The 141,135-nt window shown below is 55.2% G+C and overlaps 2 protein-coding genes and 1 long non-coding RNA gene across 13 annotated transcripts; 2 read left to right on the top strand and 1 right to left on the bottom strand.

Annotated features, from left to right (window-relative positions):
• Positions 1–79,721: 79,721 nt before the first annotated feature.
• LOC101526074 (neuroendocrine secretory protein 55-like) lies at positions 79,722–80,586 on the top strand. Its single transcript, XM_004585934.2, has one exon. It carries the CDS (start codon positions 79,817–79,819, stop codon positions 80,546–80,548), a length of 732 nt encoding a protein of 243 aa, XP_004585991.2. The 5' UTR covers positions 79,722–79,816; the 3' UTR covers positions 80,549–80,586.
• Positions 80,587–81,802: 1,216 nt separating this feature from the next.
• LOC131482947 (uncharacterized) lies at positions 81,803–89,655 on the bottom strand. Its single transcript, XR_009247412.1, has 3 exons — positions 89,378–89,655; positions 88,212–88,325; positions 81,803–81,870 (listed from the first exon to the last, which is right to left on the bottom strand). It is a non-coding gene; the product is annotated as an uncharacterized LOC131482947 (long non-coding RNA).
• A 2,247-nt stretch (positions 89,656–91,902) lies between these two features.
• On the top strand, positions 91,903–134,841 carry GNAS (GNAS complex locus). 11 transcript variants are annotated; one of them, XM_036497096.2, is made up of 13 exons: positions 91,903–93,997; positions 123,025–123,097; positions 129,355–129,357; positions 129,409–129,463; positions 129,548–129,667; positions 130,813–130,910; positions 133,174–133,228; positions 133,329–133,402; positions 133,514–133,572; positions 133,690–133,810; positions 133,898–134,028; positions 134,224–134,291; positions 134,484–134,841. In XM_036497096.2, exons 1-13 carry the CDS (start codon positions 91,903–91,905, stop codon positions 134,628–134,630), a joined length of 3,099 nt encoding a protein of 1,032 aa, XP_036352989.2. In that variant the 3' UTR covers positions 134,631–134,841. The 11 variants fall into 11 exon arrangements, with proteins under 11 accessions (XP_036352989.2, XP_004585985.2, XP_058535212.1 ...); XM_004585928.3 differs by lacking the exon at positions 129,355–129,357 and adding an exon at positions 125,815–125,859; XM_058679235.1 differs by lacking the exons at positions 91,903–93,997; positions 129,355–129,357 and adding exons at positions 116,895–117,079; positions 125,815–125,859 and having other exon boundaries at positions 129,406–129,463.
• Positions 134,842–141,135: the final 6,294 nt, after the last annotated feature.

The raw sequence follows: 141,135 nt of genomic DNA, 5'->3' as shown, positions 1-141,135 counted from the left end.
CAGGAGCTTCTGCACAGCCAAAGATACACCCGACAGAGGGAAGGGCTTCCAGCAGAATGGGAGAAGATACCTGCAAACTCCTTCTCTGACTCAAAAAAACTCTAGAACATTCCAGTTAAGAAATGGACTAAAGACTTGAACGGTTTCAAAAATAAGGAAAACGCAAGGCCGCAACTGCATGAACCAATGCTTAACGTGTTGCCTTCGAGGTGATGCTGTGAGACAGCAGCTGCTGGTGACACAGAGAGGACACAGACATGGAGTGGCAGCTGCTGGTGACACAGAGAGGACACAGACATGGAGTGGACACAGACATGGAGTGGACACAGACATGGAGTGGCAGCTGCTGGTGACACAGAGTGGACACAGACATGGAGTGGCAGCTGCTGGTGACACAGAGTGGACACAGACATGGAGTGGCAGCTGCTGGTGACACAGTGGACACAGACATGGAGTGCCAGCTGCTGCTGAGGACACAGTGGACACAGACATGGAGTGGCAGCTGCTGCTGAGGACACAGAGGAACTCCAGTGCTGCTGGTGAGCTGTAAGTCAGCACAGACATACCAATGTGCCGTACGACCCAGCAGTCACACCGCTGGGTGGACATACCCAAAGCCACGAACCCTACCTGTGCCAGAACAGAACCAACCAAAGTGTCGGTCACCGGGCGAATGGATGAGGAAAACATGGCACAGGTACACAACGGACTGTAAAAAAGAAAGAATTGCTGTTGCTCGCAGCAAAATGGAGGGAACTGGAGGATGCCATGTTGAGTGAAACATGCACAGAAAGAAAATATGGGACGGAACATATATGGGAACTCTGTACTGTGACCTCAATTGCTGTTGCATAGGTTTAAAATTATTCTAAAATGAAACATTCAAATACATAAGACACTCTTTTTAAAAGACTTATTTATGGGCCCGGCCCGGTAGCGTATTGGCTGAAGTCCTTGCCTTGCACGCACTGGGATCCCATACGGACACCAGTTTGTATCCCAGTGGCCCACACTTCCCATCCAGCTCCCTGCTTGTGGCCTGGGAGGGCAGTCGAGGACAGCCCAAAGCCTTGGGACCCTGCACCCACGTGGGAGACCCAGAGGAGGCTCTGGGCTCCTGGCTTTGGATCAGCTCAGCTCCAGCTGTTGCAGCCACTTAGGCAGTGAATCAGCAAATGGGAGATCATTCTCTGTGTCTCTCCTCCTATCTATTTTTTTCTTAAAAAGTTTATTTTTTTCATAAAAATATTTATTTTTATTGGAAAGAGAAAAAGAGAAAGATCTTCTGTCTGCTGGCTCATTCCCCAAGTGGCCACAACCACTGGAGTGGAGCTGATCCGAAGCCAGGAGTCAGGAGCTTCTTCTGGGTCTCCCACAGGAGTGCAGGGTCCCAGGGTTTGGGGCCGTCCTCCGCAGACCTCCCAGGCCACAAGCAGGGAGCTGGATTGGGAACTGACCAGCCAGGGCATGAATCAGAACCCGCATGGGATCCTGGCGCTTGAAGTTTAGTCAGTTGAGCCATTGTGCCATTATTAAAATCCTTTTAAAAATAAGGGTAAAGAAACCCACCATAGGAGCTGAAATGTTGGTAAGACACATAACTGACGTAGGATTTTATCTACAGTACATAAATGCCTCCCACAATCCATTAATAAAATAAATGCGTGAATGAAGCACTTAAGGGCGGCGTGAAGGCTGCGCAGATGTCTTGCTGAGGAGTAGAACGAGGTAGAACGAGACGACAGCAAGCCTGGGGAGCACACTTGGCCCGTCGTCAGTGGAGGCTGGAGACAGGCTCGTGCAGCGCCACGGAGCACCCTCTGCGGTGGCTCATTTTTTCACACTGGTCATCAAATGTTGGGGAAGACGCAGAACAGTTGGAGCTCTCGTATACTGTTAACGAGAATACAAAATTGTACAATGACTTTGGTAAACGGTTGGGTAGTTTTTCTGAAAAGTTAAACAAAAATCAACCATATAATCCAATCATCCTACTTCTAGTTATTTACCCAAGAGAAATGAAAGCGTTTATCCACATAAAGGCTTACGTGGGGTGCTCACATCAATCTTGTTGGTAACGAGTGGAGACTGCTCCACACTCTATTGCTGTAAATAAACAGGTTGCGGTATTTCGTTACGCTGTAAGAGGAGCTTCGTGCAGTGGCAGTATCGTGGCCAATGAGGTTTATCCAAGGCACGCTCATCGCTGAAAGATGTGAGAGTGGGGCTGGCCTAGTGGTGCAGGAGGTTATAAACTCCCCCTTGCAACGCTGGCGTCCTGGCGGAGTGTTGGTTCAAGTCCCAGCTGCTCCCCTTGCAGTCCAGCTCTCTGCTAAAGTGCCTGGGCAGGCTGTAGAAGAGGCCCACGTGCTGAGGCCGCTGCCCCCACACGGGAAGCGAGGATGGAGATCCCGGGCCAGGCTTTGGTTGCAGACATTTGGGGAGTGAACAAGCAGACGAAAGATCTCTCTCTCTCTCTCTCTCTCTCTCTCTCTCTTTCTTTCGGTCTCTCCCTCTGTCATTCTGCCTTTTGAATAAATGAATCTTTAAGAAATGCTTTTAAACATACAATAGTATTCAATCATGAAAGTGAATGAACTCGTGATATCTACAATAAAATGAATGAATCTCAAAATCATTATGTTGAGTAAAAGCCAAATCAATTCATAGAGTACGACCACACTATTTCATCTACATAAGTTTCCAGAACATTTAAGCTTACTACAGTTAGAGCAAGCACATCAATGGCTGTGTAGTGAAATGATGAAAGGAGAGAAAAAGTTCAGTGAGACACCAACAAAGTTTCGAGGTGATGGAAATATTCATTACCACCATTGTGATAATGGCTTGCCCAAAGTCAGCATTCACCAACTGGTATAGCTGATGCATGTACAGTTGACTGTACGTCAGGTATACCAATACTGAAAAAGCCATGATAACCCACAAATCTCTTTTAAATTCCTCAAATTATCCACATCAGGTATGAAAGGGGCACATCAATATGGATCCTGCAAGGTGAAAGCCAGGGCAACCATCACTGTGGCACAGCAAGCTGAGCTGCTGCCTACAACCCCCATATCACAAATCCGAGCACCAGCGTGAACTCCAGTGGCTCTGCTCCCAAGCCAGCTTCCTGTTAGCGTGCTTGGAAAGCAGCAGAGGGTGGCCTGAGGACCTGGGCCCCTGTCACCCACCAGGGAAACCTGGAAGACGCTCCTGGCTGCTGGCTTTGTCCTGGCTGAGCTTGCCAATGTAGCCATGCGGGCAACAATGGATACACGAACTCAATCTCTCTCTCTTCCCCTCACTATCTTTATCCTTCTTCCTCTGCTCCTTTTTCTTCTCCCTGTCAAATAAGTAAATCTTTCTTTTTAAACACAGCAAGAAAATGTGATGGAAGATTCACTACAATTCAACTCCTAACTGAAGTAGGCAGATCTATACGCAAACTGACACAGCTTGATACAGACACACAGAATGGCACAGTCTCCAGAAGGAAAGTGAATTTATTAGTAAAGTTATGGGTTCAGCAATGTGTGCTAGCACACACACTGAGATCCCTACCACTCTTAAGTAGACTCTTCCAGAAAGCAGGAGAAAATCCTTCACAAATCATCTTAGTACGTCACTGCAATGCAGAGGCCTGAACCTGACAAAGGCATTGATAAGAAATTTACAGATCGATATGTCTCACCAAACTGGTGGAAATATCTCTAATGTAATGCCAATAAAGTTAAGACAATGACATTCAAATGACAATAAATTATTGCTTTTTCCTAGAAAATGCAAGAACAATTTAACATTTAGGAACCAACCAGTATAACTCACTACATTAACATAACCACATGACCATTTCCAAAGATACAGAAAAAAAAAACCGTGTCAAAATTCAATGCCCACTCTTGCCCCAGATACTCAGCAAACTCGGCCAAGAAAAGCGCTCCGTTGGCCTGATGGGGTATCCGTGAGCTCCTTGTGAGCACCGTACTTTTTGCTGAAGTGTGAATGCATTCTAAGACCGAAAACAAGTCAAGTCAGAGTGTCTGCAGCCCCAGCCCTCCTCACCCCTGCGCTGAACCTCCAGCTAGGCCAATAAGGCGAGAAAAACAAGACAGCCGGTTGGAGACAAGCATAAACCTCCTTCCACCGCCGCTCCTAAGTACGTGAAAAATGGTTTAAAAATACGTAAGAAGAGCCACCAGGACCAGAAATTTCACTTAGCGAGATCATACACAGCCCGGATGGCATTTTCTATTCTGGTGGCAAATTATTGGGAGTGACATTTTAAAACACTTTCATTTATAAAAAGACCTCCCAAATATTTAGAAATAACTAACTAAAAATACATATAAGACACGTATGTAGAGGGCCTGGCGGCGTGGCCTAGCGGCTAAAGTCCTTGCCTTGAACATGCCGGGATCCCATATGGGCGCCGGTTCTAAACCCGGCAGCTCCACTTCCCATCCAGCTCCCTGCTTGTGGCCTGGGAAAAGCAGTCGAGGACATCCCAAAACTTTGGGACACTGCATCCGCGTGGGAGACCCGAAAGAAGTTCCTGGCTCCGGGCTTCGGATGGCATAGCACCGGCCGTTGTGGTCACTTGGGGAGTGAATCATCGGACGGAAGATCTTCCTCTCTGTCTCTCCTCCTCCGTGTATATCTGACTTTGTAATAAAAATAAATAAATAAATCTTCACAAAAAAGACATGTATGTAGCAAACATACTGCCAAGAGGCAACGCTGGCTGGGGAAGGCACGTGCTGTCCGGCAGGCTCAGGTTGCGGAGGCCGGAGTTCCACCCAGGTTGCACTGCAGATTGCTTAATGTCCTACCGATGTGCAGATTCATCCAGAGCTACAGTCATGAAAGGGTGTGTTCCTGACAGACTCAAAGACAAACAGGTCAATGGCCTATAACGGAGAATCAAAAGAAAGACGTGTGTGTATTCAGTCAATTGATTTTTTGGAAAAGGTGTCAAGACAATTTGATGAGGGAAGAAACTAATGGGCTGGAAAAAGTACAGAAAACACTAAGCCTTGCCCCCTACTGCTCATCAAACATGAAAATTAATTTGAGGACAGATGGCAGGACTAACGCAAGTCTAGAAGTGGAAAGCTTCTAGCATCACGTTCGATGGGGTGTAGCCGCACAAGAACCAGGCTGAGCGCTCCAGATCACGAGGAGAAATATTGACCAACTAGACTTCACACGGTGCAAGAGGTAATGCTGACACTGCAGAACTCATTGCCCCAGCCGCTATGCTCACTCCCTGTTAGTGCAGCCTGGGTGGGGCGCTGGGGCAAGGGGACAGAAGACAGTGGCCCGAGTGCTTGGGCTCCTGGCTCCTGCAATCAAAGAGCGGAGTTCGGGCCCCCTGGCTTCAGCCTGGCTCACTCCCACTGTTGTGGCCATTTAGGAAGTAGCTGGCATTGGCAAGATTCTTTCCAAGTAGATGAAAATAAATAAATATCTAAAATTGTGAGGCTTCTGCTAATGGAAATTAAGATTATGGAAAGGAGGGTCTGGTGGTTAAGCTGTCCCTTAGCAGCCCATACTGGAGCACCAGCTGGAGTTCAGCTACTCGACTTCTCATCCAGCTCCTTGCTGACACACCTGGGGGGCAGCAGAGGATGGTCCAAGTGTTTAGGGCCCTGTTGTGCGTGTTCCTGGTTCCTGGCTTAGGCCTTGTCCAGCCCCAAACATTTGGGGAGCGAACTGCAGATGGAAAATTCTCTCTCTCTCTCTGTCTCTCTCTGACTCTATGTCTCTCTCCCTCTCTGTCTCTCTGCATCTCTCCCTCCCCCATCTCTCTCTCTCCCTCTCTCTCTCTCTGTCTTTCTCTCTCCCCCTCTCTTCCTTGCTCCCCTCCTTCTCTGTCACTCTACCTTTCAGATACATAGCACAACACACCCCCTTCTTCTAGTCTTACAGTTCATTCTCAGCTATGTGAACCATCGAGTGTTGAGAGCAGTGACAGGCACACAGGTCAGCAAAGTTATACCTTGCTTGTGAGATGCCATTTTCTGGACATCTCACACAGATGTGGTATGGCATGTCCCTTCCTCCTTTGGCCCAGGCAGCTTTGCTGAGGCTGGTTTCAAGGCGCACACTTGGAGTCCCCATCCCTTTTGTGGCAAACTTCTGGATCTCTTGGGGTGCCTGGAGAGCCCAATTCTTGAAGCCCACTCCGTGGGTGCACTGGTGAATGTTGGTGGTGGACTTATTGAGAGCAGAATGCCCCATCTCGCCACTCTTCTTGTAGGTCTCAAGTTGGAAAGGAAGGGCGTAGAGGATGGTGGGAGACAGCACAGAAACACTTTAAAAAGAATATGAAAAGATGGGATCCAGCATGATGTTTCAATAAACTAATCCTCCATCTGCAAGCGCCCACATCCCATATGGGTGCCAGTTGGTGTCCCAGCAGTTCCATTTACCATCCAGCTCCCTGCTTATGGCCTGGAAAAGCATCAGAGGATGGTTCAAAGCCTTGGGACACTGCATGCACATGGGAGACCCAGCAGAAGCCCCTGACAGCTCTGGCTGTTGTGGCCAACTGGAGAGTGAACCAGTGGACGAAGGATATTCATCTCTGCCTCTCCTTCTCTCTGCAAATCTGCCTTTCCAACAAAACAAACTAAATCTTTGAAAAAAGTATGAAAAGGCAAGCCACAGATCTAGAGAAAATATTTGTTTTATATATATCTATAACTACATATATTTTAATCTAGAGTATTTAAAGAATTTCTATAATTTTATAAGAAATAAAGCAACACGACAAGACCGGACTAGACAGTTGACAAAAGAACACATGCAAATCAGCAGCAGGTGCAGATGAAGCCACTCTGGATCATTAGTCACCAGGGAAACGGGAGGACGCTCAGCACGGACAGTCGGCCTTGTCTGTTGTCCATGAGGGTTGCAGCATGCAGAACTCCGAATATTCCTGGGAGAGTGCAAAACCAGACAGCCGCTCTGCGGTTTCCAACCATCCATCACAAGACAGTTCTACTCCGAGTCAGTTTCTGAGGGTGGGAGAATTTATTTTCAGGCCAAGCAGGGAGGTGAGAAAGAACCGGGCATGTGCCAGGAATAGAGTGACTCTTGGGGACCAAGGAGGGTGAGGATCGCCCAGCAAGTGATGCAAACAGAGCCAGACCTTGAGGTTCTCATGGGTCAGCAACCAGTCCAGAGCAGAGCCTGCACAGGTCGTGGGGTGCATTCAGTCAACTAGGTGCTGTTTGCCAGGAAGGCAGCAGCGCCCGCCAGCCCGGGCAGGCAGTGGAGGTTCTCCCACCACTGAGAGCACTTCACAGGGACTCATAGACAGGGCAGTTAGCGTGGTCGAGGGCAGTCCTGAAGGATCTGGGGTGAGAGGAAGGTTGCCAGTCTTGGATTACTGACACCGTGGGAGCTTAGCAAGTTATACACTCACCAGTAAACTCTGCTCCCATTAAAGGGTTATCATGATACACGTAGTAGTTTTCCAGTTAGTGTTCTGTGTTCATGACCATGTCCCCGTCATGCTCCAAATTTGTTCCTAAAAAAAAAAAAAAGAAAGAAAAAAAAATCCACACCAAAGCACATAAAACCAAAAGATAATATGCCAAAAGTCTATTAACATAACATCAAAATATTTTTGGTTAAAAATGGTTTGTTTGTCCTGCTGCTGGTCGTGTCACCCTCAGGCACCCTAACCATTTCCCTCAGCAGGACCCCACCAGGCCCAGATCCCAGGCCTCCTCCACCTCCCGCCTGAGTTTCCCTCTACTGATCTCCCCAAGACAGGGCTTCCTTGCCATCCCTAAAAGCCATTGCTTTTCCTTCCGGCCTCTGTCTCTTCTTTGACCACGCCTTCAAGGCCTTATCAATGTCTTTGGACTTCAGAATCCTGGCCTTGCTTTCTCCTCAAAGTCCCTGAGCTCAGGAGCCAAACCGTCACTGGCTGCTGGGGGCTTGGAGCTGGCTGTGTGGAGATGTAAAAGCTATTTGCCTTCTACTGTGCTCTCAATCCCTTGAAGAATAGGCTGCCCCTCACACTCCTGTGAGCCCCAAGACACCAGGACACATTCACTGAGACCCACAGCTGGAGGGGTCGGCTGGCCCTGCTCCTTACCGCCACCCGATCACCAAGCCTGGAGAGAAGCTAGGGCCATTGCACTGTGGCTTGTACTCTCCCTCCAGCCCTGCTGTTCAATGAGGGGTCCAGGCCCTGAGGGGCACTCTCAGAGCAGGCTTGAAGTCCTGGGGAGAGCCCGGAAGGGCAGCTGCAGGGCCCTCAGGAAGTCCCCACAGCCCGCTCCATGAAGGCTCCCTCTTCGTGCCTCATATCCGGCTTTCATCTTAATTAGTAGGAGCTTTTCAGAAAAGCAATAAAACAACGACTTAGCAACTTGGACAGAGCGCAGCCGCCTGAGCCATTTGGGTAATGGAGTCCACAGCATCACTGTTCTGAAAGGAGAGAGAGTGACCACGCTCTGCCATTAAGGAAGCCGAGGGCACGCTACCCTGTCGTCCGCCCGGTGATTAAGGAGAACTGATGGCCGTACTGCCCCCAGCAATAGGAGGCCCTCGCAGCTCCGTGCAGCCAGAGTTCTGGGTGGCGCCGGAAACGGAATGCTGAGCTCGGCAATCCGGCACACATGGGTGGGCTGAGAACTTGATGAGGACAATGTCCCTGCACCAAGACTAGGACACACGTACCATGCGTCCAGGGCTGGCCCGGGGGCCCGGGGGCTGACGGCACGGGAGAACACCATGATTAAGTGCCTGGCTCAACAGATGGGCAAGCTAGGGGCAACACACACACATTTCCTGCATACTCAGCTTTGTAGAAAGTGCAGCAGGCAGCTACTCGGGTGCAGGGATGCGTGAGGCGGCCTCTCATCACCTAGCCCTCAATGCCCACCTGCATGAAAGCCCTGGGTGAAGCCCAAGCACAGACTGGCAGGAAGAACTGGGTGGGATAGATCGGATGCCAGGGTCAGGGTCTTTCTCGCTGTGTGACATTAAGTAAGTTTTTCTAATTCTTTTGTTTTTGAGATTGATTTGAAAGTCTGAGAGACAGAAGTTTCTGTTTGTTGGTTCACTCCCCAGATGCGCACAACAAGCCAGGGCTGGGCCAGGAGCTCCGTTCGGGTCTCCCACCAGGCAGCAACGTGTTCCGCTGCCTTCCCAGATCAGCAGGAAGCTGGACAGGAAGCGGAGAGCTGGGCCATGAACCTGTGAACCAGCACTTGGACAGGAAATGCCAGTTGGGCAAGTGGTGAGCTAACCCACCCCCTGCACCATGACATTGGCTGCAAGTTTTCTCTATTTCTAAATCTTGGATCCCTCATCTGACATCTAGCAGTAAGGAGACCTTGTCTGACCGGGACATACAATGATGTGCGGATGTGAAAGCAACCCCAGGAATGAGCAAGCCCAGTGCGTGTGGGTATCAGTGATGGAAAGGGCGGACAAGAAAATGGGACTGTGATGTGGTGGGTGGGTGGAAGGATAGATGGAGGGGTTAGTGCACAGCTGGGCAGGTGGATGGACAGATGGAGGGGTTAGTGGACAGGGGGTACATGGATGGATGAGTGGATGGGAAGACAGGTGGATGACAAGAGAGAATGGTGTGTGGATCAAGAGGTGGTAGATGGAAGGACTGGGAAACAGCAGGATGGAGGAGGAGAAGACGGCAGAGGCTGGTGTGGAGACCTGCACAGATGGGCAACAGGAGAGACCAGGGCCAGACCTGGCCAAGGCCTGGGCGGAAGCCAGGAGCAGCCCACACTCCTGCAGGTTCCTGGTTGGAGCGCTCTGGGGCTGGGGTGTGTGCCTCTAGGGGCGTTCCTCCCGCAGCTTGGACCCTGCCTCAGCCGCACGCCCACCCCCCTCCCAGGCTGCTTGTCCCCATGGGACCCTGCTGGTCGTTTTCCCACTCCACCTGCAGCCCGGGTTTTGTCTGTGAGGAAGGGAAGGGTTCCCACCTCCTCAGCTTCCTCTCAGGCGCCCACTCCCACCGCCTGGCATTAGGGTCCCGTAATCACCTTTTAATGGCCCGTTTCCTGCCTTTCTCCAGCTGTTTCTTCAACATCCTTTTGTTGAGTTGCTTTTGGCTGAATGGGGACTTCCTGAGCAGACTCCAGGTCTTCCTGGATCCTGGGTCTTGGGGACCCTCCGGCAAGACACAATGACCCGGGGCCCTCTGTTTGACCTTTCCTTGCACCAGCTTTGCTAACTGGGACCACCCAAGGCTGGGAGAGAAGGAGCTGGCACGGTGCGGTTTCCGCCAGCCGTGGGCTCAGACTGGGATTCGCGCTGCTGCAGCCCCTGCTCCCAAGGGGCCAGGCCTACCCCTGCCTCCCCCAGGCTGGCGAGACAAAAGCCTGGTGCAGTGGAGCCCAGTGGGGAGGCCTGGGTCTGGGTGGGGAGGAAATGTGTGGTGGGGCTGAGAACAATGGCCAATAGACCCTCTCGCCAGTCAGGGACACTAGGACCCTAATGGGCCCCTGGTTTGCCACTTCTGCAGCTGCTTTGAGGTGAATGAAAACACCCTTTGGGTCAGAACTTGGGGCCTTGAGCCTGTGTCTGCACCCTACTTGCCAGCTGCCTTCCTGAAGGGCTGGCGCTGCACTGGCTGGCTGCTATTATGGCAACCCCTAGGCTCCATCCACGAGCATTCCTTCACAGCTTCTTGCTCCCTCTCTGCTCTCACAGTTTGAGACCCGGTAGAGACCAGGTAGGTGGGGAGAAGTGACTGTGGGAGTTTCCACCATGGCCACAGGGCCTCCCTACTGCTCCTGCTTGGCCCTGAAGCAGCAGGAAGGTGAGAACATGGAGGGGGCTAGGGTGTGCAGAGGGGAGGAGCCCGAGCAAGGGTCAGGACGCCACCTCCTAAGTCCTAACACTCTGCAGGTCCTTAGGAGAGGACAAGGGACAACAAGTCGGGGATCATTGCCAAATCTGATGTTGTCTGCACCACTGTTAGACAGCAGCACGGTGGCCAGTGGCTTACAGTGCTGCCAGCTGAAACCCCAGGTCCCTGTGGCTCTGCACAGAGGAGGCAGCCAACAAGTGCCTCGCATAGGCCAGGAAACATAGGAGCAACTGGCTGTGATGACCCAGGGCCCTACAGAGAGAGGCCCGTCTCCGGGGTTCCTTCCAGAAAAGCAGGATGTGCAGCTGTCTGCCAGGCAGAGCACAGACTGGCCCCCCGAGCTCTGTCCAGCTCCCGGACCCTTCGGTCTTCCCAAGGAGGGCATCGATGGGGAGAGAGGCCAGGAGCATAAAGTCTGTGCCTACCGGAAGATGGAAGGGCAGGGGAAGGCCCCTGGGTGGCCTCAAAAGTGGCAGAGACCACCGAAAGCCTTTGCAACTGCAGCTCCACTTGGCCAAGCAAATGGCGTTTCCATAGATGCTAGGGGTCAAGGGAAAGAAGCCAGACCGTGAAAGTGTGTGACCATGACAGTGGCCTAATGGAGGAGGGGAGAGAGACCGGGAAAGGTGTGGAAACAGCCTCACGGCTACACGTGTGTACACCCAGAAGTAAATTAATCCCTACGCACTCCCCAGACATAAGGGGCAGTCCTGGCCATCAGCAGAGGCAAGGGATGAAGACAAAGTCAGAGCCCACCTGGAACGCGAGAGCCAGTCCAGGTGACACTGGGCGGCCCTTGGAGCTTCCCGATTCTCTTTAATCTCGATGACCCCGTGCTGCCTGCTAAACCAGTGTGCTCCGCAGCAGGCTGATGGGCACGGCTCCCTCACACACATAGGTACGTCACAGGTGGTGGGTTTCAGAGATGGAGGCTGGAAATATTCACACTTGAGAGAAAGGCTGGTGCCCTCTGAACGCCAAGCAGCCAACTCAGACCTCAACAGTCTCCCAGCCAAGAAGTGAACGGCCAGAGAGATACACACACTACACAGCTTCTTTTCTAAGCTGTAATTTATTTATTTGAGAGGCAGAGTTATGATGAGAAAATGAGGTTGGGGGTGGTTCTTGCTTAAGCTGGTTTACCCTCCACAGGGCCTCAAAGAGCAGCACTGGGCCAGTCTGCAGCCAGGAGCCTGGAGCTCTGTCTAAGCTGTCCCACGTGGGTGCAGGAGCCTAAGGACCTGGGGCATCACTAAGTGCTTCCACAGGCACAATAGCAGGGATCTGAGTCAGAGATGGAGTTGCTGGGATTTGAACTGACATCCATAGGGAAATGCTGGCTTTTCAGGCAGCAGCTTAACCTGCCATGCCTCAATGCCACCCTTAAATGTGGTATGTGCTTGTTTTTAACCCAACACAGGGAGATCAGGGCTTCACAGGGGCCAGGCTGGACAGGGGCGATTTCAGCGCTGCTGAAGGAGGTGGGGGTCAGGAGCTCCTCTGTGTGCCTAGCCCCGTGGTGCCAGGCAGGGGCAATGTTACCAGGCTTGTAAAAGGGATGTGGTGGGCAAAGGAGTCCCTTGACTGGCACTTTACTTTTACTCTAATTAATTTGACGGGTAGGCTGCCTTCAAGTTTTTTTTTTTTTTTTAAAGATTTATTCATTTTTTTTAATTACAGACAGATATACAGAGAGGAGGAGAGACAGAGAGGAAGATCTTCCGTCCGATGATTCACTCCCCAAGTGAGCCACAACGGGCCGATGCGCGCCGATCCGATGCTGGGAACCTGGAACCTCTTCCGGGTCTCCCACGCGGGTGCAGTGTCCCAATGCATTGGGCCGTCCTCAACTGCTTTCCCAGGCCACAGGCAGGGAGCTGGATGGGAAGCAGGGCAGCCGGGATTAGAACCGGCGCCCATATGGGATCCCGGGGCTTTCAAGGCGAGGACTTTAGCCGCTAGGCCACGCCGCCGGGCCCAGGCTGCCTTCAAGTTTATAACTGCTGCACGGCATCATGCTTGGCACTGGCAGCAGAGTTATGTCTGAGATGCCAAGGAAGTCAGGAAGGGGCAGGCAGGGCCAGTGCTCACGGGAAACAAGCCTCAAGTGTTGGCTGCCCTGTTTTCTGTGGTCCTACTCTGTGTATGGTCCCGTGGGAGCGAGCGCTGGGATCTGCTTCGTTGGAGGTGGATGGGAATGAGTTCCCGGCAAAGGTGGGCTGTCAGGGGCTGCTCCCTGTGTCAAGCACCGGATCCTGGCCCCTAGAAGCAGGGTGGTGGCTGGCTGGAAGCTGAGAGGCACCTGCTGGCTGTAGCTGCATCTCAGGGTTCGGGGGGTTCGTCTTGGCACCTCTCTGCATGTCACAGACAGATCACTGCCGACTGAGAGCACGACTCCACAATAAAGACGAGATGAAAGAGCAATGAAGAGCACACGGGCCGGAGAGACCACAGACCCCACAGGCTTCCAGACTGGACAAGCCGCCTGATGTAAGGCGAAGGGCTGCCCTGCCAGCAGTAGCCATTGCTTGCCCTCCAGGACCAACCAGTAGGTGTCAGGCCCAGCTACGGTGGGTGTGGCCCTGCCTGGAGGAAAACCAAAGAGAGAGAACGCCAACCTCGATGTTCCCCAGTCCCACGCTGGGAGTAAATTTTCACTTGCCTTAGCACAGAGTCAAGGTTTCCCATCAACTGGGCACTCCCTAGATGCATTTAAAAATATGCATGTGTGTGATTTGCAAGAAGCTCATTTGTACACAATTTCTCTGTTGAGGAAAGTATTTTCAAACAAATAATCAGACTTTAAAACCCAATTGCTTTGTTTCCTCAAGTGTCTAACGTAGCATCTTTTAGCTTAACTTGTTAACCCAGGTAGAGCCATTCAGGTTGCCAGGTTGAAGAAGAAAAATGTGCTGGTGCCTGGCTTGGGCTCCAGACAATTCTTTCCCTGGGAGGTACAGGCGGCTGGCTGGCAACACCTCGAAGGCAGGTGTCTGCTGAGACCAGCGTTGACATAGCAGGTGGTACAGAATGACCCCCAAGGGGCCATCTGGGTTTGGCATCTGCCCACCTCACCTCCCAGGCCCCTCCCCTGCCTCCTGCCCCTGCTTCATCTGTGACAACTACCTACTGCAGCTCTGTCACCTTCCCGGGCCCCAAACACATCATTTTTCAAAACCTTCGATGACCGGTCGATCACATTTGCATCAAAGGGCATTCTAAAACTGTTAAAAAGGTCCTCATGAATTTTGATTCCGATCTCTTCCCGTCTGGAATTTGCAGTCACTTAGGGTGTGCCTGGGACTCATTCCTGCGTGATGATGGAGGCCACACTGATTTGTTGAACACATCGCCCAGCAGACCCTGAGAGCCCGTGTATTCTAGACTGTGAATGAAGCTACAGGGACACAGAGCGGATCCCATGTGCCAGCACAAGAGCCGGGACAGAGCTGCTGGCTGGAAGTCTTGGAGGCTCAGGGGTGAGGCTGGCTGGGCCTCCGAGGAGAAGCGCAGGGAAGTCAGACACAAGTGATAGGCTGCTGGCTATATTCCAAGAACATGGAGCCTGTGGAATGGAAAGTCCGGCAAATTACCCGAGGCCCAAGTGCCAGGCTGAGCCAGCGGGCCAGCAGGAGGGTCCAGCCCCAGCCAACATGCATCCGGGCAGAGGTGCCAGCATTGAGGGGAGAGGGGCAGCTTGGGCTGGACATACAGCACTGGGTCTTTGGGGCCACAGTGGCTCGAGGCTGCAGCGTATGGCAGTGGGATGGCCTCGGGCTCTCTGGCTCCAGTTCCCTTGAGTGTGAACCAGGGTTCTAGGTCACTGACTTGGGCTTTTCAGGGTTACTGCAATAGTTAAAGGAATTAGCTCCCTTGCAGGCTCCCTCAGCACACCCTGCAGGTGGCAAGGGCTCTAACATTTATCCTCCTGGGCCAGAGCTGCTGCATAGCATGCTGAGCCTCTGTCTGCAGCATCAGTATCCCACATGAGCACCGGTTCATATCCTGAAGGCTCCGCTTCCCATCCAGCTCCCTGCTCATGGCCTAGGAAAGCAGCAGAAGACAGCCCAGATGCTCGTGCCCCAGCACCCAGTGAGAGACTCCAAGAAGCTCTCGGCTCCCAGCTGCAGCCTTGTAACCATTTGGGGAGTAACCGGTGGGTGGAAGATCCCTCTCTCTCTACAACTCTTACAAATAAAAATAAATAAAATTTTAAAATAAAGAAATCTTTAAAAATAACACAGACTCTCCCTCCCTCCCACCCTGCCTGGAAAGGACCTGCCCTGATGCTGCCTTCTGTCTCTTGGGCTGCCATCCCACGCACGCAGGCCAGTTCGTGTGGATAGACGGTTTGGTGGCTTGTCACCACACAGCCCTCCTGCCCTTTCAGTTACCATCCATTGTGTGTGCAAAGTCTGCCTCGCTCCCCTCCCTGGCGACTGTTTAGCAGGACGCATTGCCATAGTCCCAGCTCCTGCTTGGTCCCTGAAATTGCACAGGAAAAGGGGCCTTGTCAATATCCATGGCGCTGCCCCCAACTCCTCTAAAAGCCAGATTTTGCACTCGAAGAAAATTACTTCTGTACCTGCCGCAGGCAACTGTTATTCGGCTCAGAGTATAATTTCGTGGCATTAGCAAAAATGATCCCTTTTACAGCTCGATAAATGTCCTTGGCCCACAAAACACAGTCTTGACCTTCAGGAGCCAGCACCCTTTTCCTTGAGGGTGCTTAAAGGCAGCTTGCTCCCACCACCAGGGTCCCTCTCTCCCCCATCCCCCCAGCCCCACCTTGGGGTCCCAGGCCAGAGCCCACTGCCAACAGGGACTTCCCACAGTGCCTGCTGAGACCCAGGGAGACCTGCACTTGCTAGCCACTGCCCCTCTCCCACGTCTGCTTCCCTAGTCTCGGGGACATTTGAGGTCCCCCTTGGGTGATGGGGCAGGCAGAAATGAAGCAAATAGGCAAGGAGGGACGAACGGGAGCAGTCGGAGTGTCTGCAGTCTTGTGCGATTTGTATCTGCAGGCTTGAGTGAGGTCGGTCCCACCCCGGGATCTCACCTGCATGCTTGGATTGACTCCCCCTACCCACCGCCCCAGCATCTCGCCCTTTGGTCCCACAGACGACCCAGGCAGTTCTGATACAGGTGGCAGAGCAGTGCCTCCCCACAGGCTGCCCTTGGAGTCCCAGGCGAGGGTTTGCAGCAAGTAGGGCGGCGGGGGCTGGGTGTGGCAGGCAGCAGAGGCCTTCCGCAGCCTTTGCCAGCCACTAATGCAGGACATAAATCATCCGTCAGCTCTCAGACTGACTTTCAAAGTTGTCAGAATGGAATAATTAAAAGAAATTGACATCATGAGAGAAAGCTTCGGCCGTCCTGGCAAGGCTGCCCTTGCCAACAGTCCAGCACACACAGCTTCATGGGCAAGGCCGCTGCAGCGTGGGTGCCGTCCCTCCACCCCCAGTGCGCCTGGGGACTCCACGGTACCATTCAGCACCCCAGGCCTCAGGTCTCCGGCTGCACGGGGAGAATGAGAGCGTGGCGGAGGGAGCCTGCTTGTTATTTGTCGGCAGCAGCAACAATGCCCGGCTAGAGGATCCTGGGATGGCACTGGCCCTCTAACCCCTGCTGCAGAGCGCCAACTTTAGGGAGCAGCCGCAGGTGGTCCAGCTCTGGGGTGGTGGGCAGCCTCCACCGGGCCTGACTAAGCAGCCTGCCCCGTGGCGGGCTCAGAGGATCGCCCTTCTGCCTGTCAGAGTCAGGCTGAGGCGGGGCACCTTGCACTGGGACACGCTAACCATAGCTGGGCACTTCCCGAGCACCTCGCCCCAACACCGCCATGGTAGTGAGTTCTGGAGCCTGTGGCAATCCTCCCGCCACCTTCCACCAAGGGAGAAAAGCCCTGGCGACCTGCTTCCGACTACCTGACCCCAGCGTCCCACAGCTGGTGGAGGGTGGCTGAGGGCTTGGACCCCGACAACCAGCCTGCGATGGGGGCTGCAGACTCCAGACCCCTGGAGGCCTAACCATCTCTCCAAGACCCAAGCGGCATCAGCAGGGGCCAGTCAGGGCCCAGAAACAAGGACAGCACCTCCTGCTGCTGGGGGCTGGAGCGGCCTGGCCCTCCAAGATGTCCCTTCCCTAGAGGACACACTCCACGCTGCCAGAAGTGGCACTAACTACCAGGAGGCCCGAGCCAGTGTGTCCACCAGCCAGTACAGTCCTCTCCTGGTGCAGCTACTGGGTTTTGGTTCTTTGTTTTTTTCTGTCTTGGAACCCTTGAGAGCACCAGGCTGGCCTGGGATCTCAGGCCACTGCCCGGATACCATCTCCGACAGCAGCCGGCCTCTCACCTCCTGAATCAATCCAAAGAGAAACAGAAGAGGCACCCACGGGAAACTCCTGTCTGCTTCTGATTTGCATTTCTGTAAACATTTGCTACCTCCCAATAGGCACATGTGTGTATGTGTGTGTCTCCAGAGCAGGCATGTTAACACACACACAGAGCTGTGGTCACACTACGGCATTAGCAGCTAACCACCTGATGCTCAACCAGACCCGAGAGAAAGCAGGTTGATGTGAAGAGGAAAGCCCTGGGGCGGTGCTGGCCCAGTGCCGGGGTGCAGGGCTTCCCTCCAGTGAATGCCTCCCTCAGCAAAGACCGTCCCGTGACAGACCGCATATTAATCTCTCTCTGGGTCGGGCGATGTGTTCCATAGCTCAAGCCATTATGGAAAGTAGGCTTGGAAAAATGCATCTCACTCCCAGTATCTCAGACTCACAGGTTGCCCCTTCAGCAAATATGCCGTTGTCCCGGCCCGCCCGCTGGCCACCTACACAATGCCTCCAGTTCATGAGCACGCATAAAGACGGGCTCCGCCGTCTCCCAGCCGTGCCCGTGACCTCATGGCTCCCACACAGTCCACTTGTTCATGGGCCCGGCCAGAAGCCAGAGCTGCTGGATGCCAGGGTTCCTTATTTGACCATCTGGTGATCAAAGTGGCCACACAGAGCCCGCTCGGCCACCGCCGGCCCCTCGCCTCTCACGCTCCCATCCCTCCTGCGTCCGGCCCTGCGAGCTGAGGGCAGACACGGAGCACTGGGCTCGGGCGCCTACTGCGAGCTGGAGGGCAGGTCATAAATCCCTGCTCTGTTCTTTGGCAGTTTCAGACGTTGTCGGGCCCAGAGCCTCCTCTTCTTTCTTAAAGGTCACACAATCTAATTAGAACCATTGCTAACGGTATATTCTCATTGTCGGTAAGCCTTAAATAATACAAATCAGACTAGATGAGACTAACCAACGGAGATGGAAAATCAATGTCATATTTGTTCCAAGTAATTTCCTTTTAGAAGAGAAAAGGCTCTGAGGGGTGGTTTGTGAATTGAAAAGATGTTTAACGTTGCATCCCGAGGTGGGGACACCGAAGCCGATCCCGAACAGAAGACGCTGAAGGGTCTGTGCTTGTTCCCAAAAAGTCAGGCTGTTTGGCACAAACCGCTAAAACGGGTAGCAGCCGCCCACATGTTGGCTTTAAGTAGTTCTGCTTCTGCCCAATACACTCTGTTTGAAAAAAGGATCCCTTCAGGGCAGAAGCAGCAAGAGGTTACTTAAGAGGTCTTTGAAGCGACTTTCAACTCACGTGCAAACTTGGGAAAAACTTGGAAAAGTAAGAAGATATTAGAGAAACACACCCAGGGAAGAAGAGGGCGGGAACCCCGCTTCCAATCCTTTCTCCCTGGCTCAAAATCCCCCAAAGAGACAACACAGCCTTGCCCTCCATGTGCCAGGCTTCCGTGTCCACGCTTGGCTCGTGTATGTGACTTTGTGTAAGGGACTTTGATGGGAGCTGCTTGAGAGAAGCTGCCTTGCTTTCTCGTGACGCTGTTGGTTTTTCTGCAACACTGGTTTTAGACTCTCTGGTCCAGAAAGCCTATTCCAATAGCACCTGGAGACAGATCCTCAGAGCTCCGGGGTCCCTGATAACAGCCCCCTAAGCACTCACTGAAGGCAGGCCGATAGAGCTGGACTAACCCTTGTCTCCCAGTACCAGTCCTGCCACGCCCGCTGCACACTACGCCATCTTTATGTTGGCCCGGAAGGTTTCCAAGGCATGGGGCATCCCTGCTCTCACTCAGCCACAGTGGGCACCTCCCACCCTGAGACCGGGCCTTGTGTCCTACTCAGGGACAGCAGGAACAGAAGCCTTGAGAGCGGTGTGGACCCCGGAGTGGATCCCTTCCCACTCTGATCCTTCCAGCCTCTCTGCATGGGGATCACTCAAAAGCACACCCCCAAGGAAGGAACTGGGGCACACGCTTTCTCACCTCTTCGCCGGAGCCCTCCCCACAGGCCAGCTCTGTCTGACACGCCTCTGAGGCCCTGGTGGCCTGGAGGGTATGTCACTGCGCCCTCCGTTGTCTTCCCGGGAGCACACTCCACAACAGGCTTGTCTTTGCCCCTAAGTAGATTTAAATGATGGATTTGTCTTGATGGTTCCCAACATCTCCTGGGGCTTTGTGCTTCCCTTTGCCATCCATCCACCTCCTCAGCCACAGGACATCCCGTGTCAAGGCCGGCTGGCTGCAGGTGCTCACCAGCCCCATGCACAGAACACTGACGGTGCAGGGCAGGTGAGGCCTCTGGACGGCCAGGACCTGCCAGTCCACTGTTGCCGTTTCCGTGAACTCGGCTCTCGGTTTCTACCCACCCCAATGGTCTCAGTGGTGAAGGTGAGCTACTCTGTGGTCCTTGCCACAATCCTTGTAAAAACATGGTGGGCACTTCCAGAGAGTGGCCCATTTGGGGGCAATCCTGGAATGCTGGGACCCCCAGAACGTGGCTGTCACCATTTTCTCTGCTGCCCCCTCTGCTGAGCTGAGACCAGCTGGACAGAGACCCAGAATCAGGGACCAGCCTCGGATGAAGCTGGGGGCACCCCAGAAAGGAGGAGGACTGTCACACTTATTTGGGTACCAAACGCATCAGAACTGGCTTGCTGCATGGTCAGCTCTCTGCTGCCTACTCTTTCTAAGTGCTTTTCTTGAACAAATTAGTGAGCGCCACCAGGACATGGGGGCACGTCTGGGCCACCACGGGTCCTACTGTGGTGCCGCGGGCCTCTTGTCCCTCTGGCCAGGGGCGTCCCTAGAAGCTCAGACCTGACAGCTTCAAGAACTAAAATTCTTTTCTTAAAAGCACCATAATTCAGTCTTGTCACTAATTCAGACAGTGTGTCCCCCAGTTAGGGAGGTTAAGCCATTTATCACATACTGCATATGAATGGGCAGATAAAGCAGGATCGCCCTCGTGGCCGATGGCCAAGCGATGACATGATTTTCTTCAACTTGTTCAACTGGAGGAAAGAACAAATTCAGTCTGATCTCCAAGTGACAACTTCCGTGTGGCCCTTTGGGGAAGTCATGGTTTTTGAAGACTCCAACAGAGTGGCAGAGCTGCTGCCTGTAATAACCAGCACAGCCTCTTCCAGAGACCAAAAGTCCCTCGGAAAGGAACATTTCTTGACCAGCCTGGGGGATTTTACTTGGCAAGCGGGGGAGGGTCTTTGGCCTGGATTCAGAATTTCAACTCAAAGCACAAGTTCAAATCTGAATGGGCCAGACAGAACGGCACTCCCACGCTTCCTCCATTCTGCGCAGAGAAATCCATTTTCCTGTTGGCTCCTGGGGTGGCGGGAGGATTGGTTTAATGTCCCTGTCTTGGGCCCCCTCAGAGCAGGTCGGGCGGCAAGCTGTGGGGAAGGGCACCCCCACAGCTTCTTCTCTGGGCAGGCGGCTCCTGCCAACCGCCAGTCATCAGGACACCTGCGGGTTCTCTGCAGAGCAGCAATTTCTTTGAGCTTTGCTTTCATTCTCTCCATCTCGGCAATTGAAGACAAACAGAGAAAGCCATTTCCTCCACCGCTGGTCAAAAGGCTTTGGCCATTTTGTTGGTTTCCTCTAAAACCGAGGCTGAGAGAGACGCCCAAGCCTCAGCCCCCAGTATCCCTTCACTCAAGACAAGTCTTGTGACGTTCTGTGCCCCAAAGCCAGCGGGACCCTGTTCCCACTGCGAGCGGTCCACCGTAAGAGCCACAGGGAGGGTGGCCAGGAAGACAAGCAGTGGTCTCACAGGCACAGGTGGCGAGTCTCGGGGAGCCACACTGCACGGGAGAGCGCCTGGCGGCTAGAACAGTTCTGAATGCAGTCTTGAGCAACAAGAGCATGATGGTAAACGCAGCACACTCCATCGTGACAACATCGTTTAATTTCCAAGGTTGACTTCGAGAGGCTCCGCTTTTCAGTTGCATCATCAGCAATACTATCCTTGCAAGCAAATGCTTCACACTGTAGAGTGTATTGCGTAAATACTGTAAGCACGAGGTGCAAACTACACTGCTCGGTGACCCCTAGCACCGGCCAGGGATGCACAGGGACATGTTGCTCCACACCAAAGACCCAGAAGGATGGAGTGTGGTGGTGGCTAAACAGATGCAGAAGCCACCGTCGACAAGGGACAGCTGGAACCAGAGCTCGGGCCACAAAGGCAGGTGACTGGAGCAGAGCATCTCAGCTGCCCAGAGCTCTGAGGGACACCTTCCCAGTGGAGGGCTGCACTTGTCCAGGAGACAGCCGGGTTCTCAGCCCTTCACCAGTGTTGCCTCCGGGGTCACCCATCTCAGCTCATTAGCACACCACACTCCAGACACCAGAATAATTCCAGTCTCGTGGCAAGAGCTTCTTCTTGGGGACATTTTAAAATAAGGGAACAGAATGGAAAGGGGAGAACTCTCATCAAGGGAGAACAGGCAGCCAACAGGTGGCAGAGCCTCCAGGAGGTGCATGCCTCAGGCAGCTTAGCTGTTCCATCCTTCCTCCTCCTCGTTTTGTATTGTCTTGTCTTTTTTAAGATTTACGCATTTTTATTAGAAAGATTTACAGAGAGAAGAAGACAGAAGCGAAGATCTTCCATCCACTTGTTCACTCCGCAAATGACTGCGACGACTGGAGCTGAGCTGACCTGAAACCGGGAACTTCTTCTAGAGCTCCCACATGGGTGTAAGGTTCCAAGGACTTGGGCCATCTTCTACTGCTTTCCCAGGCCACAAGCAGGGAGCTGGATGGGCTGACCTGAAACCGGGAACTTCTTCTAGAGCTCCCACATGGGTGTAAGGTTGCAAGGACTTGGGCCATCTTCTACTGCTTTCCCAGGCCGCAAGCAGGGAGCTGGATGGGCTGACCTGAAACCGGGAACTTCTTCTAGAGCTCCCACATGGGTGTAGGGTTCCAAGGACTTGGGCCATCTTCTACTGCTTTCCCAGACCACAAGCAGGGAGCTGGATGGGAAGTGGAGCAGCCAGGACATGAACTGGCACCCATATGGGATCCAGGCAAGGGGAGGATTATCTTGTTGAGCAGGTACTGGTCCCAGTTTAATTGTTTCATGGTGAGCCACTGAGATTCTTCTCGGCTTCCTCGCGGGACTTAGGCCCAACCACTCAGCACTCCTGTGTTGTGCAAAGAAACAAAAGACGGGTCTCTTAACATTGTCTTACCAACATTTGTGTGGGGGTTTGTTGGTGAAAGTGACTCTGTTGCACACCAAGATGAAGCAACCATTCACTGACGAGACAGGTGTAGCTGGCTGCATGGACAGTGTCTCTTCTCCAGGAGTGCGCGCCTACTGAGCGTAAAGACCCTCAACAAACAACAGAAGTGGGAGTCACGGACACTCACACAAGCTTCAGTGGGCTGTGCCTCTGGGCAAGAAGCTGGAGGACCCAAGGGGACACCCGTGAGCGGTGACAGGATCCCCTTCCAACCCGACCCCGAGCAGTGGTTCCCTTCATCCCTGCGAGTGGGGCAGCAGGTCAAGCTGACATTAAGCTGGGATGTTAGGCTGCGGGTGCGCTGCAAAGAAAGGCTCTCCAACCCATGGTGCCTCGCTGGCTCCGCTGGCTGTGGATCCTGCTTACAACCTGGCCAGTTTTATCTTGACTGTGGCTCTTCCAGGTGTTAGCTCACTCACCCCCTCCCTGAGTTCCTGGGCTGTGCCCTCTTCCCTCCTACTGCCCCCGTGCCTGGCAGTATTCCCTCGGGCACAAGTGGCGCCGGCAGGAGGCTCTGTACAAGGGGCTGTTGTGGCCTGAGCTCTGCTCCCAGGGTGCTGTGTAGCCTCGAGCAGCTGGTCCACCTGGAGCCTCCGCTCTTCTTGCTTGCTGTGGTTTCTTGGGCGAAAATGATGTGGGTCTGCAGCCTCTTTCACATTGCCGTCCCTGGACTGTGATATCTTCGTCACTGGGTGTCCTGGCAGCTGCACGTTGGTCACACAGGCCTGGTCCTTAGGGAGATGGAGCCAGGACTCTCAGGCCTGCTCCTGGTGTGTCACTACCACCACGGAGGCAGAAGTTGATGGTTGTTCAGACAAACATTGTGTTGGACTATTCCCTTCTTTGTATTCTCCCTCTCCCACGAGAGAGCTAGTTTTCTGGGGAAATAGCAGAGAAGGCTCATCTAGGGAGGTGGGCCCAGTAGTTTACACCCCTACATCTACATAGCACCCCCACCCCCATCTGCCCCAGCCCTCCCGGTTCCTTGGGGTAACCCACGCCCATGCTGCCACGGTCTTCCCTCAGGGCAAACAGTAGCGGCTGACTGACAGGGGAGGGACAGGTAATCCACACTGCTTGCCACCCGTCCATCTCGGCACCTGACTCATGTACAGAAACCCACTCACCGTGGCCAGGGCTCCACGCCCCGCAGCGGGGTGCTTGTCTGCGAGACGTGAGAGCTGTGTCCTCGCATGTTTTCTTGACAAATTAAGAGCCGGAGAGTGAGAGCTTAACCTGAGATGTCACTCAGAGGCAAGAGTGAAAAGAAATACATTCCCCCTTCCCTTCATTCATAAAAGACAGCCGGCTCCAGCTTTCCTGGGGTGGAACCCTGGCCGCCCTGGCCCAGCAGCCTAGAATCCCAGGAGGTAGTTGTAGGCTGATTTGCAAATTCAGTGGAAGTGCCCTTGGCTTGGGATGGGGCTGACCCCAGCTTCCAGAGCCTGTTGCCTGGAGGGTGCTGCCGCTCTGGACTTGATATTGGACCTCATGTTTTTCCTGCTAGTCCGTTCCATGAGAGAACAGAGACCACCCGAGGGCTGCTGGGCTGGGGTTCCCAGAGAGACGAACCTGGGCAAATGAGCAGAAGCAGCCTGTCTCTCAATTGCTGACCAAGATGGTCACAGTAAGGGACAGCCGGGGACGCTGGCGCATGGCCAGGGATTAGGAGGGTGAGATAGTTAGGCACTTTCTCCTGGGCTGTGCCAATAGCATTGTGGTTACATGGAACAATCCCTTCTTCATATATATTAAAAAAAAAAAAGTTTTCTCCATTTTTATTAGAAAGGCAGATTTATATAGAGGAAATACAGAGAGAATGATCTTCCACCTACTGCTTTACTCCCCAAACAATTGCAACAGCTGGAGCTGAGCTGACCCAGCCCAAAGCCAGAATCCAGGAACTTCTTCCTGCGGCCCTTCCATGTAGGTGCAGGGTCCCAAGGCTTTGGGCCGTACTCCACTGCTTTCCCAGGCCACAGGCAGGGAGCTGGATGGGAAGCAGGGCAGCCGGGATTAGAACCGGCGCCCATATGGGATCCTGGAGTGTGCAAGGTGAGGATTTGGCTGCCGAGCCATTGTGTTGGCCCAGAACAACCGCTGCTTGTCTGCACCTTTCTCTTTGGGGTTTACAGAGCTCGTTGTGTGTGCTCCCACAAATACAGACAAAACGCAGTCCCCACGCCTCAGGCTCACAGTCGGAGTGCAGCCGGTCACTCACCATTCTTGCATCAGGACTTTGTTTTTCTAACACAATCTTTGAGCTCTGCACTGTCTTTCCCCAAGTCCGTGCCTATGCTGTGCTGGTGAATGTTCTAGAAGACATCTATAGCAGATACCCTTCCATTGCGTAGCATCTGCCAAAACTGGGGACAAGCGACAGCGCCGGGAATACACGCGCTGGCCTGGGACGCAGGAGAAGCATGGAAGGCATGGAGAAGCCTCTGTCCACAAGGCTCCCAGCCTGGGCTCGTGATCACATGGGGTGGAAGAGGAGCTCCTGGAAGAGGAGCCTTCAGCTGCCCTTCCCTCGGAACACAAGGGGGTTCAGCCCAGAGGCCAGGGAGACACCCTCCACACAAGGACCAAGCCTAGGCAACCCCCTGGAGCACACATCCACGCATCCCGTGGCGGGCACTGCCTCTCTGTCATTGGAGTCCTCACTTGCGAAGTCCCAGTGTCCTGTCATCCCGGGAACTCGCTTTTTGTGAAGGGAGACCCAGCGGCCATTAGGAGGGGACTGTCTGCAATGCATCACCCTGAGGGACCCTGGGGCACCTCTGCCCATGGGGATGCAATGAGATAAATTGGTAATAGGAATGTTGCCATTACAGTAAAAGCCGGTTTATCTGACAGGCCATCACTCACACGTCTCAGGCCGACAAGGACCACCGTTATGGGTGACTAGCTGAGGCTCCAGGGCCTCTGAAGAATGAGTCCATCATGCTGAGTGGAGTTTAATGCATGGCCGGGTTGAAGTTCACGTGTGGGGCATGGCAAGCCAGACAGGAGAATCCGCGCCACACATCTGCAGACGGACCCCGTGTCTGCTAGACAAGCTGACCACACAGGGTTCGTCTGGCCTCTGTCTTCATCCATCCCGGGCAGATCTCGAACCTGACCCACGCTAACAGAGATGGCGGCCGGCTGATTCACAGTAAACCAAGTTGTCTGCCGAGGCCGCTTCCAGCCTGCAAGCCCTAAAGTCCTGCGGCCTGAAAGCAGCTGGAGGACTCCGCGTCGCTCCACCTTAGTCTAGTGCAATTGCTCCCGGGACAGACCAGCTCTGTCGAGCAAACCAACAGAGCACGTTCTGCTACAATGGACGAACACTGGATTCATGGGCTGTCAGTCCCGGGTTATCAGTTGGTCCCTGAAACATGCCTGCTTTGGGGGCTCCCTGTTTCTACCCCAAGGCTCTCTTGGGATTCAGAGCCCTCCAGGATCCACAGCCCTGGCAGAAGGCACAGGCCACATCCCGCGTGGCATGTGGGAGGTCATACACTCCACCTGTGGTAAACATGTCTTTGGAAAAGGCCTATTGGTTCTGGCAGTGCCTTCCTTGGGGGGATTAAGACAATCAAGCAGCCTTGAACAAGGGGCTCTGGCACTCCGAGAGGCACATCGTCATGGCTGCAGCAACAGAAAGGGAGGGGTCAGGCCAGCCCTGGATGGCAGCCAGGCTTCCCGGTGGCATGAGCATCCAAAGGCCAGCAGGTACCCAGGCCCTAAGATGCTAACCCAGGTCATCCCCACCAGAAAAAGCAGGCACAGAGAGCGAACCAAAAATGATGCCAGCAAACAGCACATCCCAACAAGACCCGGGAGCAAGGGAGCTAGGCCGGTGGCCACTTTAAACAGACGCACATATGGTACTGGCATTGTGACCTAGCCTGTAAACATCTCATACGGGTGCCAGTGTGTGTCCCAGCTGCTCTGCTTCCCAGTCAGTGTCCTGCTGATGGCCCAGGAAACCAGAGCAAGATGAGCCAGAGCCTAGATCCTTGCCACCCAGCAGGAGACCCGAAGGCTCCTAGCTCTAGGCTGCTGCCTGGCCCAGCCTGGCTGTGTTGGCCATCTGAGGTATAAACCAGCGAGTATATGCATGTCTGTGCATGTCTCTGTAACGCTGGCTTTCTAGAAGTGTAGAGAATGGAGGCAGAAGAGACATGGTGAGGAGGAGCTGTCCAGTGGCTCCTGAGGACCCTCCCGAGGAAGCTTGCTGGAGACAAGGCCTCTGTGCAGTCCAGCACCTGTGGGGACACAGTGCCTCATTTCGAGGTGTGTGTCATGATTTGTGTTTTTACAAAAAGTGCAGCCTGTTGCCCATCATCCCCAAAGGGTCCTGCCTGGATCCCCCCGAAGCCGGTCCCTGCCCCATCCCACAGCACCCAGTGATCTGTGTTCTATGGGTCCTGCCTGGATCCCCCCGAAGCCGGTCCCTGCCCCATCCCACAGCACCCAGTGATCTGTGTTCTAGCTAGACACTTTTGTCTTTTCTAAAAATGATGTAAGTGGCAGCACGCAGAGTGTCACCTTGCATGTCTGGAATGATGGCTCTGGGAGCATGTGTAATAGCTCACTCATTGCTGAGAAATACTGTGCGGCTAATGGACATTTGGGTTGTCTTTGGTCTGGGGCAGTTATGCATAAAGCTGCCAGAAATGCTCATGTCCTGGTTTCTGTGAAGAATTGGTTCCGTTCCACTTGAGTAGATTGGCAAGAAGGGGTGGGAGGGCTTATGCCAAGTGTACTTTTCCCTTTGCAAGAAGCTGCCGCTTTTCCAAAGCGGGTCTACCGCTTCGCCTTCCCATCAGCAGCGCGTGAGAATTCCTGCTGGCCGACAGTCTTTCTAGGACTTTGTATCATCAGGGGCTGAAAAACAACTGTTTTTATTCTATTTTAATCTTAGCCATTCTAAGACGTGTGCAATGATGTCTCATTTTAATTTTTAATTTGCCTCTACCTAATGACTAACAATGTTGAACATTTTCTCAAAACCTACTTATTATCTTATTACCCTCTCTGATGGTTTGTTTAAATGTTTTGCCCATTTAAAAAAGCTGCATGGTTTGGTATTTGTTGTTGTTGCTTTGGGTTTTTCGTTTGTTTGTTTTTTGTTTTTGTTTTTTTTATGAGGCTGTAAAGGCTTCTATATATTCTAGAAATAATTCCTTTATCCGATATCTGCTTGTAAATATTTCTCCCAGCCCATGGCTTGTGTGCCCACCATCTTTTTTTTATAAAGATTTTATTGTTATTGGAAAGCCGGATATACAGAGAGGAGGAGAGACAGAGAGGAAGATCTTCCATCCGATGATTCACTCCCCAAGTGAACTGCAACGGGCCGGTACGCGCCAATTCGATGCCAGGAGCCAGGAACCTCTTCCGGGTCTCCCACGCAGGCGCAGGGTCCCAATGCATTGGGCTGTCCTCAACTGCTTTCCCAGGCCACAAGCAGGGAGCTGGATGGGAAGTGGAGCTGCCGGGATTAGAACCGGTGCCCATATGGGATCCCGGGGCTTTCAAGGCGAGGATTTTAGCCACTAGGCCATGCCGCCGGGCCCGTGTGCCCACCATCTTAACAGTGTCTTTGCAAGATCAGAAGTGGTTTGCTTTTTTTCCTGACTTCTAAGTTCTCAGCGCCTCCCTGTGTGGCTCATGCTCTTTCAGATCCAACTGAAGGCATCTGTTCCCCACCAAGATGACAGTGTCTCCTGCTCTTTGGGTAGAAGTTTAACAGCCTTTGGTCTTGCTTTTCAACCTACAACCCATTTCCAGTTAAGTTTTGTCTTTGGAGAGTGGTCTGGATCGGGGTGCCTTGTGTTTTAGGGGTGTGGATGTCCAGTTGCTGGAATAACACCCCCGAAAACAACTGTCCCTTCTGAACTCCACTGGTCCGGGTAGCCACTCTCTCGCCAACACCAAACCCAACTCCCTTGACTGCAAGTAGTGAACTTAATCCTATTCTTTTGCAAAATGACTTTCGTCACTCTAGGGTCTTTGCCACATACATGGGCCCCCTTCTAGAGCCATGATGATAAAATGTAATGTGCTGGGCGAAGGATGGGAACCTTTGTGCCTTGAACACTGCCTGGCACCTGAAAGGTAGTGAATAGAAATCTTCAAATGCGTGAATGAGCAGCCAGCATGGGCCATGTGACCAAGAGGAGAGTCACTTAGAAAGCTCCAGAAGGGACTTGGCATTGTGGTGCAGTGGGTTAAGCAACTCTGTGTGTTGGCAGCATGTACATCAGAGTTCCTCTTCGAGTCCTGGCTGCTTCCCCTACCTGAGAAGGCAGCAGAGGATGGCCCAAGTACCTACACATGTGGGAGACCTGGACGGAGCTCCTGGCTCCTGGCTTCTGGCTTCAGCCCAGCCTAGCTCTGGCTGCTGTGGTCATTTGAGGAGTGAACCAACAGATGGAAGACTCTTTCCCTGAGGTTCTGTCTTTCAAATAAATAATACATAAATCAATTTTTTAAAAAAAGGAAATTGTCAGATTCTTGGAACCCAGCGGTGCCTCTGCCCCCTGAGCCACCGTTCCTTCCCGGAGAAGTTTACCCGGAAAGCAGAAGGCTGCGTTTGCCTAAGGCCAAGCGGGAACATTCGCAGAAGCCTGGCTCCCCAGCACAAGCCCGTCGCTGTGGCTGGACGGCTGCAGTGTGGGCAACCCAGGCAAAGCAAGGGCTGCTGAGCCTTCACGCAGAAAACATGCCGTGTTGAGCTGAGACAGCCAGACAAGAAACTCCGTGCCCAACTCTGCTAAGGTGCTCCTGGGACAGGGACCCCACCGGGACTCACGAGGGGATCTCGGGGTGACGGGTGGGGTCGTGCCTGGATCTGCTCCACCCAAGGCCGACTGGGTGGGCTCCTGAATGTGTGCTTCTTACTGCATGGCGATCGCACCTCAACCTGCAAGTGCTTCTGAAACGTCCCCTCACCTGGGGTGGGACTGCACAGGGTACTCGCAGCTTGGTATGCAGCTGGACAGCTGCGCCGGAGTCCTGCAGGCCCTGGGCGCACTGCTCCCCTCTGCCCTACACAGACCTCGGCTGTGTGAGAGGTCAGCCATGCCAGCCAGGACATGCCCATCTTCTGCCTGCTACATCTACACCCACAGAGCGGGGCATGCCCTAAATGCACACATGTGCGAACAAATGAAGTGCATTGTGCACGCAGCAGAAGTGAGGGGCAAGATAAGAAGCAGATGAAAGGTAGGAAAATCTGTCCCCCTCCCGGCTGCATCTTCCCACCTGTGCTCTCAAAGATGGAGCCATTTGCTAGACTCTCCGAGAAGGGCAAACCCAGAAAGGAACGCAAAGGGTTAAGTGCTCACTTTCCCAACTCCCAATTCCATAAGGCCTTTATTTTAGAAGTTGACGTCTGGAAATCTTATTTGCAAATCAGCCATCTACTTTTTATTTAGTGTCTTACTAAATCTCTGGATTTTAAATCGTCTGTTGGAACTCCTACCACCCCCTTCCACTTCACCCCATCCGAGTAATGCTTCTGAATTAAAATTCTCTCCGACACAAGCATTTTTTAATTAGATGGAGACCTTGGAACCTGGTAACTATATTTCTTCGCTGAGGACTGTCTGGGTGATTACAAGAAGATGAAATGGAGAAATATCGGAAGGAAGATTGGCAAACGGGAGGCTGAGACGGCACTTGGCAAGTCCCGGGTTGGGACTGCTAGCCCAGCCACAGCTCCCAAGCGGACCGGCTTTCAGGCACCCTTGGGACTCACAGGGTAGCAGGCTGCCCCTGGGGGCCCAGCTAAGCCCCTGCTGGGGTCAGGGATGTTTCCAGCCGGGGGTTCTCTGCGGGCGATGGCCAGGAAGAAGTCAATCTTCTTTCGTCTTCACTATTTTTCCCGGAGACCACTGCATCTATGATCCTTCAAGTTATTTGGAGCGCCAGATGTGACCTCAGGGTCAAGGAAAGGACTTCTGTACCCTGCCAGGTTACTGGAAGGTACTTCAGAAAGCCAGAACACCTGCCGCCCTGTGAGGAAACAAGTGCCCAGCCTGAGGGACCTCAGGGGACACAAGTGCACAGGGCCCAACGGGACATCTGGGTACCTTCCACTCTGGGGGGGCGGGACTGTGAGGTGTGGGAGAGACCATGGGGGCAGGGGTGTTTCAACCCAACATGGGAGGCAGAGCAGAAAGAGGAGAGAAGTCAGGCCAGGAAGAGAGCGTGACCCCCACACAGGAAGATGGCAGAGACAAAGCAGAGAGGACGCCAGAAGGAAAGGCACAGAAGGCTGGAGAGGAAGAGGCAGAGCAAGAGACAGTGAGAGAACGGGGGCGGGGAGAGAAGGGATGCAGAAGAAGGGGGGAGTAGTGAAGGGAGCAGAGGAAGAGAAGGAGGAGAAAGATGCGGAAGCCCCAAGAGCTTCCAGGGAGAAGGTGTGATGAAGACAGTGTGGTGTGCTCAGGAAAGCCCCAGAGCCAACAGGAGGGACACAGGTGCCGGGGACAGCGCACCTAAAATAGAGCAGAGCTTCCACATTCCACTCAAGGCAAGATCTCATTTGAGAGTCCTGACTGTGCTGGGTGATCCATGGAAGACCCCACGCGGGTCGCAGTCTGCAGCCCAAGTTCCCGTTGGTGTGTGTCACCAGAACTGTTGCACCTTACCCGGGAGCTGGCACACCCAGCACTGTGCCAGGCTGTGGTGGCCCACCAGCACTCCTGTCCTGACAGTCTGGGCTTCCTCATCCCTGCAGTGAGAAAGTTGCTGTAGATGTTCTTAAATGTTACACATTCATTTTTACTGATTTATTTGAAAGCGAAAGCACCAAATAGAGCTCTTCCATCTACTGCTTCACTCCTTGTATTTTGTCATTTCTCATCTAAAGTGGGATTTCTGCCCCTGGAGCATGAGGGCTGGGCTAAGCTGAAACCAGGAGCCAAGAGTTCCATTTGGATCTCCCAAACAGGCAGCAGCGACTCAAGTCTTGAGCCATGGTCTGCTACCTTCCATCAGCAGGCAGGTGGATTGGAACCAGCAACTGCCTGGGAATGCCTCATTTGGATCCTGAATTGAACAGTTGGTGAGGCCGTTGGGTTTGGGGTGCAACAATGGTCTCGTGCCTGTATTTCTGTATTTTTCTTAAGAGTCCGAATCCCTTTGACATCTATGTAGAGTGTTCGTGGTGTTGGGCGTTTCCTGGGCGGGGAAGTAGTGGCGGGCAACCGCTACAGGTAGCATGCTCTGGCTGGCGCTGATGACTGCTGCCCCTAATGTGTGCGAGCTTGATACTTTCCATGCTCAAAAGACAAATCAAGGGCTGGTGCTGCAGCAGAGCAGACAAAGCGATGGTGGCACTGCACACCAGAGAGCCTGTTGGGCTCTAAGCTGCTGCTGAGCCTGGGGACACAGTGTAAGTCGGTCCACACTCAAGCCCCGTCACTCACATGGGGCATCTAGATGCACTTCCTGGCTCAGACCTGGCAGCCATCTGAGGAGTGCACCAGCAGACAGAAAATCTCTCTCTCTCTCTCTCTCTCTCTCTCTCTCTCTCTCTCTCACACACACACACACACACACCCAAGGACAATTAGTGACCCAGAAAGTGGGGCACAGGGAGGCTGGATTTGTATGATGTGTCACCATGTAAACTCCAGCACACAGCACGTGCTGTCCAGTTCTGCTCTGGGCATGAGGTGAGCAAAGACGGTAGTTCCAAAGCTGACGGAATCCTTGGCACTGCTCAGGGTCTCCTCCAAGTCACAGAGGCCAGGACGGCGAGCTGCCTGAGCCTGATGCCCCAAGAAGGAAACCTTGTTTACAGAAAGCCCATCTGCTGCACCCCAAGTTCTTCGGGCAGGTTGGTGCGGGTGAGCCCCCCTCGCTTCTCCAGAAGGCTTTGATAGGTGCCCGCTCTCCCAGGGCAGGGCGACTGCTCAGCAGCCCAGCTGTCCGAGAGCCCGGCGATCTCCGGCATCCGTCCCAGGCGTTCCTTCCCACCGCTTCCTACGAGAGATGCTCTCTGCAAATACCAAGCTATTGATTTTCCAATTGATCGAGGTGGAGAACGCTTCGTACAGTTATGACTCCTGACAAGCGGGGAATAAAAAGCCAATCATAATGAGTTCATCGACTTGGCATGATTGTGTTACTTTATAAAACGCTACGTACACCAGCATCCCCTCCCCCCGCCGAGCCTCCCCCTCAGCTGCCAGCTCGTCATTCCACTGCTGGTTAATCACAAATCCATCTTGACTTGTGAATTTAAGAACCATCTTTAGTGGGCTTTGATGGTTAGTTTTTAATACCATGGGCAAGCTGTGGAATCTTCCAACACTGCGATGACTTGGTGGATGGAGTGAGCGCGGCTCGGGTTTGGGGATGGAGCACAGTGTTTGTTGATGGGCAGTGAAAGCCCGATTGTTGGGTCTAAACATACCACCTTTTCCCGATCGACTGTGACAGCACCACGCAAAGGACCATCTAACTAGCTCATATTTAGGCATCAGAATGGGGCACACTGATGACCTGCCATGAGAACAGGGTCCATCCAGCCTTGGGGCTATGCCCGCCTCACACACACACAGCCATGCTGCCCATCACCTTTCACGCACTCCACACAGATGCTGGCTCTGGGCCGAGGTCTGCTGCACCTTCTCTGTGAGGGTTCTGACAGCCGGCTGTTCTCCCAGGCAGCTGAGTGGTCACCAGCATGGGCTAGTATGTGCCCAAATGAAATACCCCACAGCACAAGCCCAGCTCTCTAGAGCTTCCCGGACGCACATTGTGGGTGCCCTTGCTGATCCAAGACAGAACACAGTGTTTGCTGCAAGGAGGACATCTCCCCACCAACAGCAAGGCCAGCCTGTCCCCTGCCTTCCAGGACTCGACCCTGTGGTCTGAGCCTGGGGCCAGTGCCTCATGCAGCCCGCTCCAGCCTCTTGCTGTATTGAGTGGCTGAGTGGCCCAAGCCCCCTGATCCTCACCCTCCTTACCCAGACAGGTCTTCTTCCCGGGACCAGAGCAAGAATTCAATGAACAGGTGCGCTAGAGATGTGATGGGCATCTGGGGGGAGGCTCTAAGCTCCCAAATGCTAGTAATTTTTCACACTCATCTGATTTCTTGCATATCATTCTTTAAAAAATAAAGATTTGTATATTTATTTGGAAGGCAGAGAGGCACAAAAAGAGAGGGAGAGTAGGATCTTCCATCTGCTGGTTCACTCCCCAAATGGCTGCAATGTGCAGGATGGGGCCAGGCAGAAACCAGGAACTCTACCCTGGTGTCCTACATGAGCGTAGCAGGGGCCCAAGCACTTGGGCCATCCTCTGCTGCCTTCCCAGGCTCATCGACAGGGAGCCGGGCTGGTAGCAGAGCGCACGGCATGCCAACCTGCTCTTCAGCATGGAACACAGGCGTTGCCAAGAGCTACCTGCCTCTGCTGCCCCAACAATGCCGGCCCTGTGGCAGGCTCTGCTCCCTGCCCGCGGGGATTGTGCCTTCCAGGGCCTCCGCCTTGATGGCTGTTCAAGTCTGCTTCGTCATGGACCTGAGACAGAACTGCTCACCCAGCTAGAGGAAGAGGAGGATGTGTCTCCACCCCCACCACTGCCCCTGCCCTTCCCGCCTGCCTGCTCTCTGCTTGCTTTGTGCTCCCTGGCTGAGTGTGGGTGAAATGAGAGGTGGTCCCTGACAAGGCCTCACTCCAGCCCCACTCCCATCTCTGTGTGACCTTGGACTAGTCACTGTGCTCTCTCTTTCTCTCTCTCTCGCTCCTGGCATGTTTGCATCTTCCTCTGGGAAATGAGATGGTGACCCCTGAACCATGGGGCTGAATGCCAGACTCCGGAGCCAGCTCCCTTGCAGACTCCCACACCTGGAAGGGCTCCGAGGGGAGCAATCCGTCTCCCCAGCTGTACAGCAAGGCCCTCCCAGGCTTCGATTTTGGCTGAGCTGTTTAATTTTCACTTCTGCTAACAGCCTACCTTTAATGTCACCTCTCTCCTTATTCATTTCTGGCTTTCCAAGCTGCCACAAAAACCTCTCTAGGCAAAACAGTAAAAGTGAATGATAAGTCGAAGCCAGGTTCATTCTCGGTAATATACAACTTGGCCACTACAGCAATTACTTAATGTAATGGTACCGAGCAGGCGAGGGAAGTGGAGGCTGAGCCTACGGAGCAGGTGCCGACTGGGCGCCAAGCCCTGAACTGGGCACTTCATCTCCTTCTGCCCACCAGAGCACCTCTCGCATCTCCATCTGCTCTGTGTCACCTTGAGACAGGGAGACCACGGACAGTGTGTGGCTCCAGGTCCCCCACCTTGGCCGGGTCTGGGGGTAGGGAAGCGGAATGCCACCAGTGACCCTCGGGGCTGGGTCTGCCCCAAGGAAGCACCTACAGTTGGAAACATGGAGTCAGACTGGCCGAACCCAGACTGGGCCAGGAGGCCCTTCCGGGGCAATCCTTGGAGGCCAAAGGCAGTCGGCCTCCTCCGGACGGAGCCTGAGGGTGCGGTGTGGGAACTGCAGAAGCCATCTTTCCCATCTCTCCCACGTCATTTCTGTGACTCGCCAGGCCCCAGGGCAGCTGGGGGCAGTATGGGGTGGGGGAAGCTGCTGGGCCCCAGGGCCTGTGCTCCGTTCCCAGAGGCTGTCTCTCTGCAGTCCTGACCCCCGGGGACTGACCTCCCAGCCCGAGGAGCCGGCCTCCCTGTGGCCCCAGACATGAAAAGCAGTGATGACGTCTCCTGCCTAGGCCCAGGTTCCCACTCCCCTCCACTTCAGCTGCACGCAAGTCAACAGGCCAGGGAGCAGAAGGAAGGTCGGCGGAGTGGGGAGGGGGAAGCCTGCCACCCAGCCACCACACCTCCCCCACTGTCCAGCCCCGAGCCAGCTGGCCCCTCTGCCTGGAAGGCTCCTTCCTCCACACTTCCCTGCTCTGGGGCCCTGCCTACAACACTTGCAGTCATTTGTCAACTTGGTGGGGAAGAAGGGGGTGGAGATTTCAGAACCCAACACTGACTCCCCGAATCCCAACAGTACCTGTCCTCCTGCGAGCCCACTGACACCCTGTGCCAGAGCCTGTGACCGCCGAGGACGCACGCTTCGGGATACATACTTCTGTGCATGCCACAGAACCCTCGGAGATCGTCATTAGGCATCGCCAGGAGCTTGGGAGAATTGGCGCTCAGCTCGTTCGCAGCCATGTCCCAGTCACTCACTGCCTCTCGGGGCAGAGGGGACACCCGCCACAGACAGCAGACGCAGTTGCATGACACGGGCTCTAGTCTCTCCTTTAAGACAGAATGAACACCTCTGCAAAGCAGGACCAAGCAGAGAAACCAGGGGGTGGCTGAGGTCTCAAATATCACTAAGCTCCTTGAACCAGTCCTGCCCACAGCCTTGCTCTCCGTCTTGGTCTCTGTCATGCATCCTTGTTTGTTTTCCAAACTCCTGCCAAGTGTTGTATCGCCCTCCAAGCACTATTCCCGTACAGGTGCTTGGTACCCACACGCGAGCTTGAGGGCTGCGTGGTTGCCCAGACCGTACGCAGAAGGCTTCCACGATGCAAGGTGCACTGGCTCTCGTGTTCCTTCCAAGGCCTCGTTCTGCTCGAGGCTTAGCTCAGTGGCCGGTCCATAGAAGAGACCCTTATGGAGAGGATCAGGGAACAACGCCTCATGAATGAACATTGGATGAACTGCCCAGGAGGAGTTCGCAAATTTGAGCAACCAGCCAGGACGAGACTGTCTGCACTTCCTGTGTTTTACAGTCGAGTAAGATCATTTTTTGGTAGAATGAACACTAGCAGCACACTTGCAGCACTCAGCATACACCGGGGGCTGTCCTGGGTGTCCCACAGCTCTTGTTTTTACTTTAGCCACAAGCTAAGTCCAACAAGTGTGTGCTTTGGAGTTACTTAAGGACAGTTGGTTCCCAGAGACTGAAAGAGAGAGAGAGAGAGAGACCGACCTTCCACTGCTGGTTCGCTCCCCAAATGTCCACAGTGGCTAATACTGAGCCAGGCCAAAGTCAGGAGCCTGGAACTCCACCCTGGCCTTCCCAGTAGGTGCAGGGGCCCAAGCACCTGGGCCATCCTCCACGGCTTTCCCAGGTGGATTAGCACAGAGGGAGCTGGATCACAAATGGAGTGGCTAGGATTTGAACTCATATACACCCATATGTCATGCTGGCATCACAGCTGCACAGGTGGCATGATGCCTATGCTGAATTCGTCACCCTTAATGTGCTGACTGTGTTTTCATTGCAAAGGCGACAGCAGCCGGAAGCCCACCACTATCTGAATCATCGTAACCTTCAGAATCTGTAGGGCCAACTAACATGAAGAGATGCCCGGCTGGCTTGGGGACACCCCTGGCAGAAAACGGGACAGCAGCAAGCGCTGGATGGAGTCTGTGGTCCCGCTGCATTGTATTAAATGAACCAGCTGTTTTCCTGAACACCCAGATGCATTGGTGCTTGCACAGCAGCCTCGATGGTGCCATGCAGGACAGTGAGGAGTGTCCGTACTCCCCAGGGGCCTTTGCCAGGCCCCCAGCCCTCCACTGTGCCCGCGGGTCAGCCTGCACTATGCTACCTGCCTCGGTCCCAGGAGTCTGATTTTTCTTTATTTTGTTGAATCCGTAACTAAAAACCTAAGCCAGGGTACTCCTAGGGACTGGAGCAGTAACTTGCTAGCCTGTTCCATCAAGGTCTCCACATGAAATGGGTCCAAGCTACCAGGAAACGTGGGAAGAAGACAGAGCATTGACTTGCTCCTCAAGCGAAAGGGACTCCACCGGCCTGTGCATTGCACACTGCTAGGAGTCTCGTGGGTGCCTCCATCAGCTGCTCAGGGTAGGTGGAACTGCAGGCCTCCAGCGGGAGGTGAGCGCTTTCACCTTGCTGGTCTCCATGTTGTCGCCTTGAGGCTGAGAAAGACTAATGAAGGGGAGGAGGGAGGGAGAGAATCCTACTTATGGGGGTATTTGTTTCCCGTTGCATGTTTTTAAGCAGCAAACTCCCTAACAGATTTTTAATATTTGGTTCACTCATCACATTACCCAGGCAATGTATGCACATAGTTTAGCCGTGGATGCGAGAGACTCGGCAGCCTATGCAGAGGAGAGCAGCTCTGCTTCCCCGGCTCGCCTCCCTCCCGGGGCAAGCAGCAGGCCCGACTGCTGTGTGCTTGCAAAGATACGCTTTGTCGGTAAGGGCGTGTGTGTGTATCTTCTGTTTAAACAAATGGCAGCACATTCTAGACACGGGGTTCTGCACATTGCTTTCTTCCTTGGCAATCTATCTTGATGCTGATTTTGCATCAGTATATAGAGAGCTGCCTCATGCTTTCAGACGGTGGCATAGCATTAGTCTGGGCTGCCGAAACACATCATAATTTGTTTAAGCAATCCCCTAGTGATACGCATTCATTCCCTACCAGAGGGGTTTTTTTTTTTTCTAAAAGAATGAGATTAACACCCGATAAGCCAGAACCCAGTGACTGGACAAGGTGAGGCGGAGCAGGGGCGCAGTCACAGGGCACTAGGGAAAGCAGTCCCGCAGCAGAGATGTGAGAGCCGGGTGAGGGGTGGAGGGAAGGACTGTCAGTCCCAGAGCAAGAGTGTGAGACACACAGCAGGAGGTGGCGGAAAGAGGAAACTGCGCCATCATTTTATTTTGGCACCAAAAATAAGTCTGAAATCCATGCATAGTATCTTTACAATATATAGCTCCCAGGAACTTAAAAAAAAAAAAAAAAGATGTTTTATGTATTTAAAAAAGGAAGACACACACAGAGAGATCTTCCATCTGCCGATTCCCTACAAAAATGGCCACAGTCACATCAGGCCAGAGCCAGGGACCAGGAAGCGCACCCGAGTCTCCCTGTGGGTGATGGGGGCCCGAGGGCCTGGGCCATGTGCTGCTGCCTGTCAGGCACATCAGCAGGGAGCTGGACGGGATCCCAGCGAGTGCTCCAACAGGCCAGCCCCCACCACACCACAAGGCCTGCCATCCATGAAGTTTATCAGCCCCTTTCCACAGCAACCTGGTCTCCAGACACCAACAGCTTCCTCCTGGAGTGAAAGTCCCTTTCGGTCTGTGAACACCCTGCCGGTGAGCCCCCACCCCTGCCCGTGAGCCCTCACCCCTGCCGGTGAGCCCCCACCCCTGCCCGTGAGCCCCCACCCCTGCCCGTGAGCCCCCACCCCTGCCCGTGAGCCCCCACCCCTGCCCGTGAGCCCCCACCCCTGCCCGTGAGCCCCCACCCCTGCCCGTGAGCCCCCACCCCTGCCTGTGAGCCACCTCGGAAGAAAACATGCCACAGGTTCTCTCCTGGTTCAACGGCCAGGCACTATTAGGATTCCACATTTCACAGCCTGTGGGGTTGGGATCAGGGAGTGGGTGATCAGGGAGTGGGCGAATGACTCCGGGGTCCCGAGAGGCTCTGCTTGCGCCCACACCCACCCCCATTTTCTGCACAGCTCTCTCTCAGCCCCTGCCTTGAAGGGGAACAACACAGGGTACAAACCAAGCCTTACAGTCCCTGGGGGCAGAATCATCACATTGCAGCCTGTTGTGTGCTTTGCCTGTGAGGTGCGGCAAACAGCCTGGGGGTTGAGAGCGCACAGCCTCCCGCTCACTTCTTCCAAGCGAGAGAATGAATTGCTTTGGCAATGCCCCACCTTTTAAAAGAAGAATTCTGCGAAGCCCTCTACCGTATTAGTGACTCAGTGTGCAAATTAAGAAACCCTTTAAAAGCCAAGTTTTATGGTTGGCATCTTAATTGAGTCGAAGTATGGGATGGTTAAAACTTCAAGAGTATCGAGCCCAGGCTTAGAAGAGAGACACCAGACAGAGGTTTGGTCCACAGTGGCTCCTGGGGTCTCCCATAGGAAGGAGGCCCTAGAGTGGGGGCCCCTCTCATCCAAGCACCTCTCTACACCTACGGTACCTTGGGAGTGAGGGTGGGGAGCCCTGTGCCATCTGCCAGCCCTGCAGAGGCTCAGAAGTGTTGACCTTGGCCCAGCAATGGAGAAAGGACATCCCTTTTGGAACGGACAACTTGGCAAATGGAAGGTAAATCTGCTTCCCACCTCCCAGGCCGAGTCTCTGAGTGCCACTCTGGGGATGGCAATGCCTGTCAGGTGAGCCCCTCTGTGCAGGCAGCTGCTCTGGGAGTATTGCGCTTGAGGGATGCTCGCTAGTGAGGCGAGCAGCAGGTGGCAGAATCTGAGCAACCGGGTCATGGTGCCTCCAAGGCCCATCTGGGTCCTGCTGACAATCATCACTGTCCCCACAGGCCCTTGATGACTAGGTGGTCTGGGCCTATGAGGATGCCTGGGGGCGCAGGTGAGTTCCTGGGAGCTGAGCAAGCCCACCATTCTCAGAAAGCCGCCTGCATCATGAGCTTTGGGCAAAAACTCAGACGAGGCCATGATGCAGGGGTGCTAGGCCAAGGTGGGGTGTGGCGAGAGCCTGGGAAGAGCCTGTGAATGTGGTGGAGAGCTGAGGCACCGGCTAGGGGCCCCCAACAGAGCAACAGGACCCTGATGGCTTCGCAGATGCACCCCCAACTCCAGACTTCAGGGCACCAGTCTTGGATCCTGACAAGCAGATAAGCTGTGCAGGATGGAATCAACTAGAAACAGCACAGCCCTGAGGGCACCCTGAGCAGGCCACATACCTTGGGCAGGTACAGGTCTCGGTGACTCACGGCTTTGTCTTGTCTTCTGTTTTCCACTGAAAATACCATAGGGCTGTCTCAGCTGCCAGCACCACCGGCTGACCACTTCAGAAGCAGGTGTGCCCCGGCTTTGATAAGGGCCTTTGTGGAGCAAGCAGAGCAGGATTGGCTACCAGCAGCAGCTGCAGGCGCCAGGGAGCGGGCTTCCTCGTCCTAGGGACAGGAGAATGCAGCCACCCCCTGGGGCTGGACAGAGGACACCACACCCGTGTAAGAGGTCGGATGGTCAGGAGCTTTCTCTGCGGGCTGCAGTGTGTCTGACTCAGCGGGGCCCTGAGGGACATTGCTGGAGCATTGGACAGGAGTTTGAGCCAGTGGGAGGATGGGAGTCAGGAGGCAAGGAAACGAACATGCAAAATCCTATTTTCCCATGGACGGTCTTGGGAACCTACGCCAGGGTTTAGGAGCCCCCAACACAAAGCTGGGGGCTGTCCCTGTAGGCAAGGCAGACTCAGAGCAGGAGCAAGGGTGCCTGCTGGGGAAATCAGTCTGGTCCCGCCTGTGTGTGAGCAGCTGTGTGCATTTCCCATCAGGCTGTGGGGCCGCACTCTTCCCTGCAAACGAGCTCCCAGGGGCGTCATCTGGGGCCTCCACATTCCTTCACACAAGACAGCAGGAAGCAGAGGTCACCGAGGCCTTCTCCCAGGTCCACGCACCTAGCAGGTGGACCTGCTTAGCTCTTGTGCCACTGAAATTGGCCTTGACTCCCATCTGGGGCTACTGTTAGCCAGCCCTGCCCATTGGCATGCTGGGACTTGTGTCTGACTTGGGGTCTGAGTGAGAACCACGGCCTCCCCCCACACTGCCGGGCATGGCACAGGTGGCACCTCGGGCACGCAGTCGACTTCTCTTCAGGCATAGACACTCAGAAGGGTGGTGCCAGAGCTACGGGCCAGGCAGGGCAGGACAGGGCGGCGGCAGTCAGCTCACCTGGAGCCAGGATGGACTCAGGGCCTTGCTGTGGCCGCTGGCAACCAAGGACACAATCACACAAGCATACGGGCGGCCCTTGGCCGGGAGGCCAGGTGAGGAAGAAGCTAGGGAGAGGAGCTGTGATGCCGGGCTGTGCTGGGCCCTAAGTTCTGCTCTTTGCCCCACACCTCACCATCCCCACAGCTGTGCAGGGAGGCAGCATGTCCCAGGAAGGCCTCCTCTGCAGATGCCCCCTCTGGGCCCAGCATGAAGAGCACATGGCCCAGACAGTCATGTGTCCTTGGGCCCTGTCCTTGCCTGCTAGAGGATCCGAGAATCCTGTGGCGCTACCAGAGTGTGAAGGCGGGCCAACCATGTGGGCTATGGATGCCGGGAGCCTGGGCTCCAAAGGGGGCTGGGCAACTTTAACACATTGCTTGGAGGTGCCCCCAAGCCAGTGGGTAGGAGGCTGGCTGCCTGGCGTCTTGTGACCCCCTTCCTGGGTCTGGCCCTTCAACTTCTGTCTTGCCTGCCTCTCCAGGACCTGACGTCAAACAAACAGAAACGAGCCAAGAATTCCCCCCGGGGAGTGCCGGGAAGGGAAGAGGTTCTTCAGTGAACAGCAGGGGTACTGGGTGTCCGTCCACCTGCGGCCAAATGAGACTGACTGCCCTTAGCAGACATGAGGCTCAGTTCAGGGTGCCATCACGTGCTGCGGTTAGGATGCCCTTGGGGTGTCCACAGCCCACACTGAGTGTGCCCCCAGCTTTCTGCTAATGTGCATTCGGGGAGGCACCTGGTGGACCCGGACTGGGTATGGGCTGCTAACCTTGGCCTGCCCCACTCCTGGCTGTCACAGGCATTTGAGGAGTGAAACAGCAGATGGGAAATGGTCTTTTCTTTCTCTGTGTTTTCCAAAGATTTTTTCTTTAATAATTATTTGTTTGTTCGTTTATATTAGAAATCCAGATTTACAGAGAGCAGGAAAGACAGGGATAAAGATCTTCCATCTGTTGGTTCACTTCCCAAATGACCACAATAGCCGAAGCTGAGCTGATCTGAAGCCAGGGGCCTCTTCCGGGTCTCCACACGGGTGCAGGGTCCCAAGGCCTTGGGCCGTCCTCTGCTGCTTTCCCAGGCCACAAGCAGGGAGCCTGAAGTGAAATTACAGATATTTAAAACAAAAATAAATGGCAACTCAATGTGGCTTAAATGTAAAACCTTTAATCAACTCCACAGCAAAATAAAATAAATAAAATTAAAAAAAAAAAAGTCCAGAGCAAGAGTAGGTAAAAAAAAATCTGGTAGGGCATTTTTCTCAAGATGCAGAAATAGCCAACAAACACATTCCCACTAACCGCCACGGAGCTGAAGGAACGCCTCAACCAGACAGAATGGCCAGGATCAAAATGTCAAAACAACAAATGCTGCAGACGGTGCACAGAAAGCGGGACGCCGCCGGCCCAGCCCCAGTGGAGGACAGTACTGTGGACTGGACACAGTGACCCTGTGACCCAGTGACCCCAGCACAAGAGAGCACCCGGAGAAATGAGGCCAGACAGGAAGGGAAGGAAGGCATCCCCTGTTCACAGCACTCCACATTAACCGCCCTGACAGTGGCCGCCTGCGCGCGCACCTCTCTGAGCAGGGAGCAGCACATGGTGTGTACAACCCGAGCCAGCCCCAGAGCATCACTCTGACATGTGCTGTGAAGTGAGCCAGGCACAGCGAGGCAGACTCAACATGTGCAGAGACCCAAATCCTTGCTCTCACAGAAGTTGCCAGAGGCTGGGGAAGCTGAAGTCGAGGTACGGTGCTCCCACACCCCGGGGTGACCCAGGCTACTGCCGGGCAGTGCACGTAGGCCTGGGCTGCCTGCCCCAACAGCTCCCTATCTTCAGAGAAGGCTGAAGCTCTTTAGGGGTCCTGACACTCCCTGCCACAACTGCATGACCCTCTTGCCTGCCAACACCCCTCCACTCTCCCACCTCCTACATCCAGCTGTTCCCCAGGCCCAGCTGTCCTCCCCAGTGCCGGCATCCAAACCACACGAGGCCAGGGGCTGCTTGGCACCCAGCCTATGTGACCAGGTCAACACTAGGTGACCTACCTCTAAGCCCAAGTCTGCCCAGGCAGGCACAGGGTGTGTGCCCGAAAGAGGGGCAGGCAGGCAAGGTGAGAACAGACACAAACCCACAAGGCAGCAGAGTCCAAACAAGCTTCTTCCCCTTGTGGGTTGGCACCCTGGGGCCGGTGCAGTGGCATAACAAGCCTACAATGCCAACATCCCATGTCAGAGCACCTGTTTGAGTCCCAGCATCCCTTTTCACTGTCCCAGCTGCTTGGCTTCTGGTACAGCTCCCTGCTGATATCTCTCGGAAGGCACTGGAAGACGGTCCAAATACCACCTACATGGGAGAGCAGATATGTTCCTAGCATCTGACTTCAGCTTGGTCCAGTCCCGATCACTGCAGGTGTTGGAAGAGTGAAACAGCAATACAAGGCTCTCTCTCCTTCTCTCTAACTCTGCCTTTCAAATCAAAATAAATAAGCCTTTTAAAAGGGAGAATTGTATCTGTGAAGTTTATGAAATTTGCTCTCTTTTTGTTATCAATAAGAATTAAGAGAAAGAAGTGTCCGGCGCAATGGTTCCAGTTGCCTCCCCGCCAGCCTCTGCCCCTGCCCTGGCAGTCTCAGCCCCTGAGGGATATGGGAGGAGTGGAGAGTGTGGGGGCTTCTGGGGGAGAAGGGAACGCCCTGCAGCCCAGCCACCCGGAGCCGCACAGGGACCAAGAAGCCCATTGTAGCACTGTGGTCGAGAACATGGTTCCCCGTTGGCTCTTTGTGAGGTCACCGGGGCCTGAGGCCTGACTACTGGAATTTCCTGTGTCTTCTTCAGGAAGCAAACTATGTTTTTGAGGTTCAGCCCATCCTGGAGACATGGAGTGGAAGGAGGTGTGTGTGCAGGGCCCAGGGCAGCACCTGCCAGCCTCTTCAGGAGGCATAACATGTTTATGAGGCACAGTTCATCCCAGGGACATGGCGTGGAAGGAGACGTGTGTGTGCAGGCCCACAGGGCAGCACCTGCCACCCTGATGCTTTGCCACGGATTTTGTTCCTGCTCTTGTCATGAACCTAGAACCTCAAAATTGGGCTGTAAATATGTAAGCTTCACATCCCATTCCCACTGCCAGCCCAGACTCTTCGTGACCAAGGACCGTGTAGGGAGTAGCTACTGGATCCACCTTGGAACTCCCAGTCATGGCCAACTTCCTGGGCGGGGGAGCCCCAAGGCCGCCTGTGCTTCTCTGCACACCGCCAGGGACATAGCCTGCTCAGTTCCCAGGCAGGTGTAGAAGCTCTACAACGAAAATAAGAACACAGACAACACACACACACACACACACACACACACACAAAACCCACAAAGGAAAGACATCCCATGTTCATGGATTAGAAGAATTCATATTGCTTAAATGTCCATACTACCGAAAGCAATCTACAGATGCAACATGACCCAACCTCTGTTAAACACGATTACGCTCGCCGCAGATGTAGGAAAACTGTTCCTGAAGTTTGTATGAAATCACCAAGAGCGACCAACAGCTGGATCTGGAGGCATTAGAACCTCTGACCTGAGTGCCTACGCAACGGACACCTTAGACCAACAGAGCAGATCAATCTGTACGTGCCTCGCTGACTGGTTTTCTACGACAGCACCAAGAGCATGAAAAGAGTCAGTAGCAAACGGGGTAGGGAAATCGGATGTCTGAATCTAGACCGCTGCCTCTCACTGTCACAGAGAAACACACGCAGGGAGCCCTGCCTTGTGGCACAGTTGATGTGCCTGCTGCTTTCAACGTGACATCTCATATCGGAGTGACAGTAGGGTCCCAGCGACTCCACCCAGCTTCCTGCTAATGTGTGTGGGAAGGTAGAAAACTGTGGTCCACACCTTGGGCTCCTGACATACACGCCATGTGAGAGACCAGGACAGAGCTGCTGGCCCTTGACTTTGGCCTGACTCAAACCTGGATGTCGTAGGAATTTAGGTAGTAAACAGTGAATGGAAGCTCTTGCTCTCTCGTTCTCAATCTCTCTCACTCTTCCTTTCAAATGAGTAAATCTTCTAAAAAACAAATCTCAAATTGATAAAAAGAAAACTATTCACGTTAAGTCCTGAAACTAAGAAACTTATCTAGGAGAACACGGGAAATGCATCAGTACACTGGATTGAGCAAAGTTCTCTGTTCTGGGGTACAATCCTAAGAACAAAGGCAACCAAAGCCAAGACTGAGAGATGGGGTTTCATCCAACCACAAAGCAGAGGAAACAGACACAGCACACAGACAACCTACCTCAGGGGAGCGAAGATGCGCAGGCTACAAGGGACAACTCCAGGGAAAAAACGAAGGAATGACATGACCAGGTCGGGACGTTCACCGACCCAGGAGAGATGTCCTTCTGCCAGGAGGTCCTGCTCTTTGCATGCCAGACACTGAGGCCCACTTTATCTGAAGACCTCACGGGCTTCCAGAACTTTCTCCCAGAGGGCATCTGCTCAGGCTCCCATCTCCCTGTTTGAGCTGCAGAGTGAAGCCCTGGCTGGGAGCAGGGACTGTCTCCCTCATGCCAACCCCTGCACCTTGCTGGCAGGGATCACAGGTGCCAACATGGGTTGGGTCAGGCCATGGTGGCCAGTGCTTGGCTGGAATCTGTTCAAGGCCCTGCTAGCTGTTCAGGGAGGCGGGGAGAGGCCTTGCTCCAAGGCACACCTGAAGCCAAGACTGCCCTCACTCCTGCTGCCTGCCTTATGGCATCCTCCAAGTCTGTGTGGTGAGGTCTCTGCACCCCGGAAATGCCCCTGGGGAATTCCTGGGGGAGCCACTCGCAGGCCACCTTGGGAGTCCAGCTCAGAGCTCAGCAAACTTACCCAGAGAGGCACCAACCAGGTTTTCCACATATTATTTCCACAAAAGCAGTCGCAAATGGGCGTGGATGTGTTCCCCCAAAGTCAAGAACAAAATTTCCTCCTTTTGATTTTTCTTCTTGGCTGGCTGGATCTCACCCATGGGTCACTGCCTGCCTAGATCCTTGACCTAGGACGTGTCTCTGTGAGGCTCAAGGGAGCCAGCGCCTCGAAAACACCAGGGGTGTCAGAGAAAGGCAGGTGTGGCTCCAGGAGGCCGGTAGTCACGGAAGGCAAACAGCTGGCATTCCCTGTGCTTGGAGCTCCAGGCAACATTAGGCCCACAGTCCCTGTTCACGTCCCCAATGCTGCTGGAGACGCTGCTGAATGTGGGCTGCCTTGCTGGGGGCCCGGAGCAAAAGACCACCCGAGTGCCACTCCGCAGATAAAGGAGGTGCGGATGTGTTCCCGCCCAGAAGGTGAGCAGCTAGAGCCTCCTGGAACCGGGGCTCGGGGCAGGGGTCAAGGGCGGGCTGCTGGCGGGTCACCAAGCACAGCAACGGCTTCCAAGGGGCTGCTTCAGAGAGGACATGGCACGCGACTGCCCGTGCTGCCCCAAAGCCTGCCTGCCAGCTGCCGGCTGCCTTGGGAGAACTCGGCACGCACCCACTGTCTGGGAGCCACACTGGGCCTACGGCTCTGCGATGTAGTGACCCTGCATTCCACACTTCACCAGCAAGGTTCCTGGGCCGCCCAGGGCAGGATTGGCCCTGACCACTCACCCACCCCTTAGGGCGCCAGGAGCGCGTGGCTAAGGTGGGTGTCCTGGAACGGGGGCCTGGCCCGGGACTACACAGGTGTGCTCCTAGGCGGCAGCCTGGCCTCAGAGCCACTCCCAAGGAGCCCACACGTGTCTTCAGTGCTTAGTTAGACCTGCTCCTGAGTAAGGCAAGTGTGGTGTTCTACCAGAGAGCCCCTTTCTTGTACAGAAAAGTGCTATTCCAGGCCGACCGAGTGGCCAGACCAGCTCTGAGGTGCCTGGGGACAGTTGCCGTCTATCTCTGTCATGCGTTCTTGATAGAGCAAGCCGGGCTCCTCAGCAAACACCATGAAATGGAGCAATCACAAAGCAGTCCATTCCCAGGCCGTGCTGTGCTTGGTGGCTTACATCTACTTGAAAGGCAGAGAGAGAGAGAGAGAGAGAGAGATTTCCCTCTCTGGTTTATTCCCCAAATGCTTGCCTACACACACAACTGGGCCAGCCCACAGCTAGGAACCCAGAGCTCCATCCGGGTGTCTCACGTGGGTGGCAGGACGCAAGCGGTCCAGCCATCGTCTTCTCCTAGGGTCTGCATTAGCAGGAAGCTGGATGGGAAGTGGAGCAGCTGGGACTTGAGCCAGCTGTCTGATTCGGGGTGCAGGTGTCCCGAGCAGTGGCACGGTGTCCCCTCTCTCCTCCCCTCAGAGCAGGTAGTTCTGACACCCACGAGGGCGCTCGGCAGAATCTTCCAAGGCAACAGAGGCACAAATTCTGTTTTGGGAAAGCCAGGCTTGGCACGGGACTTTGTTTCCCTGTGGAGGTTTTCTGGCCGAGCTGGTCAACCTCCAGAGGGTGGGGGCGTCCGCAGCAGAGGCCCCAGGAGGACACCTGCAGATCCGCCGCGCAGCTCAAGGTGAGCCGGTGGGAGCCGGGGCAGGTGGCCCTGCACCAGCCGGCCCAGCAGCAGTGAGAACACTGAAATCTCGTTAAGAGGATCTTGAAAAATCAACCTGTCTGGATTAAACTCTTGGTCGTGCCAAGCAGTTTTTGAATTTGCGTTTTTTTTTTTAAGAAAATAAATAATTCTATAGATTCTCTTCCCCAATCAGTCGCCTGCCTTTGAAATTAACTATTTCTTGGGCCCGGCGGCGTGGCCTAGCGGCTAAAGTCCTCGCCTTGAACACCCCGGGATCCCATATGGGCGCCGGTTCTAATCCCGGCAGCTCCACTTCCCATCCAGCTCCCTGCTTGTGGCCTGGGAAAGCAGTTGAGGACGGCCCAAAGCTTTGGGACCCTGCACCCGTGTGGGAGACCCGGAAGAGGTTCCAGGTTCCCGGCTTCTGATCAGCGCATACCGGCCCGTTGCGGCTCACTTGGGGAGTGAATCATCGGACGGAAGATCTTCCTCTCTGTCTCTCCTCCTCTCTGTATATCCAGCTTTCCAATAATAATAAATCTTTATTAAAAAAAAACAGAAATTAACTATTTCCCCAACTCTCCCTCTGACTGGGATTAAGCGTTTTGAACTGCTATTGTCCCCTCAGTTGCCATAATGCAACTTTGAAATGTGATGGGAAAAAATTAGCATTTCCAGTGAACTGAAAAGAATGAATTTGATTTCAAAATGTGTCCTTAGAGAAAGTGCACCCAACTTGATTCTATCCACCATTGGGCTCGTTTTTGCCTTACCAAATCTGAAATGCTTTTTTTTTTTTCCAAAAGGACAACTTTATTATGATTTTTTTTTCTTAAAGGAAAGAAATACGAAGATCCAGGCACTGAGAAAAGCCATCTAGAGGATTTGCTACGGCTGGGTCAGCCAGGCACCTGCGTCTAAGCTGGGTGACCCCCACCAGGGAGAGAATTAATGAGCAATTTATGCGATGAACATATTTTTTCTTTTCATTATCTAGGTATTTCAGAGGAACGTGCTTCTCCTGACTCCAATTCTCCAGATACTTCTCAGAAATTTTAACTTCACTTTGCATGTATAATTACAGCCTCAAGTCATTTGGACAGCAAGTCTCAGGCTCAGTTAGTAGAGAACTTCTCACAGCACCGCCCCCACCTTCATGCAAATCAACCCGGCTGCTTGCCACTCAACCTCAACTCTTGCCTGAATTCCCCTGAATGAAGAATTGGCTCTGGAATGATCTTTAGGGTTGCTTTAATATGCATACAGTTGCCTGGGCCCCCACTGCTGGGGAGTCACACCCAGCAGATCTTGGGCAGGGTCTGGGAACCTGTATTTTTTCAAGGTCCGCGTAGCAGACAGCCAAGCTTGCTTCTGTGTGCACCGCGCCCCGCCCCCAGCATAAAATGCTAAATTAGGCAAATTAACATATCTGCGCCTTACAACAGCAATTTGTAGATTCAAGGCTGAACCTGAAGGCCAGATCTGAGAGGGAGCAACAGAAAACGGATTTTCCCCTGGCACAGCTAACTCAGTTGCAATTAAGATCCCCAAGAGAGGTGTGTGGGGCCTGCGAGGGGGAGCAGGATCAGGACCCAGCTGCTCCACAGGCCACTGGAAGCCCTGGATTCCAGCGAGTGGGGAGAGGGGACGCAGCCAGCGCGATCAAGCGCCATTCCGGCCTGCAGTCTCAGCTCCCTAGCCGCTTTCAACCCAACACGGCTAAACTGCAGGATGCAACAGGTGGACACTGTGTCAGGAAGCCCCAAGCTCTCCAAGTCCCAGGAACGGACCAGGTGCGGTGGGACAGCCCCTCCTGTCTCGGAAGCTCTAGGCAACTCTACCTGAAGACAAGGGGTGCGGCAGGTATCAGACCAGGAGCACCCACAGCCACAGCCATGGTCAGTCATGGCCACAGCCTCCACCACCACCATGTTCTTGGCCAAGCCACGGCCACAGGCACAACCTTAACCACTAAGTACAGTCTTGGCCTTGGCCTGTCCATGGCCCCAGGCTCGGCTGCCTCCTGACCAAGCTCTTTTCAAAAACCAGCTTAGGGAGTTCTGTGAGGGAGGGGCTTCAAGCTGACGCAGCTTTCTCCCCATGTGTGGAGGGGCAGATATCAACCCCCCTTGCCCCACCTCTCCCCCAGCAGGGGCAGGATGCGGGAGGCAGGGAGGCTGGATTACTTTGGCTTGGACCTCCCCCACCCAAGAACTTTCCAGGTCCAGAAACTTTAAGTTCAGCCTAGCACCATGTGCCACTTCTTCCAGCCACCCCTCCTGGTCAGCACATTTCCAGCAGCACTGTGGCTTCCAGGGCTTGGGCTGCTTCCGGGCCTGGGTAATTATTTTCGCATTAGTTCCATTCACGTTCACCTGCAACCTTCATTAGACACCGGTGTATAACAGTCGTCTCAGTACACCTGGCCAACGGGGTCCAGGTGGCCCTGAGACTGCCTCCAGTTGGATGTTGGTCATCAGAGGAAGGTGTCCTCGGGACCCTGGGCACAGGCAGATGGCTTGCACCCTCCCCAGGAGCCCTGGGCGCCCACCACCTTGAGCAGCCAGCAGGCTGGATTGATGATGCAATCTCCCTGCACTTGGAGATGTGAGTGGGCAAATCACAGTCATGGCAGGGCAGCTGGAGTAGCTGCAGGGGCCACAGGCCTCCTATCTCCCCAGGATCACCCAGAATGTCCCTCCCTAAGAAGTCTGTCAGTCCTGGGAGCTGGTGTTCCCAACATTTCTGGAGCACTTGCATTGCTGCTGACCCTGCCCCAGCTCAGCAAGGCACTGAGGGGAGCCTGGTCCCCAAAGAACCAATCAGGCGGAGACCCATGACGTGCTGATCCTCAGCTGTCTCTGAGCCCCCCCCCCCCGCCAGGAGCAGCGGTTTCATTTGGTCCAAGCGAACACACTGACGGCAAAGGGGAGAGCTGCTGAACGGGGGCCAGCCATGCTCAAAGTGCCCGTGCTGCTCGGCCAGTGCTGCCTGAGCAGAGCCCAGATGGGGTGGACTGTGTCGGGGAGACTAGGTGAGGAGCCGGCTGCGTGCACAAGTGGCTCGCACTGAGGAAGCTCGGTGACAGAAGATGGGAAAGGCGGCGTTGTCCACCACAGCTCCTGTGACACTGCTGCCTGCACGCGGCCTTGGCCCAATGGCGTGGGCCTGGACCGGAGCTGAACTTCTGGACAAGAGGCAGGCCTCCTCTGCAGCTTCTCGCCCAGCAGTGGCTGTGCGCTGGGCACCAGCAGACAGTGCCCACACATGCGGCTCCTGGGCCTCCCCATCAGCAGGCATCACTGCCTGGACCACACCCTCCCATGACGCCTCTCAGAGTGGCCTTACACCGGGGTTGGAGTCGTGTCCCCAACCAGATGTGTGCATGACCATGGGCAAGTCACACGGCTTCACAGCCTCTGTGGGGCATGCTGTGCATGGGCACGACACCTGCCCTGTCTACCAAGCACCCAGCAAGATGCCCTGCATGGCCAGGGTCCACACAGTGCCAACCACCTGGTCACCCTTGGGCTGTCGGTGGGTCCTCAAAAACCAGACTAGTTGCATTTAGTCCATCCCTAGCGGCCCCCGCGCCATTTCCAGGATTGCCTTATACTCCTGACCTAGAGACAGCTCCACTGGCCAGCCAGAAACTCTGGCCCACCAGGAGCCTGTCTTCGCCAGCTCCCTGCCAGTCAGCAGCCTAAGTATGAGTTGCCACGAAGGACCAACTGGGCTTTCTTGTGGAGAAACATGGCCAAGCACTGAGATATGTAAGGGTGCCCACGACAGCCAGCTCCAAGGTAAACAGGAGAGGCCACAGTGCAGGTGCCTCCCTGGGACCATTCTCCTTAAGTCCTATCTGCCTCTGGGAGGAAAACACAGGCCTGATGGCTCAACCTTGCCCTGCCCCCAGGGGTTGAGGGAGGGCAGGTGTGTGTGTGTGTGTGTGTGTGCGCGCACACACTTGGATGTACAAGGGGCTTTAGAAAACAGCATTGCCACTTGTCTCACAACCAGTTTGTGGAGAGTCTGTGGAGGGGCAGCTGGGTCAGGATCTCTGGGAGGTCTCAGGCAATGTCAATCCAGCATAGCCCCAGCCAGGACTCTGAACAGCTCAGGACACTAGCATAGGTGATTTGCTGGACTGACGCGAAAATGTGCCCTCAAAGGCAACAGGGAACAAAGGGCTTTGTGGCGGCTCCAAGGGCAGACCCAGCAGGGGCTGAGCGTGCAGTGGGGGATGGTGCCCACCAGATCGAGAGCTAGACACCAGCAACCGTCACATGGCAGTCGCTGAGCGCTCACTGCCCACACCTCTCTCTCTCTCGTCTTGATCATGTTGATTCAGGAAAGTCCAGAGAGAGACCAGGGCACCCTGAGCAATGCAGACACACCAGCAAGAAGGGGTGCTGTGTGCAGAGCCGCGCCCCTGGGCTCAGCCACCAGCAAGAAGGGGTGCTGCGTGCAGAGCCGCGCCCCTGGGCTCAGCCACCAGCAAGAAGGGGTGCTGCGTGCAGAGCCGCGCCCCTGGGCTCAGCCACCAGCAAGAAGGGGTGCTGCGTGCAGAGCCGCGCCCCTGGGCTCAGCCACCAGCAAGAAGGGGTGCTGCGTGCAGAGCCGCGCCCCTGGGCTCAGCCACCAGCAAGAAGGGGTGCTGTGTGCAGAGCCGCGCCCCTGGGCTCAGCCACCACGGGCCCAGCTCTTGGGTTTGTCTCCATCAGCCGGCCTGGCCCCGCTGTGGTTCCCTCGATGCTGTTCTGCTCTTATATTATTTACGCACATGATTTGGAAAGGACACAGTGCACCACCAGCGTGTCCGGAAAAGGCTCTCTCATCTGCTGTGCCCCAAGAGACCTTCGGGACCAGGGGCTGCACGTGTCAGCCGTCGTGTGTGCACCGTGCTCTGGGGTCAAGGGCTCTGGGACAAGTTCTGGTCGCTGGCCAGAGAGAGAAGACGGCAAAGCATCACAGAGGAGTGGCCAAGAAGCCTCAGAGAAGAGAAAAAAGAAAAACTTCAAGAAGCCAGCAAGGCTCAGGGCCTCCCTAGAGCAACAGCCTGGGGTTCACTTCTGAGAAATTCATCTTCCCATCTTCGCCATGTATTTTTGTAGCAGTGTGGTTGAGTTTGGGTTCAGCCAGATTTAATTCCATACATGAGTTTCCGCGTGCTTAGCTCAGGTGCAAAAAAACAAGACACAAAAGGGTTTGTGTGTGGGTGGGGGAGGGATGCCCTGGCAGCCACTGGTGCCACCTACCGTTCCTAGGGTCCTGAAGCGTGCGTCCTGGGACGGACAGGCGTGGCTGGCCCTGTTGCTTTACGGACACAGATGGTACAGCTAGCCCAAAGTCCACCGCCCACGTCGTGGCTGCATGAGAGCCTCCCTCTGTGGAGCACTCGTTGTGGTGCCCGTGATGGGGCGGGGGGTAACCTGCCAGTCCTTGACGATGGGCACCCGCGTTGGTTCCCATCTGACCAAGCTGTGTATTCATCAGCGGGGCCATGTGGATGGCGGTGCGGTGAAGGCCTTGAGGGGTAATTAGCATGCACTGAGAAGGCTGCTGGCGAGGAGGTCAAGGGCAGGGAGCAGGTGCCAAAGAGCTGCTATTTTCTCCAGGTTGAGAAAGTGCCCCTCCCAGCCTGGGGCTGTGGAAAATAAAAAGATCTTTCCGTCTGCGCTGTAGACCCCCCAACTGGGTTCTCTATGAATTATGGATTTTTAAAAACACAGGCAGGGAGGTGAGATATTGAGTTTCCAAAACTGGTTTTATCTGACTCGATGGAAAGTTCATCTTCTCGTTCTGACGTAGGTGCCGGTGAGCCAAGTGGCTGCCGTCACCTTCCCTGCAACTCGCCCCTTTCCCCAACCCCCGCCTTCTCGCAATGAGTTCGCAGGTTGGTTTGTGCAACCCCAAGAAGAGAAGGGCTTGCATCTTGTTGCAGGGCCCATGGGTAGACTGCGCTGCTGGCTGCTGGCACACAGCCAGCCCAGCACCAGCTCTCACTCGACCCCAGCAGTGGGACTCTGGGACCAAGAGGTCCCATGGGAGTGCAGGGAGGGTGGGTGCCAAGAAGGCCTAGGCAGTGGAGAGTGGGTTGCGTGTCAGAGCCACTAGCCTCCTGTTTGAGTGGTGCTCGCCGCACCAGGTACTCTGGCGGACACCCCATGAGGGCCCCGAAGGGAAGAGCTGGCCCGCCCCAATGCCAACCAGACCCAGTGCAGCCTCCAGGTGGAATTCACGGAGCCCCAGAACCAACTGTTGCTTTCCCTTTCCCAAGATTTACTCTGTTGAAGAGCAGACTGAGAGAAGAGAGGCAGGGGTCCTCCGTGTGCTGGCTCCACGCGGAGCAGCGAGGCAGGCAGCAGCTCCCTGTGTTTCGCGCACACGCCAGCTTTGCAGAAAACTGGCCCAGCAGCCAGGCAGCCAGCAGCTTGGTCAGAGTCGCCAAGTCCTCAAGCTCGCTTTTATTTTCATAAAATAAAAACAGCTCTCTCTTTTTTTCTGGTTAGAAGAATGATGTGTGTACATTGCTCCCTACAAAATTCAAACAGCATGGGAAAAACAGAAGGAAAAAGAATAAAAAATTACCTGAACCCTTTTCAGCAAGATAAACAGATGTAGATGTTTTAGCGATAATTTCTGCATTCTCTCTCCGGCGTGAGCAAGCACATGGTTTGCTGTGTCGCCAAGTCAGGCGGGCTCGAGGGTCACCCACTGCAGGGGGCCAAGCAGCAGTCCCCTTCTTAACTCACCTGAGGCCGGGGCCAGGCGGGGGGAAGGGGTCTGCCAGGTGTGGCCACCAGAACTGTCAACAGTCATTGCCAAGTGTCCCTGGGGAGACACACGGAGACAGACGAAGCTGTGTAGCTGTTACTGCTCTGTGTGAAGTGGATGTCTGGGGGTGGCGGAGAGGGAAGACACAGCCTGCCACTTCCATGCCCTCTGGCTTTTGGAGTAGCAGTCCAGGCTTGCTTGGATAAATAGAGGCAAGAGCTTCTGGTGGCTGACGCATGCTCCCCAAGTCTGCGCTGTGCACCCAGAATGGAGTGCTCTGTGCAGGGCTCTGTGCTGCCTTCCCGGGACACCCAGGGTTCAGGACGCCCCTCCCTGCGGTAGGGGCAGCCATGGGGAAGCCTCAGGGTGATCTGTTGCAGGCAGCGTGGGGTTTGGTGGGTAATTCAGTTCTCTAGTAAGTTCCAGTCAGTTTCAAACCAGGATGCTAGGTTTGGGGGCGGTCTTTTTTCTCCCTGTAAACTTGGGTTTCTTTTGCATTTCAGACAAATGCCAGACATAAGGTTAAGTTTTAAGCTGATCAGTTTCTCCACTGCGTGGAAGAGCCATGGCCCTGGGTTTGTGACTTCAACAGAGGCCTGCAGGTCACTGCTGGGGAGGGCCTGGCACCTCTCAGACCCCATGGCCGATTTGGACTGCCATTCTCGGGTCCCCCTGGCTGCTGGTCTCCACGAGCCCCGTGCTCTCTCTCCTTCAAGGTCCTAGAAGCTGAGCTGCCCCAGCCTGGCACTGCCCATTGCTCCCTTCCTGGCAGGTGGCCTGGCCTTGCCAGCTGCACACAGCTGTCCCTTCCCCGCCCATGCACATCCAGGCCAGCCTTACACTCCTGCAGGTCACAGTCCCACCGGCACTTCTGGGATCGCCTGGTCAGCCTGTGTCTGCTGTTGGGCTATGGGTACCATGAGGGCTGGGACCCCCGTCTACTGAGAGCTCCTACTGACAGACCCATGAGCCCTGACTGTGAGCACCATGCAGTTTTGAAGGAAGAAAGTACGGGACAAGGGAGACCCTTCCATTTCTCAGAGTGTGTGTGTTCTGCTTCCTTTGGCCCCACCATCTTCCTTGCTCACGATGGCATTGGGTGTAAGCTTGTCTACCTCCTGGTTTCTCGGAAGGGAAGCAGGGAGCCACCTGCCCACAGCCACCACAGCCATGCAGAGTATTGGGGCAGAAGCGATGACTCAGCACTCCCCTCCCAGGAGACCCTCCAGCCTCCGCCTTGTCATGGAGAAATTATGTGGGGTGTAATTTATAGTAAAAATCAAATGAACATTAATTGTAGTGAGTCATTCGTGCAGAAAGGGCACCTGGTGGCCGTGAACGTGGGCCGTGGTTGCCAATGACGAACGGGCCACTGGAGCCAGTCCGAGAAACTGCTGCTCTGCTGTCTTCTAACGTTCAAGTGGCGGAGGGGGAGGTGGTGGTGTGGCACACAACCCACTTCACCCATCTTACAGGTCCCCAGCTAGGAAGGGTCTGGGCACTGCTCCCCCACGGACACCTGGCGACCCCTTCCTCTTTTCACTTCCATGCTGCTCCGCCGCTCCCTGCCAAGCCCCTGCTGTTCACCTGCTATGAGTGTGTCTGCCAGAAGCACAAACCCTAAGCTCCCAAAGGCTCAGCCTATGTCCCTCTTCCCTCCCACGTCCCAGGTCTGGGCCTGCACTGCAGGTGTGTGCGGAGTCGGGGGCTTCGTCACGGGGAGCTGCTGGCAACTGGCTCCTCTCACTGCTCCCCTGCCTCTCCTCCCCTCCCTGCCCAGCCTGCTCTGGTGGGAAATGCAGTCAACAGATGGGCAGTGCCAAGTGGCCCCTGCTGAACCCATGGTTCTCCCTTAGATGGAGGCCGGGCTGTTTGCTACAATGACCCCAAAATGAGCATGTAACAGTTCCTAGGCCACGTTGTCACACTCCTCCTAATGCCTGGCCACCTGGACTTGGTCCCTAAGCATCCTGGTTGCAGCCATAGCCACATCCTTGTAGGGCCAGCCAATGCCACCTGCCCTCCTCCCTCTCCTGTCTCCCCCCACCTAATTGACTATTTTCTCTCATGAGTGGTCACAGCGCCTTGCCATGGAACCTCTGCCACATGTCACAGGAGCTGTGACACCACAGAGTATGCTGTGCCTCTCTCTGGTGTCACACACAGGTGCTGTGCCCCACCTGTGTGCATACCTGTCAGGCCAGCTGCAGATTGGGAAGGTGACAATACTTTGCCTGCATTTCAGCAGCCCTGGGGAACAGAACAGGGACAGTGTGGCAGGCCTTGGGCACCATGGGAAACACAGTAGCCTTTTTCTCTTTGCTTAGGTAGATCAGGGGAGCATGCTGGTTAGGGGACTGTATTTAAGTGGTTTCCAACATGGGTCCCTGAGTGCCAGGCAGCACCTTCAGACTCTGTGGTCACCACGACTGCACAGCAGCCATCCACTGTGGTTCCTGACATCCATGGAGCAACGCAGGAAGCAGCCGAGTCTTGCTGGTGTTACTCAGAGCCTGGCAGAGGGGCTGGTATCTCCTGGGCTGCTGCTCACCACCCAGGCCCACCCACACCTCCCCAGACGGCCACCCTGGGCCTGTGGGGCAGGCCCCATGCAGGCTCCTCTTGGTTGGGGGACACCAGTGTGCCAAGAGGCTCCTGAACGCACCCGAGAGGACTTGTCCCCTGCACGGGGTCCTGGCTGAGGACTAGTAGCCGTGCTTCGGCTGCTTCAAGACGATCCCTGCTAGCGGTCAGGATCGTGCCCTTGCTTGGTGGCCAGAGGGCACGTGAGCTGGCACGTAGCCCCCAGCCTCCCACTGTGCGCCTCATCCAGACTCTCAGGAGGCCGCTTCTGCTTCGGGGCGTGACTCGTCTGAGTGCTTTTCGTTTTATCTATCTACCCAGTCACCACAGCGCCTACTGTCTTAAGCGTGTGAGACCCCAAGTGTGTGTGCAACCGCTGCCCTTCGGGGGAGGGGTTTAGCTCAGTGTGAGAGCTGGGCATAAGGAGGCCAACACTAATCACCACAACACTGACCTGGAGAGGGTGGAGGCCCCAGTCCCCATACAGGCCCCCAGCGAGACAGGGGACAGGGCCAGCGACGAAAGCAGCCCTAGCAGGGCTGGCACGGAGAATGGCCTGTGTGCCTGGCTAGGATGTGGCAGGCAGAGCTGGACCCTGGGAAAACACACCAAAAACACACTGTTCCTTCAAACACATTTATTGGGCACCTACTGTGTGCCGTGCAGGGGGACAGGCTGGACATCATGGTCCCCGGGTTTCAGCACCATTACACCAGGAACCAGACACACAACAGAGAAGCAGAGAGGCAGGCAGGAATTCACAGCCAGAGGGGATTTGTTATCAAAGAGAACAGTAAATCCAGGGGTAGCCACCTGGATGATCACAGGGCAGGCCCGTCTTCAGCAGGCTGGACTTCAGGGCTGGGGCAATTTCAAGAAGAGGAAGGAGAAGGAGGAGAGCAGGAGTAGGGCCTGCTCCTTGAGGGAGGGGTGAGGGGCAGCAGGGGTGAGGGGCAGGAGGGGTGAGGTGAGGGGCAGGTCCCACTGCTCTTTTGAAATGCAGTGTTAAGAGTTTCTGTGAGTCGGGCTGGCGGCATGGCCTAGCGGCTAAAGTCCTCGCCTTGAACGCCCTGGGATCCCATACGGGCGCTGGTTAGAGTCCTGGCAGCTCCACTTCCCATCCAGCTCCCTGCTTGTGGCCTGGGAAAGCAGTTGAGGACGGCCCAGTGCTTTGGGACCCTGTACCCGCGTGGGAGACCCGGAAGAGGTTCCTGGTTCCCGGCATCGGATTGGCGCGTACCGGCCCGTTGCGGCTCACTTGGGGAGTGAATCATCGGACGGAGGATCTTCCTCTCTGTATATCCGGCTTTCCAATAATAATAAAAAATCTCTATAAAAAAAAAAAAAGAGTTTCTGTGAGTCTCTACTATCCAGAGGACACAGAGGCCAAACTTTGTGTTTTTCTTTTTTTTTAATATTTATTTTATTTTATTTAAAAGGCAGATTTTTACAGAGGAAAAACAGTGAGAGAAGGTCTTCCATTTGCTGGTTCATTCCCCAAATGGCTGCAATAGCCAGAGCTTATCTAATCTGAAGCCAGGAGCCAGGAACTTCTCCAGGACACGAACCGGTGCCCATACGGGATGCCGGCACCACAGGACATAGGATTAGCCTGTTGTGCTACTGGGCTGCTCTTACTCCCTCTGGTGTCGCCCCTGCAGTGCAATGCAGCCGACGACTGGACCCATGGGCTGTGTAGGTGGAGGGGTGGTCAGAGGAGGCTAGTCAGACCTGAAATGGGGGTAGCAAGTGCCCTAGGCTGTGGTCAGGGCAATGGGTGGGGTCCCAGGTGAGTGGGCCAACAGAGGCTGAGAGTGTAGCAGGAGCCTGGCCACGCAGAGACAGCAGAGCCATGCTACAGGAGCCCTCAGGAGGGCTCCGGCACAGCAGGGCTGCAGGGCCTTTGCCAGGGCTTCTCCCTGTCGCCTCCCACACGAGATTCTGCCCAGCCTGCAGCCTGACCCGCATCCCCTCTCCCAGCTCTGCTGCCCTGCCCAGACCTGCAGTCATTGCCCAGGGGCCCAGGCCGCAACAGCACTGCCCTTCTGCCCACACCTGCCTCCCGTGCTGTTCCTCACCCCTGCCCAGCTGAAAGGCTGTGTGAGCACTGCCAGGCAACGGCCTCCGCTGGGGCGTGTGGGCCTTGGCCTCGTGCTGAGGATGGCCAGCACACGTGGGCCCAGCACAATGGACGGTGCCTACCTGGCCCTGAACCGAGGCTGCGAGTCAGCAAGGGGCTATTAGCTGGTTCCCAAGCAAAGCAACAGGCCAGGGCACTGAGCTGCCCCTGCAGTGCCAGCTCGCACATGTGAGTGCTGGGTACAGCCCCCATCACTGCTGTTCGGACCCACGCCCCCACTAACGCCCCCAGGAAGGCAGCAGAAGACGGCCCAGGTGCTTGGGCCCCTGCCACCCATGTCAAACCAGACTGCAGTTCCTGCCTCCTGTAACCGTCTGGGGAGTAAACTAGTAAACACACAATTCTCTCTCTCTTGCTCTGCCTTTCAAATAAAGAAACATATGTTTAAGGCAACAGGTCAGTTCTTGCGGGCCACAGAAAGCCCCTGGGAAACAGCCTCGGGCTGGTCACCCTGGGCGGACTGGACAGGCCGAGAACTGTCTGTAGGAGCCTGGGCAGTCAGCCTCAGAGCTCTCACCGGTCCACAAACAAGACAGGAACCCACAAGCCAGCTCTGGAGAGACAGCTCCAAGTGGGGCCAGCCAGGGAGGGTTTAGAGCAACAGGAGGGTTTAGGAGGTTCCTCATACTCTAGGGGAGGAAGACTATGGACCTTGGCAGCACAGCAGCCCAGACAGAGTGGGCAGAAGAAGCCGCCGCCCGCATCAGCACCTCATTCATTACGCAGCAGTACGCAGTGTCTGCACACAAACGTTTGCATGGTAGCTGGTCTACAGTTCCCCACTTGGACCTGGCATGGCGTGGTGCTAAGCTGGTACGGTAAATCCTCTCTTGCAGGTGGCTGCCGGCCGTGGGTGGCCACCATGAATTAATCAAGCCACTGCCAAGAAACCCAATGGTGAACCCAAAGGGAGCTCTGACGTGGGGCTTCTAAGAAGGGCCTTGCATGCTGTTATTCACCCAACTTGCTATTGCCAGCTGAGCACTGTCTGTTCGCAGGGGGATCTGGGAACCCCAACAAGTGGCCAGTTCTTGGGTTGTGGTGGAGGCTGTGGCTCAGGGCTCATCTCCATGAGGCTCTTGCTCCCCCAAATCTCCCTGCTTGGCAAGTGTTCTTTCAGGGCACAAAGACTGACCTGCTCTCTGCAAGGCATGTGTCCCAGGGACCGGTGGGTTCAGAAGGTGTCAGGGACCCGATGGCAGAAGGCTAGGAGAGAGAGGAGAATGGGTCAGGGTTATCAAGGTCAAGGACACCAAACACACATACCAACTTCCCAAGGCCACATTCAGCATGCTCTTCAACCAGCCGCCTCCCTCCCAACAGCCCAGTGGCAACCAGTGGGACGTACACTGACGGGAGACCCATCAGCCGCTGCCTGAAGACTAGGGCAAGCAGCCACAGCTTCGAGGGCACAGCACAGCCCTTTCCTGAGATCTTCCGGTTGGCCGGAGGAAGAGGAAGATGATGGAGCTACAAGGGTGGAGTGGTAGGGCTGGTGGACAGCCAAGGGCCCTGGCCACAGCCTTTACTACAAACAACAAATGTAGGCTCACATAGGTAACACGAGAGCAAGACGGAGAGCCGGGACTGAGGTGTGAGGATAGGGAACCCTGGGCAACCCACCCCAGTGCTTAAGAGAAGGGGCATCTGACAGCCATGTTAGCATGGTAGCCGCATCTACGCCATCTAGTGGTGAGGGCCTCAGGCACTTTCTACCCCACTGGGACCCCAAAGATCTCAACGGTTGAGACCACAGCTCCAGTGAGAACTCCAAGAAAGCCAAATAGACTTTTCCAGGTGACCCGGGGACATCATGACGTGTGATCTTGGGTACTAATTACCCTCTAGGCTCAACATCCTCTCCTGCCCACGTCCAGGAAAGTTCATGAGACCATAAGGTACTGGGGTGAACTGGAGCCTTCAGAGGTGCCATGTGGGAGGCAGGGAACGCGCAGAGCTGTGAGTCCACAGCACCACACCCCTGACAGCCGTGCGGGGTGCCCACTCCGGTCCAAGAACTCCCCAGGGCGGTCACACCCTGAGGCCAGTCTGAGTCTCACAAGAATGCACAAGGTTTCAGAAGTCCCAAGGCCATTGCAGTCTACACGGTCAGGAAACAGGCCCCCAGTGGCAAGCCTACCAAGGCCCTCCCCACTCCCGAGGGCCAGCAGGCACCAGCAGGGCTGGCGCAGCCCACACCTCCCTCCAGCTCGGTCTAGCCAGGGCTGTTTTCCTTGTATCCCGGTTGCAGTGAGCCACCTGGGCCCTCTCCTCCTGGCCCGCTTCCTGCCTCTCTCATCAGACTACTTTGCTCGTGTGTGACAGGGGCCCAAGGCAAACAAAACCCCCGCAGGCAGGACCCCAGGAAGCCTCCAGCAGCCCTCGAACTTACTCAACAAAGTCCTGCCCACGCCCCACTAACTTCATAGGGGTGCCCAACCTCTCCCCAAGGGAGGGGCCCTGGAGAACCCTCTCTGGGCTGAAGAGGGCTGCCCAGTCTGATCAACACTGACTCATAAAACTCGGGGAGGAACTGTACTTCTTCCCATCCAGCAAAGCCTTCGTCTAACAGGAGGAGCCGGACACCCTCTTGCACTCGCGAGTCACCAGCTTACCTCACACGGTATTTCTCTCAGTTCCCACACTTGGCTGAGCTGTTGGCCTGGCCTGTCAGGTGCACACTTTCCAATAAATTCTAACTTTACTTACGCAGTCTGAACGACTTGGGCTCTTTCTCTCAGACCCACTCACCCTGGCGGGTGCCATGCCCTATTAGATGGTGCAACCTCACTGACCACTCCTCTGTCTTGTGCCTGAAGCTGTCTCTTGCTGAGTGGCAGGCTCTGACCTACTACTGTGACCCCCGCTGCCTCTGGGGGCTCTGAGGTCTGGGGCAGCCTGCACACACCCCTAGAAGGCTGCTGTGGTGATTACGGGAAGGAGCGCCCTTCCTTGCACCTAGGGCGCAGCAGGAGCCACAAACAGCTCCGGCCATGGGCAACTAGGCAGTGTCTCCTTGAGGCCCCAGGAGAGTCCTGGTTCTCCCAGAGATGAGGGAGGGGAGCCCCCATGGCAGGGGGGAAGCTGGGGCCCAGCCTCGGCCACAGCTGCTGCAGCATCTTCCTTGAAGCTGAGAAGTGCCAAGAGAGGGCTCCAAACTGCCCAGGAAAGGGGGGGAATTCTGAATAAGAATAGGGAGTAACTCAGGGGCTGTCTGAACCCCCCCAACCAGGAACCCCAAGACAAGCTTCCCCTCCCCCTCCCCCTCTTCCCTATTTCCTGGTGCTGATCGGCAAGGCCCAGTTTTCAGAGCAGCCCTCGCCTCCTCAGAACCTTCCTAAGGCCCCACCCAGCCAAGGCTAGGGGGGACCCAGGGACTCACAGATGTTGCGTTGCCATGGCAACTACCCTAAACTTAAGTTTCTGTTCAGATTACTGAGGGACTGCCAAGAGGGAACATAGGCAGCTGGGTTAGCTCTCCAGGCCCAGCCCAGGCTCTGCTAGAAGCCCCCTTCCCTGGGCGCCCCTTCCCCAGGGCAAGCCACCGAGCGCTCATCCACAAGCCCAAAGTCATGGCCAAGTCAAGGAGGCCCCAGCCAGCCGCTCAGCTGCTGAGTCCCTGTCTCACTTCTGACGACCCTCGTTCCTTCTAAGATAATAATAGCTGCACTTCACTGCCGGCCCGGCAAGTGCAAATGCCTGCCGAGGCCAAGCCCAGTTCACAGATGAGTGACAGGACCAGGCGGCCACAGGCGCAACGGTGGACTTGCTGCTGGTCGACAGGGGGCGGCCACCCCTTGCCTACTGCGGCACGGACACGGCAAACAGCAGACCCCGGCACCCGAGGTTCTGCTAGCAGACTCACTCATCCCAGTCCAAAAGTTTTCCTAAACTTTCCTAACTTCTAAACGCAGGTGGTTGATGTCTCAGTGTCAGGGACAATAAAGAAAAACAAAATGGCTGTGTGGCGGAGACATACCAGACCAGAGGCACAGTGAACATTTCCCACCTGTGTCTGCCTGGGCTGCGGCTCTCATCTCAACAGCAGACCCCTCTCAAGGACCTTCCTCAGGGTCAGCTGCTTGGCTGTGCTCCTTCGCACAAGAAAGACCAACCGGCAGTGCCCTGCGCAGACGGGACTATACTAAACCGGCACTCCTCCCTCAGAACGCCAGCACAGGGCTCCAAACACAGGCTTTCTCCCCCAGCACTTCTGGGGCTGACCTCTCGCTCTGGCCCTGGCACCTGCTCACATCCCTCGCCTGCCCCCGTGCTACCCACCACTTGCTCCTACTCCCTCTCCCAGGCACTTGGCAGGCTGGACTCCTTGCTAGGCCCTAATCCTCTCTAGCTCTCCTGACCATATCTAGTCAGAGCAATCACCCTCCTCCAAACCCCCCTGCCCCTCTCAGCCTGTCAAGTGAGCCTGCATTTGGCCTGTGACATTTAAAAATATCCCTGCAGCCTTGGCATATAGAACCCAATACCCCCAGCTGCCGAAATACCAATGCCCCACATGCCTGCTTCCAGTAAAGCCCAGTCTGACCCAGGACACAGGGCACTCGGACCCTCTATTCCTGTCACGCCTGTCCTAATTTGGCACCCCCGTCAAAGGGATCATCGGCGCCAGCCCATTCCTGCCCCTACAAGGAGAGGGCTGGCAGAGGCCTGGGGGGCAAGTGAGCGGCAGCTCAAGGTGCACGCCATCTGAGTGTCTGTGACAGAGAACACGCCTGGGGCATGCTGTGCTGCCTGCCACAGCTGTCCTGGCCTCCGACGTCAGTGGGCCCCATGGCCTTGCTATTAATACAGTGCCAAGAGGCCCAGCAGCTGGCGCGGGCAGATCCCTGCACAGGGACAGTGACAACTGCCGTGCCACTGATATGGGCTCTGTATGTTCCCAACATGCATTCCTCAGAGCTGGAAGGAACAATGACTGCTCAGTGTGGGGCACCCCACAAGGGGACCAAGCAGCGAACAGCAGTTTTAGGAAACTCCTGAAGTTCACAGAGCAAGACTCCGCTCGCCTCAGGATGTCACCAGGCTGCCTGGTCCCTGGCTCTCAGTCCCCGGGTCCAGGACTTCCCAGGAGGCCAGGGACACCAGGGACACCTCAGGGCAGGGAACTCAGGCTGCTCAATCTTGACTTGCTCTCCAGGGGAGGAGGACCCGAAAGAACCCAGGGACAGACCCAGAACAGAGCCAGCCCCGGGACAGGGATGCCACGGGCCAGGCCATGTGCTCCATGGGACCTGCCTTAACACGCCCTTTACGGACAGTGGGGGTTAGTACCACAGGGTGAGGGACAGGCCCACTATGGATGTGCCCTTGGCTCTGTGGAAATGTCCCTAACGCCAACTTTACAACCAGATGTGAGAAAACACTTTTCAACACATTTTATGCAAGGGCAGGATGCGTGTGCTAACCACCCTCCCGGGAGCCTCGTGACGCAGAAGGGAACCAAGTGTGTGAATCCGTCAGAAACGGCTCAGCCGGATACCACTTCCCAGGCCCCATGCCTGATGGGATCCCTGCTCCCCAAACCGTAGCTTGATGGCAACTGTCCCCTTCTGCTGACCTATATATACCTTCTAAAGTCAGGATCGAAAATCATTGTCACAGACCCCCGGACGCTCCAGGCCGCAGACTCCTCTGACCTTGGGGCCCACTGAGCCACACACAGGCATGTTCCATTTGCTCCTGGGCCTCAGGGTTCACACTACACTGCCAGCATCCTCTCAGCACCCCGTCAAGCACAGGACGCCACAAGATGCCCACCTGCACAGCCTCAGTGCTCAGAGGCGCAGAGTGAGGGCAGCGATAGGGCTGGCTCGTGCCTGACAGCTGGGTCAGCACACACCAGCAGGACGCACACAAGGCCTGAGCTCCTGCTGTGCCCCCTGGCACACAGCATACCCTGAACCAGTAAGGCTTCTTTGTGCAAGCACCACCGTGAAAGTGAAAGCCAATGGTATGGCAAAGGAGATGAAGACAATCCTTGCCCCTGATTTACTAGTGGGAGGCAAATGTCAAGAAAACAGCCCAAGGAATGTAGCCCTGTGGAAACCCCACGGGCCTCTGCTGCCCCGCTGGGGGGCCGCCTTGGGAGGACACAGCCCAGACGGCATTCAGGGACCAGGCAGACACCGGCTGTTCCCAGGTAGACACTGGCACGCACCACTAGGTGTATTTCTATTCAACCTAGCCGGAGGCCAAGGGATACACACAGAATGTCTTCATTGGCAAGCTTGTTAATTTTTAAATACCTACTTGTTTTTATTTGAAAGGCAGAGTTACAGAAGGAGCTACACAGAGAGAACTTCCACCGGCTGGTTCACTCCCTCGGCTGGTTCACTCCCTCGAGGGCCCCAAACAGCGCAAGCTCAGCCAGTCCGGGTTTACGGCCCCATCCTTGAAGCCATGGCCTGCTGCGCCCCAGGGTGAGCAGGAGCAGCGTGGGCACCAGCCGCCAGTAGCACTCTCAGCGGTATCTTCATAGCCATCACCTTGACCTGGCTGTGGCCAAGGGACGTCCACTGTTGCCACCTGCTCAGTTTTGAGCCTCTACCTACAACCGGCCACACACACCGACCCTCGGCCTTTTCCCTGGGCCCTGCTAGAAGAGGGTACAGGGAGGGGGAAACGCCCCCTGCCCACCACCCCCTCAAGGCCTCGAGGTGCTGCTGAGCAAGACTGCCAGCAGCTGCTGGTCCCTGAGCCCACAGCAGCAGATCACAAGCCCAGGAGAGGGCTCTGCAGAACCTGCTCCTGTGTCCCAATCGCACTCTCTCCTTAGCACTAGGCCGCAGCCCCGGAAAGACACAGATGAGGGCACAGGGCTTTTCCTGCGCTGGTCCCCCGAGTTAGCCAAGAAGTCTGTTCCACACAGTAAGCCAACACCAGCTACTTCTCTCTGAAAAGTGCTGGAAAGAATAATATTGCACTTGTGTTAGTCTGATCGTATAATTAGAGCATCATGTGTTAGAATTCTACTGTTAATAATACTAGCATTACTGTGGAGGAGAGGCAAGGGGGCCCACACAGCCGAGTTAGCTACAAAGTTCTGGTAGCACTGCTTCTTACAAGCACACATGTCCCAGCTGGATGATACAGTATAGAGCCAGACCTCAGGACACAAACAGCACCTACATGGGATGCCAGCACCCGCAAGGCAAGGACTTTAGCCACCAGGCTGTCGCGCTGGGTATCTGGGTGACTTCTAAGAAGCGAGATCTGACACAGAACCTGCCACGCACACGGCTGCCCTTGCCCGGTGCCTTGTAGTTGGATTTTCTCTTGCCCTCCCTTTGGGGTCAGTCTCTGAAAGTTCCCTGAAGTTCAGCTCTTTCTTGACAGGCTGTGGAGTGAGGAAGCCAAGGTCACAGGCCTCCAGCCCCAAGCAGAATCAAGAGCAGCCAGCTGGCTCTCCACACATGGGGGTCTGGACACACTGAGGGCACAGAGGGAAGGCGTGGCACTGACAGAGGACTGGGCAACTAGAACGCGTATCCTGCTGGCGGGGCAGCCCAGAGGCCTTGCAGTGAAGGGCACAGGAGCCCCCAGAGAGGCAGCAGCACACATGAGACCAGAGCACACGCTAGCAGTGAAGTGAGGAGGCTCATCCTCCCTGGGTCCTTGGTGATGAGCCACCAGCGAAGGGTGCAGAGGGAGCACAGCTCAGCCAAGAGGCTCCAAGTGACAGAAACACTCGCCGGGTCTTGCAGGATGATTCTCTGAGGAAGTCACCAGCGGGAAGAAGCTGGCAAGCAGGGGCCATCTGAGCAGACGTGAGGCTCAGGTCTATTTAATATTTTAAGTGATTAGGTAAAAAGTGTAATTTGCCTGATTACGTGTGCAGCTCTACAGTAAAGGCTGAAGTCCAGGCTGGGACAGCCCAGGTCTCACACAGTGCCGACACCTCACAAAAGGGGCGCCTTGCCTTTCCCGAGCCTCCACCTGCACATTCTGGGGTCAGTTTTAAGTCATGAGTGGTGCTTTTGGAGTTGGCCAGATTTTTAATAAACCAGCAGCAGAATAGAGTGTCACTAAATGATGCTAGCTTTAGCCTTGGCCAAGTCCTTCCCGGCCGTGTGCAAACCTTGCCAGCCTTGATTACGAAGGGCATGGTATAGCTCTATTCCCAGCTGCCAGCTTCCTTCTGGCCACCCTCTGCTTGGCTCTTTCTCTAAAAAGGAGCCGGCAAAATGTCAGTTCTAAAGTGATCAAGAAAAGAACGTGAAATTATGAACTGTGCATCTGGTTGCGGACAAAAAATAGATGTGATAACAAGGGGACTGACATCCGAGCGCCTGGCTCCTGTCCCTTCCACAGGAAGGTCCCCCACTTGGCACCCAGCGAGGCCTACTAAACATTCTGTCCAGCAGCTGGCTGCCCAGGAACCAGCAGGCCCCACCCCTCGGAGCCTCCGTTTCCTTATTGGGAAAACGGAGCTCCAGAGACAGATCCTGTGAGACCCGCCAGCTCCGGGCACTCCTGTACCTTCCACACTAGCTTTTCCTCTGCACCCATGCTAGTCTCCCCACTGAGCTCTAGATGAAGAAGGCATGCGCCATCTGGACACGTTCCCCTCCAGGGTCCAAAGGCCCTTCCAGCTCTCCAGGGCAAAGGCAGAACTCACGTCAGAACTGCCCTTGGCCAGCTCAGCATGTTCCGACATGCTCATAGCCTCCTCCCAGCCGCCCCTTGGCTCTCTTCCCCACTTCTCTAGCTTAGGAAAAGGCACAGGCCACTTCCACCTCATTCCACATGGGCATCTTCCTGGACACAGCCAACTCCCCAGTGCCATGTTTCCACCGAGCCTCGTTAGCTGACCTGCTCTAGAAATGCCCAGTCAGGGCCGTGCAAATCCTCACGGCCCACTGCAGGGCCGTGCAGATCCTCACCTTGCAAGTGTCAGGATCCCATACAGGTGCTGGTTTGAGTCCCGGCTGCTCCACTTCCTATCCAGCTTCCCACTTACGGCCTGGGAAAGCGAGTCAGGCTCCTGACACTGGCCAGCACAGCTCTGGCTGCTGCCGGGAATTGGGGAGCAAATACACCCCCAAAAAGCCTTGGAACCCTGTACCCACGTGGGAGACCCGGAAGAAGCTCCTGGCTTCTGGCTTGGGACTGGCTCAGCTCCTTGGGGAGTAAGCCAACGGGTAGAAGATCTTTCTTTGACTCTTCTCCCCATAAATCTGATCTGCCTTTCCAATAAAAACTAATCTTTAAAAAATTGTCTACAATCAATCATATTTCTAGACCCAACTGCCATTAACTAGTTCTCCTTCTCCCCACAGCCAGAACAGTCATTAAGACAAACAACCTGAGTGCAGCACCTCTTGGCCACCAGGGACCCAGGGATTCTAGTGCTCTAAGGCAACTCCAGGTAAGCATAGAAGACACTGCATGCTGCCAAGGGGCTGCCCAGGGGCTGCCACCCCTCCCCCAAAGGCACCTGTGGTTTTCCAGCTCCCCTAACACCCTGGCTGCCTTCTGCCAGAGGACCCTCAGATCCATTCTTGCTCCTGCTGGAAGAGTACTTGCTGGTGACTGCTCCACCTGGAACAGCACCTGACCCCAGCCACACGCTCACCCTCCAGCTCTCAGTTCAAGTGAGCACGTACCACTTTCTTGAGAAAGTATTCCTCTACCACACGAACCAGCCAGGGAGCAGCCCTGGGGACACCCTCCAGGAAGCCCCCATCTCACAGCCGGGGCACCAGGTTCAAGTCCCTACTGGGCTCTCTATTCCGGCCTCCTACGAATGCCTGTCGTGGGACGCAACAGGTACCTGCCTGTCAGGTACCAGCTCAAGTGTCTGGGTACCTGGCACCCACACAGAAAACCTGAAGCGAGTCAGGCTCCTGACACTGGCCAGCACAGCTCTGGCTGCTGCTGGGAATTGGGGAGCAAAGCAACAGGTGGGAGACACCCCCTGCCCCTGACTGTCATATAATACACATTTGTAAGACTGGAAATAGCTTCCTCCAGGAGAAATCCGTCTTGCTGGGAAGCCCACTGTTATCTTTGTTCTCCGGCCACCAGTGCCCCCGACCCAGAACCCTGTCCCCACACAGACCTCCGCTAACTTACCAAGCATCGGCTGCTCCAACAGCCATCTGTTCTCAAAGTAGCAGACTATGAGAAAAATGTGCACAAATCAACACATAAAAAAAACAAAACATAATCAATGCCTGAACAACAGTGACAAAAGCGCTCACAGTGAGAAAAAATATCAACTGCTTGGAAAGACATGACACACACCCATGTTCCAAAGACATGATACACACCCACGTTCCAGACATGACACACACCCATGTTCCAAAGACATGACACACACCCATGTTCCAGACATGACACACCCACGTTCCAGACATGACACACACCCACGTTCCAAAGACATGATACACATCCACGTTCCAAAGACATGATACACATCCATGTTCCAGACATGACACACACCCACGTTCCAGACATGACACACACCCATGTTCCAAAGACATGACACACACCCATGTTCCAGACATGACACACCCACGTTCCAGACATGACACACACCCACGTTCCAAAGACATGATACACATCCATGTTCCAAAGACATGACACACACCCACGTTCCAGACATGACACACACCCACGTTCCAGACATGACACACACCCACGTTCCAGACATGACACACACCCACGTTCCAGACATGACACACACCCACGTTCCAGACATGACACACACCCACGTTCCAAAGACATGATACACATCCATGTTCCAAAGACATGATACACATCCACGTTCCAGACATGACACACACCCACGTTACAAAGACATGATACACATCCATGTTCCAGACATGACACACATCCATGTTACAAAGACATGACACACATCCATGTTCCAAAGACATGATACACATCCATGTTCCAGACATGACACACACCCACGTTCCAGACATGACACACATCCACGTTCCAGACATGACACACATCCACGTTCCAAAGACATGACACACACCCACGTTCCAGACATGACACACACCCACGTTCCAGACATGACACACACCCACGTTCCAGACATGACACACATCCACGTTCCAGACATGACACACATCCACGTTCCAAAGACATGACACACACCCACGTTCCAGACATGACACACATCCACGTTACAAAGACATGACACATATCCATGTTCCAAACTCTACGATGATACAGCAAAATTAGATAAGGAAAACACAAAATTCTTTTTTTTTACATTTTATTATTATTATCATTCATGATACAATTCCATAGGCTCCTGGCATTTCCCATATCCCCTACCCAATTCCTTCCCCCCCACCTAGTTCCTTTATATCATTACTAAAATATAGTTCTTCATACACAGTCATATGTCCATCATTGCGGGCATGGACAATGGCAGAGAGTCCAGCATCCTGTTGTCAAGATATAGTGAACAGTTTCATTGTAAGTCCATCTTTGGAAGTAGAAATGCATACTACATTGTGTCCTCACATCTGGATGTTAGTCTCCATTTCACAGCTACTATACATCCCCTCAATGAAAAGTCATAATACAAAATCAACAACAGAAAGAAAAATAGAAATTTATAATGCCATGAAGTTAAATGACATGTTACTAGATATGACAGTCTTCATTACACAGGTACTATACATCCCCTTAAATGAAAAACCACAAAACAAAATCAACATCAGGGAGAAAAAAGAAATTAACAACAACATGAAGTTAAATAACATGCTACTAAATGACTAACGTGTAGCTGAAGAAATGAAAACCAAGAACCTTCTTGCAGAAAATGATGCTACTCTATGATCTACTAGTCATTGAATGATTTAATCAGAAGAAAGTGTTTTGAAGAGAATGAAACTAACAGAAAACAACAAAACCCATGCGATATAGTTTCCGCTGATTTTTGCTGGTGAAGTGTGTCTCTTCTAAACAATAAATAGATGGGTTTTGTTTTTTAATCCAGCCTACTAATCTATGACGTTTGATTGGGTTTAAGTCATTTACATTCAGGGTTAAATGTATGGATGGTACTTTGGTCTTGTCATTTTAGCAATGGGTTGTTCATTGGTTTAGTCTTCTGTTGTCGTTTTACTGGGATGTTCTTCGCATTTGCCTTTGGTTTTAGTAGGAGCTATTCCTCTTCTCTGTCAAGAGAACATCTTTAAGTATCATTTGTAGGGCAGGTTTGGAAGAGGCAAATGCTTGTAACTTTTCTTTACTGTGGAAGAATTTTATTTCATTTTCAAAGATAAAAGAAAGCTTTGCTGGATATGTTATCCTAGGCTGACAATTTTTTTCTTTTAGAATCTGGAATATGTCATTCCATTCTCTTCTTGCCTGTAGAGTTTACTGTGAGAGATCTCTTGTGAGTTTAATTGGCATTCCTTTATGTGTCAATTGATTTTTTTCACATGCACATTTAAGGATCTTTTCCTTATATTCAATTAAAGAGAGCTTGAAGATCATGTGTCTTAGTGAAGATCGCTTTTGATCAAGCCTGTTGGGAGTTCCGTGCCCCTCCTGGATGTTTTCCCCCAATTCTTTCTCTAGATCAGGGAAATTTTCCTTTATTATTTCATTAAATACGCTTGCAAACTCAGCTTCTCTTTCTGCACCTTCTGGGACTCCCATAACTCTTACATTGGGCCTCTTAATAGTGTCTTTCAATTCTTGAATACTTCTTTTGGCCTGATCCAGCTCTGCTTCCAGCTTGTTGTTTGCTTCCCCCTGATGACAGGAAATACCTTCCAATTCTGAGATTCTTTCTTCTGCTTGCTTCATTCTGTTTCGGAGACTCTCCATTGTATTTTTAATTTGCTCTACTGTGTTCTTAATTTCTGATATATCAGCCTTGATTTGCTTTATTGCTTCCTTAAATTCTTTGAACTCTTGTATGTGCTTCTCATTGTTGATCAGAAGCTTTAAAATGAGTTTTATGAATTCTGTGTGCCCCGTTTTCTCGATGTCTTCCTCAGTGAACTCTGAGGTGGCACAGGGTTTTGCTCCTTTGCAGGGGCTTTCAGTAATATTTAATGTGCTTTTGTCTCTTTTGTTTTTGGTCACTGCACTTCTGGTTAGCAGAGTCTTCTCCTTGGGGCAGGTTTCTAAGCTGTGTCACCCAGAGGTCTACAATTCGATTTTACTTATTGCAGTTGGTACACAACTCTTTGCTTGCAGCCACTTGTGCCACAACCTCCAGCAGGTTCCAAGTCTGGGTTCTTATGTCAGATTTTCACCATGGTCTCCACAGCCCCAGCTCCTGGCTCACCACTCTCCACCTCCTGTGATACCGTGCTGAGGCTGCACCATTGTCTCTGCAACCTTTATCCCACTTTCAGTTGGAGCAGGTCCCAGGATTAGAGAGACACCAGGTGTCCTATGTGGTTAGGTTGCTGGTGGCACTGATCTTGTCGGAACCTGTTGGACGTTAGGTCTGGGTGCCACACGGACCTATTTTGACCCGTACAATGCCACAGTCGGTATTATTTTCCTGCGGGACCAGTGCAATCCACGGACCTCAGTGAGTTCTCGCGAACTCAGCACATGCGCAGTTCACTGTTGTCCCCTGCAGTCCTAAAGCTATTGCCACAGTGTACACAATGGCACCTGACGTACCACTACTAGAGCTCTTGATCTGCTGGCCATCAGGTCTTAGGGCTAACCAGACCTGTCTTGGGTAGAACCTGTAGAATGCCACGTTGCTGCAGTTCACTGAATCAGAAATGAGTTCACTCCCAGCTCAGCGTATGCTCAGTCCTTTCCCTTGCCTTTGCCTCCTTACGCAAAATGGCGCCCAATTCAGCTCTAGAGGACTGACTGGGCTGTGAAATCCACCCTGTTCTGGCACTATCCATCTGGGATCTGCTGCTCTGTCTCTGCTCCTGGTCAAATCAAACAGACCGGCAGGACGGACAGTTCTTTGTCTGGGTTCACCTCCCAAGCTCCCTGTGAAAGTCCCTTCCCACCTGGTTGCTGGTGGAGTTCCGGCTGCTGCTGGAGTTCAGATCGCCATTAGCTGAATGCTGCTGGAGTATCAGCCACTGCAACACCACACCGCTGCATCCACTGCTTTCCTGTGTCTGTCAGTCTCCAGGTACCCTCTGCTGTTGTTCTGTCCTTTCCTATTTCCTGGAATATGTCCTCTCTGCTTCATCCTGATTAAATGTTTTCCCATCCTTTTGAATGTGTCCTTACCCTATTCCGCCATCTTGATTCTCTGACACAAAATTCTTGATGAGAAAAACACAGACTTGAATAAACGAGAGTGAGATCATACTTCTGGCTTTAGACTAAATGCAGAAAAGACAATATTTCTCAATTCATTTTACAGGCGGAATGCAACTTCAATCAAAATATCACCAATGTCATTATGAAACTTGATTTAAAAAAAAAAAAAAGGTTCTTAAATTCACATAGCAAAACAAATGGGCAGAACTACCAGAGAATTCTTAGATAACATTCATGAAGGAGGCACTTGCCCCCAGCAGATTTAAAATACAGCAGAAAACATTGGCCACTGAATTACGGCTGCAAACCGAGTGCAGCAGGGCACCAGGAGAAGGCTGTCACAACTTAACAAACAGCAAAAACAAACTGGCCGTGGGTCCCCAGAGGCTCTCACTCACTCCATGCATGGAGAGTCAGCTTTTGGGGCCCCTGCCCACTGCAGCTAAGCAGTTCTGGGGGTTTGTTGCAACTAACGCAGCAACATCAGACATTTTCAAAGGGACAAGATGAAGACTGCTCAACAGTGCAACTTTCTAAGCTCAACTCATGCCACACAGCACCTCACTCGGGAGTGCTCAGGGTTCCAAGCACAGCATTGCGGTTCACTCAATTCCTACTGTTCCCTAAGTCTGAGGGCAGGTGAGAGAGACACGTGGGGGCGCAGCTTCTGTCCTTTCCCACACTGTCTCTGCAGTGCTCCTGCCGGTGCTGGGCTCCATCACTCAGAAACAGCATCTCTCCAGGAGAACAGACATAGCAGGAAGCGATGGCCGAGTCATGAGGGAATGTGAAAACCAACACAGGGAACAATTCTTGGTAATTTTTTTAGTGCAAACAGTGGATGGGGGAGGGAGGACCTCCAATTCCGGGCCGTTTCCTGGGGTGTTCCTAACCATGATGCTTTATTACATATGTGAAACATCATTCAGGGATCCCACCAGGAATCACGTCTTCTCAGCACTGCAGATCACCTGGCAGGTCACGTGGCCCCACACCAGGATTCCTGTGCCCACAAACAGAAGGGGGGAAGGCACGCCTGAGCGGACTGTGAGTGCTCTCTGGCAGGAGGGAGAGGGCGGGCCCGTGCACACATTCTGCCGTAGACCTGACCCATTAGCCAACTGCTATAGCATCCCGCCTCACTAGGTTCCTGCTTGTCCAAGATTTCATTAATTACTTGAAAGGCAGAGTTGTGGGGTGAGAGAGAGTAGTCCACTGGCTCACTCCCCAAATAGCCACAACAGCTGGATCCTGGCCAGGGCAGAGTCAGGAGCCTGGACCCCCGTCCAGGTCTCCCTTGTGCAGTTGCAGCACCAGGACTGTAACCGGCGACTGCACAGGGTGCCGGCCCTGGCCTTGACGATGCGGAGCCACGCACCCTGACGCCTACCCAGCAGGAGCCGGGGGTCCCCAGACTGCCTCTCACGAAAGACAAAGTGAACATACAAACAAATATCTTGGAATCTGCTTTAGCTCAAAGCAGCGCTCTCCATTATCAGGATGGACTGATTACAGAGGCCAGCCTCATTTGCCTGAGGGTAATTGCCTCAATTCTCCACTTCACTTGCACATCTAGAAATGGTCCCAATCTCACGAGCCTCGGTGAGTAGACACATAATGTTGGTCTAATCACAGTTTGAAGAGCTCGAGCTCAAAGGATGGCTGGGAGCGTATGCCTGTACCATGACACTCGGAAGGTCTGTCCCCTCCTTCCTCAAGCCAGGCTCTCAGTTCCCTTCCTGAGGGAGGCCAGGGGCAGTGGGGAAGGTGGGCTGTCCAGGAGAGGCAATGCCCCAGCCTGAGTGTTCCTTGGCTATCTCACCCCAGCTCCCCCAGCCCCAGGCAGGGCAGAGGGGGACTGCTCGGGTCAGAGTCACGTGCTCTGAAGGCATCTTTGGGTAACCATGTTTCAGATGATCATGGCAAAGAATTGGACAGATGAGGCAGGTGTAAGTCAAGGGTAGGCAGACAGAGCCAGGACCAATGAAGGCAAAGTCCAATGCTAGGCTCCGGGGCCAGAGCAGAAGAGGGACACTATGCCAAGGTTCTGCACACGCTGCCTGTTGACTCGGGAGTCTAGAAATGGTTCTTTCCATGCTGGAGAAAAGCCGGGGTGCACTACTCTTAGTCTCCACAGGGCCCAGAGTGCAGGAAGAGGCCCACTCCCAGCCCGCACAGCGTGGCCCGTTCAGCACTCATCCTCAGCCACGCAACGGCGTCACGGAAGGGCAATCACTTCCCTCCACCCCGCAAGGCATGCTGGCCACTCTAGATGGCATCCCCTCCATCACAGCACCAGGAGTACAGTACAGTCTGAATAACAACAACACTGGCCTAAACAAGTGACTGCTTCCGCACTGTTCCTGGTCCCCACGCCCATCCTCAGTGGGGTGAGCTTCCTGGCTGAACATCACAGTGAGGCTTGGGGAACAACTTGCGCTCCCTGAGTTTACTTCTACCCAAAGGGAAGTCTGGAAAGTTCCCCACCCAAAATCGTCTTTTTCAATGATTGCCCAAAAAACAGATTTGAGTGCTGGACACAACAGAACCCATCCTTCACGTTCGGCTGGTGTGGATGGGACCTGAGCTGATGGCCCAAAAGCCTCCTGAAACCCCGCATGCTTGCTCAATCTCCCCGGCTGCCAGCAAGGTGGCTTCCCCCGGGGACGGGCACCCAGGCGTGGGTGCGCTGAATGCAACCTTCTCGCGGCTCTTTCAGGACCCGTGGAAACCTCCGAATCAGACAAAGTGGAGCTTCCCTCGTCAAGGACTATTCCCTCCTGTCTGCCCGTGTGGTGGGGAATTTACTGTTTTCAATATCAGGAAGGCACTCCACATCGCACTGCGTGGTGCTGGGGCTCAGCCCTCTGCCTCCCACACCATGCCTGGAAGAGTTTTGATCATACAAGTGACTCAACCCATGATTGCTCAAGGGCCAATTTCATTGGTAATTTCGGAGACGAAGAGGACCTTTGTAATGAATAGATGGATTTTACTAATTTCTTCGCTTCGACCAGTGAGCTGCAGAGCCCAGGGCCTCTGAACACTGCCCCAGTTATGAAGGCGTGACAAGGGGCCGCTGCACCCACCCGCCTACACCTGTCTGCCCGTGTCTTGAAACCGCCACTCATGCGGTCCTTCTTGTCACTGAGCTACATGCGCTTTCAAGTGCTTCCAAAATAGAAGCAAGCCCGAAGATCGTGTCCTGCAGTTGGCCCTGAGCCCCTTCCTCCGGATGCCTTTCATGGAAGCAGAACAGAGTTGAGAAGGACTTCGGCGGCACCGCGTTCCAGCGTTCCAGCGATCCGGGCTCGCACCATGAAGAGCGTCTCCACTCTGGTCATCTGGTCTGTAATGTCTAACACCGCCCCCGACAAGCAGCCAGCAGCCGCCCAACTGCCTCCCCCACCTCACAGCCATAATTGCTAACAGTATTCTGCCGTGGGCTCAGCTGAAGCCTGACGGAGGCTAACTAGGAACCACAGGTTACCACTTGGCTCTCTGGAAGCACAGTCACTCCACATGGTTGAAGACAGTATTCTCCACAAGCGAAGCAAATAAACACCTCACTGCGAGGACCTGGAAAGCACACCCGTGCCACCCCGGCACAACCCCAGGTGATGAGGGGCATCCTTGTTTCACCAGCAGATAGCAAGGGAGTCCGGTAACAACCGAGGTCGTTCATCACCCACTTACTCCTTTTTGAAATTCACTCTGCTGCAACCACTGCTGAGGGTCATGCACATAATACATTTTAAAGAGCATTTTCGCACAGATCCATTTGCTCAGCCTCGGCATCAAGCGCGAGATGGAACAGTGTTTCAGTTTGGGTCCCCAGCCCCCCTGGAGCACACCAAAATGCCGTCTACCGCTCCAGGAGGGGCTCGGAAGCAGCACTCTGCTGGCCGCTCCTCTGACTAAAATGCATCTTGCAAACAGCACTGCTAATGCAGATTCTGGCCCAAACACATGCGTGATGCAACCTACATCCTTTTTAACAACGCAGGCCATCCCTGTGCAGCTATGCTGGACAGCCGGCTCTGGGCTGCCACCTCCTTCCCAGGCGTAACACATTCCACCTGCAACATCAAGTCCTTCCGCACGCTGAGGAATCGCAGCCCTCAGCACTGACAGCTGCCATCACTCCCACAGCAGGTCATTCCCAGCACCCACAGTCCACACTTCCCCACCGGGTTTCCAGAGATCAGCCAGACCAGTGGGTCTCTATGCTCTGCACACCGCCAGAACTGTGTTCATGAGGAATCCAGGCAGGTGAACCTTGGCGGATCCTAAGGAATGCCCCCAGGGGCAGTGGGGATTGAGACACAGCTCGGGACGGGAAGCACCCCTCTCAGGACGCCTCTGTCCTGGGCGCCCTCCCAGTCATGCACCCAACGATTAGCACCACATAGGTGCCTGTGACGGTGAGACCCTTCAGCGTCTGTGGGAAGGGTCAAGGTCCCTCCTGGAGCACAGACGTGCGTTCTACAGGGATGAGCAGATCAATCTCACCCTACTACGCCAATCAGTATTTGAATACTACAAACCAACTCCTAAAACCCAAGACACGAGACTGCTACAGCCGAGACACAGCAACGGAAACCTCAACAGGCTAGATGCTGCTGGGACTGGCAGTGAGGTGAAGGCCTGGGGCGGAGTGGGCAGGGCTGCCGGGGCACAGGATGCCCCAGGCACCAGGAAGGTGCTCAGGGGGCACCTCTCAGGTAGAACCTCTTCATGGGACTCAAGCAGACAAGAACCCAGTCTAAGGTTGCGTCTGAGTGAAGAAGGCTTGGTGATGCCCAGGAGTCCAGGGGGAGGATACTGCCCTGCGAGTCCGCTCTGCACTTGCCACAGAGAGGGCGAGGTCGAAGAGACGGGCACCCCCAGGGCCACAGGGTTCCACGCGGAAGCCCAGGGCTTCCCACCGTGGCAGGGCCTCCTGTGTGCACCACAGTGCACGATTCTTCCCGCACCACCTGGGAGTTCAGGGCGCATCTCGCGGTCCCCAGCTGCTCCCTAGCCTGAAGGCTCTGGCCGATCCAACCTCTCTCTCGTGCAGAATCCGGGCTGGTTCAAACACACTGGCAAGCAGGGGGGGGGGGGGGATTCAGAACGGCTTCCTATTTTCATCAGCAGCATGCATATTAGTCCTAAATCTCTCTTCTTCCAGTAGTGTTCCCGCCTTTGCCTCAGGACCCAATCTTCATCAATCACCTCGAACAGAGCTTGACCAGGGCTGGGTGCGTAAGGAGCACTCGCCGAAGGGTTCACCCGCTCCGGACTCGTATCTCAAGGCCTCGGACCACAGGTGCACCAAGGCAGGTCACCCTGGAGAGCCCAGGGAGCAGAGGCGGCCGGGTGGGGGTACAGCTAGAGACTGTCCTCCCCGGCCCAGCGGCCTCACTCAGGTGTGTTCCCTCCTGGGCTCAGGAGAGGGCACACCCCCACTGCCAGGACCCCTCTCAAGCAGGACACCTGGTTGTCTGTGAAGGAATCACTGCCCCAGCCAGCACCCGTCTCTAACCCATCAGTGCAACAGGCCTGCCGAAGGGTCTGCGGTGATTAATGACTGCCTGGGGTACCCATGCTCAACCTATTAAGCCCCTGGAAAACTCTCCAGGCTGCTAAATTAACACTCGTTGGTAGACCCTCAGTCCCCCGACTACAGTGCAATTTCGCCATCCGTTTTTCAGCCGCCCCAGAAGGTACTCCTTTCACAGACAATCCAGAGACGTTGGGGAAGGGTACTAACCCCTAGGGAACGTTCGCCCGGCCACCAAGGGACCCTAACTTGGGAGTAGCCCGTTTGCCTCTTGGCACCCGCCGGGCCCCTCGCCGATACCTTTGCCGAATCCTTTCAAACAAGGTTCCCTCCTGCCACCTGCCGGTCCGCCAGGGTCTGCACCGCGGGCGCGGCGCCACCGCGCAGCTCCGGGGGAGGCAGCCCCCACCTCGCTCCTTACTGCACATGCCCAGCCCAAGTCCGGCGCAACTTCTTTAGGACCTCCGCGCCCAGTCTCCGCTCGCCTCAGACTCCTCTCCTCTCCTCCGCGAGCGGATCAGCGCAGGCTCCTCTCTGGTCTCTGACTGCAGTCGGGACTTAGCGGGAGGCGCGGGGAAGGCAAACCTTTTCGCCCCTTTCTGAGCCCTTCTTTTTGTTTCTACAGGCAAACAGTGGCGCGGAGCTCTACAAAGTTCGCAAGTGCCCAGGAAGGTAGGTACTTCCCTTTGCTCCTCAAAGCGAGGTGGGGCTGGGACCTCGGGGTTCGGCTTCTCACTTCGTACGGTGTCCCTCTCTCCGCTTCAGCCTCCTCCGCTCCTCGGCGCCGCTTTCTGCAGAGCCAGAGAGCGGTCAGCTTCCCGGTGCGCACCTAGGATGGACCGCAGGTCCCGGGCTCAGCAGTGGCGCCGAGCTCGCCATAACTACAACGACCTGTGCCCGCCCATAGGCCGCCGGGCAGCCACCGCACTCCTCTGGCTGTCCTGCTCCATCGCGCTCCTCCGCGCCCTCGCCACCTCCAGCGCCCGCGCCCAGCAGCGCGCGGCCGCCCAGCGCCGCAGCTTCCTCAACGCCCACCACCGCTCGCCTCCCCAGGTATTCCCCGAGTCCCCCGAGTCCGAATCCGACCACGAGCACGACGAGGTAGACGTTGACCTCTCCCTCCCCGAGTGCCTAGAGTACGAGGAAGAGTTCGACTACGAGAGCGAGACGGAGACCGAGTCCGAAATCGAGTCCGAGACCGACTTGGAGAGCGAGCCGGAGACCGCCCCCGCCACCGAGCCCGAGACCGAGCCGGAAGACGAGAGCGGCCCCGCGGTGCCCAGGGGCTCCGCCTTTAACCAGTCTCTCACCCAGCGCCTGCAGGCTCTGAAGTTGCGGAGCCCCGACGCCTCCCCGAATCGCGCGCAGCCCATCCCTCAGGATCCCCCCAGCCCCAGGGAGGGGGAGGAGCACGAGCGCGCCGCGGAGAATTCCAGCGACCCCGCGCAGTCAGAGGAGCGCAGAGACAAGAAGCAGCAGCGCCGCTGCAGACCCAAGAAGCCCACCCGTCGCGACCCGTCCCCGGAGTCCCCCAAGCGGGGACCCATCCCCATCCGGCGTCACTGATGGAGGACGCCATCCAGATTCTCCTTGTTTTCATGGATTCAGGTAGGTTGCCCACCGCCCAACTGGGGAGCCTGCAAACAACGTGGGAGCTGCGGGAGGAAGGGCAGGGGAGGGGGATAGGTACGAAGCAAGGTGGCAAAAGCGGGCTCCACCTCCCCGAGTGGAGTGGGGGGGTGGTCAGGGCTCCCCCAGCCTTCCCAGGTCACCTGGGGAGCCCCGGAGGCCAAAGGCTTGTTGGACGGCACGGCGCTCCTTGCGCCCCGCTAGAGACAACCCGCGGTCTCTGAGAGGGCGCCCCACGGACGCGTGACCAACCGCCTGAGCGCGCCCAGGTTTCGAACTACAACGCACCAGAGGCACGGTAAGTCACTGTTGCTGCTTTTTTCACTCCTAGAAATGTCAGTCTACAAACAGTTGGCTCAGGCGGGCGCCTGAAATGTGGTTCCAAGGCGCGCGCGCGCCAACTTTCGCGAGCTGCGAGCAGCCGCGCCTAGCGACACTGTTGTAATGTGCAAAAAGTAACCAGAACGGGGTTGGGAGAGAGTGCCAGAGTCTGCCGACAGCGGAGCAAAGCCACGAGCACGAATCATGCCTAAGCAGCTGCTGCTCGGAGCCCGGCGCCTGAGTCCAAGCGGCGTTAATTTGGAGCTGCGGGACTCGGCGCCGCGCCCCTCGCCGCAGCGCAGCAGGCTTGCCCACCAGGGCCCGCCTCCTTGCGCGCCCAAGCGCTGTAGGCGGCCGTAAAAGAGCGTGCGCACCTGCCCGTGCGCCCCAGGGCAGTCTCCCCTCGGCAGACCCGTGGCTCCAGGGAAGTACTGGCACTTGGGGGACAGGCAGAGGAGGTACAGGGACTTCGGAGGTGCCCAACGGGCTACCAGGGTTGAGAGGGCGGGCTGGGTCCCGTCGGGGCGTCGCCAGGCTTTTGGCGCGGCCGCTCAGGCAACGCGCCGGATGCTGTTCGGGTGGAGAGGTCCGGGGCTGTGTGCGCCAAGCCCGAGAGGCAGGAGGCTTAGGAAGCCGGAGGTCGCAAGCGGGAAGGTAAAGCCCAGCGAGGTGCCAGCCTGACTGGCTGCAAGGGGGTGACGGGGGGCAAACTATACAGTGCGTTCCGGAGGAGCACGGTACCGGCCGAGCTAGGGAAAGGTGTTGGAGCCGGCGGCACAGAGGGGGTTGGAGGCAGCCTCTCGGAGGGCGAGGGGAGGCGGTGCGTTCCGGCCATTTTCAGCTCGGGTGGAGCTAAGTTTGGAATCTAACCTGGAGGGGTAACCGCTGGCTCGGGTGACCAGGCACCAACATGGCTGCAGTCCGAGGTCGCGCCGATCCTGCGGGGGATGGGGGAAGGAACAGTAGTAAATGAAGTGTGTTTACAAAGTCCCGTCCACTTTAGAAATTGATTTTCTTCTGTGTTTTGGTGCGCGTGTGTCTCGTTTTGCGCTGGTTTGAGTTACTCTTGACAAATGATTAGGGGGAACTTAAAGTGTTTCCAAGGCTCGAAATGAAAGCAGTCAGTTCTTGCGCTCCTCAGAAAGGGATGGTGCCGGATGGATGGAAAATGCCAGGAGGGGCTCGCAGCACACCAAAGCTTCTCAGGCTGGGGCTGACCCGCCATGGCCCTAGGCAGCAAACAAGCCCCCTGGGCATTCTGCTGGCTGCCCTGTTTTGGCTTGAAAGAGGCAAACGGGAGTCCCCTGAAGCCAGCGACTCTATGAAGTCAACACTGGCGAGCTCCTCCTGCGGCAGGATCTGGGTCCGTGTCCTGAGCAGACAAGTGCGCGCGGTGACTTGGCTGCGTGGTCTTAATGTTCCAGGATGGGAGCCATTTTCCCCGCCTTGGGGGGCTTTCAGGAGCAGGCTAGCCTGTTGTCTTGTGGCAGGATGAATAGGCAACTTTTCAAATGCTCTGTGCTTAGTTCCCGCCCCTAGGCTTGCCCGCCATGTTTTAGAGAAGCCTGTTGGGGGCTGGTTGTGTCTGGCACCAGGCTCTTAACACTGGTGCAGGGGCGACCTAGGAACTTACCACGTTTGCAGACTCGCAGACCCCGCCCTCTAGGAATTACCCACGTTAATTGTAAAAACCTGTTACCTATCAGCAGCAACGCCCCCTCCCCCACGCAGCCCCTCCCCCACCCACACTCTCTCCACCCCCATCAGGGTGAGACGCCGTGAGAGATGGCAGAAAGCAACTGAGGGCGGGCCTGCCCTGCCCCAAGCACCCACAACCCACCCAGGACGGGGGTTTGCCGTGTAGACTCTGCAGACCCTCTTGCCATTTGGCCGCCCTCCTTCGCACACTGCTGACAGGCTCCGGCAGCTCCTTTGTCTGCTGGTCAAGCGGCAGTTAGCATCTCAATGGGCCTGCCTGCCCCCTCTGCAAAGGACCTGCTCTCCTGAACGCCCTGCCGGCCGGGACGGTTCTACAATTTCCAGTGCAAAGGGAGGAGGGGAGAATACAGCCCTGAAATACAGTGGTGGGCCCCAGCATCAGGAATTTCTCCCTTACCCATGAATGACAAAGGTGTGCTTGCAGCGAGTTTTTCTGGGTTGGAAAACTACAGAGCAGTATTCAAATGCTGTGTGATGGCAACAACCTGGTCTACATTTACTTTTGCGGTTTTGCAAGACAAAAGTTTAACCTGTGTTGAGTTATCAGAATAAATGAATTGGCAAAGCTGCAGTTTGGGTTGGCTTTGGGGTATTTTTTCCTCGGACTAGCTCTCTCCCCCTGGGGTCCTGAAGGCTGGACCTTCAGCGGTGGTAAGAAGGGGGTGTTTCGGTGCGGTATGGACTTTGCCTAAATTTAGGAGTTGATACTGTGCTTCAAGCAGAGGGGTGGCCCCCAGCTGGAACTGTGGTGTGGGGACAGGAAGGTGACCTACTGCAAAAACAGATTCCTAAAATTCAAGGAATTTTTTGGCCTGGGGTCCAAGCCAGCGCTCCTCAGCCTCCCTTTCCTACACACGTTCCTTGTCAGTGAGACATTCAAGATGCCCAGAGTCACCCCTTTTGACTCCAAGGGCGATAAACTTAGTAGAGCCCTGAAGTCTCAGGCTGATCCAGCTCCGTTGCCCCTTCTCACACTGGCCTTGGTGTCCAACAGCACAGCGCAGGGCTGTGGAGTGGGGGCCGGCCACTCTGGGGACAGCACCGTGGGTTAACTGCTGTATTACCTGGCACAGGGTTAAGTGTCCCGATTAGGCTAGACCTAGAAAACTGGCTTCAAGGCTGCAGCCAGTGCGCAGGAACCAGTTGCAGCAGCCCTCCTCCCCGCCATCCACGCCCCTCCCGACACTATGGTGTCTGTGCGTTCTGCAGGGCGCTGCAGTAGCTAAGTTTTTGTTTTTCACACACACCCAGACCAGTCTTTCCTTAAAAACGCAAAAACCTAAGTCTGTGAAATTAAGTAACTTGGCATCCCACTTTTGTTTTACAATTTAACCCCTTTTTTCTATATATGGAGAGTTGTGGGGTTTTTTTCTTTTTGGCCTTTCTTTTCAGTTTTTCAAAAGCCCTTGAAAGTTACACTGGACTGGGCGCTAGTGTCCAGTTTACAAGGCAGAGGCCAGTGCAGCGTCCACAGCCCAGTGACTGGGTCCTGCAAGGCCCAGGTCTGCTGTGTTGGGAGTGCTCACCCAGTGTAGGCGGGGTCCCCGAGGGAGGCCAGTGCCTGCCTCAGCCAGCCTGTGTATTTATTTGGTGCGTTTATTTTAGGGGGAACTTGTTACAAATTAGCAGAAGGTCATGGCTGTCGGAAAGGCCAGCCTGTGTGGACAGAGGGTAGGGAGCAGTTAGAATGTAGGGACAGGCTCTAGAGTTAGAACCAGTTTCCTTAACGAGCAGACAGCAGCCTGGCGTTGGCCCAGGATGGCACTGGGAGGCCACTAAGAGGGTCTCAGGTCTTAACTAATCCTGCCACTACTCTCACCACAGGAATCTCTTAATAGACCTGGCCCAGAAATTTCTACCTCAAAGGAGCAGCAATTTTCATAGGAGCACCTCAAAGGCTTCAGCCAGACATAAAAATCTAAAATCTAAGGAACGTTTACAGGCCAAATGCTAAATCCCGGGTTTCTGTTCCAGGAAAGCCTAGGTCTCAAGATTCCCGCCCGCCACCGGTCTCAGACTTGAGGAGTGGGGGTCAGGGATGGCCGGCCAGCCAAGGGCGAGTGCTGTGCACGCCAGCCCCGCCCTCTGCTCTCCCAGTGTGCTGGCTTATGTTCCATCTCAATTAGCTTCATTAGTAAACTCTGCTCTGGGTAACTGAGCTTGTGGCTAAGGTGGATTATACCAGTCCCCTTATCAAATACTGTTGCCCAGAAACCCACCCCAAATTACAGAAATGTTAACCAAGCTTCCCCTCAAGCTGCCATTTCTCGTCCCTCCCAGCTCCCACTGTGGTCCCTCTCTCTAGAGTGGCCTTCCCATAGCACTGGGCATCTTTTCCGGAATGGCCCCCTCTGCCCTCCGAGTGCTCTGCAGCAGGAACCCGCAGCACTCCAGGCTGCTGAAGGGACTGCAGAGCCCCTAGGCAAGCACAGGGCTGAGCAGGAAGGCTGGCGGGGACTGTTCAGAGAGCTGCAGGGCAGCCGCTAGCGAGCAGAGCGAGGGTCTCACTTCGTTAATAAGGAGGTCTTGTTCATCCAAGAATGTAAGTTATTTTCATCACCTAGTTTCTAGCATCTTCCACAGCGGCCTCACAGCTGCCCCCAAGCCAGTCCCCTGCCTCCCTGCTTTGGGCACTGGGCATCCAGCTGCCTTTGGGCTCCTACAGCCTGGTCCTGCAGCCCCTCTGCAGACAGCAGGGTGCTGCCAGGGAGGCGGGGGGGCAGCAGCAAGCCTTAATTGCACAGTAATTAATTGAACAGCTTCAGAATCGCATTTGCTACTCAGTCAGCACTCAGAAAACATTTATCACTGGGAGACAGAGCAGCTCAATAGTTGTGTGCATTTCCTACATTCTCTGGCTTTGCCTGACCCTCATGTGCAAGACACCCCCCTTTCCCCGTCTGAGAAACCCACTGACCACCAAGGGCAGGAGCTGACCGCTCTGCCCCTCACCACACACACATACACACACACAGGAGCTGACCGCTCTGCCCCTCACCACACACATACACATACACACACACACACACAGGAGCTGACCGCTCTGCCCCTCACCACACACATACACATACACACACACACACAGGAGCTGACTGCTCTGCCCCTCACCACACACACACACACACACACACACAGGAGCTGACCGCTCTGCCCCTCACCACACACAGACACACACAGGAGCTGACTGCTTTGCCCCTCACCACACACACACACACACACACACACACACAGGAGCTGACTGCTCTGCCCCTCACCACACACACACACACACACACACACACACAGGAGCTGACTGCTTTGCCCCTCAACACACACAGACACACACAGGAGCTGACTGCTTTGCCCCTCAACACACACAGACACACACAGGAGCTGACTGCTCTGCCCCTCAACACACACAGACACACACAGGAGCTGACTGCTCTGCCCCTCACCACACACAGACACACACAGACACACACACGAGCTGACCGCTCTGCCCCTCAACACACACACATACACACACACACACACACGAGCTGACCGCTCTGCCCCTCACCACACACACACATACACACACACACACACACAGGAGCTGACTGCTCTGCCTCTCACCACACACACATATACACACACACACACACAGAAGCTGACTGCTCTGCCCCTCAACACACACACACACACACACAGGAGCTGACTGCTCTGCCCCTCAACACACACACCACACACACACAGGAGCTGACTGCTCTGCCCCTCAACACACACACACACACACAGGAACAAACTGCTCTGCCCCCATACACACAGACACACAGGAACTGCTCCCCATGCGCGCACACACACACACACACACACACAGGAACAAAGCGCTCTGCCCCCATACACACACACACACACACACACACAGGAACAAAGCACTCTGCCCCCCATACACACACACACAGGAGCTGACCGCTCTGCCCCTCACCACACACACACACAGACATACACAGGAACAAACTGCTCTGCCCCCCTTATACACACACACAGGAACAAACTGCCCCCCTTACACACACACAGGAACAAACTGCTGTATCCCCCATACACACACACACACACACACGAACAAACCGCTCTGCCCCCCATACACACACACAGGAACTGCTCTGCCCCCCTTACACACACACACACAGGAACAAACTGCTGTATCCCCCATACACACACACACACACACACACGAACAAACCGCTCTGCCCCCCATACACACAGACACACACACAGAGGAACTGCTCTGCACACCCATACACACACACACACAGGAACAAACCGCTCTGTCCCCCCCATACACACACACAAACTGGTCTGCCCCACAGACACACACACATACACGAATAAACCGCTCTGCCCCCCATACACACAGACACACACACAGAGGAACTGCTCTGCACACCCATACACACACACACACAGGAACAAACCGCTCTGCCCCCCATACACACACACACACACAGAGGAACTGCTCTGTCCCCCCATACATACACACACACACACACACACAGAAACTGGTCTGCCCCCCATACACACACACACACACACACACACGAACAAACCGCTCTGCCCCCCCATACACACACACACACACACAGGAACAAAGTGCTTTGCCCCTTCTACGCGCTCGCTGTCACACACACACACACACACTCTCACAGACGCCTACAAGGATCACTTTTGCTTGTTTCTGCCCCTTCCCTCTGAAGGGACCTATTTCTGCTTTGCCTTCTCTTTCCCAGCTATAAGAATGACCCAAGAAAGGTGACAGGCAGCTGGTTAAAATGTGGATGTGTCTTACGCTTTTAGAGTCAAAAATCACAAAATGTTACTATAAAAAAGCAGTCGCTGGCTGCCACTTTGAAGGGGTGGCCATTACAGGGGCAGCTGGGGCAGCGCAGGGCACAGCTGGACATGGCATTGTCTCAGCGTTGTAGGGAGCCCACACTGAAGAAACCCCTTTTCCGTCCTGAGGCTCCTTGTGGGCAGGCAGCCAGTGCCTCCCCACCTGAGGAGCTGGGCCGTGCCAGGCCCACGGGCCGCGGTCCCAGAGGGGCACCATTCGGCAAGCGGCATCTCCTGTCCCTCTTCATCTGTCCACTGTGGACGTCTGTCTGCTGCAGCCGCGTAAACCTCACTCCCGACAAGCCCCCTGCTGGTTCTGCCGGCCTGTCCTTCCTCCTGAGTGACACAGCAGCTCCGGCATGCCCATCAGCCCATCAGCCCATCACCTGGACAGACAGGCTGTAGGCCCTGGTCTTGTCCCTTCTGTTAAGCCAGCTCTGGCCTGCCCTGACTTCCTCTTTCTCAGCGTCATGGACCAGTCAGGTGGCCTGGATCCCTCATCCTTGCTCATCCTAACATCGGTCTCTCCCAGTGTGATTCCACTCTGAACTCAGCTGTGGTTAAGGCCTCTTACTGTCACACAGCTCTAAGAGCAGTCCCCAAAGCCACACGCCATCTCTGTGTAGGTCCATCTCAAGCTGACAAGATGGCCGACCCTCACACCCCACCCAAACGCCCGCTCGGTCAGCCCATCACCCCCGGATCTTACCCTCCTGGGTCCCACAGTTCTCAGCTCCTCAAACATCTGGCCACGCTGCTCATGCGTACAAGAGGCTGCCGGCGCTTGGCCTCACTCCTTCAGATCATGAGGGGTCTGCACACACTGGGAGCCAGACACCACAGGAAAAGGAGAAACACAGAAGGTCAGGGTTACACGCTGGGGCTTCTCCCTGTGCCTGCTCCACCTCTAATGCAGTTCCTAGTCGCGTCTGAGGGTCCCTTCTCGGCTTCTGACAGCAGTGTTCAAGTGGGGCTGACTTGGCCCCCAGAGGATGCCTGGCAAAGGCTACAGACGCTCTGTGATCCTAACAACGAGGGGGATGCTGCTGGCATCTAGTGGGTAGAAGCTAGGGGTGCTGCTCTGCATCCTGCAATGTACACACAGGCCCACCACACAGCCACCTGGCCCCCGCTGTCGCCAGGTGCCTGGGCGGAGGAACTGCATCGAGCCTCCCTCCCTGCCGGCCCCGGCCCCCGGCTGTGTCTGAGCAGCTGACCAAGAAGGGGGGCGAACTGGAACTCATGGTTTTTTATCCATCTGCTAAGCCTCACGCCCTCCTTCCCAAACCAGCCATGAAAATCTCCATTCCAACTGTCCACCTGGCCTTGAGCTCTGCCGTGGGGCCCACTCCCCTGCCCGACTGCCAGTCCTCTGCCAGCCAGGCGCTGGCTGCTCCGGTGGCCTGTAGTGATCACGGCGTCTCTCCTCACGGTCTCAGCCAGCCACGACGGCCTGGCTCTTCTCTGGCTAGCAGGGGCTTCCTGCAGGCCGCTAGGGCCTTCCCTACAGCCAGGTCTCACATCCTCACTTGCATGACAATTCAAAAACATTTCCTATCGTGCGAGCCTGGACGGTGCTCGCTGCTCCTTAGGCTGGGGCACCCCCAAGGAGGATCTGTCCGGGTCTGGCCAGCCCTGCTTCCCTGCTGGGCCCCCTCTGGTGTGACCCCCCCACCCCGTGCAGGCCCAGGGTCCATCTTCTCGACCCGACTGGCCACGCTGCAGGGCAGTCGCTTCCACCTGCTAGGAAGGGTGCCCAGTCTTTCTCCTCGGCTCTGTGCGTGTGCGCTGCTGGATGTGAGCCGGGGTCCCAGACCGGTCCCCGGGACAGGGTGGGGGTGGGGAAGGGCAGCTCTGGTGCCACTGACCACTGACCTTGCACCACCCGCGCCGGGCTCAGCATCCCCGGGGACCTCCAGCCCGCCTCATCCGGACCGTGCCTCGGCCCTCCCCCGGGAGCCTGGCCCCCGGTCCGCAGGTCAGTTGGCCAAGCAACAACCTGAGGCCCGAGGGCCTTGCCTCTGGGGGACCCTGACCTCAGCGCTCAGCCCTAGTGACCCCACGGCGATGCGGGTGTCGCTGCCCCTTCGAGGCCCGTCCACCACGCGTCCGCACGGACATGGCTTCCAGAAGCGTGACCTCCGGCCGTTCCAAAGCGGCGCCCCCTGTCGGACCTCCCACCCGCATCCGGTTTCCGGTGCGACGACCCTTGCTCATTTGCCAGACAGCCTTTGATTGACGTGACCTCAGCCCAATCAATGGCTGACCTGGCACCCTGGGGTCAAAGGGCAGAGTCGGTGGTGGCCACCTAGGTGGCCGGCCAAACAGGTGAGCTGTTCATGGAGCCTGGGAGTCGACGGCCAAAGTTTGAGCTGAAAGTTGGGGAGGGGGTAGCCCCTTGGAGCCGAGGTGGCCGGCGGCGCGCGCCTTCCTGCCGCTGCCGCAGCGCGGTGCACGCCAGGGGCAGCAGGCTGCAGGACTGCCGTTCCCGCGTGCTGAGAAAGGAGGCAGGGGACCGGCCGCGGGCACCGTGGCCACGGGCGCTGGCGGCCATGGGCGCCCGTGCCCGCGGCCCACCCCCCGCCGGGGCTTCGCGGGCTGGCGACCACCTGCCCGGACCCCTCAGTGGGGGTCCGCGAGCCCCCGCTCCGGCTCCCGCGGGGACTGCGGCGCCCCGTGCCGGGCTTTGCGCGCTCGTGGCGCGGCAACACGACCCCCGGGGCTCGGATCCCCCTGCGGACCCCAGACCCAAAGCCGTGGGCGGGCACCCCGAGCCCCCTGGGTGGGCCGTGCGGCAGTTGGCTCCGGGCGCGTGGCCGATCGCGGCAGGGTGGCCGCACTGTACCGCAGCTCCTGCGGACTCTGGCAGTGGGCAAGTCCGGCGACTGCCGAGGGGTTTCTGGCGCAGACTCAGGGGGCCCGGGGGCGCAGGAGGACCCTCGGCGCGGCCGTGCGCGAGACAGGAAACGGCAGCTCGGGCTGCTGCGGCATTTGCCCAGGCAACGTGCGCGCGCGCTTGTGGGGTCCTGCGGTCTTGGAGACCACCGCCCGCCTGGCGCCGTCACCCCCCACCCCACCCCACCGACCCTCGACCCCCACCCCAGCCAACATCTCCTTCCCCGGCGCCGTAGAAGGTACGGCGCCCAGAGACCTGCAAGCTGCCGGCTTCCCCCGCGCGCGCGCCCTGCGACCCCCGATCGGTGCCGCGGTTAGTGCCGCCAAGAGGGGTCTTAGCTGGATTATCCGGGGCTCGATCGAAGACCCTCGTATTCCCTCGCATCGTCATCCACATACTCAGAGGGGAACCTGCCTGCACCGCCCGCAGTCACTGCGGAGACCCCCTAAGGCACAGTGTGGTGAGGTGGGGTGGGGGACATGGAAGTTCTTTAGCAAAGCCCGACCTCGGCAAAAACAACAACGGCAATAATACTAATGCACGGAAAGGGCCCCGAGACATTTTCTAATGAAACTGTGGGCTCGCCCTTGGCAGCCCCCGTCCATCGTCCTCCTCTTTCTGCCCAGTCGGTGGGCTCACGACCACCTGTCGCATTCTCCCCCGTGCGCGCTCACGCGCACAAGCCTGTGTCCTCTTCCCAGGCATCCACAGCCCCACACCTGTTCCCAGGGCTTGCGATCCGGGGCTGGGGGCTTCAGCTCGGGTGTGCAAGGGTATTCCGTGGTGAAGGGAAACATGAGCCACCCTCCCGCAGTCCCCCGCCCCACCCCCCCGGAGAGTTGGTTTGGGCAGGGAGGGAGGATGCTGCTCTACTCCAGCATCCCGAGGCCCACGTCTTGCGTCACGTGTTCCACAACGCAGGAGCGATTTCTCTGGCCAGGGGAGAAGCGGGGAGGGAAAGACTCCAACTCAGTCGGAGAGAGGACTGCGAGGAGCCAAAACGTCCCTGCGCGGTGCTCTCTCAGCCCCCTTCCCCAAAGCCCGGGGCTGCGGGGCACCGGAGCCGGCTCCCGCAGCCGGAGCCGCTCGCCGCCGGGACCGGCGTCCTCTGCTGGCGGAGAGAGCGCGCGACTGGCGATTTTCGGACCGAATCGGCACGCTCCTCAAATCCAAGCAGCCTGTCTTGGCTCTGAGCAGGGAGAGGGAGTGAGTGAGTGAGTGGAGGGGACAGGCGGCAGACCAACGAGGGGGGGGTCGGGGAGCAGCCAGAGGGAATAAAAAGTGGCCAGCAGCAAGCCAAGACTTCACCAGCGACAGCTGACTTGCTCTGCCATGACCGGATTCTGAGCTCTCCGGCCTGACCAGGGTTGCGGCGTAAGGCTGGTTGAACTTTCCAGCCTGGCACTTTGAGTTTTTTTTCTTTAATCATTTTCTTCACCCTAGTTCGGTTGGGTGCTCCTTCTTACGGAGCCCCAAAATTATTATAAAAGGCCGCCACCCTGTTATGGGCTTGCGCAACTGCCTCGACGGCAATAATATGTCAGGACAACGCAATCTCCCCCCTGAAATCGGGGAGCAGCCCCAACAGCCAGACTTGGAGGCCCCAGGGCCAGCTGCCCCCGGTGCTGGGCCTGGCCCAGCCGAAGAGATGGAGACCGAACCGCCTGACGGCCAGCCCTTCCCCATCGAGGCTGACGGCGACGCCTGTGGGACCCCAGAGGTCTCTGGGCCCACCTTGCAGGGCCTGCACTCGGCTGTGGGTGAGGGACAAGGACACCGAAGCTACAGTCCACCTCCCGAAGAAGCCATGCCATTCGAGGTCCAGCAGCCCTGCGTGGGAGGCTTCCGGCCTACGTTGGAGCAGCCAGGATCCTGCCCTGGTGCCGGCACAGGCCTCAAGGCCTCTGACCCAGCAAGCGTGGACCCGGGAGCCTTTGCCAGTGCCGGACCAGGCCTGGGAGGCTACAGCCCTCCACCAGAAGAGGCCATGCCTTTCGAGTTGGAGCAGCCTGCTGCCCAGGGAGGCAGCAGCCAGCCCACCCTGCAGGTCCCAGACCTTGCACCGGGCGGTCCAGGCATGGGGGTCCCTGGAACTCCTCCCAAGGAGTCCGGAGCCCTCCACCCTGGCAATGCCAGCCTCGGAGGAGGCTACAGCCCTCCCGCTGAAGAGGCTATGCCATTTGAGCTTGGTGGAGAAGCATCTGGGGACGACAGCCCACCCCCCGGGCTTCCCCGAGTTCTCCCACAAGTGTCTGCCGGCGGCGGCGGTAGCGGCCAGTTCGCGGCAACCACGGCCCAGAGTGCGATCTGCCTCACTCCCGCCGAGAACGCGCCTCCCTTCTGGGTCCCTGGCGCCATCGGCAGTCCATCTGGAAAAGCTGTCGGATTTGCTAACTTCGTGGGAGACAGCCCCCCGGTGGAGATCTCCGGACCCCCGCTCGAGATTGACAGCCCCCCCGTTGGGGTCGACGACGCTCCCGTCAACATGGACAGCCCCCCAATCGCAAGTGACGGCCCGCCCACCCCCGTCCCCGGAGCTCCAGATAAGAGGGAGCGCGCGGGGAGACCCCCAGTTGAGGGAGAAGCAGCCGACATGGAAGCAGGCTCGCTCGGAACCTCTGCGGAGAAAGGAGAAGTCCCCGCTCCGGGGGACGGAGCCTCGGCCGCTCCAGCCGCTTCCGACACCGGGGCTGCGCCTGCCGCCCCAGGCGAGCCCGAAGCCGGGGCAGCCCCTGCCGCCCCGGCAGCTCCCGACGCTGCTGAGGGAGCCCCAGCCGCTCCCGACACCGGGGCCGTGCCTGCCGCCCCAGCAGATCCCGAAGCCGGGGCTGTGCCTGCCGCCCCAGGCGAGCCCGAAGCCCGGGCAGCCGCTGCCGCTGCCGTTGCTGACGCTAGCGGAGCCCCTGGCACCCCGGCCGCTCCTGACGCCGGCGGAGCCCCCGATGCCCCGGCCGCTGATGACGCGGGTGCAGCCCCTGATGCCCCGGCCCAACACGCCGCAGCCGCAGCCGGGGCAGCCAAGGCAGCCCCCGCCGCCCGGGCAGCCCCAATCGCGCCTGCCTCCGGGGCTAGACGCAGGCTCCAGCACCTCAGGCCCCCCAGCCCCGAGATCCAGGCTGCTGACCCGCCTACTCCGCGGCCTGGTCGTGCGGCTGCATGGCGGGGCAAGGCTGAGCGCGGTCGCAGTCGCGGCCGCAGCCGGCGCCGCTACGGCGACGACACCGACGAGGCGGCAGCCAGCAGCGACGACGACTCCTCCACCGGAGACGAGTCCGAGGCCGGGACCACTGGATGCTTCCACTGGTTCCAGCGGCGAACTCGCCGCCGCCGAAAGCCCCGCCGTAACTTGCTCCGCAACTTCCTCGTGCAGGCCTTCGGGGGCTGCTTCGGTGGTCGAGCTGAGAGCCCCCACCCCAAGCCCCCGAGCCCCAGCAAGGCCAAGAAGATTTCTCTGGCGGAGAAGCGCAGACAGATGCGCAAGGAAGCCATGGAGAAGCGCGCCCAGAAACGCGCAGAGAAGAAACGCAGCAAACTCATCGACAAGCAGCTCCAGGCCGAAAAGATGGGCTACATGTGCACACACCGTCTGCTGCTTCTAGGTAACGCGGACTCTGCCTGCAGGCAGCAGGACCGCCGGGGGTGGGGAGCACTCGGGGAGGGGGCGGCCGGGTGGGCTCCGGGGCGTGTGGCGGTGAGAGGGAGGCGGGAAGGGCCTGCCAGGAAGTTCCAAGGAGGGACCCCCAACTTTGCCCTGGGAGCAAGAGGGGAACCCCGGGCGGGCTCGGGTGGCCCAAGTATGTGCCCTCCAGGGAGAAAAGTGGTGCCGAGCGACACTGAGGGTCGTTTCCGGCTGGACAAACCAGCGCCAGCCACCGTAAGCTGGACAGGCGGGGGCTGCAGGTGAGCCGGGAACCACCGGAAACGTGCCCCCGGGCTCCGCGGGCTAGGTTTGTTGGGCCCCGCGGTGGGCTGGGGCCATTGGGGAAGGCACGCCCCCGCCTCATCTGGCACGGCTTGGATTCAGCCAGCTTATTGTTGGTGTGTGTTGGTGTCCGTATTCTGTGTCCGCCTGTGCATGACATGCGCAAGTGTTCCCCCCCCCGCACCCCCAAATTACCCGCCGACCGTGTACTTGTACTTGGGAACGGGCTGTCCTGCGGTTTGCGCCATGGCGCGGGCGAAAACTTTGCGCGTCCACACACTCGGGTGGTACCTGTGCGCCGGCGCTCCGCAGTGGGCGGCGCGGCACCGCACCGGGACTGCGCGGGGCCTGCCGGCCTCAGCCGGAGGAGGGCTGCTCATGCCGGCCGCCGTAACCTTGTTACTGTGTCTTTCTTTTTCCCTTTGCGCTAAGCGTTTCCTCACTTCTCATTCGCTCACCAAACCCTCCCGCCTTTACAGTTGAAAAACCAGACACACAGCACAGGTATCTGGGGTTTGGGGCAAAACACTGGTTGTCAGAATTCTGTGCACACACACCTGGAGGGGGATGGGAGGTGGCGGGGTGGGGGGAGGTGGAAAGACACTTAGCTCCTGTCGCCAAGCCTGGATCCAAAACCACTCTGGGTCAGTTCCAAGGGGGCATGGGGCCTGGGGTGGCCGTGGCTTTGTTCAAAAAAAATAAGAAATGCTTTTTTCCCCCTAGCGAAGAGCCCGAGGTAAGCCATTGGCACTTTTAGCAGCGTGTGGTTGCAGGGGTGGAGTTATGTAGTGGGAGTGTCATCTCTGTGTTCCAAATGCGATTAAAATAAAAAACATTTTCAAAATGCTCTGAGTGTATTTTCAAATGTGTGGACAAACTGGGCATAACTGTGACTTGTGATGTATGTACAATGTCTTTTTTCCATGTGAATTTTTTTCCCAAGCAGCTTTAGCTAGGGGAAAGCAGCACAAAGGTAAGGCCTTGTACAAAGTGGCATTGGGTACAAAAGGGCATTTTGAATGGTCCTGTGGTTAAAGATGAGGTCACGGTGATCCTATGGAGGAGCATTAGCTGGGCAGCCCCTCTGGGCCACCCCCTCCTCCCACCAAGGCCCCCTCCTCTGCCTCCTGCTCTCGCCCTGATGCTGGCCAGTGCCTGGCACGGTGCCCCAGCCCCACCTTTAGAGACTTAACTCAGTCTGGAGTGTTAACCCTTGCTGCACAGTTCATGAAAACCAGCAGCTGGCCATGATCCGAATCTGTGACTTCAGTGGGCGTTGGGGTGCTGCTCCCTGGCTGCTTGTCCTTGTTTTTTCCCCCAGGCCTCACCGTGTGTCACCTCACTGCTAGCTGTCGTGTGTGATGGCCATTGTATTCACGCCCAACTGAGGAAATAATCTCATTGGCATCCCAAAAACATACCCAAGGGAGGTCGTTTAGTTTCCAGTGTGCCAGCGACACCAAAAGCATAGCATCTTCCTTGCCAGTGCAGTGTTTTTGCTGCAAACGAGTTTGCCATAAGAGAACTATTGCAATACCCCAAGCACAGTCCTGGCAGGCAGACCTGGAAGGGGGGTGCAGACAGAACACCCTGGTGTCAGTGCACACCTGATCCCTAATTGGCAAGATGGTGGGCCCCCCTGCCTAAAGGCTGGGACCTTGGCTGCCTCATTTATAGAAGCAAAATTCCTTCCCCCAAAGAAAAAAATACCAACCCTATAAGGTGCCCTTTGCTTCCAGGCAATCCGCGCCACCCCCCTCACGGGGCGGGGCTGGGGGAAGTTTGGTTCCTCTCTGAAGGGAGAGCAAGGCCACTGATGGTGTATCCATCACCGCTGCCTGAGGCCAGCGCTTCCTAGTGTTAGAAGTGTCCCTTGCCTCTCTGCCCCAGCCCCAACCCAGCCAGCACCTTACTTTCCCTCCAGGAGGGAAAATTGAATCTTGTATGGGGGGTTACCTTGCCACTGCTCTGGCTTGGCACACTGCATGTTGGTAGCTGAGCTCATCTGGACGCTTAGCTCAACAGGCTGTTAAACCCTGGGCCTGTGTCTAGCAGAAGCCAGAGCTGTAGAACCAATGGCACCTGCTGGCTGACAGCTGTTACTGTGTAGTGCGGCAAACAAGGCTTCAGTTTCTAAGCAGCCTGAGTGCTGCCTCAGTGGTGAGAGAGCTACCCCTTCTGGAGAGGAGCTTCTGCCGGGTGGAGAGGAGAGCCCACCCCTAGGATCACACTCTTTGCTAATTGACAGACACACAGAGCATCCTGCATGCCTGCCTCTGAGAAGGCAGGTCGCGTGTCTGGCCTCAGGTGCGTGCGGCCCCATCAGTCGCTGTCAGTGTGTTTGCTTGTGCATTCTCTGTTTCTATTGCCCAGAGAACTTAACTGCATCACAGGGGATCTTTAAAACAAAAGGAAGACACAGAGAGACCTTTCAAGGCTCCGATCCATCCTAGGAGCTTGAAAAGCCTCTTTCTGGCTCAGCCGTTTCCAGGCTTCAGTTGCCCTCTGAACTCATCTTGGTGCTTTATTTTTAACCTCATCCAGGTGGGATTTCTTGCTGGTTGAAGAGTTAAAAGGGGCTTCTGTGGCAGAATTTGTTCTTTGCTGCATTTATTAACATTGTGCAGGCCAATGCGACACGGAGTAGTGGCCATTCAGCCACGACACTATGTTTATACAGTGAATAAAAATTAATTGTATGATAATTTATGCCACCAAGTACAACCGTGATGCATTGCATCCCACTCCGTGGGAGTGCCTCTTTTTTTCTGTTTTTGGACGCGGCCATGTTTCTGCCCTCCTGAGGAAGGCTTGGCGAGCCAGGGAGCAGCATTCAGTTCAGGAAGAGGCTTCTCTTGCTTTGCATGCTTGCTCTCCTGCCGGAAGTCATGCTTTCAAAGGCCAAAATTCTGCCCTGCCATTTTTTTTTAAGATTTATTTGTTTTTATTGCAAAGTCGGATATACAGAGAGGAGAGACAGAAAGAAAGATCTTGCGTCACTCCCCAAGTGACCGCAACTGCCGTTACTGCGCCATTCCAAAGCTGGGAGCTCTTCCGGGTCGCCCACGGAGGTGCAGGGTCCCAAAACTTTGGGCCGTCCTCGACTGCTTTCCCAGGCCACAAGCAGGGAGCTGGATGGGAAGTGGGGCTGCTGGGATTAGAACCGGCGCCGATATGGGATCTCGGCACGTTCAAGGTGAGGACTTTAACCACTAGGCCGCCGCACTGGGCCCATGCCTTGCCATTTCAAACCCAATTTCTTATAGGTTTCTCTCAAATTTTTTTTCCCCAGTTGAGTAGGTTGATTTTTTTTTTTTTTGAAGTTTATCTGCATTATCTGCCATGGAAAACTAAAGTGCAGGGAATGGAGGGTTTTGCCTGTTTTGCCTCCTCCCCTGACTTGGAAGGGGAGCCCTCCGAGCTCTCTGCGTTACAGTGGCAATGATGACACATTCTGGTTCTATTGAACCTTTTTAGAAACTCTGTCTAGTCACATTGGTTTTTTGAAACTGCTCTGGGCAATAAAAACACAATAGGACCTCACTTCACAGGCAAATAAGCAATGAACTCAAAGATTAAATGTTAAGGTCTTTTTATTTTTTTTTTAAAAATTACAAGGTAAGTTAAGGGCTTCTTTCTAATGCTTACTGCAAACATAATCCTAAGGTGCCTGTATTTCAGTGTAAGGTGTAATGACAGAATGTTCCACACTGTCAAGTGCCAGGTGTCTGACAGCCAAGCCCAGGCTGAGCCCCCGCTACCGGTGTCCCCTGAGATGCCTGTCCCGTTTGTTTCAGCACTGCAGACCTGCGGTTGGCTGGGTGTGCTGTTTGGTTGCTTTGCTGTCACTCCAACGCTGGGTTTCTTGAATTTTGTGTGTGCATCTTTCTTTATCCCCAAGTAGTTTTTTGTAGTCAAATCTGAAGCCTTTCCCCCTCACTTGGTCTTCAGCACCATCATAGCAATAATTACACACCATGGCTGCATTAGTAGGTTTTGTAGCACTTAGACGCTGGCCCAGATCTGCTGATCTTGGTTCACTAATTCTGCTCTTGATCGCTTTAGTCTGAAGGTGATCTTGGAAATCACCACTGACTCATTGCAGAAAGGTCGATGTTACGTGGACAATCATTTTTCTAAGAGAAGGTAACCTCATAGGATGAAGCGGAGGCTCCCAGAGGAAGCCATGCTGTTCTTTCTAGTCAGTGTCCCCTTCATGTAATACAGCCCTTCACCCCAGCAACTTCCCGGGCAACATTGTGGCTCTGAGCCCCGTGGGCAGCCATTGACGGCTGGTCTCCTTTACCTGTGGCCAGTGCCCCTCCCTCAGTTCCTAAATGAAAGATTCTACCTGTGATTTGCCGTCTTGAAATCTGATTTCTGAGGGAGAGTAGCAGCTTAGCTTTTGGGAGAGCAGAGCCAGCTGAGGTGAGGGGGTCCTCACGGGCACCGAGGTGACAGCAGGCCCTGTAACTCCTGTCCTGACCCGGTGGCCCTCCAGGATCAAGGACTCTGAGACTCCTCCCCGACTCCCACCTTCCCAGATGGCAGCCAGCTGGGCTGAATGGAACCTTTGCTCTCACTGAATTCCAGTCCTGGCCCGTGGTCACCTGAGGACAAGGTCAAGCTCTGGGTGGGCTCCTGGGGTGTGGACATTTGGCCGGTGACTGTGCAACCCCTAAGTGGCCTTTGTGCTGCTGAGGGAGACCAAATAGCGCAGCCTGGGATAGAAACTGGCCTTGCTGGTAGCCTGGAAGAGGGAGAGAGCTTTCCAGAAGGAGGCAGAGAGGGAAACTCGGAGTTTTTTGTGGTCCCCTAAAAGGGGAACAAGTTATAAGAAGTGAAGTCAGTTTGTGGAAGCCGAGAGGAGGCTTCTCCAGGGAAGGCTCAGCCCAGGGCCCCAGCATGGAGGAGCCAGTGACACTCCCTGCCACCCGCAATTGAACTATTTATTTGTAGACATTTTCTTCCTGAACTTTTGTCCTCCCTTTTCCGAGTTAGGCTCCCCCTCCGCCCCTGTATTCCTCATGTGACTGCAGACCCGAAAAGTCTAGAAAGTACCAGGCATCCCCATGCTATGTGTGCGTCTCCACTCAGCAGCAGACACAGGACACCTTGCCACATTTAGGAGTGTGAAGTCATCCTTGGACTGTTTTTGCCCCCTTCACCCCATCCCCAAAAAGTGTCTCCTCTTGGCTGCCCCGCCTTCCCTCCTCCTCCTGTACTAGCGACTGTAAAACGACTATAACTTGTGTTGAGATTGTTCTGTTCACATGCACCAAAAGTGTCTTCAGTTTCCTCCCCAGGAGCCACTTGGCGAAGCAAGCCGCCCAGCTGGGACTGAAGAAGAGGGACGCGCCCAGAAAGGTAGGGAACCGCAAACGTCTTGGCGTTGACTCGGCACCGCCCACCATGCACTCTCTAGTCTCCACCAAGTGGCACATGCTAGGCACACGCCTTTCTGGCAAGGCAGCTCGGCACGGGTGCGAGCGCACACACACTCACGCACACACGCAGCCCTGGGTGTGAGCCATGGGAACGTGCGCTCTGCAGCTCGTCTGTGACAGCAGACAAGAGGCAGGGCGTGCGCCTGTGCCGGAGCTCACTGAGACGCAGCATACGTTCATTTTTTCATCTCATGGGGATCCATGAGTATTTTGCCTCGTGGAGGTCTGCCCACAGAGCTCAAACACTGGATCTTGCTAAATGCTCTCTAATGATGCAATCTTTAGGCGAGGAGAGAGGATCACAAATGTATTATGAGTCAGTCACTGTTTCTGACATTGTCACAGACACTTTGTGTGTGGGACACAGTAAGTACTTTGAACTTCCTTAAATGAGTTGATAATGGGAAGGAAAAAAAAAATCTCATATCTGCTCTCCAAGGTGGCAAGCTCCGTGTCGCCCTCGATGTTTGGTAGTCCCAAGACCACGTGACCTCTCTCCTCTGCCCCCACTCATTACACTGCTGGTCTATGCATATGTTGCCATAATGATTTCTTTTCAGGGCCTCTGCTTTCAGGTAAGTTCGCGCGGGATTGGTGGGGTTGAAACAGGATGCTCATAGCTCCAGCTGTAGGTTGTAGTCCAGTACCACCGGGAGGGGCTCTGCCATAAGAACAGCAAGTGTCCTGTGGCACCCATCCTGTGTGCCCCTGTGCTGCCCGTATTAGGGACCTGTAAGGGCCCAGTGAGCACAAACAGAAGCCTTGTGGGCCCCTCCTTGAAAAGACACACCCTTGTTGGGGTCGCAACTTTTGTATGCTTTGGGAATCTTAGCCAAGTGTCCACCTTAATTCCTTAAAGGTGCCCTCTGAGTGGCTCCCCCAGGCCTACCAGAGGCTTCCTAACTTAGTAATGAAATGTGCATGCAGGGGTCTCTGCCCCCCGGCCCCCCAAAGAGCAGTTTGTAACGGCTGGTTTCTCCAGGCCTTAGAGGCAGAGTGGGCCACTTCTGCAGGTGGCCACTAGCTGGGGGGACAGTCCGAGGTAGAGGGACTTGGCCTCTGTGACAGGGCAGGCTGGGAAGAGGCTGCACATACGGGCAAGGGTCCCACTCTGCTGGCCCCCCTGCCATTTCGGATACAGCCTGCATTGAAGTAGGCCCCCAACTTGTAAACAAACCCAGCTTTTTAGTTTTAAGCTTGATGTTTTCACTGTTAAGCCATGTGCTGTGATTTTAGGAGCATTTGAGGGGGTTCTGTCTTAAAAGAGGGGTTCTCTGACGTGTCCTGCCATTCTGTTATGGGAGCTGGCCTCCTGTGTCTCACAGGAGGATTAGTGGAAAGCCTGACTGCAGATCCCACCGACACACTACCCCCGCACCAAACACGTGGGCTCGTGTGTATGCACACACATCTGGATGTACCGCTGTACACACACACACACCACCACACTCACAAACATACATGCAGCGCCCCCCACACTGCAGTCACACACACACACACACACATACACACAGCACTCCATACCACCCTACATGTAAGTCAGGCCTTACACACACACACACATACTCAGCACCCCCTACCACCACACTTACACACACACACATATACATACACACATACACACATACACACATCCAACACATATGCTGATACACAGCGCCCCCTACCACGACAAATGCATACAGCCAGCACATATACACATACAACTCTCACAAGTGCTGACATGCACTGAGCACCTCCCTCCGTCCACACACATATACATACACCCTAGACCACTGTATACACATACACCTCCACACCACCTCCCACCACACTCCCCACCCCACACACACACTGAGTGTGCCTCTGCCAAGTGCTACCTGCCTCCCAGCATTATCCACTTCACCTCCTGGTGAAGTCGGAGGCCTTGTGTCCTCGCTCAGACACCTTAAGGTTGTTGTCAGGGAAAGGCAGGCTCCTGCAGTCCACTGTAAGCAGATGTCCCGCCTCAGGGTGGCGTTCTGTGGAGACGGGGCGGGTACAGCTGCTTGTGCCCTGGGACAGGTGGAGCAGGAGCTCCCCAGCACCAGGCAGAGAGCTGCTAGTGGGAGTGGTGAGACGTTTCCCAGGCAAGAGCCTTGCACTCGGGATTCGGTAACATTGTCTCTGCTCCCCGTCCCAGGGCAGGTTCAGCGTCTCTTGGAGTACACGCTGCAGGCCCACCTGGGGTTGCCTATTTCACCAGTGCCCTAACCCCACCGCCAAAGCAGCACCATGCTCGCTTCTCTCAGCCAGCCCTTTAGGGGAGAGGGACTGTGTTGCTGCTTATTTTCAGAATAAGAAATACATATTTGGGGCCCTCCATTTGATATTTCAATAGCTTTCAGATTCTATTTTTCCCTTTCTTGGAGTCAGGGCCTGTAAGTTCATGGCCACAGCCAGAAAAAAATGAAGCAAAACAACAGTCACTCCCAATTCCAGCCAGCCACGTGCATTTAATAAACACATGAGCATTCAGCAGTGGGTTACTTTAGGGTGAGTGGGCATGGCTTGGCCACTTGCTAAGCGGCATCTCAGACCCATGAGGTTCGAGCTGTCGCTCGGGATGTAGCCAATGGGCCGCGGTGTCCCGAGCTCAACTGGGCTGCGCTCGCTTGTGCAGAGTCCCGGAGACTCCCCGAGGCTGGCTGGCTGTGTGCTGACTTTGACATTTTGCCTGGGACCGAGTGCAACATCTTTCCAAGGAAATGCTTGGAAGACTCAGGGCAGAACCCCAAAAGCAAGTGCCAGACATTAGGGGAATGTTTTGGGTTTTTTTTGGAAGTCAGAGGGCCTGGAGAGTTGCAGCTATTTGCTAGGAAACATTGATGTGATTTCATTTCTTCTGAGATTCTAAGCGGGGCACTACAGATCATTTTGTTTTTGCAAATCAAATGTCCAGGGTGGGTTTTAAGGTGGACACTTAAGACAGGGTTCCTTGGTGGACCTGCCTTCTGAAGAGTTCCAAGGGATGTGTTGCTCACAAGTGGTTTGGCCAGTGGCCTCCATGGGGGGCTGAAGGTCTGACCAGTGAGGGAGTGGTGGGCGGAGTGAGCCCCAACTTTGGGGAGGGTCTTAGGGCAGTGGAAAGAGAGCCCTGGCTTAGAAGTGGGGAGGTCCTGGTGACTAATCTCGGTTGGTTTTAGCCCTTTCCTCCTGGGCTCCGTGCGCTTGCCAAGAGATATCCAAAAAGGGGCCAGTTTCCACTCTATGATGCCAGTGACCGTGCTTTGCTCCTTGGGGTTGTCATGGCAGGACTGGGGACTTGGCCACGAGGAAGGTGGGCTGCAGCTCTGTTTAACTTTGTCTCTCCAGAAGGCTCTGGGTGGGACCTGAGAGCGGGGGCAGGACCCCAGCAGACAGTGGGCAGGCAGTGCCAGGGACTCGGCCGCCTCCGCCCCCCAGACCCAGAACTTTAATTCCCAGAGGTAGTGGGACATGCCCAGATACTAAAATGGGGGGCTGGCTCTGTGTAGAAGGAGCAGGAAGGTCCCCAGAACTTTGCACAGCCTTCTGCAGGATCTCCTCATCTCTTTTTTTTCTCCCCGCCCCGCTTTTTAAGTGGAATTCTAATTGGGGGGGCAGGCATTGCTTTCTGAGCAGGAAATGCCTTTTCTTTTAGGGCTGGAGAGCAGCAGCAAGACAGTGGACGGATCTGGCTGACAGATGGCGCTCGCCGGTCACTATTGAGAGCCTGGCTTTAAAAACCCCATTTTGTGCATACCTCCCCAAGACGGCCAGCACTTGGCCCCCTCCCCCTAATCTTCCTCACAAGGTCAAGGCCCCCTGCTCCCAAGGCCTGGGCATGTTTTAACCATTTCTTGATTGAGCAAGTGACATTTGGTGGTGGAGGGGCCGCTTCTAAATGACATCTGGATTGGAGGCACTTTTAGCTCGTGGCCCTGCTGTGCAGGCTCTGAAGCGCCTGTCCTCCCCAGCCCCTGCCCTCAGACCTTGGACAGTCCCTCCGTCCCTGGCCCCCAGGCTTGCAGAAGATAGGACAGGGCTGCCTCCCCCTCAAAGCTGTTTTAATTCTCTTAGAAAAAGCTGACACAGGAGAGCGCTGTTAGCACCCCCAACCCCTCTAACACACACACACACACACACACACACACCCCTGAACCTTTCAACATGGCTGTCCCCAGTAGCAGGTTGTAGAGGAGAATAGTTTGAGGGCTGTGCTGAGTCCTCTGGTGACTAGTCGGTCATTTCTGGGAGAAGGCTTTGCAGAAGCAGGGGGCACGCGCAGCATCTCCCTGTCCCATCGGGCTGGGATGCAGAAGAGGAGAGCAGAGGCCCGATTCCTACCAAGGAAGAATCCAGGGAGCCTTCCTAGAGGAGAGAGCCTTTGGGACCACACAGGGAGATGAGTTCCATCTCCCGGTTCTAAGGATGGGACCCTTGGTCTCGTGCCCAGCTCTGAACTTGGATGGGGTGGCTGAAGCTGGACATCCGGGGCCAAACACCTCGGTCCCAAGAGCAGGCACAGCTGGGAAACCATAAGGCCACTGGTTTGAGAAGGGCCGTGTGCATGTCCGAGCAGCTGGTCATTCACTCCTCATGGTGAGCCTAGCCCTAGTCTCCACCCTACCCCTTCCTTACACTCCCTCAGCCCCTGGTAGCAGGAGCGGTCCAGGAGGCTGCGCGGTGTGAATAACACCCCATTCCTCTGTCTTAAGATTTCCTTGCCCCACACTCCCATTTGCCCAATGCCATCTGTAAATCTTGGCTTGCTCAGGCCCTGACCTGTGGGGCAGGTGTCGTCCAGATGCCAGGTGCAGGTGGGCTCCCCCTTTGCAACATATGCTGAGCTGGTAGGATTCTTCCCCACCAGAGGTCAGCAGAGAGCTCTGAATGGCCTGATCCGTGGCAGGAAATGGGGCTGCAGGAGAGGGAACATGACTGCCCGTGTTTCTGGGGCGTCTGTGGTTGGGGGCTTCATCTGACTTGAATCCTGTGCTGAGATGCTTAGTTTTTTAATACTAGTCCTGCCATTCTGTGCTGTTCCAGGGGACAGAGGACTCTGGTCTATTCCTAGGTGTGTTTATTTACCAGCCCACTCCCCAAAACACCCCAAGCCTTCCCTTACAGGGGCCACCCTCCTCTGGTGCCTTCCCAGGGTCCTCCGGCTCTCCGTAGCCCATTCTTTATGGCTGTTAAAGGCGAAATGCCCACAGTGGGATGCTGGATTGTCTGGCATTGTCTGTAGCAGCAATGTCGGGGTAAACTTAACTAAGAGACTGATGGAATTGTGATTCCTTATGAAGGAGTATACCGCTGTAGTAAAATGGGGAAAATCTGTCAGGGGGTAGGAGTTTGGGGGAAATTCTAGTCTGTGTGAAATTGTACCACGTAATTCAGATTATGTATTGTCATATATATATATATATATATATATATAAACTATGACAGAAAAAGAGAAGGGAGGGGAATGCCCAAATGGGAAGAAAGAGGTGGATGAGAATTCTGTGAACATTTTGAAAGGGGGAAAGGGAGTGAGAGAAAGGAGGAGGGTGCATTGCCAAGTTCAGCCCCAGAAGAGCTCCCTGCTCTCAAGAAACTTCCAGTCTCACAGGCCGGAAGCAGCCAGCTCAGCTGGACATGCACATTGTCCCTCCCCGTCCCACTGGCCCACAAGGCCTCGTGTTGGCGTTGAGGCAGGGACAGGACACAGGCGGCAGAGGACCAGGCCTCTGTTACTCGGCAGTAGGCCCCCTTGGCTGTTCCTACAGTTTCCCTGCTAATAGAAGAGTGACTGCCCGATTTTTGTTTCAAATTGGACACTGTGCCCCCTCCTAACGCAAGCTGGCCCAGCCCGCTCCAGGGACAGGGGACTGTCACTCAGGACACCATGCTGGTCCTTTAAAACCATCTGAATCCTTGGATTCAACCATTATCCAGAATAAAACAGAGCCAGCACCGCTGAGCACACACCGTGCGCTGCACGTCCAGCTTGGGAGGGAGGAAATCCCTCAGGCTGCACAGGTTGCAGTACTCGGGAATTTGGCTCCAACCAGAGCGGGAGGCATTGTTGGGGTTTTTTTTTTTTTCCCTTCCTTCCTCCCTTCCTTCCTTTTTTCCTCTGCCCTCTTCTGCTTTGAAAAACAAGTTGAATTCTCCTGGGGTTCTTCATTCGAGGGGGGTGTTTCAATTCTATTCATTGAGGAAGGGCAGGGGGAGAGCCGGAACAAGATGGATGGCTGGGGCCGGGTGGGGAGGGGCTCCCAGAGGCCAGGGGCGCACCCCAGCCAGGCCTGCAGCTTCCTGGTGTGCTGGAAAACATTGGGGCAGCTGTGTCTGCATTGTGCCCTTTGCATCAGCTCAAGGGAAGAGAAAGAAATCAGTCAAAATCCTGCCCTCACATGTCACGGGAGGACCACAGTCTTCCCAAGTTTTTTTTTTTTCCTTCTTGTTAAAAAAATAATAAAATAAAAAAAATACTACTGGGGCCCAGGTCTCTATGTACCAGTTAAAGCCCACTCTTCCTGCAGCCCAGAGGCCCCAGGGGTCAGAACATTTTACTCATGGATCTGAGCAAAGTTTGGGGGTTTCAGAGACAGAGCAGGGGTGCCGATGAGGAGCCGGGAAAGGGGCCCCAGCAGCAGCTGTCATAAGACCCCAGGAGAGGGACTCGCCCCAAGTGTGTTTCTCAGCTGACCTTGGCCTGTTTGGTGGCTGGGGTTCTGGGGTGCCTTCTGGGAAGGGGGTTTAGAGCAACTGAGGGTGAAACTGCACACCTCGTTTGGAGAAGAGCGAGCCTCCCCAGCCCCACCCTTCCGTGATTCCTACACGTTGTCCCCAGTTCTGACCACTGACAGGCCTGAGGTTTCCAGCACGAGTCAGTTAGGCCCAGCTTGGCCAAGCGCATCGGGATTCCGCCTGTTCCCTAGGCCACTGAGCGGGGGGTGTTCCAAACTCGGGGGTTCATTTATTCCTCAAACGAGCCTTGTCTCATGTTTGCCTCCCGAGTAGCGTCTCCGAGCTCGCATGTCTCACGCGGCACGTCGGCCACGCCTGGCGGGAGGATGGATCATAGCTGGGTCGGTGAGTTGGCCTCGACATGGGCATTTTGTTTCATTCATTCATTCGTTCAACATGTGCCTACACACATGAAACACACGGTTCTCAGACTCTGCCCTCCCCTCAGCTGATCCCCAAGAAGGGACTAACCTGGGGAAGCTAGAGCCCCCCGAAGTGAGGGGACTGGTGGGCTGCAGGCCTGGCAGCCTTGTGTGAGGCCCTGGCAGGCAGGAGCCGGGACTTCCGGCGCCAACCTGCACCTGCTGGTGGTCGCTCCGTGCTCTAGTCAGTTCTTTTGTTTTGTTCTGCCTGGAGTCCAGCTGTGCCTTCCAGGATTGCCCTGGACTAGAATTCTCTCAGGGATGTCCCCAGACCCCTGCGGCTGTGCAAGGATCATGTTGGGGGGCCCATGTGCTGTTGAGAACTTTGATGCGACAATCAGCCCCCCATCTTAGTTCCTGACTGTGTGTCCCACTTTCTGAATCTCTTGGGGTCCTCTCACTGACTCCCGTTTGTGGTGGAGAGCTCTTCAGTCTGCTTCTGTCACGGGTGATTCCCCCACGCCTGGCCCTTGGCATTGTATGGTCCTTCCCGAGCTGGTCTGTGCCGGTTCAGCACCATGCGGGAGCTGCGGGCTCTTCTGTGAGGCCAGATTGATAGATTTCCTTGTATTGGAAACCAGACGAGGTGAGAGAAGTTTTGTGTCCTTAAAAATGGCCACCCCCTCGAAGAAAACAGAAGCAGGCTTGTCTGGGTAGAGGGACGCAGCTGTGATCTTCGGCCCACGCCTCCTCACCTCCCTGCAGGTGGCTGTGTTCTGTTCAGTTAATCCCATTAGCTGGGAAGGCTTAAGGGGCTGCTTCCAAGGGACAGCTGCATTTTAATAAAGAGCTCTATGCAGCCAAAAAGCGGGGGGCGGGGACATTCATTACTGTTTGTAATAGTAGGCTCCTAAAGAGTAAGATCCCACCAGGAGGCCTAGGGGAAGGGGGCATTCAAAGCACCATCTTCCTTCTTGGCCTCTTGACCCAGCCCACCCTGGCCCCAGCCCCTTGTGAGCCCAGGATGGTCCTGGGGAGTGGCACACAGCTCCCACCCTGACCCCAGCTGCCCGCCTCTCCCACTGCAGGCCCCTGGTGTGACAGAGCACAGGCAGGAAACATGAGGCGGGAGGACCCCAAAGGCACTTTGTAGTCTTTGAAAAACAAAACCTAGTGTGGAGGGGCGTGGGGAGGAAGGAGTCAGGCCAGCCCAGCAGCAGCAGGGGCCTGCGTGTCCTCTGAGGGGCCCATGGCCCTACCTGGTGTCACACCTTAACCAGTGTACCAGGAATCAGATGAATGAGGAATGATTGTGGAGCTGCTAGTAGCTCCCCGGAGTAACCTAGAGCGCGCCGTGCAAAGGTGGGCTCTGCATGAGCAGCCCCTGCTCCCCCAGGCCCTCACCAGGCACCGAGTGGACATTACAGACACCCGCACTCCTTGGCCTCCCAACCTGGCGTGGCTTCTGTCCGCACTCAGAATTGCTCAGGGCTCTGAGCTCTTTCCACAAAAAAAAAAAAAGGCAAAAATATATTATTTTCAAGGGGGGAGGGATCCTCCTTTCTAAAAGGTTTTTTTTGTGGCAAACAATAGAACAACCTTGTCACAAAAGGAGAGGGGACCCTGAAGAGAGTCCTTCATATTGTGTCCACAACACGGGGGAAATCCTGCCACCCCACCGCTGCAACACTCCGTGGCTCCTGTGGCATTGAGCCGGGAGGACATTTAATTATGCGTGGAAGTTATAGCTTTATTGCAGCTGCAGCCGCGAGTGTGGGCTGGCGGTGTTGGGAGATGCGGGTCTTGCTCTCCTTTGGAGCCTGAACGGCGTCTAGATTTTGTCCTCCAGGTCCTTGCCTTGCAACGGGCCCCTCCTTGTAGCTCAGCTCAGTCCTTAGGGGTAACAGCCTTGTAATCGGGCTGGTGCTGAAAAGAGCCCCACAGGCACCACTGTTGCCACTTGTCCCTGCCAGTGAAAATGGCCCCGCAAGCACCTTGCTGCAGACACAGTCCAACTCAAAACATTGATTTTTTTTTTCCTCCCTGGGCCTCCCAGCATTAGACTGCTGTCTGGACCTCCCTACTTGAAGCTGACACTGATATCAGACAGAGAAAGGACCCCTTTAGAAGCAGAATAGGGGGAGAGGGAGAGGGAAGAGCAAGCAACAACCGTGGCACGTCCATGAAGCTGTGCAGTCAGAGTGGAAGAAGTAGCTGGCCGGAGGAGGGGTGCAGGCCCAGCTTCCGCATTCGCCGAGAGGGACTCTTAGGGACAGGAAAGCAGGCCGCCCCCGCCCCCCATGCAGCACCCCGAGGGCAATCCTAGCAGTCCCTTGGGGGAGTCAGGGCTTGAGCTCTGAGCCCGAGCCAGGGAAGCTGCTTCCAGGCTGGAGTGCTTTCAAGTGGCCACACGCCCCGTGTTCGTCTTTGCCATGATTTCCTGTGAGGTCGGCTGCTGAGGCAGTGCATGGTTCAGACAGACATTCAGGGCCTTGGAAACGGAGTGAGAAAGGAGACAGAGCCCAGCAGGTGCAGGGACTGTTGTTTCAATGGGCAGAGGTGGTGATTTGTGGGACGGGCAGGCGCGGAGAGCCAGGGCAGAGTCTGTAATTCTTGCCCTCATCTTAAGCATGGTCCCCCGCTGAGGTGCTGCGGCCCCCGAGGGTGGTCTGGCAGTGTCAGGCTGGCAGCGTTTGTTTAGAAAGAAAGGGAAAAAAATAATAACAACTCCTGGATTCTCTGTGGAGCCAGAGAGACTTGGTTTGAGGAAAGAAAGAAGCAAAATGCATACCGATGAGCGATGAGCCGTGTGGGCCAGGAACGCAGGGAGACAGGCCAGCCGCTTACTCCGCACCCGTCCCATCTCCGCGGCTGCTCACTGCGAACTCTCCAGGCAGGTGACAGAAAGCGCAGGGTGAATACAGTTTCCTGTGCAGAATCACAGAGCCTCCGAGCCTGTTCACGCGGCTGCTTTTGTGCAGCTGCCAGGCTCCGCGTCCACACCCGCAAACGGCTGTCACTGCTGCCCACGGAGCCCCGTGGCCTCGGACTGCACGCTGAGGGGCCCTTGGCACCCCCACCCGGGACGTGCTTCCCTGACGAGCTTGCTTTCCTGGGGCTCCCTCTTTTTCCCTCGCTGCAGTATCACGCTGTGTGGGAAAGGCATTTCTGATTTTGATTATTATTAACGGGCAGCTGATAGCACAGCACCGGGGACAGAGAGCATTGCAGTGAGCGAATTCTGGGCACTGCTGAGTGAAACCACCTTATTTCGGATACTTAGTCCAGGGACTCGGAGGCAAAGCGCAACATCTGCAGAGCCCTGGGGGAGCTGGCGGTGGTCTGCCATCGCCTAGAGCAGCTGCGGTCTGCATCGCAGCCACGTCCTAACGCCGACGCTCCGAACTCGTGCAGCGGCTATGCTGCACAGCAGCCCCGGGCTCGCTCTTGTCTTTCTTTTTTCCAGTGGATCAATTTAGAGAGGAGAAAAGAAAATCATTTGAGAAATAAGTTCAAACCGATTTTTCCCCCTTTCCCGCGTGGAAAGCAGTATTAGCAGCTAGCAGCTCCGCCTGGAAGGTAAAAGCAGCGAGGACTCCGAGCGCTCGGCTGTCCTTGTGTGGCAGGAGTGTGGCATGCGGGGAAGGACAGTGGCAGAGCGGTTGGATGCTGAGCCTGGGGGTCAGAGGACACTTTCTTGTTGCAATAAGGACAGTCTTTGAGGAATCTGACCCCCTTAAAAAATTAAGCATTTTAGACAATGAAAATAGTTTTTTTTTTTTTTTTTTTTTTTTGAGACAGACTATGAGGTGGGTTAAGGGGAGTGTTCGTGAAGTTAATCACGGCTGGGGAATCGAGCTCATTTCTCATGTCAGAATTAGTGCTGGCCAGCATTAGAGGGCTGCTGACCCAGATACTTCCATTTTGCGGAGTGCTAGAGAGGGGGACGCCGAGGCCCGACAGGCGTCAGAGACTAGGAGCAGTGTAACATGGAGGCTCCTCCCTTTGGTGGCTCTGGACTCACTCAGCACACCCAAAACTCAGACTCTCCTCACTACAATTAACGGATGCTCCCGCTCTGCCTACAGCCTTGCCCCATCCACAGATTCCTCATTCCAATGGCCCCGTTGACGCGGGTTTGGGTTTTTGTTTGCTCGACACCAAAGCATCCCGTCAGCTCGGTCAAAGGCTCCGTCCTGACAAAGCCTCCAGATGCTTTGTTCACAGATGAGGATCTGCCCAGGCATTTGAGCCGGGCCACACATCCGACTACCTGCCTCAGGGCAGCCCAAACACCCAGTCTGTTGCAAGGCAGCCCTGGAGCCAGCCGGCGCTCTGAGGAGCCGGCATAGGGGCCGTGCAGGGGGCCTGGTCCGGGCAGACTGCTGGCTGCACTCTTGTAGGGTGACTCTGCAGCCCGCAGCCATCTTAGAATGTAGAGGCAGCGGAAGGCATCTGCCCTTTCATCTTAGCTTACAGGCAGCTCGAGCCAGCAAGCAGAAAGCAGGGCTAGGAACTCTTACCGCTACAGACCTCCCCCGACCCTTCCCTTTAAGTCGCCAACCCCGAGACAGGACATCCTCTCTGCTCTCACACCCGGCCAGTTCAGACTCCTGTGGGAGTTTTTTCCCCCATCTCTTTGCAATGACAAGCGAAGCAGGTGGCCTGGAGGCCAAGGGGAGGCAGAAGAGTGGGTCCTGCTCCTCCGTTCCCACCCTCTGCCTCCTCTGTCCCAGCCCCTGCATCTTATGGACATGTAGTTAGTGTCACACACGGGGGAAGTTCTTGAACACGTGTAAGGATGTGCAAAGTAAATTATAGGTAGGGTGTTTTATACATCATATTCAAATGTGAAGGCTGGGATCACACTAGGCAGCGGCTTGGGTGTTTGTTCGTCAGCTTCCTCGGTGTGGCTCAGCCATGTGGTAGCACCTTGAACCAAGACAGGGTTCCATGAGCAGTGCAGGCGGGGATGAAGGCCTCCTGCGTGGACCACCCAAGGGTGTGCTTTGCACTGGCTGGTCCCGCACCCTTAGCCAGCACACAGGCATCCCACCAGAACCACCAGGCTGGGTCACCACGTTCCCTAAATGCAGCTAGCTGAGTCTTCGAGCACAGCGTGGCCCCAGGCAGCCAGTGACCACTCGGCAGGGGAAGGGGCTTCACCTCCATGGTGTCCCTGTGTCTTCTGGACAAAGGACTGGTTTGGCCGAGTTCGGATTTCTTCGTGTTAGGTCACTGCAACCCTAGGATAAAAATAGGTATAATGAGCACGTTACAGATGGCAGGCTGCATTCCTAGCTGTGTGCCACTCCCTCTAATAATACCAATTTGGGAGACACAATTTCTAGAACTCTGGGCTTGCTTCGATTGCTGAAATCTGCAGCCAAGCTGCTGGACCGACCTGCTCGCTCTGCAACCCAGAACAGCCAGTTGTGTTTCTTCTCTGCCTTCCCAGACATCACGGGTCTGGCTCCATTTTCCTGTGTGTGTGTGGGGGGGGGGGGTTCACGTTTGGATCAGTAAACCAGGGCTCCATTCTCCCATGAGGCTGACGGTTCTGGTGAAGCCCAGGCACACATGGTCCTTCGTGGCATCTTTCCTGGCTGGCACTGGAGTGGCCACCAGATAAATTTTTCCCATTAATCGGGGAAAAATGTGAGTCGGGCGTCAGTTTGCAGCTGAGCTGGGCATACAACACGTACACTGTTGTCACTGTCACTTGAGCCCCTGTCCAAAATTCAGCCCCACAGGTCACAGCTGGAGCCTGATTCTGGCATGAGCAGCTTGGTATTTAACGCTCCTTAGGGGAAAAGCATGAATTATTCCAAGCTGCTACTGTTCACTTATTAACCCCTTAGGGGATTTCGTGGGAGGTGGCAGGCTGAGATAAGAGAGAGAGCAGGCCTGCAAAGATGCCATGCCTGTTGGCTGGCCCCTCCCGGGGCATAAGCTGGCCTTTGTTGGCATTTTTGTGTACATCTGCACAGAGCAGGTGCTGCGTTCTGCTTCCAGCCGCTTCTTCCCTCCTGGGAGCTTCAAGGTCCTCACCTGCAAATCTTAATTTACTATTAAATGCTGGAGAAGGGGAGGGTGTGTGCAATGCCCCCTTTTAGTGGGTTTGTCAGTGAATTAGTCACCTATACTTCATCCAGTACTGTGCTCTTGACTCCCAAGCCTATCTGCCTTCTGACAGAAATGCTATCTCTGTAAAGTCCGCAACATTCTTGACTGTGTTTTGTGTTTTTTTGTTTGTTTTTTCCCCCAATGTAATTAGCACAAAAGGACCCATCATCTGAGGATGTAGTGGCCTTCCCTGCCCTGGGCCGTGTGACCTGGGCAGAGGTGGCCTTCCCTGCCCGGGGCCGTGTGACCTGGGCAGAGGTGGCCTTCCCTGCCCGGGGCCGTGTGACCTGGGCAGAGGTGGCCTTCCCTGCCCGGGGTCGTGTGACCTGGGCAGAGGTGGCCTTCCCTGCCCGGGGCCGTGTGACCTGGGCAGAGCGGCTCCTTCCCACTGGATGCCATGCTCTGGCCCAGTCCTGCTCCTTGGAACAGGACAGCAGCGTTGGTGCTGCGGTGCAGCAGTGTCCTGGCAGACTCGAAGGCCCACTGCGCACAGGCTGCACGGGATTGCTCCAGGGCGAGGCCACTGCCTTTGGGGGAGCTGTTCAGTGGGGGGCCTCCACGTTCGCTCCTCTTGCAAATGGGTGGATGGGGCAAGGGGAACTCTAGTTCTGTGGTCTTCAAGTTGAGTGCAAATGTGTGTGGGCAAAGCCAAAGCGATGAGAAGGTACCCACATTCCTAGATGGAAGTAATTATGGCGCGTACATTGCTTAATTTAGGCTTTACCAATAGCATGTGGAAGTGAGACTAGAGAGAGGAGGCTTTGGCCACCACAGCAGATGGCAGAGTTGGGATCTCATTTGTCCCAGACCAGGGCCAGCCAATTTTTAACTAGTCTCCCTGGATTAGTCCCCATCCTGGGTGACTTTGCATCTTCAAGGCCATGTTCAGCAACAGGTTCTCCCCTTATCTTTAGTCTTCGTGAAATCCCCCTCCCCTGCCCCAGGGAAGTGAAGGATATTTTCCTACAGGAAAAGTTAACTTTCCTGTTGAAGGGAGAGACCCTTGCCTAGTTTCTCACCTGCAAGAGAGCAAGGAGGTCTGTTGGTGTACCGTTGTTGTTGACTGGGGCTTGCTCAGCCTGCCTGCATTTCACATGTGGGGTCAACATTACTAAACTAGTGAATATGACAAGAAAAAAGTGCCCCCAGGAGTCAGCACATGAAGGGTTTGGAGAACTCGCATGGTCCCGATGCTGGGGCTGTCCTACAGGCATGGCTGGCATCAGAAGGCATGTTCTGACAATACCCGCTTTCCTCTTACGTGTAGCCTCGCCTTGAAGCAGTGTCTGCTAGCAGGAGCAGTTGAATGAACATGCAGAGCATGCTTGGAAGGCAGAAGGCCCCGTGGAAACACTAAATACTGTGGTGAAAACATTAGGACTAAGGCTGTTTCAGTGGGAGTCCATTTTTTGTTTGCTAAGTTGTTAAAATGATATAATTGCCTTTTCCGTGAGCTCTTGAAAATAACTTGCAATGATCCCGACTAACGAAAGGCCAGGAGCACTCCTGTCCCCAAACAGGAGCACAGCAGGGGCCTTGCGTGTGAGACCTGAGGGTCAACCAAGCTGTGCCACTAGGTGAGCTAGCTGGTGGTTGAGATTATCGAGGGACCTGTCCCTCACCCATGGTGCTCTGGCCTTGTCTCCCTCAGGAGCCCAACCTTTCTTCAGTCTGCCTGAGCCCAAGGAAGGGGCCCCTTCCATTGAAAAACTTTCCGTCTGGACTGTTGCAACCATGATGCTAAGGGCCTGTTAAAATAGATTACTAATTCACTTGAGAAGGCCACATGTAGTGGCCTCTAAATGTGAAAGCTTTAAAAAAAATGGTAAAGTTTTAGGGCCTGGGGAGGTCAGTGGCTGTGCTGGAAACTGGTTGCTGTCAGCTCCCGCATGGAATTCAGTAAAAAATCTCTTCTTCGACTTTGTTTCCAGTAAAAACAGAAAAACAAACAGGCCACGGCCCACAGCCCGCTTGGGTCTTAGAGCGCCTGGTACCCTTGGCATGCCCATACGCCCTGGCTTGTACCTGCTACCTTTATTTACAAACTGACAGTTCTGTCCATTGGTGCTTAGTCATCCGCTGGACTCTACATTTCAAAAACAACATTGTTTTTTCAAGGATGGCCTGCTAGGCTAGGGGCCGAGGAGTACAGCCTGACCTCGCTCCACATATTTGTAGGACAGAGGCCTTGATTGTGCCTTGCCTAGAAGCAGAACATGTGTCAGGGTAAGATGGGGGGCGTCTCACTCTTACAGCTCAGGTGGGATCCTTCTCTCAAAGGCAAAGGTGGCAATAGTAACTTCTACTCATTGTAGAACTGTGTATCAAGGTAGTATCTGCTACCTTAGGCCTGGGAGGTACACCGTGCTTGCTCAGCTTCTGAACAAATGCAGTCCATGAACACCATCTTTTTTTCCCTCTTAAAAGTCTTGTACCAAATTTTTTTAAAAAAATGATCATTGGTGAATTAGATTGACTCAAGAAATTTGTTTTTGGAAAAAAAATATATATACATATATATATATATACACACACACACATATAAAAGCTAGATCCCGAGTTCAGGTAAATTCTAATCAGGTTGGGGAAAGGCAGAGTGGGACTTGGGTGTGGAAGAGGTGCTCTGGCACCTGTGTGCTAGGTGGACGCAGCCCCTTCCCAGCACAGCCTGGGGTCTGTGGTCAGGGAGTTAGTTCTGTGGTGACTCTGGACTGCCCCCTGCTGGCCTTTCAGCTCCGCAGAGGGGGCGGCCTGGTTGGAATGGCGGCCGGAGGCACCCTGCCCTGCCGCCCCCTCTGGCTTGCAGGCTGCGCAGTGAGTGGAGCAGTGGGCCTGGGCTGGCCGCTTGAACGTCTTTCTCTTTTGAGAGAGCTGTTGCAACCATGCCCAACATTTGCTCAAGGCTTCTGCAAGTTTCTGACAGTTGGCCCATGCCCCTAGGTGTTCCCAGCTATGGAGAGGTTTCTTTTTCTGTTGTGTTCTCTTCCTACCACCACCCAACCTCCCAAGGTACCCTTACGGTAGGCATGGGGTCCGACTCTGTCACCTGGCTGCCCCACTTCACCTGGCAGTAGGCATGAAGACACACTTGTTGAATGAATGAATGAATGAACTGCACCCAAGCAGACAAGTGGCTCAAGCAAGGTCCCAGGATGCGTGGGCAAGCGCGGGTCAAGTGATTGAGAGCTTCAGTGTTACTGCCCCCCCAAGCCAGGGCGCTCTACCGCGTCCCAGTGCAGGGACAGAGAGAGGGGTCACTTGGTGGAGTTTTGAACCATTCTTGGTGCCAAGTTCCAGTGCAATAAACTACTTTCTCCTTTGTTTCAGGGACGCCGCCCGACGCACCTGGGAGGACGGCCAGCCCGGCGGCCATCGCCTGCTTCCGTGAGGAGCTGGGCTCCGAGTCCCCATGGCGCCTCTCATCTGCAGATCCGGAGCCCCAGGCGGGCGTCGCGCCACCCTGGGCTTGCGGGCACCTACCTAGGCGGGTGCGCGCGGCAGGCAGGCGGGCATGCGGCCGCGGTGCGGTTCTCGCGTGCGTGCACTAACCGGGAAGTCGGAGGTGAGAGGCGCACAGCAGGGGTAAGCGGCGCCGCCGTCGCACACTTTGCACGCTGCCCAGGGCTACACCACTCACCGAAAATTGGGAGGCAGGTCTGGGAGGCGGGGTCGGGTGCCCACTGTCTTGGGCACGCCCGTGCCCCCCACCCCTGCGCCGTCGGTGCCCCCCACTCATACCAGCGCCGCCCCCTCATCGGCCTGCACCCCCCACGCTACGTGGCGACGCGTTTGGGTGCGTCCTCAGTGGGCCGGTTTTTCGCGCTTCCCCTTCGCTTTATAGGGGCCACAGCTATGGGTCCGTCCTCTGAAGAGGCTGGGGCGTCATCGGGCCCGGGTAGAAAACGCCGTGCCCGGCGGGGACACTCAGTCGCGTCGGCACCGCGAAGCGGGCTGCGTCAGGTGGCTGGCCTGGCGCGGTGCTCGCTCGCTCGCTCTCTCCGGCTCGGGCTGCGGCACCGCGGCTGGAGCGGACCCGTCCCGGCGCGGGGCAGCGGCGGCGGGCGGCCAGCGGGCGCTGCCTTGCGTGTGAGTGCACCTCACTCACATGTAAGTCGGGGAGCGCAGGGGCCTCCCGCGGAAGTGCGAGTCGCCCGGCGCGGGCAAGAGCCCCCCGGGGCCGGGACAGGGCAGGGGCGCCCCGCGCCGCCGCTGCCCTGCCCCGCGCCGCCCGGGCATCCCCCAATTCTCTCTCTTTTTCTCTTCTCTTCTCCATTGGCGTGCCCAAGAGCCAAACCAAGGAGCGCCTGAGGGTAACAGCAAGTGGTGCCATCGCGCCTTCGCGCTCTTCTCCCTCTTCTGTTTATTTTTTCTTTTTTGAGTTGTTTGACATTTCTCGGTGCTTTTTGGTTTCCCGCTGTTGTTGGGTGCTTTTTGGTTTGTTCTCACCCCCTTTTTCGTTTGCTCATCCTTTTTGGCGCTAACTCCTAGGCAGCCAGCTCGAAGTCCGGGCGGCCGCCCTCCGCGGCCCCGGGACAGCGCTGCGAGGACCGCAGCGGCGGAGCCCCTCTCCTCGAAACACGGGGCGCACGGGGGCCGGACAGCCCGAGGCCGGGGGCAAGCGGGGCGCTCGGGCCAGGCGCGAGCCGAGCTCCCCGAGGTGGCCGAGCCACCATGCTCAAGATGGCCTTGAAGCTCAAGGGCCGGGCAGCGGCGGAGAGCGAGAAGAGGGCCGCAGCAGCTGCCGAGGTGGCTGCCGAAGCTGCCGCGGCGGCTGCAGCGCTCGCCGAGCAGCCGAGAGAGCCACCTCCACGCGCGGCGCGGAAGAGCGGGGGTGCCGAGAAGCCCCCGAAGAGCCCGGCGCGCGAGGCGCCTCCCGAGAAGTTCCTGAGCGACAAGGAGCGCAGGAAGGTGGAGAAGAAGCTGCTGGAGCAGCTGAGAAAGGACGAGAAGAGGAGGGAGAAGGAGATGAAGAAGTTGGAGAGGATGCTGCACAAGAAGAAGAAGAAGATGATGAAGGCGAAGATGACGAAGGCGCCCGGAGCCCCGGAGGAAGCCATTGGCCCCGAGGCGGGCGCCGCCGCCGCCGACGGCGACGAGGGCGGCGAGGGCGCCACGGAGGGCACCGCCGGGGTCGGCGAGGGCGCCGCCGGCGGGGGCACGAGTAGGGCCTGGGCCGAGTGGGACACGGACTCGGGCGATGAGGACGATGCTTACTACGCGGTGCCGCGCGTGGGGGGCATTGTGTGGCGCCCCGGGCCGCTCAAGGCCGGCGCGCTGAGCGCCCACCTGCCCCTCGCCGTTTTCCTGGTGTTCTCGGTGCGCAGCCCCTCGTGGGTGCTCAACTTCCTGCTGCAGAAGCGCACGGAGCAGGGCCGTGGCTGCGGCTTCGTGTTCGGGGCCACTTGCTGCTTCCGAGTTTTCCTCGGCTGCGCCTTCTTCTCCTACTTGGGCAGCCGCGCAAAGCGCAGAGGCCGCGGGCGCTCGGGGGCCAGGGGCGCCCGGCGCCGGGGGCGCGACGAGCGGCTCATCTAGTCAGACCCCGTCACCCCACCACCGCCCCCCAGACACCACCATCGCTGTGCAGTGTGGGTTTTGATTACGGTGTTTGTCGTGTGTGTGTGTGTGTGTGCGTGTGGACACATTTTCCTTTTCGGTTGCCCTGTGCTTTGGTTCATGCCTGCCTCGCTTTTTTCCACACTCCCAGCTCTCTTTCTCTGGCTCTGTCTTTTCGAAAATTTTCCTAAGTCCGGGCTCGAGCCCGCGCTCCCTCCCTTCCCGCCCACCCCGGCCCCTCGGCGGCGCCCGCGGGAAGGGGGGGAGCCGGCCTGGGGGGGCCGCGTCGCCCCGCAGGCCCCGGGGAGGGGGGGTGGAGCATTGGTGTCGTGCGAGGGGTCGTCCATGGCGCGGAGACGCCCCTTCTCCCCCCTCCGGCCGGCCCGCTTGGGGCCCCGGCCCGGGGGTTGGGGGGCGGCTCCCCGGCCCGCTGAGGCCCGGCCGGACGCAGGCGGAGGGACCCCCCCCCCTTTGCCCGAGCTCGCCGGGCCACCTCCCTCCGCCGGCGCCCGCCCTCCCCGCCGCCGCGGCCGCTCCTCATCCCTCCTCCTCCTCCTCCTCCTCCCACCCCCCTCGCCGCCGCCGCCGCCTCCTCCTCCCCCCGCCTCCCCCCGCCCGCCGCGGCGCTTTTGGGTCGGGGCGGCGCGGGGCCGGGGCCGAGGCAATAAGAGCGGCAGCGGCGGCAGCGGCGGCAGCAGCTCCCGCAGCTCCTGCTCTGCTCCGCCTCGCCCCGGAGGCGGCCATCACCCCTGGGCTCCGGCTCGAGGGGCGGGGAGCCGCGCGCAGCCCTTGGTCCGACCGCCGCTCGCCCTTCCCTCCTCGCCGCGCGCCCCGCGGCCCGCGCCCCGCAGTCCGCCCCGCGCGCTCCTCCGAGGAGCCGAGTCCGCGCCCGGCCCGCCCGCCAGGCGCTGCCCCGGCCCGCCCGGCCCCGCGTGAGGCCGCCCGCCCGGCCCCGCCGCCGCCGCCGCAGCCCGGCCGCGCCCCGCCGCCGCCATGGGCTGCCTGGGGAACAGTAAGACCGAGGACCAGCGCAACGAGGAGAAGGCGCAGCGCGAGGCCAACAAGAAGATCGAGAAGCAGCTGCAGAAGGACAAGCAGGTCTACCGGGCCACGCACCGCCTGCTGCTGCTGGGTAAGGGCGGGGCGGGGGCGCCGGCCGGGCCCGGGGCCCAGGGGCGCCCCGCAGGCCTTGCGCGCCGAGCCCGCCCCCCGCCCCGGGCGCGCGCGCGCTCCCGGGCCGGCCCGACGCCCCTCGCGGGCTCTCGGAGGGGGCGAGGCCGGAAGGGGGACCCCCGGGCGCCGGAGCGAGCGGGCGGGGGCCTTCCCGGCCGGCCCGCCTCTGCCCGCGGTCAGTCTGACTGTCCCTGTCCTCTCTCTCTGGCCTTCCCCCCTTTCTCTCCCCCTCCCCGCCTTTCCGCGAGGCCTACACGACGCCAGGGGCTGGGGTGCGTGTTGGGAGGGGGAAGGGAGGCCGCGGGGCTCCTGAGACTGCGACAGAAAGAGGGTTTTGGGGACAGGAAATGGGGTAGCGGGCGGGGGGCCGTCTCCGCCGGGTGTGTGATTTCTTGGGCGAGGGCCCCCCCAAGCTGGAGGGGGCCACGCTGGGGGGTGCCGCGCCGGAGGAGTTGGGGTGTGTGTGTGTCGGGGAGGGGGGAAGTGACCGCGGAGGTGGGGGGGCGGTGACATCAGCCCCTCGCGCGCGGCGAAGGTGGTGCGGGAGGGGGCGCGCGAGTCGTGGCGCCGCGGGGAGGCGGGCGCGCGGTGCGCGACTGGGTGCGTGGCGAGCGGGCGGCGGAGGGGCGAGGAGGAGCCGAGGAAGGGAGACCCCCCCCACCGCGGAGAGCGTTAGTGCGCAAAGTCCCCCTTGAAGCCAGATGACACGTCATTTTACAGTATGACCTTTTCTTCCCCTTCCAGAATTGCAGGCTTTTTGAAAAGCAAAGAAGAGAATTAATTGTAGCAGCTGCTCCCCCCTCGTCATAAACCATTAGCAAAAAAAAAAAAATTCCTGTTAGTTGGCCACATTGGGAGTGCTATGTGAAAAAGGAAAAAAAAAAAAGACAGTCGCAAATCAGATAACACTGGAAAATGACATTTGTCTGGAAATGGCTTCTTGGTCTGGAAATGGCTGGGTTTTTTTTGTTGTTTTTGAAAATTGTCCTTTTCGAGGTGGGAGGGGGATTGCGAGCACTCGAAGGAGCTGACTTCTCAGGTGGGAGGCGACCAGAAAAAGCTTAATTGGTTGTTTGTTCAAGTGACATTTGGTTGTTTGATTTTGGGGTTTTCTTCTGATTGCGGGTTTTCCTCTTTGGCAAAATTTAAAAAAAAAAGTGGTTACCTAAGGAGACGGCTTTCCACTCGGGCTAGCTGCGGGGGGACGCCAAACTGGCATAAAAAGATAGTTGAGATGACCAGAAAAATTACACGCGCATTAATTACAATGGAGGTTTTCCACTTCCTGAGTAATTTAGCTGTCTGAATGAAGTTATGAATTTGCTAGGTTAAGCCCTCGCTCATGGTCACTCTTGAGCAACACAGCCTGATTGTAAGGCATGAAATAAGAAAGGCTGTCCCCCCGCGGCGGCGTTTGGTTTGTTCTTCCGTGGGTCGGTCATGCCTTTGTTCTGTTGGGCCCAGATTGATAGAAGCAGAATATTATGAATTAAGTGAAAAGCGGTCTCTTTAGTGTCTTTTACATTTGCCATTTCCGTTATTAAATGGTGCCTTCTAAAGGTGGGACTGTGTGATGTGAGTATTAATGTGCATAGGATTTGACTTGGAGTAGACCCTGGAAAAATCTCGAATCTGAGCACTGTTTGAATGCTAATGAAGGCAAGGTGCAATGCTAATGATGCCTTTGATTTCTCACACCTTTTGTGCAGTGGTCAGAGTCCTGCCCCAGTCGCACGTTGCCTCGCGGGCTAACCATCCTCAAGTGCCCAGCCTCCAGGCTCTACTATGGCATTTATTGATAGCCTCCAGCACTGTAATCTGTGGCCCCAGCCAGTGACACAATGCTTAGCATCCTTCCCCACCCCAAAGGGCGACGGGCAGTGCCCCAAGACCTCTTTCCTGTCTTAATGACATAAAAATTAAATGATAGAACCACAAGCTCACGCTCAGTAACATTCCTCTCCGCTTCTCTAATTTCATCCATGGGGAAACTGAGGCACAAATCTGTGCGTGCAGATCCCAGGCGTTACGCAAATGAGCACTTGTGAAATGACAAAAATTAGGATCCTGATGAATATCCTGGTTTCTCTCTTGGGGGAGCACCTAATGCTGCTTTTAAAAATATTTTAATTGGTGACTTAGGCCCATTAAAATAGACTGTGCTTTGCAGTCAATATTTCTGAGGCAACTAATTTTAACTTTTACAAATATTGATTACAGTCCTAGGAAAACGCAGAAGAGGAGGTGTGCTTTGCTGTCTGGGCATTGAGCAAAAACAATACAATTAACAGAAAGGCGGAGAGTGCGCGCACGCTCACAACACGCACACCCCCATGGGATTATTTGTGGATTCTTACCCCCCCCAAAAAAATTGCAGAATAGCAGCAGTCCTCCCTCTAGCTTAATGGAAATATGGCATTTTTTTTCCTTAAAATATATTTTGAAAAAGCAAATGAAAGGTGGTTGAAATGGAGGCTTGGGTCCCTGTTCATTTAGTGGGGAAGGGTTGGAATGTTAGAAACGCGTGGCATCGGGATGCTGTGCCTTGGGATGGAAGGTCTTGGCCTCTCCTTACACCTCACTGCTGTGCAGCGGCTGCAGGCCTGGGCTGCTGGGGTCACGAGCCCTGGGTTGGATATAAAAGTGTATTTGGCTTTCGAGAAAACGACAGGCAATTGATGCTCTTCTGTTTTTCTCCACAACATGGTTGTGTCCAGAGACAATGTGTTAGAACAGTGGGGGCGGGAAAAAGGGGGCCCTGTGGGGGCTGCAGGAGTAATTTTTCAGTAGCCAGAGGGGGTGGGAAATTGCCCCGAGCCAAACTGCCTGGTGCCGCATGGCGACCGGTGTGGAGGACTGCAGTGGCGGGCATTGCATTGTTTGCCAATCCTGGGTATTTTAACCATGAACTATCTGACAAACAATGAATTATGGAGCTAAGGACACGCTTGTATATGCTGTGCCAGTACATGCTTACATTTCAAGGAATCTGTCTCACAGTTTTCAGTGTTCTGCTCTCCCCATGACAAAATTGCATCACTGCTTCTTTTTGCCACCCCACGATTTTTAAAATCCAAAGGAGAGAAAAAAAATAACTACCACGTGAAGGCAGCAAAAAGCTTTAATTCTTGTTTGTTATTCTGATGGTGAAATACTGCAGGTGGACAGTGAAGTCATTTTATCTGCGTCGAAATGTCAAGGCAAATTGCAAGTCTGTTTCTGTGATTTATTTACTTCTGTGCCTGCGTGTTGCCTCGATGGAAAAACAAAAGCAGCTGCCCAACTCCTGCCCTGCTCCTGTAACCTGCCTTGCTTTCATTTTACAGGTGCTGGGGAATCTGGTAAAAGCACCATTGTGAAGCAGATGAGGATCCTGCATGTTAATGGGTTTAATGGAGAGTAAGTGTCAAATCTGTGCAAGGGCACTAAGAGTTAACCCGGTTAAGACTGACCTTCAGGGAGGGTAGGGAGGTCGGAGGGGCCAGGCAGCCCATTTCCACTGAGCTCGCCAGTGAACGTATTAGGAAAGCCTGGGAGAGCTCTTCTAAAGGGGCTTCTGCCCCCAGCCCCTCATTTTTAAAACCGTAACAAGGCATCAGGTGCCATAAAACACCATCTTCCCCACCCCTGCTGTTAGGACTGCTGGCAGCACCTGGCCCAGCAACAGGGCCTCTGAGGCCAGGTCTGTTGTCCCCTGTGTGGCCAACGCCCGCCTTGGCCGCCCCCTCTCCTGGCACGCTGGCGCAGCTGCTGGCTTCTCCCCTACGCCCCCGCCCCAGCAGGGTGCAGCATGGCAGCTGTGAGGGAGACAGTGTCGCAGAGCTACTCGCACAGCCCTTGGAAGTGGCAGCCCTGGCTAACAGGTTCTCTTCCCCCGCCCCCGAATGTTCAGGGGGAATATCAGTTCCCTTTATTATTTACTTTAAAATCAATACTTGGTCCTGAAGAAAGGAAAACTCCTTGCCAGTGTAGGGCCGCTGAGTATTGTCGTCTCCAGGAGTGCGCACTGTCAGACATGCCTCGCCCGTGGGGCCCTGCTTGGGAAGAATGCAGCCCACGGGGAGGGGCAGTAAATCAGGAAATTCGCTTTTCCTCCCTGCAAGTCCACCTCTGTTGTCACATGGCCAGTTTACGAGCAGTGAGGACCCTCCCTGGCCTGCTTTGACTAGCCCAGCCCGTCAGCAGCCCCCTTCCTGTTTTGAAAGCTGAATTCAATTGAAAACTTAAGCCGTCCGCTGTGTTTATTACTTCCCTTCAACGGGGAGATAACATTGGGGCTGTCATACTTGTAATCCCTTCATACACACCCCAGGACACAAAAATGGCACAACTTGATGCCCTGCTAAGCAGTGGGCAGCCAAAAGTAAACTGCCGCCTTCTAGAGCTCCCGAAGTGGCTCTGGAATATTCTAGAATTCGTTACAACAAATCAATAAGGGGTGATTGGAAAAGGATGACATCACCCATCCAAGTGGGCATTTCAGGTTGGCATTCAGAAACACGGGCAGATTTAACCCTAACTTGCCAGTTTCATGAATGACTCTCAGCTGGCAGCGTGCACGTATGTGCTGTTAAGTCACTTGGACTGTCGCAAGTTAGAGAATTCTGGAATTCTTCATCCCCTCTGTACCCTTCAGTAAAGCCCTGCCAGCAGAGGTGGGCATCCTGTCAGTACCCAAGAAACCGGAAACGGGCTTGCGGCCATGAATTTGTAATTTAAAGAGAAATCCTGAATAAGTTTTTCTCTTGCAACATTCAGGGCAGGCTTCTTTATGAGTCTAGTTAAGCAAAAGTAATATGACCGTGTACCCTCTGGATAAATATTTTGATTAAAACTGGACATGGCTGGCATTTGTAGAAAGATACAGTGGATACTGTTTACCTTAACTCAAGAAAGAAGGGTAAGTCATCCTTGAAGAAAAGTTAGTTTTATATACTCCAGTGATTGCCCTGAAATTCTAACATTTGTAACAAAAGGATTTCCCTTGCTCTGGAAGCCAGCCCATCACACAGGCAGGGCTTGTATTTCAGTTCGAATTTGGCCTTTCCTCTTACTCCTTGTCCAGAGGCAGCCCTAGGTAGTTGCTTCCCTTTGTCAGAGTTAGCCGAGACAGCCACATACCAGGGGTGTCCTTCCTAGGGGCTGGGACCTTTATTTCTGTCTTGTCCCACTGAGCCTCCTGCTGTGTGACCCTGACGTCTCTGGAGTGGGCTGCGGGCAGGAGGAGAGGCCTCACCCCCGCCCTGGGGTCGCAGGCTGCCTTGCTGGGCACGTTTTTAACAGTAACACAAGATTTGGCCTTCATTAATACAGGTCAAAGGGCTGATTCCCAATTTGAAACTGTTTTCCTTATGTTTAGTGCCCCGGGGAAAAAGGTGCCATTAAGGTTGGCTAAGCTAATCAATTACAATACAGCGGTGCTGCCCTCCCATCCCCCCAGGAGCAACTCCTCCTGTTTATGAAGATGAGACTGGGGGGGGAGTAGTTTGTAGGATTTTTGCCCTTTAAGGAAAAAAATGTTTTTTGGGGTTGGTTTTGTTTATTTGTTTGTTTGTTTGTTTTGCTGCTTCATAATCCAAACATAGTTGCAATTAAGTTCTGAGAAACAATTACTAATAAACAGATAAGTTTCTAGCTGATTTCCTCGCTGCCAGCACAGTAAGGGAGGCCATTAATTTTGCACCAGGAAATCATGGGCCGCTCTCCCGCAGGACGCCGCCTCGTGTGTGCGCATCAGTAGTGAGGGTTCTGGCCCAGGAGAGTGCAGCCCTGCCTGTTCTCAGAGGAACTGCGAGTTCAGTCACTGTCCCCGCTCCCCAGTGCATGCTCATTGAGTGGAAGCATGAAACAATTAGTCGTCTCCCGTGCCCCAGCGGAGTCCCGGAGGGCTGGGTTAGGCGCCGCTGCCCCTGTGGCCTGGCTGCCCCTGCGGCCTGCTGTCTCCGTGGACTCCCTGCGACTTAGCAGCAAGCACCCTGGCCCTAGCGGGAGGATGGCGTGTGGGTCGTTGCGGTTGCCCGTGGCTGGTTGTTTGGAATGTTGCAGAGGCTGTGTGGGGGGTGTGTGAGATCGCAATGCCTCGCAGACTAGGTGAGCTTTCAATCTCTCTTTAAAAGGGGCGGCGAAGAGGACCCGCAGGCTGCCAGGAGCAACAGCGATGGGTAGGCACATTCGCAACCAGAAAAGTGTTGTCACAAACAAAACGGGGAGACGAGGACACACACTGGGAAAGAACTAGTCGTTCGTGGGCCATCACCCATCTCAGTGCACACTCACAGCCGACACACAAACACTGAACACTGTCAAGCAAGTGGAGCACACAACTTTTTCTTTTTTTTTTTTTTTTTTTGGCCATGCCTAAAGCATAATTAGACCCAGCTGGGGGAAAGTTCTAGATTTCAGCTTTAAACAATCAGTTTAGGATTTTGAGAATTGATGTTTTTCCATATGGTTTTTATCTTCCCCCAGCTCTCCATTTGAATCAGCTACTTGTTTTTTAAAGTATCTAGTAAATTCCATCCACCCAGTGGTTGGTCTGATTTTGTCTAATTTTTAAATTTCAGACTGCTCTGAGAAGCAGGGGCCGGGCGGGGGGGCTGTTTTTCCTCTAAGCCCGCAGTGCGGCAGCCCCGGTGGTGCGCGCCCTGGCACCTTGCGGCCGCTCTGGGCGAGGCAGGTCAGGCCTCTGCTTTTAGAAGCCATCACGTTGATGACCGTGCAGGGTGCGCCGCCTCAGGGAATCGAGAGCCTTACGTGGCTCCCACTTTTCCCGTTCTTTATCAAGAATGTTTTTTTGGTTTGTTTGCTTCCTGGACCTCCACAGCCATCACACACACGCAGACAGGCATCCCAGGTCACCCGCTCCAGCCCTGCTTGCTTACCCAGCCTGCAGCGCGGAGCGGCTTTAGCCTAGGGAACCTCAGAACTAGCTGCTGTGACCGGAGGGGAGGGCAAAGGCTCCCGGCCCGGGGACAAAGTAACTGACACGTATTTGTTCATCTGTTTCTTTTAGAACATATTATCCCTAGATGGTGGCTCCGTCATCTTCCCGGCCATGTCCTATCACATTGCATGCTGGAATGGCTCGCCCTTAGGAACTTCTAATAAGAATACTATTCTGTTGCCTGCGGGGAGGGGGGAGGGGCCCCTGCTACCTGACCCTAAAGATCCCTGAAAAAACCACCACCCAAAAGTGGAGTGAAACTCGTGATTGGCACACACACAAGTGTCTCAACAATGCAGAAAAGGCACGTGCCGAGTGACTGCTTGACAATCTCCCGTACCAGAAGCTGGCCTTTGAGAAATAAGTCCTTGTGCGACCGTTGTGAATTAGATGTGCTCAAGCCCGAACCTACTACTAACCCTGCCTGCACTGCCCTCTGACTCTTCTCAAGTGATACTAAGTCTTAACTTGCGTGATCAATAAACTTCTCTGCATGTCTCAGCAGTCCCTGGGTCTTGCGTCTGTCTTCGTCCTGCTCCTCCTGTCTGTCTTTCCCCACCAAAACACAAGGACAAGGTACAGAAGCCCGCGGGCCTCTCCCCAGCGCTCAGGAGGGGCGAGGCAGAGAAGGGCCACTCTGAGCAGGGGGTGGGGGGTGACGAGCGTAGCCCTAAGGTCAGACAACTCCAGCCCGAGCCTCAGTTTCCCAGTCAGTCAGAACTCTGGCCACTGGCATACCCTGCTTTTGCGAAGGTACTTCAGACTGTCTGAGGAGACCTTTTTTCCCCCCCCAGAATTTCACAATGTTACATTCATTAAGTGATAGTAGGAGTGATGCTAACCCTGCCAGCCTGCAGGATAATATCTCCATCTACACAGTAATTGCTTCAATGGAAGAATTTTATGTTTTAGTATTACACACCCGAATTAGATTTCGTATTTCTATTTTAGCTGTTTTAGACTTGATATCCTCCCACACCTATTCACGTACGTAGATGAATACTGAACACGTTCTCAGAATATCCGTATTTGAAGATGGAAGTTTTCCAATTATCATACTACCACTTACGCCAAAATAGCAAACTGAATGAAAGAATCTCGTTTCTCGAGATACCTTCCCCTTTGCCCCAGGCGGACCTGGGCATGTCCTACCAGAACGTGCCCCCTCGCCAAGGCCCCTGGCTCTCACTGCCCGTGAAATGTAGCCTGCTTCACGGGCACGGGATTGCGTTTGTCCCCGTTTGGGGAGTGGTCCCCAGGGGCTCTCAAGTCCAGGATGGATGTTGGAGACCACGGAACACATGCCCGTTTAACATGACAGCAGCTGAAGTGAGGCTGACCTCCAGAGCTGGAGTTGCATGGTTTCTGAAGTATACTTTGGCTCTGCAGGTGCCAAGCACAGGGTGCTTGCTCAGCCTACAGGGGAGGGGCTGGCCAGGGAGGAGACCACGCCCACAGTGTCATGTCAAGGGGGTTCCTGGGACTCAGTAACCCCACCCCATCCCGCTGAGGATGCAGGCCCCTCTGGCCTGGCTTCCTTTTCCCTGTCAACCTGGGAAAGGGTGAAAGGAGACCCACCCCCACATACATATAAGTGTGCACGCGCTAGTTACGTATTTACATAGCACTTCTTCAGAATAAGCACGTGGGAATAAGGCTGGGCTCACGGGGCCTGATGGCAGTCAAGCCCATGGCCCCCTCCCCAGGCAGATGCTCTCCTGCTCCCCGCAGCCCTGCTAACCCCTGTCTGAGCAGCCCTGCATGTCCACCCGAGCGGCCTGCCCTGTCCTGCTCCAGGGTGCTGCCTTGTCTTTCTGTCTACCCTGTGACTCCTGATCAGTCAGCCAAGCCAGGGTCTTCAAACAAATGGGAATCTCAGGAGGAATTTCTAATTGCTGTGAGCGAGAGAAAAAAAAAAAAAAGAAAAAGCTAAGCTCCCCCTCCTCCCTGCCTCCGTTTCCCCATGTGGGGCGGAGAGCCTGCCTTCTGTGTGATGTGCTGCTGTGCTGTGTGAGAGCTGAAGAGCAGCTAGGCTGCGGCACCTGTGCTAACAGGAAATAGAAACCCCAAGCCAGCTTCCTCTGGGCCTCTGACAGGGCCCTGGCAGCACGGTCATGCCTCCCCAGACCCCTAGACCACAGGTCAAGACCTTCACCCTGCCTGTGTGTCAGAGTGAAAATTCAAAGTGGTAAAATGCTCTGAATCCTCTGTAACATGAGGCCACATCCCTAGCATGGGGTCTGCCCTCAGTCCTGCTCCTGTCAAGGGACCAGGCTATGATGTCATAGCTACAAGTTGCTGCTAGCTGCAGTGTGCAGAACTCACAGGAACAATTCAAATAAATACTAGCCCCCAGACCCCGAGACCTGTAACTGGCATCGCCACCACCTCCCGCACTCGGCTTCTGGGCCTGCTAGGCAGGCAGCTGGGTGTGCCCCTGGTCCCAGCCCCCTCCTAGTGGGTGCTGATAAGGGTGGGCCCCATCAGCCAGGGGAGCACACGGGTGCAGCTTCTGGTACGGTACCCTGTCCTGACCTCAGTGCCAATCTGCCAACCTGGTCCAACTGGGCATGTCCTGAGGCCACGTCCAGGTGCTTCTAATTTGAAACCACCTTCAATTGCGGTGCCTCCAATCTTGGCACAGATCTGAGCCCACACCTCCTGGAACAACAGAATACTATGCTTATTAGTTGGACTATCTTGATGAAAGCAGCTCGTTTAGTCGACAGTTTGCAATATGATGTTCTTCTCTTCAATCCCACTGTAGTGAGAAGGCCACCAAAGTGCAGGACATCAAGAACAACCTGAAGGAGGCCATTGAAGTATGTGCCCGACTCCCGTGCCCCTGTGCCCCGCCCCCAGCCCCCAGGGCGGTGCCCCTGACCGCTGTGCTAAATCCCTTGCAGACCATCGTGGCCGCCATGAGCAACCTGGTGCCCCCTGTGGAGCTGGCCAACCCTGAGAACCAGTTCAGAGTGGACTACATCTTGAGCGTGATGAACGTGCCTGACTTTGATTTCCCTCCCGTAAGCCACGTCCCCGGTCCCCCCGCCACCCCTCAGGCAGAGCCCCCCACCTGGCGCTCACCTGCAAGGCCGGCAGGCAGGCCTCTAGTCTCCTTGTAAACCCTGGGCCTCAGCCCCCGCCCAAATACCTCATATTTGAATCCTGTAGTTCTATCATTAAATGGTCAGTTTTTATGAAGGAAGACATCCTGGGCCATGGCAGACTTAAGTCGTTCCCTCTTCTGGATCCCAGAGCAGACAAAAATACCATTAACTGTGGCAAACAGGAGCAGACTGGCCACTCTGCACCCAAAGCACTGCGGGCTGTGTAAATGAAGTGCCAAGTAGAAGATGGTCTTGTTTTAAACAAGTTACCTTTTTTACATATATTAAAGCTTAAGAATATCTGTGCTGGCCATGCAGCAAACAACAAGAAAAAAAAAAGACCTCCATTATATGTAGAAAAAAACATTGTCTTCCGCCCTGCCTGGACCTGGGTGCCTGGCAGCCTTCGCAGGGGTCTATTTTGAGGGAGCGCATAATAGGCCAGGGCCCCAGGCCCCTTCCAGGGGAAGGACGGACAAGTTTATGGGGCCCAGAAGGAAGAGACTTGTCTGCCCGAAGATAATGAGTTATTGTTGGCTTTTGTTAAGCTTTCGTGGGAATCTAGATTTGCGTGTTTTAAATGGGTTTGGCTGCAAACTTACACTACCAGGGAAGTAATATTAATTAATATGAGTAGGTTACATTTTTAAAATAATATTTGCATGGAAAAAAATAATTCAAGCAGTAAATATGGTGTGCCTGTATGAACTTCTCTCTGGCCTTTTGGTGATTCAAACTTGCCATGCCTCGCACCGTGACCTGCTGCAGGGACACCGACACCTGGACTTCATGTTCTTTTTGGTAAAATTCACACTCTCCTGCAAGGACGTCTCCCAAATGGAGATGTTTTGCTTTCACCACGTTGACCCCATCACTGGCAGTCTCCTTACATAGATTAGTCAACAACAAAAAAAAGACAATTCGGGGGGAACATGGCCCAAGGCGAATCACCCACCATCAGAGGAGGGAATGGGGGGTTCCTGGGCCGAGCCCTTGGGTGCTGGGCCTGGAGGTGCTCTGGACTGGTGGGCCTCCCCTCACCTGCTCGTGTTCCCTTTCAGGAATTCTATGAGCATGCCAAGGCTCTGTGGGAGGATGAAGGCGTGCGGGCCTGCTACGAGCGCTCCAATGAGTACCAGCTGATCGACTGCGCCCAGTAGTAAGTACGCGCCCCCCGGTCCACGTGTGCACAGCCCCACAGGACAGATGGGCTGCACAGGGACCCAGGTACTCCACCTGCAGAGCGAGAGGTGTGTCCGAGTCACTCGTTTGCACGTAATGCCTTTTAGCACAGCAGCGTTATTGTGGGCGCACAGCACTCGTGTCCACTTGCAGTGAAGGGGTGCTTAGAACGCATTAGCTTGGCCAACGAGCATTACACGTTGGAAGGTGAGGGGCTGCTCTGTGACCCTGACTTCTGAGCTCTCTTTCCTGTTGTTTATTCCTTTCCATTGGGTCTTGATCCAAGGACGGTAAGTGGTAGTGGGTTTCCAGTCCCAAGCAATGCCCCTCCGCAGCGCGGCATGGTGGTGGGGGGCAGGGTCACAGCCAGGAGGCATCCTTCCTGGAGTCCCCTGGTGTACAGGGCAAGCTGCCCACCACTAGCCAAGGCCCAACCTGCCCGTGCCTCCGAGGGCCTGACTGTCCCCATCACCTTCCCTGGATTGTCACCCTTTGCTCACGTATGTGGGGTCGCCAGGATCACAGCAGGGCACAGGAAGGCAGAGGTGTTGCTCACTGCTGCCTGAAGCATTGCAGGTCAAGCCTCCTGGAGCTGGGCTGGCCACCCTGCTGGCAGGGCTGACTGCGGGTCCCCTGCGGACCCATGGACTCAGGTCAGGGTCTCTGGGAGCTGCGCTGTCAGCTTTCCTGTGCTGACATGCCCGGGACCCCAGCTCCCACCCCTGCTCCAGCAAAGCCCTGATTTTTCTCAAAAGTTTGAACAGAAAGCTGGAAGCACTAATTATAGTAACACAAAACAAATGGAAATCCTGGAATTGTTTGCCATTTGTAGTTTGGATCCAAGTCAGAAGTTAGTGCAGGTACCAGATCGGAGGAGGGTTCCGCCACCCCAGCTGTGAGCCCGGGGGTGGGGACTACAGCCATTGCCTAAGGAATCACTCCAGGTATTGTCAGCATTGTCACACCATTTAAATTTGGAGTTGGTTTTTTGGTTTTGGTTTTGTTTTTTTTCCCTAAGCCAACTTGCCAGTATTCTTGAAACTTTATGTGAAAACAGCGCCACTCGAGCAGATGGGGAAAAGTTTTCAGGGAACTCTGAGAAAAGGAGAACAACACGTCTGAATGCTCTCTCGGGGCCTCCCCCACCCCCAGGGTGGCTTGCCTAGCCCCGTCGGCCTGGTCAGGGAGCGGCCTTCCGGGCTCCAGTGGCCATACTGGTACCGGCTCGTTTCTTAAGCCGCCTATTTTTATTTGTTGAGCTGGAGTGGCCCCCTTCCAGATGTCTCTCTCACAAGATTTGGTGCTGAGGTGCTATTTATAGAACTGTGGTTCTGTTGCCATGGCAACGTGCTGTTGGCCAGGGCGGCTGGGGAGCCGTTCCCGGACTGGTGCTGTGATGTAAGATTGATCGGGCGACGCGGCATGGCCCCTCGTGCCAGACTCACTCCCAGCTGGTCGGGGGAAGGGGAAACACTTACAGGATGGCTTGAAATAGACTTTTCTCCCTGTGTGGTTTCATTTGTGATCAGCCTACTTTAAAACAGTTCCCTCCAGCCACCCCCTCCCCCAAAAGGGGAAAAAAAGCAAGGATTTTAACGTTAGTTTGCCCATACTGATTACACACACACACACACCCCTGCCCCCGATGTTTTCCGTATTTCGGACCCTTTGCACCCACCCAGCTGCGTTTTCCAACTGTAGAGGGTTGCACGCACCGGACAGGACGGAAGGGAGCCTTGTGTGCTTCCTGCTTGGAGTGGCCAGGGCCAAAGGGCCTCCGTGGGGGCCAGCCTCTTGTGTTCTCTGACAAAGTCGAGAAGAAGTTACGGCAGTCCTAGGGGCCCCGATCGCAAAGCCCCTGCCTCCCCCAAGTCCTGTGTTCTGAAAAAAAAAACAGGGTCCCCAGCAGGTGCAATTTTCAAACTTGCACCATTTCATTAGAGTTTAAATTTTGGGCCAGGCAGGCAGGAGTGTTCTCTCTCCTGGTTATACCCCAAACAGACATTTTACACACAAAGAGCTGAGCCCCACCACCATCCCGTGCTGCTGGTATAGAGTAGGTGCTGGTGGGGGGGTCTTGGGTGCCACTAGACACACTGCTAGTTCCCTAGTTCCCTGTGAGTGCGTCCTGCTGCCCTGATGCTGCTCTGCGCTGGGGGATGGCAGCTCCCACCCTGCCTGGCCTTACAGGGGTGGGGTGGGTGGGAGCCCTATGAACACCCATGTGTCTTCCTCCCCAGTTTCCTGGACAAGATTGACGTGATTAAGCAGGCTGACTACGTCCCCAGCGACCAGGTATGCAGGCCCATCTCTCACGCCCTGAGCTCCTCCTGCTCTCACTCCCAGCCCACCAGGGCTGCTGTGGTGGCCATTACTGACCAGCCTTCCCTTCTAGGACCTGCTTCGCTGCCGCGTCCTGACCTCTGGAATCTTTGAGACCAAGTTCCAGGTGGACAAAGTCAACTTCCAGTAAGTCAATGGAACTTTCTAGAAAACGGCCAGTGGCCATGCCGTCCCATCCTCTTCAGGAGCTGGAGCGGTGGGCCCTTGGGGTAACTGGGTCTCCTTTCCCTCCTCCAGCATGTTCGATGTGGGCGGCCAGCGCGATGAGCGCCGCAAGTGGATCCAGTGCTTCAATGGTAGGACGTGCGGGGCGGTGCGGGGCGGTGCGGGCCGGGGAGGGCACTTGCTCTCGGTGCTGGCTCAGGGTCCTGCTCACGCCTGACTTGTGCCGCTGCTCCTTTCTTGCACTGAAGACGTGACCGCCATCATCTTCGTGGTGGCCAGCAGCAGCTACAACATGGTCATCCGGGAGGACAACCAGACCAACCGCCTGCAGGAGGCGCTGAACCTCTTCAAGAGCATCTGGAACAACAGGTGTGTGCGCTGAGCCCTGCCCTCAGGCTGCTGCTTGACCGCGGGTGCGCGTGGGCCGTGCCTCACCGTGCCTCTCTCGCTGGTCAGGTGGCTGCGCACTATCTCCGTGATCCTGTTCCTCAACAAGCAGGACCTGCTGGCTGAGAAGGTCCTCGCCGGGAAATCGAAGATCGAGGACTACTTTCCCGAATTTGCTCGTTACACTACTCCCGAGGATGGTGTGTGCGCCTTCCGTACACGTGGTTCTGGTGGGGACACGTGCTGCCGCCTCAGCCGTCAAGGGTCCATGGGGCTGGGGCAGGGAACGCAGGAAAGACCGCCCCACTTAGGGAAGTGCAGCGGCGGTGGCCCTGCAACGTGAGCGCTGTAACCCCTCACGTCCTCAAGTAATAAAATGTCTGCCTTCCTTGTAGCTACTCCCGAGCCCGGAGAGGACCCACGCGTGACCCGGGCCAAGTACTTCATCCGCGACGAGTTCCTGGTGAGTAGCACTTAGCTTCTCATGCTCTCTTGGCTCATGCATGGAGGTTTCCTGAACCCTAGTGCAGGGGTTCAACCGTCCAGCTCTCTCATGTTCTCACCTTTAGCTCTTAAACCCCTTCGGTGAGCCTTGAGAGTTGTCCCCATGCATGAAGGGGTGCCCGCTGACCAGGTCCCTTGTCTGTGCCCACAGAGAATCAGCACTGCTAGTGGAGATGGGCGCCACTACTGCTATCCTCACTTCACCTGCGCCGTGGACACGGAGAACATCCGCCGCGTGTTCAACGACTGCCGTGACATCATCCAGCGCATGCACCTGCGCCAGTACGAGCTGCTGTGAGAAGGGAACCCCTAAATTTAAGTAAAGCCTTAAGCACAATTAATTAAAAGTAAAAGTAATTGTACAAGCAGTTAATCACCCACCATAGGGCATGATTAACAACGCAACCTTTCCTTTCCCCGAGTGATTCTAAAAAACCCCCCCTTCCCTCCAGCTTGCTTCAATATTCCAAATTTAGAAAGCTTAAGGCGGCCTGCAGAAAAAGAAAAAGGCCACAAAAGTTCCCTCTCTCTTTCAGTAAAAAAAAAAAAAGCAGCAGCAATCAGAAATAAAGAAATAAATGAAATAAATGATGAAATAAATGAAACATTGTGTTGTGCAGCATTCAAAAAAATCAAAATAAAAATTAAATGTGAGCAAAGAACCACTTGAGTCCTGTGTGTTACCTGCAACCCCAGACAATTGATTCCCATGACTGACGGCCAGCTGGCCGATGGTCCCGGCATCGAGCGGGAGGAGGTACAGGCCCAAATGGCCTGGGTCTAAAGCCTTGGGTATTTTGGGGGGTGACCTTCTCTTTGGGTTTCTTAAAACATGCTGTGAAGTACAAGGAAAACCCACCCACTATCCTTAGTCGTAAACGGGGCCCCCACAGTGAACCCACATTCCCATCAAAGATGTAGATTCGATAAGTGATGCTCTCCGGAAGTTCTGCCGACCCCCACGAGTGTGCCATCACACACGTGTCTACTTCCACTCCACAAGGGCACACACACACTAAATTATTTGGGGGGGAGATTTAGGGATGCAGTGTTCCCAATCAGTAGGACAGACCAGGTTATTGGAGAGGTGGTGTTGAAGTACCTGCCTAGCCACTTGAGCAAGGCCGAATCCAGCTCCCTGCCCCGTTCACACAGCAGACTGAATCCGTGTGGTCGGCGCCAGCTACGCGCAGAGGCACTTTGTACACGGCTGAGCCCTGGGCCTGCTGAAGGCCTCTAGCCACGCCCAAGCCCTCCGAGCTGCCACGGGGGGTGGGCATGGACAGCAAGGGGAATGGGGGAGGGGCTGGGTAAAACACCAGGGCAGGTTCCTCTAACAAGCAAAACCATCAGCGAAACGTGAACGTAGAATCTACCACTTAAAGAAGATGAGTAAACGTTTGGGAAAAAGAACAAGTAACCTTTCACCCTAAGTGGGGGTGGAGCAGTGCTCAGCACTGGAGCCATGTCAGACACCACAAAGCAAGTGGCCTCACTTCCACACCTCCCCCCAATCTTACCGCTCCACAGTCAGGGCTCCCCAACCTTACCCCACCATAGTCGGGGCTCCCCAACCTTACCCTTCCATAGTCGGGGCTCCCCAACCTTACCCCTCCACAGTCAGGGCTCCCCAACCTTACCCCTCTGCAGTCGGGGCTCCCCAACCTTACCCCTCCACAGTCGGGGCTCCCCAACCTTACCCCTCCACAGTCAGGGCTCCCCAACCTTACCCCTCCGCAGTTGGGGCCCCATAAGCTTACCCCTTTTGCAATTGGGCCCCCCGAGACTGCCCCTCAGCTGGGGCCCTGGTGGCCTGGTGACTCCCTGGAAGGATGGAAGAGGCTAGCACCCTTCCTCTGTGCATCCCCCACTGCACCGTCTGACCCTGGCCAGTGAGAGGGGTGGGGTGAAGGTGTTGATCAGGTTCAGTCTGTAATTCAGGCTTTAAATCCACTTCCTGTTCTCTTTTACTGACCAAATGTATCATCCCATGCACCTCGCCAGAGGTGAGCTAGTAGCCCGAAAAAGACCAAATGCCCATCACCACCAGCCTTCCCAAGGTAGCAGCTTCTCCTCAACTGAGTCGAGTTAGGCTGGCAGATCTAAGTACAAAACCGCCCCAAATAAAAACAAAAGCCCAGGTAAAAACCAGGGTTATGTGTGTGCAACTAGACATGCGCATAAACATCCCAAATAAACAATCCAAGCAAAAGTTGAGGTTTGCTGTGTAAATACAGCTAAAGACCCCCCAAAGTTCCCAGTAATAAAATAGATGATACAGTGCAAACCAGGGTTTGCTGTGCAAATAGAGAGAAGACATCCCCCAGAAGTTACAAATACCATCCAAAGCCCCCCTGCCAAACACAATCCATGCGGAAGTCCAGGGTCTGTGGTACAAGTACAGACAGAAGATCCCGCCACTACAGACACCACAAATTCCCATAATCCTCCAAGGCCCAGACGAAGCAGAAGTGCTACAGCTGGAAGCCCAGTGCTCCCCACAAACCCCCAGACAGGCAGCACAGCTCAGCAGAAAGCCAAGACCAACCCTGCCACCCTACAAACGACCTCTTCAAAGATGGCGGTCTGTCTGCCCCTCCTCCCAGCAGCAGCCTCAGGCCCCCGCAAAACAGAAAACACAGTTATCCAAGGACGATCGGCACCCCAGTCCAAACTGGCAGAGGACTGTGGAATCTTCCAGAAGTAGGACAGTTACAGTCACGGTTACCAGGTGCCCGTGACAGGAATAATAAGGGCAACTCAGCAGTCCCTGCCACCTTGTCAGGGAGGAGCCATGGTAGGAACCTGCAGTGATGGCTCAGGACTGGTGAGCAGCCAGGAGGACTTCAGAGCCAGGTGACCAGTGCCAATGCTTGGCCACAACAGGACACTTAACCCTGACAGACAAAGGGGGCAGAGGCATTCTGTCTGTAACCTCAGTTGTCAGGGGTCCACGTTCTGTGACCCCAAGGGACACTGCTGCAGGATACCCAAGATAGCCATACGCCTCTGCTCAGAGGGGCGGTGGCCCAGCTCAGGGGTTGAGATTTGCAGGCTGACCTCATCATCATCTCTCCTTTCAGACTTTAGTATTTCCATTTTTCCTTGGGCCCTGGTACCCAGAAGTAACTTTTACAAGGCTGTTTTAAAATGTAAGTCTCAGATCTTCAGAAAGCAAAGAGAATTTTGAAGAATTTCAGCTAAATTACAGAAAGCAATTGAACAAAATTTTTAGCTGAGTTTTAAATCTATTCAAATGTAAAACAACACCATTTTCCTACAGGTAGAAATGGTACCACATTTTATAAAGGTGTAAGCTAAGTATTAAAAATTGACCTCTTTGGGACTAAACAAGTAGCAATGATTTTCCATAACCAGGTCCCTCACAGTGCAAGGATCTAGAATCTCGGGATTTTTAATCCGCCTGCACTTTTTAAAATTGAGGCAAAATTAAACTCAAAGGCCTTCTTAGCGTAGCCAGCCTTCTCTTAGAAAGTCTTTTTTTTTTTTTTTTATCATTCAGTCTGGAATCTGCTCTTCTGAAGTTTATGTTCAAACCCACATGTTTACGAGACAAATCAAGAATTACAGGCGGTGACAGGATCTCCGGGACAGCCGCCGGACAGGGCTGCAGGCTGCGGGGAACGGGAAGGGTTTGGGGAGCAGTTGTGCCATACTCACAGTAGCTGCAGTGGGAGGTTTGGTTTGATGGAGAACCAGAGAGGTCCTCCATCTGCTGGTTTATTGCCTAAATGATGGTAACAGCCAGGGGGTCTCCTCATGGGCGCCTCAGCTGTCACCTGCTGTTTCCTGGGGTGCACGTTTGCAGAAAGGAATGGGGCGCACAGCTGGGACCCGAATGTAAGGGCTCCAATGTGAGATGTGAGCAACCCAAGCAGCAGCTGAACCCAAAGTCAAACCTGCCCAAGTTCTTTCACAGGATTCGGGTTGGGGATTGTTATGGTGTGGGAGATCGCCCCAGGCTTGGGGCCTGCTGGCAGGCCTAAACCCCAAGATTATGGCATAGTAAATTAAGCCATTGCTTGAAACACCATCCTCCCAAGTGGATGCTGGTTCAAGTCCCAGCTGCTGTAGCACCATGCTGATAACACCTGGGAAGGCAGCCCTGGATCTATGTGGGAGACCCGGATGGAGTGCTGGGCCCCTGACTTCCACTGACCTGACCCCAGGGAGTAACCAGTATGTGGAAGATCTCTATTTCTAGGAGCTAGCCAAGTACTACTGAGTGACATGATGATTTCTGGTTACTGATCATGACACATAACTGGCATCATTGGGACCCGTTGAGTGTGTACAGCTCTGCCTAAGACTCTGCAGATGGCTTATCTCATTTAACCCTTCCCAACCCTTTCAACTATGAGCAAGGGGAGTTATATCTAAACCTTGCAAATCATTTGTGCAAATTATGCCTTTTATTAAGGATTACACTAAAAAGGCCGTTGCAAAAAGCACTTAATTTGAGTAATTGCTACTCAGACTCCAATTTCAGAGTTGAGCAGCTCTGCATCTAGGGTAATTTTTCTGCATTTAAGCACTCCTGTGCTCCAAGCAACTAGACCTTTTCGGTTTTGCCTGCTTAACCACTACACCTGTGAGGAAGGCGTCTAGAGGGGCCCGAGCAGAAGTGGACCAGGCTTCCTGCAGGTGGATGGTTCCTGGTGCCACTGCAGCGTGTAGGAACGGCAGGCCGAGGCTTCTGGAATTCTCTGCTTGAACATGGGGTCACATCAGACCCCTGGGCAGAGGAAGACAGCCAACCCCCTCCTGGGTCTGTCTTGGGTGGAGGTCGTTCATCCACTCTTCCTTGATGACAGCGGGCCATATAGGAGCATTATGAGTGCAATGACAGGAATGCAGTGTCCTCTCAGTAACATGCGCGCGTGGAACATCAGGAAAAGTGTATCCAACACCTGCAGAATTAGGGAAGGGAACAGGTTTAAAACAGGATCAGACTGTTCAGGAATAACCTACACAGCTTCATGTAAATAATTTAAAGCCAAGATGAAATACATAATTGTCTAGAAAAATAACATTTAGCAGAAGAGACATACAAAAAATCGAAGATTAGTGCCCATAATAACAAACAAGAGTATAATTACAGCTCTGTGATAACCAGGCTCAGGACTCAGAGTGCAGTGGCTTAAGGCTCAGGAGGACACCAGAGGGCAGCCAGGAGGACACGTGAGGGCGGCCAGGGGACACGTGAGGGCGGCCGGGAGGACATCAGAGGGAGGCCAGGAGGACACATGAGGGAGGCCAGGAGGAGACATGAGGGAGGCCAGGAAGACAAGAGGGAGGCCAGGAGGACACGAGAGGGCGGCCAGGAGGACACCTGAGGGCGGCCAGGAGGACGCCAGAGGGAGGCCAGGAGGACACGTGAGGGAGGCCAGGAGGACAAGAGGGAGGCCAGGAGGACACGTGAGGGCGGCCAGGAGGACACGTGAGGACAGCTTCCAGATGCTGATGAGCTTGTTTCCTACTCAAGATGTGGACAAAACAGATTCTGTTTGAGAAAGTGTGAGTGGAACCCTCGGGATCTGCCTCCATTACAAAAAGGCACTAGGCCCAGACGGCTTGACAGGACTCTACAAGTAATTCCAACACTACTCCCCCAGAGGAACGTTTATTTTTATAAACTATAACATCAATTATAATGCAAAATATTATAGCAAAATAAAATTTTAGGTTAATATCACTTATTAATATCAATGTGACTATCTTAAAATATGATCTTATAAACATTACAAAAAGATACATCATGTCCAAGTAAAATTGATTGTAGGAATTCAAGGTTGGTTCAATATCAGCAAATAGAGTAATGTTTTCTGAAATTCAGCATTTATTTATTCATTTTTTAAAGATTTATTTATCTTTATCACAAAATCAGATATACAGAGCAAAGGAGAGACAGAGAGGAAGATCTTCTGTCAGATGATTCACTCCGTAACTGGTCCCAGGGCCAGTGCTGTGCTGATCCAAAGCCAGGAGCCAGGAATTTCCTCTGGGTCTCCCACACAGGTGCAGGGTCCCAAGGCTTTGGGCCATCCTCGACTGCTTTCCCAGGCCACAAGCAGGGAGCTGGAAGGGAAGTGGAGCAGCCGGGATTAGAACCGGCGCCCATATGGGATCCCAGCATGTTCAAGGCAAGGACTTTGGCCACTAGGCCACGGTGCTGGGCCTAAATTGTCCATGTTTTAAGAACAAAGGTTCTCACTCTGGCATAGAGCAGGCCATATTTACCCATTCAGTAAGACTTACTGGCAGCCCAGCAAGCGCTGTGCGCCATGGTAAGGACACAGCCCAGTCAGGCACAAAAACTCTCACTTGAGAGGGACAACAGAGACAGCAAAACGGCAACCAGACAAGCAAGCAGGCTGACTCGGACGGCTGGGATCGGGACTGGAGCCAGGACTCAAACTGTGGACACTCCAGGTGGTCTCTTAACTAGCAGGCCAAGCACCCACTGCTAATGCCATTTTCCTGTAAACCTGTTGAAAGCCCTTGCACCATTACATGTGACTGTTCCCCCTTGTGCTACATCACATTAGAACGACTCCTCTTCTGCGGCCATACCACGCCGAACGCGCCCCATCTCGACTGGTCCCGGAAGCTAAGCAGGGTTGGGTCTGGTTGGTACTTGGATGAGAGGATGACTTCCGCCTCTCTTTCAGCATCATCACTCACACTTCCCGTGTCTTCGTGTCCTCCTCCATGCCCAGGCTCTGGGAACTACCACTCTGCCACGAGCTTGGGATCAACTGTAACCCCCACAAATGAGTGAG

Source organism: Ochotona princeps, chromosome 22, assembly GCF_030435755.1.
Source record: "Ochotona princeps isolate mOchPri1 chromosome 22, mOchPri1.hap1, whole genome shotgun sequence".
Classification (NCBI taxonomy): Eukaryota; Metazoa; Chordata; class Mammalia; order Lagomorpha; family Ochotonidae; genus Ochotona; species Ochotona princeps.
This window is presented reverse-complemented; position numbering and strand designations above follow the sequence as displayed.

Excerpts from the sequence above, each read along its gene's own strand:
- LOC101526074 (XM_004585934.2), top strand. The coding sequence starts at position 79,817 with ATGGACCGCAGGTCCCGGGCTCAGCAGTGGCGCCGAGCTCGCCATAAC.
- GNAS (XM_004585928.3), top strand. The coding sequence starts at position 91,903 with ATGGGCTTGCGCAACTGCCTCGACGGCAATAATATGTCAGGACAACGC. Across the intron at positions 129,464-129,547 it reads ACCTGAAGGAGGCCATTGAA|ACCATCGTGGCCGCCATGAG; the intron begins GTATGTGCCCGA and ends AATCCCTTGCAG. Across the intron at positions 133,403-133,513 it reads GTGGACAAAGTCAACTTCCA|CATGTTCGATGTGGGCGGCC; the intron begins GTAAGTCAATGG and ends TCCCTCCTCCAG.